The following is a 133,369-nucleotide window of genomic DNA, read 5'->3' on the forward strand; positions in this document are numbered from 1 at the left end:
CCAAGCTTTGAACCCGTCTCCGTCTCCGTCTGGCGTAATGGTTATCTGCTCACCCTCCTCGTTCCCCAACCCCAGTGGATGATGCTTAGTGCAGTGTGCATCTCCAACTTTCTTTGCAATGCAAATGGCGGCCGGAACACAGGTGGCATACTGGCATGCGATCTGGATGCTGTTTTTAATTTTTTGGTATTTAGCATGTATTTTTTTTTCTCAGATGAGCCTGTGCTTTGTACTAGTAGTTTTCAGCGCTGTTTCTATCATTATCTTGCAATTATATTGCTTAACGTACTGGAATTCACGAGCGAACGGTTCAGTTAATCATGGGAGGAGGAGGAGGAGGAGTCGCTCGTGTATTCTACAAGGCAAGTATTCCGTAGCGTGTGGTAGCATTGGCATTCATTCAGGATAGGTAGAATATACTATCTCCGTTCGTTTATATATGACGCCGGCTTGCACATATAAATGAACAGAGGAAGTATAGGGAATGCTTATTATACTATCTTAATAGGATTCTGTGATTGCACGGGCAGTCGTCGCGAGTATTATTGCCTCTAATTCCTCCATAACAATTACAAGGTACAACTACTAGTGCTTAGCATTTTGGTGAGATTATTATTTTCCTTTTGAACCGTTAGTAAAAGAATAGTCAATGAAATGCAGTGTGAAGCCGCGTAGGGTACATGAGCGTTTAGGTTTTGTAGCACGGTCCCCAAAAAAAAAAGTTGTGATGGACTGACTTTTACACAGCATGAGACTTCACCAAACCACTTACTTTTTATGGCATTTCTAGGTAAGTGCAGCTTTTACTTGAACACTGGAGCAAGCAACCATGAGAGATTGAGAGCGTTAAGAGGAGACAAGCTTGCATTGGGCGTAGCATGTCGATCGTTCACACAAGCCATCTTTGTACTGGCTTGCGCTAGAAATTCATTCGTAACGGAGGATATTTAGCAATCGTCGTAATTAACCGGAGGTAGAGCCGTAGAGACGGCATCGATACATCTCTGACACCTGAAAGCGTAAAACGGATGCAGAGATCGTCAATCCGCAAACTGCGTAAAACAATGTACACGTAAGAAACATATTTTGATACGAGGCCGTACGATGCCGATCGGACGGCGCAGGGGCCTCGCCCCCCATCACCCGACCCGTACCTGGGCCTTGTTTAGTTGGCCAAATTGGGAGGTGCCAAATTACTGTGCTGGCACTGTAGCACACTGTAGCGTTTCGTTTGTATTTGTGAATTATTGTCCAAACATTGACTAATTAGGCTTAAAAGATTCGTCTCGCAAAGTACAACAAAACTGTGCAATTAGTTTTTAATTTCATCTACATTTAGTACTCCATGCATGTACCGCAAGTTTGATGTGATGGGGAATCTTCTTTTTGCATAGTGTCAAAGTTAGGAGTTGGGAGTGAAGTAAACAAGGCCCTGATCAGCCTGTCAGATTTCCCACCCTCCCTCCCTCCCGAGTCTCCCGGCAAATTTACCGACCACCACCGGGAGACCGGGCGCCGCCCGCCCGCAACCTCTGTCCACGCTCGCCTCCCCCCACGCCCCGGCCACTATTCATTCACTCGCCTCGCCTCACTTGTTACCGCGCGCGGCGCGCCTACCACTACTCCACCAGGGGCGGACACGCGCACCCATAAAAGCCCTCCTCCCCTCGCCCTCCCACTCCCCCTCCCGTTTCCTCTCCTCTCCCTCCCTCCCTCCCAGCAGCAGCCGCCGCCGCCGCCGCCACCTGCCAGGCCAGCTCGAGCGGGAGCGCGCCCCGACGCCTCGACAGTCCCGCGCCGCCGAGATCTCGCCGAGGGAGGGAGGGCATCGGCCAGCGGCAGCAGCAGCGGCGGAAGAGATGTCGTCGGGGCGGTACATGGCCTACTCGCCCTCGCCGTCCACCACCCCGCACTCCCCGCGCATCGCCGGCCTCCGCGCGCCATCCGCCGCCGTTGCCGAGCAGGAGAAGTAAGCCTGCGCACTTCGCGCCCCCCTCCCGCTTCTCGTGCTTCCCTGCTAGGTGTCGGCTCCGATCGTTCCCGGGAGGAGAGGATCGGGCGCCGATTTTCATGTGTGCTGGGAAGCATCCGAGGTTTTTACGGTTTTTTGAATCTGGTGTAGTACGACGACGAGGTTTAGGACCTTTCGGCATCGGATCTGATTCGCCGCGCTGAGATCTCCGGTTTTTGGTCAAAGTTGCTTCTCGCTGTACTTTTTCCTCGATTTTTTTCGAACTAAGCGAGTCGCTAAGCTCAGTGTTTACTTGCTTGAGTTGTGATCCAGTTATGACCCCCTAACATGTGTATGTCGGCTGGATTTTGGGATTTTCTGGATTTTCATGCTATCCTTGTTTTATACTAAATTTTATCTTTGCAAGACTGGTATGCTGTGCCACGCTGGATGAATGATTACTGATGAGTATGCTCCGATCCTTCTGTAGGTACCTTGCCGAACTGCTCGCGGAGAGGCACAAGCTGGGCCCCTTCATCCCAGTGATCCCGCATAGCGTACGGCTGCTGAATCAAGGTTAGATCTCATGGCATTTGAACTGCGATGCGCTCTAAACTGGATGCATTGCTACTGCTGCCAGCCTGCCACGCATTCAGAATATTCTGTTATGATGTAGGAATCTTTGACTATTGCTGCTCATGTTGATTCTGCACCTCTCGATTTGCTTCTGTTAGCGACTTACCACAAAATCAGTTTATTCTTGCTTGGAAATTGTTCAGCCACCTAGCTAATCCCTACAGTGCTAGTATTTAGTGGTCATTGTATTTGTGTGAATCCAACGCCCCCATCCCCTCCTTGACCTCCTTTGGTACCTTACAACCTTTCACTTTTATCACCTCAGAATTGGTCTGAATGTTATAAATGATTGCCTTGTTGTAGATGGGACCCAAGGCAATGGCTTCAGTAACATGGGCCTGTGCATTCTGAATTATGCTTGCCTTTGATTGTTCGGAAAGAATTCAATTGTTTTATAAGAAGCCTTCTGAAGATGCTGCTTAATTTGTCAGAATTTGTTTCGTTTTCTACCAAGGCCTGTGCTATTAGTGGTAGTTTAGAGACCTGCATTTCTCTTTTGTTGCCATAATTTCCTCTGGCAAGTTCACTTAGGAGCTGTCGGATGGGTACCGGTCCTCTGGAGGTTGTGTGTCCATCTGGTTATTCTAGCCTACAGCAATGAAACCATATCATACTGCCTTTGACAGTGTCTATTACATTTCTGTAGATGACCTTGATTTTCTTTTTCTTTTTGCAGTAGATTATTTTATTTCCGTGCAGTAGTGAAAGTTTGAATGGTGGGCCTTGCAGTAGTAGTAGTAGTGAATGTTTGTGATCATGCTAGAATGTGATCAATGCGGGGCAACAATTATTTGATAGAATCGCGATTTGGTTTGTAACATGCGAGTGTATGTGAGTCTTTTTGGGCTAGGCGGCGTGAAGTTAAGAGATCAAAATGGTGCAATAAATGAGCAATTGTTATTGTGCTTACTATGGCAAACAACACACATGCTTCTAATTAGCATATTTAAGTTCAACATTGATTCGGAACATGGTGAGAGGGACACGATGGTTCGTGTGATTCGAGTAATAGATAGATAGAAGTATGCCTCATTAGTTCTGTTCACTTGGAAACAATATATGAGCAGGGATGTTCTGCAGAGAGCGAGCCAGAGAAACTGATTCTCCTATCTTGAGGAACATGAATGAGGCAAATTGTTATCCTGTACAGACTCTTGTTTTCGTTTAGGTGCTTTGCTTATCTGCTTGATTTGTTTTTGATGAGTTTTTTTCATACAGGTTTTCCTTCTGCTTTTTCCTTTTTGGGTGCTGACAGATTGCCATATTAGTTACTATAATTTGCATATATTCTCAACATAAATGTTTTAGATAAGAGAAGTTGACTCTGTTATGACTTCAAGTTGTCTACTGTAAAGAGAGAAAAAAGCTCCTTTCAGATTAGTGATTTAACACTAACAACGTCAGTTATATGCATTTACTAATCACTAATCTAACTGCATTTACTAATCACTAATTCTAACTGCTAACTTTTTTCTACATCTTGTGCTTGCAATTGCAATGTTGGAGCAGAAATTTTACGTGTTTCCACACTATTGGAGAACGCATCCCTTTTAAATCAAAGTGGCCTTGAACATGGTAGTCCACTAACAACGGGAGGATTATATTCAAATGGAGCAGCTACTGACATGAATGGGTGGACATCAGCGTTTCAATCAGAAGTATGGATACTGACCATTTAACATAACTTACTCTTCATGCCTAATTTACCATCTTGAAAGCTTAGATCAGGTTTTCTCTAACTGGTTTTGACTTAACTGAAATGCTTACATTCTTCATATTGCTTGGCCCTTCTGCTAACTCGCTAACTACACTAATCCCTTTCAGGCAGTGGGTTCCAAGATGCCATTAAATTCTGTATTATATATCTTGGAGTTTGGATCACGTGCTAACACTAATTTCACTGATTTTGCTTCATATGTTCAAAATCTGGCCATCTTGTAGTCAGTTGGCATGCTGACATCAGAATCTACTGATTGGTCTAACCAGATTGCTAGCCATTTTCTGTTTCTATGCTGGTAGCTGTGCTTGAAATCATATTTAAATTATTGGTATGCAATATGGGTATCAAGTGAATTGCAGCAAAGCTGTGCCTATTGGTTATAAAGTACTCCCTCCATTTCAAAATGCAGGTCGTTTAGTTTTTTTCTCTTTAAGTCAAACTTCTCTAGCTTTGACCGAGTTTATAGAAAAGTGCACCAACATCGGGAGCATCAAATTGGTTTAATTAAATCCATCTTAATATATCATGACAGTACATTTATTTGGATTATAGATGTTAATATATTTTTCAGTAAACTTGGTCAAAGTTACAGACTTTTGACTTAGGCTAAACTAAATGACCTAAACGTTTTGGTACGGAATAAGTATATTGTTGCTATCTTTTGAACCTTACATTAACAACAGGACAGCTAAAGTATAACCCATGTGCTCAAGAATAGATGTATCATCACTCTTTCACCATAATCCTATAAATGTATGAATTCTGTTGTTTTTCACTTACTGTATTAGCTACTATCTTTCCCATTTCCAACGATCTTTAGTTAGAAGGTTGTAAGCTTCTGATATAATCAACTTGTGACCATTGCAGAGTTCACCAGCTTATAGCTGGCTTGGAGGTTCCCAAGGCAGCTCCTCTGGACTGATTGTCAAGAAAACAATGAAGGTTGATATCCCTGTAGACAAATATCCAACAGTAAGTGTGCTATTTCCTGATTTGTATACTCTTGAGTTGCTATATCCTCATCGTGGTTTTATGTTTATTTTCACAGTACAATTTCGTTGGTCGCATCCTTGGTCCTAGAGGAAATTCCTTGAAGCGAGTGGAGGCAAATACAGACTGCCGCGTGCTAATAAGAGGCAGGGGCAGCATTAAAGATCCAGCTCGGGTAAAATCCAGATCAGTGCCTCTTAACCTTGTTTGATAGATGGACTTGGAAATTTGGAGTATATATATTAGTTATGAGCTTGATTATTAATGTATGGCTTATGTCATTCAAAGCCAGATTAACCCTGCTAACCCCTGCTAGGAAACAATGGCTATTTCATTGTTTGCTTTTGAAAAGTGTTTCCTTATATGTATCATCTAGTTTATGTATTGGCATGAAAAACATACCGGCAGTTCTTCAAAAATCCACTTTCTGGCTGGAACTTGAAGGCTGCAACGGACTACTAATCCTTAAATTCCCAAGCTACCTTTATGCGTGTCTACATCTAGTGATTTGTTTTGTATTATGGAACTGAGGTCACTTATGCTATTATTTTGCAGGAGGAAATGATGCGAGGGAAGCCAGGATATGAGCATCTGAATGAACCCCTCCATATATTGGTTGAGGCAGAGCTGCCTGTTGAAATTATTGACGCTCGCCTCATGCAAGCCCGTGAGATCCTTGAAGACCTGTTGAAGCCTGTGGTATGCCATCAACACCTTTATCCTTTTAAAACTCTTAAATCAGTTCACTTTTAGTCCATCTTGAAGAACCAATGTTAATAGTTTGTTTGCTCCTACGCAGGATGAATCGCATGACTTCTTCAAGAAGCAGCAGCTGCGGGAGCTTGCTATGCTCAATGGCACCCTCCGTGAGGAAGGAATGCAGAGGTCTGGTTCAGCATCTCCTTTCAACAACAGCCTTGGAATGAAGAGAGCCAAGACAAGGGGGTAATGATGCAAATATCCTGAAGGGAGAATCAAATCATCTGTTCTGAGACCAATCCTGAGTACGAATATGGGGTTGCCTTGCTGGCTATCGGCCCAATACGGTCTCGCGCCACCAGCATCGGGGCGGCCCGTACCTGATAAATACATATATCTGGAGTTTTGTTTCCTGCTACCGGGGAGCTTTGGTTATCGCGACATAGGGTGTTGCGCTATATATTGGGTTGTGCAGGGTTTTGTAGCAATGTGGTTTGTGTTCTGCTCATTTGGAGCTTGTGAACTGATGAATGGAGCTTTGGAATGCTCTGTGCTTGTATTTATTTGTCTTTTGGAGACTGACTGTAAGTCGTGTTTTGTGCGTAACTGTACGAGATAAGCATGGTGGCTTGCGATATTTCTTAATTTGGATCTGCTTTGCGGATCCGGAATAAAGGCTGCATTCTTCAGCAGCGTTGAACTGTTGATATCTCATATCTGTGTTAACTCCTTCCGTTCCAAATCCAAATTGTAGGTTGTTTTGGCTTTTATATACATTGTGGGTCGTTTTGACTTTTTTATGTATAGTTTTTGCTATGCACTTATAAAAGTCAAAACGACCTACCATTTGAAACAAATATCTATGAATTTAGAATAGCCAAAACGAAATATCTATGAATTTAGAATAGCCAAAACGACTTTGAAACGGAGGGAATACTTACTATTACGACTGCTTGTGTTCATCTATATCCAGCTGTTCAGCCGCTTCCGTTAGTATGTTGACATGCAGTGGTCATTGCCTCGATGACTTGCTCGATGCTCCGACCGGTAGCCTCCTGCGAGCGTCGTTGCGGCAGAATTAACCTGTGCTCGGTCCACCTATTCCACATGCTCACACAAGCCAAGGACAATAAGCCGTTCAAAGTACCAACATCAAATAGCGAAACAGAACTATCTGCTTAAAACAATGTCTCCACTTCCAAAATTTGGGGGGTATCAACCACCACGAAGCAGCCGCTACATGATTCAAACCGTCCCGGATACAACAGGGACCACGACTGACCACATCACAAACGAACTAGACAATTCGGATGCCGGAAATACTACAATAGTGCAATATTTGAATAGTGACACAAGCCTAGTTTACACCCGGGGAGGACGCCTCCACCCACCTTGCAAAGTGTCCTTGGCCACATTGCCACACCATCACCCTTCTGGGTTGTGGGTCCCCTTTTCCGTTTCAAAATTTCTCTATACAAAGATAGAATAGGCCTAATTCCCACAGTTGCACAGCCATCAATGGTAGTATCACTTGTAGCTGAGCAGAACCGAGTTAATTACATGCATGAGCATACGGATGCTGGTGCCATCTGATGAGCTCATAGTGGGGAGTGACCGCTGGTGGGCCAATTGGCTGTAGACTTGATCAAAGATGGGTCGCACATGCACGGCAATCATCGGGTCCGCTGGGTTGATTGCCATGGCAACATCTGTCATCCATTGAACCTTTCGTGATGTCTCATTGTTTATGTCAACTGCTAGCTGCTGCAATAGGGCCAAGAGGACCCCCTGGTTAAGAGGGACTGGGACCATTGCCAATAATGCACGCAAATCAACCTGCACACGATGGTATAACTTGATATCACAAAGCCAAAACAAGATTGTCCTGATAAGGAACAACTAGGGTGGATCTTAGCTGATCAACTCAGTGGGAGGAAGATACCTGAGAGCACAGCCACGATACTATGGAAACATCACTCCTTTGAAGGGCCATTGTAAATGCCTCGTCAAACTTGCGTTCAGATACCAGTCTGCCCAGCTCTTTCATCGGATCTAACGGAGCCTCAACCTGTCAGAGAATAAGGCAGGTAATGTATGCTTGTTATTTCATTCTTCATATCCTAATTCAGTAATTCTACACGGAATAAATAGAATATCATTATCACAACATATAGGCATGTTAACAAATTGTGATCAGCAGTGTTACTAAAGGTGGAAAATTGTCTGCATTCACCTTCACCTCCTGAGGGCCGCCCATAGGACCATTAATGGGTTGCAAAGCATTGGGAGTATGTGCCTTGGCATTCCCAGAAGCAACAAGTGCCAATAGCTTCCGTTGGCCATCAAGTAACTCTGATGAAAAACTCTGGGTGATTGATGATGCAGAATTGATGGTTTCCTGGGGGGTTGAAAAAAAATCAAAATACGCAATCATTTCTTAGTAGATGGCAGGAAAGAAATGAGTACCCATCAGCTTTTTGTTTCCTGGTATTTGATATACAAGTATAGATCTAAAGTGGCATCAGAACTCACCTTTAAAGTTAACGCTAATGGAGTATGTGCTGCCTCAAGTTGCTGTTGAATAGCAACTGTGTGCTCAGACATTCCTTTCTGAAATGTACCATCTACTTGCTCAAACATTGTCTTGCATGATTGTTCAAATGCTGGAACAAGCAATGATTCAAAGCTAGTGCGTAAAGCATCCTGCATGCAACGATTTAAAACCAATCAGTAGCTGTAGCGTAGCTAGAACAAAAGGCATTAAACAATAAATATCGTATTTTCTGAACCTGAAGCAATCTGTTAAGATACTAATGTCTAGCAAACAGATCAAATGTGCCATGCTATATGGGGAATAATCTGCTGCTTGACAATCATCTATAAAAAGGAACCAAGGATCCATACCTGAAGAGCCTGTTTTACAGATGTGTGGAACTGCATTTGGATTTGCCTGGCAAGTGTAGCTTCAAGTTTTCCACTAATAGACTTGTCCAGCTGATTGCACACCTTGTCACCCACCCCTTTCTAAAAACAAACGATCAACGAGGGGAAGCATGACCAAATTCAACATAATGAATACAACAAGAAACTAACCTGAACTGAATCAGAAACAGCAGAGGCTATGCACTTCTCAATGATAGGTGTAATTGCTCGAGCAACAACAGGCCCAAGTGAAGAGATTTCTTTCTTAAGTGACTTCTCCAGATTAGAAGGAACATCCTTATTTATTGAGCTCGTAATGAGAGTAACCAACTGCTGCATTCGCTCTCTGTCAGCCTTTTCACGCTTAGTGTTTTCTTCCTGGAGACGAACCCAAAAGGCATCAAAGTGAGCCTTGATAGATTTCTCCATGGTGCGCCCTAATGATGTCTCAAGTTTTTTGCTTTCCTTTGCCACAGATACAGGAATCATAGTATCCAACTTCTTTTCCATGTCCTTCTGCATACCTATGAGCTGGAAGACATACAAGCACAGTAAATTAACCCCCCCAAAAAAATTCTCATAACCATAGTCTATCACATTGTAACATTTAGATGAAAACAGAAAACCATATAGATAACCGGGAACTCTCTCCAGTCCTCCGGTAGAACTAAACAAGATAGCATGTCAAAATTAACCAAGTGACATCACAAGTAAAATTCTTTCTTCCTAAAAACAAAAGAATGTTTTGCTAATTTTGCAAGCAGACAAAAAACTGAAGTTGAACAAAATCAAGTAAAAGCATAGCTCAGGCTTCGAGATTGACATATGGACAGAGTGGCCCAAAACACACATAATACCATGGAAATGCATAGCGCATGTATGATTAAGGTCAAGGTCATCACCTGTTGCAGCATCCCTTGTGTGGCAGCAACTTCAGGGAAGGAGCTGATTGGAGGGTATGCCGAGCTCAAAGGCTCATGTGACTCAGTTGAGTTGAAAGCACTCACAGAAGGAGATGGTTGACCAGATGTTTGAGGGTGTAAAACTTTCTCCTCCTTCGTATACGACGACGATTGCTCCCTGGAAGCAGAGTAATCACTTTTCTCAGGCATTTCCAGAGAGTTTTTCCGGACATTTTCATCAGCAACGCCAGTATGGTCCAACGTCGGTTTATCAGATGGTGCTTGTGATTCTTCCACGCTGTACTTGTCAGTTGTCACTGAGCGCTCACTGATCATTTCAACAGTTTGCTCCAAGGAACGAGTTTTCTCCATATGCTCACAAACAATCTGAGCTTCCTTGACTGCTTCAAGTCCTGAATTTTGATCTGGTTTACTCTCATCAATATGTTTTGGTTCCAATTCTGCAATCCGAGAGCTTCTACTAGAAACATCTTGAATTTTTCCTCCATCAGATTTAGAGACATCATTGTTTTCAGCAGAAGAGAGAGTGCCCGATATAATTTCAGATGGAGTAACCAAGTGTGTAGCATTCCCTCCAACCTGAAACATCAAACGGGGATTTGGAAGCATTGCAACATCACTGTGACCATCTCTTAGCTCATCCTTTCCTAAGATATCCTTCCTGATGGGCATGGGCGTATCTTGCCTTTTCAAAGCATCACGCTCCATGTTTCTGTTTGCTGTATAGTCAAAAGCTGATTGATCTATATCACGAGTCCCAGGTGCTGGTCCTGATCCAGGAAGCTCCATCTTTGATGCAGGAGGTGCAGATGGAAGATGCACAGAGCCATCACCTTCTGAGTATGCAAGTGGTGGAGCTGATGGTTTCGGATCAAACTCTGCAGATAAATCACAATAAATAACTACTTCTGAATTAAATGACGAGACTATAGGAGAATATGTAGCTGCATTACCTGCAGACTGGTCAGCAGTCGGTGGTTTACTTGAAGCACTGACAGAGTAAGAGTCAGTGAAACTAGTTGTAGATGACTCTGTTCCTGCCACTTCCGGTGGTGCCTCATAAACACGGGAAATAGCTGGATCTCTTCCAAACCCAGTAGTATCAGCTGTAGGAGGCGAACAGAGTGATAACTCTAGTCCGTATTGCTGAATGGCCATTGTTTGGACACAATAGACTTGAACAACTTGTTCACCATCAGGTTGGCTTTCATGTGTCCCAGTAAGGCTTAAAATAGGCATTGCAACTGTGAAATCTGCTATATAGTCCAAGCGAGTAGAGGCAGGATCCGGGCCATAATCAACATGGACAGCATAAATAGCATTCTTTTTAGCATTTGCAAGCAAAATCAGGCTTGCTTGAGGCAGCACTGCGACCTGGTTGAAAAATGCCTCCTCGACTCTAGGCTCCAGAGAACTAACAAGTTCCAAGGTCTGAGTACAATTCCAACTCTCAGAATCACTTGGCAACAACCAACCATCTTCATTAGTAGAAGCCCAAATTTTAATTTCTCGGTTCAGAGGACCCTGCCACATCAACAAAAGATTAGCATGTAACGTGACAATATCTCCTGAAAACACACAAAAAAAATATTTTTATCATCGAATATTTCAAGAGCATAATTAGAACAATGGTTTGCCATTACTAAAAGAAACACCAAGGATAAACATTTTTTCCAATGCATCCAACATTTCATAGATTATCCAAAACACTGAGCAGTCTTAGGTTCATATAATTGTAGGCAGGTACTACCCATTCAGGGTTTATTTTTATCTGGATGAAGTACGAAACTACTACGAGGCAACCTTTTTAATTGAAGCAAGAATAAGGACTTGGTAGTACATTTGGTTCCTGGATGTCTGCATGGATTAGATGTAATAATGTTGCACAGCGGAATTCATTATCTGACAGTAAGAGATTGAAGCTGCTGAATAGTTTAGCTCACCATAACTTGATAGCAAAAAAGTTTACAAAATGTGATGCAAAAGATCACATGCTTAAAAGAATATGTGAATAGAATAAAGATTGGCATAGTTAAGATTAAACGTATAATACTAAAAAAATAGAACAGCCTACTAGGTGGATTTTTATATTAATAAGAAAACAGACATCGAAAATAGCCTCGACAAGGACTTGAACTTGGGTGGTCTAGGCGTACATCCACACCCACCAAACATATAAGGCCACATACCGCTGTAATTAGATTTATATGATTTGGACGCTCAGGTGCTGTAAGAAAAGCAACTGAGTAAACAGGTTGACCATCGTGTGGCTTCAGAATGGATAAAGGATTTGGTTTGCGATCATCCCAGATCTTTACCTGCAAAGAGAAACAATATACATCATAAAAGGGCCAGTACTAATGCATTGCACTTCTCTAGATAACGTTGTTCCTAGTGTGGAAAAGTTTGACCACCAAACTTAAAACTGCTGACAGTGAGTTGCTATCAGTAACCTGATAGTACCAGGCTGTTTTCTGTATGGGAGATTTTCTGTCGTACCGAGAGCTACACATTCTACAGTTAGGTTTCAAAAACAAAATGATAGTGTGTTTTCTATTTTATTCCCAATAATAGTTTTACAATGTAAAACATTGCAGAAATCCTCAAGATAAATGGACTGTGTTCTGCCGTTCCAAGTGGAAGTGAAGGTGTTCCATCTGAATAGAACCGAGGTACGAAAAGTACAAGTAAAAATGTACTGCAATCCTATCATACTAATCATGTCTTGGAGGATATGTTATGGTAGAATATACTGTTTAATTTAGTCAGTGTCTGGAAGAAATTTGCAAGTTGCACAAAAGAGGAATTTAGCCTCTAATGAGATTGAACTAGAGAGTTACATTTCACATCTGAGCTTGGAACAGATACAGCAGTTGAAAAGCATAAAGATACCATTCAGCATAGTGCAGTTTTGCAAAGTATTTTATGAAGAAAGTAGGATGTTTTAATACAAACCATGCCATCCTTTGATCCTGAGGCCAAGCGGGTACTCATCCATTGAGATATGGACAAATCTGTCACATCACCATCATGCTTACCAACTAAGCGAACACCATCAATAAGCTTCTCAAGATGACATTTAACAGGTTCTTCCACAGCAAAGTCTCTTCCTCTTCCCACTCTAGTCGTGTCTATTCTTAAGACACAGTTCCCAATTCCAACAAACAGAATCTCCTGCAGGATACAGGTGTAAGTCACTTTGTAGATTGATATGCAAGAGAACTGCAAGGGTTAAGCGTGATGTAAAAGGCTTTATTACTTGCTTATGTGAGTGCCAACATATCCTTGGATGGTAAGCTTCAACTTCGCCTACAATTTGGATGGCAATTTCAATCTTTCCAGTAATTTGTGGTTTATTTTCATCATCAGGTCCCTCATCAATCCTCCACACATATATCCGCCCATCTACACTCGCACTGCATAATATCGAATAGGACGAATGCATTCAAAATATATTCAAACAACCAGATAAATTCCCAGATGCAATTCTAGAAAACAATATAATAACCCTGCAGGGGTAGTACAAAGATCACTTGTTAGTGCGGTGATAACTGAATATCTCATCATTTTGTATTAGTACCTTGCCAAACGATGGACATCCTCAGCAAAGAAAGCCATGTCTGTCACCCTCTGCAGCAAAAACAGAAAGGTAACAGGATAGATCAAACAAATGCAATCGCATGCTGAGTAAATGAATTCATGAATCCACAAGAAAATAAGAGGAGCACCTAACCATATAGCAAAACTAGCATACACCAATATGCAATATCTTCAGCACTTAGAGTTACAAGACATCACATATCACATCAGCTATGTTTTTAAAAAAAGATTTCTGTGGCTAAGCTGAATGCATGTACCTGAGATGAGAATGACTACAGATACTAGGCCAAAATAATAAGTATGCATTTGAACAGACAAAGTATTCTCATAAAACAAAACCATTACAGCCTTATTGCAAAAACTGAAGCACAATTTGTCCTCTCTGTTAGTCAGCTGCTAATGGTTACTTTCCCAATCGCATAGTGCCATCAAGCACAAAAATAAGGAGTCCAAACAAAAACTGACAATCTCTTATGTGTAACCGTGTACAGCACATGCAGCTGAGCATGGCCCGAGGAAAGAAAAGGAACCATTGAAGATGTTAAATTATAAACTATTGTGTTCCTATCTCATGGCAAATCAATACAGTTCTCTTCGAGTTTTCACCACATAGCCAAGCCACTTCAACTCAGTTGGACCGTGCATATACATCAGAAGATCCCACTACCCAGTAATTCATCAAAACATTTCTATGGAAAAAAAACTGACCAATGAGCGTATCTCTTAATCCACAAGTGCATACCTGTGTGTGGCCACGGAGGAGGGAGCGGAGGGCGGTGTTGATGTTCAGCACACGGATGTTCCCGAGCTTGAGACCATACACGATGTAGGTTCGGTTCACCGCGATCTGCCTGCCCAGCACGAGCCCCGGATCCGACGTGTATTTCGTGATCGGTGTCACCTCCAGCTGTGGTGGCTGCGCCTCCCCGGGCAGCCTCGAGTCAATATCGTGTACCGCTCGTTCCCCACCGCCAAGCAGCCGCCCCCTGGGCACCTTGCTACTGGTGCTGCTCAGCATCCTCGCCGGCGGCGCGGATGGCATCGCCGGGAGCGGCTGCGCGAACTCCGAAGTCGGCGGGGGCATGGAGACTGCGGTCTCGAGTTGGGTCGGCCCGGAGTTCCCGAGCAGCTGCATGAGGCGCACGCCGGGGTTGGGGCCCGGGACGGCGGCGTTGGGGTTAGCGTTCGGGTTGGGGTTGAGGTTTGGGTTTGGCATGGGGAAGGAGACGACGGGGCGGGGCATGGCGTGGGGGTCCTGCGGGTAGTGCAGGTAGGGTCCGCGGTGGAAGGGCGGGGTCACCGGAGGGTAGGAGTAGGGACCGGACGGCGGCGGCGGGCCCGCGGGGCCTCCGGCAGCGCCGGGGAAGATGGTGGCGGCGGTGGCGGTGGCGGTGGGCATGGGGTTCGGTGGCCTGAAGAGCTTCCCGAGCTCGAATGGTGGATTGGGGTTAGGGTTAGGGTTGCCGGTGGGAGACGCCATGGGAGGCGGCTCGGGAGGGAGGGAGGAGGTGGCAGTGGAGTAGATCTGAACTGGGGAAGGGAGGGAGGACGAAGTGGAGGTGCGTGGAAGGGCAAGGATGGAGGTGGTGCTTTACTTTTCGAGCTTGCCCCCGCAGTTCTCCTTTAACGCAACAACGGGCTTACAATTTCTAGTGCTAATTGCATAATTTTTTACACTACGAAGCTACTCCTAAACCGATTATTTGGAAATGAATCGCCTGTGAACCAAGGATTCTCATGTTTCAAACAGATCCCAAGGCTTATTTTGAAGTAATGAAACGTGAGCCCACTAATTCAATTGGTATAATTTGGCAACAAGATGATAGAGAAAATGCAAATTCCAGGGTGATGAAATTGAACTGAAAGGAAAGGCTAACTTTTCACACAGGTGAGTTGAGGAAATGGTAAGCCACAAAAAATACTTTAGAGTAACTCCAAGAGGCTACTAATTTTACCCCTAATACCTTTTTTAGGAAAAAAAGAGAGAAAAAATGAACTCCAACAATCCACCTAAACCTTCCACAATTTTTTAGCGACGCTAAAAAACAGCCTGCCACCGCGTATATTTTAGCGTTGGCGTTCCTCCCCCAATCCTGATTCCCGCACACCCGCGTGTCCCTTCCGATAGGCCCAATACGATGACGTGACCTGTGTTTGAAATATTGGGGGCTATTTATTAACGATCTGTTGTGGACGGATAAGCTTTTGGGGGAAAAATTTTTTGGGAGAACCCCAATACATAGTTTTGGGGAAGAATTTTTTAGGATACTCTTGGAGTTGCTCTACATCTGCATTCATAATGTACACCTATTTCATAGGTGACACACTATCACAACGTAATGGCCGTGTGGTTTGAAAAATACGAAAGAATAAAAAGGAAGAGAAATTCACCTCCTAAGACATTGCTTTATTCGAGAGACATGAAAAGGACGTCAAACAGTTGCCTTTTCGAAAGTACACAGTAGTACAGTACCAATTTGTCGCATTGACCCAGCCTCCGGTTCGAGCCTTCTTCCAAATAGCAGGTCATTCGAGGGGCGAACTGCAATCCTCGTCACCTTTCCAAGTAGATACTGTTTCCCGATGATCCGATCTCCAGAAAAAGAAAAAGAAAACGCCTGCTGCGTAGATTTGCTCGGCCAGGTCGGTCTCAAGCGGGCGCCCGTCTAGCTATTCCGAGGCCGCATCGGACGGTGAGTCCCAGCGCGGAGGTGCCGCGGCCGCACGATCCGCTCGGGCAGGACGACGCGGATGGTGGGGGTGGTACGGGAACACGTGCGCGGCATGCAGCATGCCTCCCGAAGACGCCACACGATCCGGCTTCCGGCCTCGCCTTTCGAGCGCAGCAGCCAGGTTCAGGCCATCAGGTGCCTTGTGCCCCCGAGCACCAGGGCAACGGCGCCTTCCCTGATCTGGTTTGTTCCCATCTGATGATCCTCCGAAACAAAGCCTAGCGATGCGTCTCGCCTTTCGTCCGACGGTTCATGGGGTGATTCTGGTAGCAGAAGCTCCAAGATTCCAAATACAGGCACGCAATTTCTGGCGCAACGACACAAAGCATCGGCAGAAACAGGCTGAATCTTGACGCGACAATTTCAACAAGAATGCGGTTCCTTGATCCATGGGTTTTTCATTTTTTGCATCCTGAAAAGAGGTTTGGGTCTGTGGCCCACACGGCACGACAGAAGGAACTTGCCATGCTCCGTTGTTGGGTGGGTAGGCCTCTCATCCTGAAGTCAAAAGTCCCATCCAAATTCAGTATGGTGGCGATCATGATGATGGCCACATGATTGGCTTATCTTCCCGAATCCCGACGCTCCCCATTCGCCCGCTCAAGCGCCAGAGGCTGTTTGTGTTTGCATCATCGACGAACCCCTACCTGCAGTGACGACAAGAGTGATTACACAGAACGGCTGACGAATTGGGTTTTCCTCCATCAGCACTGATCGAAGCAGATTAATTAGTTTTCATCAGCTGAGAACTCCAGCCTCCTCAAAAGAACACCATGGTTAGGCGTGTAATTAAGATGCAGCGGCAGTTTTCTTAAGCGAGACTGGGACAGGTTGGACCTGTGAGAGGGGTGACGAACTGACGATGCGTCAAACGAAGATAGTAGAATAAATCTGCAGTGACGAAGTCTCTTGTCCAGTCTCCGCGGGTTAGCAGCACTAACGATCCATGAACTATTTTTAGTTCGGTTCATATTGGATGTTTGGATACCAATTAGAATGACTAAACGTAACTAATTGTATAAGCCGTGGCTAATTCGCGAGATGAATCTATTAAGCCTAATTAACTCATGATTAGCACATATTTACTGTAGCACCACATGTCAAATCGTGGACTAATTAGGCTTAATAGATTGATCTCGCGAATTAACTTTCATTTATGCAATTGATTTTGTAATTAGCCGATATTTAATACTATGTAAACATTCGATGTGACAGTCCCGGAACAAAACACCCTCTAAACTTGAAGGTGATCCAAGCTGATGTCACGTGTTCTCTCGCACATCCTCGATATGCCCATATGCAAGATCCTCGATGTGATTCGCGATGGCGGCTCACGAGAATATGGTCCCGTTTGGCGGGGCTCCGGGAGCAGCTCCTCGAGTGGCTTCTCCCGAAGCCCTGCCAAAGGGCGTGGGACGCGCGAAAGGGCTCCGGCTCCGGCAGCGGAGCCCTACGAATCCCGCTCTTAGGAGCTGTTTCGGGGAGGCGGAGCCAAAAAAATGGGCTCCCGCGGCTCCTCCTCCTCGTTTCCCACCCTTGTCCTTGGGGGAGGGCCCGCAGGCAGGCGGAGGTAGACGACAACGGGTGAGCAGCGGCCGACGGTGACGGTGGGGTGGAGACGGGCGGGAGGCGGCCGACGGCGACGGCGGGAGGTGGACAACGGCGACAACGGGAGGCGGATGACGGCGACGGCCGGGAGGCGGGGGCGGAGGCGGCCGGGGGATCGGGAGCTAGGCGGTGGAGGAGAATGGATAGGGAAGAGAGAAGAATGGGAGGTCGGTGGTGGGAGGCTGAAGGAAGAGAATAGAAATAGGAAAAGGAAATAGGAAGAGGAAAGAAGGAAAATAAATAGGAAGAAAAAAAAGAAAAGGGAAAAGGAAAGGGTATTATAGGTATTTCATCTAATCTAACCATTTTAAACTATACGGAAGAATTGTTTTGTAAGCGGTTTTCCAAAAGGGCTTCACCTCCACCAGAGAAGCCACTCCATTAGAGGAGGAGCCAGAGCCGAAGCCATTTTCAGAGGAGGCGAAGTCGTGCCAAACTGACCCAGGCATATAGCAGTTGTCGGGGCGTGGGGTAATGCGTACTGAGAAAGTTTTGAGAGCGCCATCACCTACAGGGCCAAGTCACCTGCAGAACACACGAGTGGAAAAGGAACAGAGATAGAAACAAACAGGGTGCTTGTTGCCTCCCGGATATACAGTAACGAGAGGTATTTCATTTTTCACATGCGAAAGAAACAGATACTCAATTACATGTAATATGTGGAGTAATCAAAGGATATATGTCAAACCATGGCAGCCGAAAGTTAACAGTGAACTACTTGCCCTGGTCCCTAGACTTGACAGCCAAACCACCTTGATCGTCGCCATTTTGAATGGATAGCAGTTTGTTTGAGAATATAAAGTGGTGTCGCGACCAGTAGACCCTGCTATAGCGCTATCACCATCGTCGTCATGGCCTTGTTTAGTTTCCAATTTAGGAGTAGTAAAATTGGCATTTTACCATAAATGTGCAACTGTAGTATTTCGTTTGTATTTGTGAATTATTGTCCAAACATTGACTAATTAGGCTCAAAAGATTCGTCTCGCAAAGTACAACAAAACTGTGCAATTAATTTTTGATTTCGTCTACATTTAGTACTCCATGCATGTGTCGCAAGTTTGATGTGATGGGGAATCTTCTTTTTGCATAGTGCCAAAGTTGGAATTTTGGAGGGAACTAAACAGGCCCCATGTTTCGCAGTATCTCAGTGACGGATGACGGTAGGTACCCACCAGAATATTTCGCAGTATCTCAGCGAGGGATGAGGGTAGTACCCACCAGATACTGGCCGGCCTGATAAGTGAGCCTCGCCCCGACTATGGCGTGCGGGGTAAGACATGAAGACGCGTGGTGTACAAGTTTGGAGGTCGAGCGAACAGATTCTACCCGGATATTTCGGGATACTTGTTGTAAACCGACTCAGATTGATTTCCTTGTAACAACCGACTAGGATTAGATCCATCCGATTGTAACTCTAGGTCGTCGGCTTATATAAGGCGGCCAGGGACGCCCCTCGAGGACACGTTAACTCTTCGCGCCCGCCATTAGCAGTACAATCCACTAGAACACAAGACGTAAGGTATTACTCTCCAGAGGTCCGAACCTATATAAACCTTGCATCTCTATGTTATCATTCGAGTTCTTGGTCTTACGATCTCCCCCACCTACAAATCTACCACTTGGGTAACCCCCTGGTGGACTGTCGGTCACTAAATCCAATAGTTGGCGCGCCAGGTAGGGTGATCGTGAGATCCTTCCCAGTGAGCTCGGTGGCATCTCGCCCCGGCATCATCTTCCCCGCGAGGATGAAGGACTTTCTCGCCAATCGGATCCAGCTTCACTTCGGAAGCATGCCGGTGGACTCTGACTCCACCGACTCGGCATCCACCTCCAGCTCAGCCTCTATCGAATCTGCATCGGCAACCACACATCCCGCCAGCGCAACCTAACAGCGGTGATAATGTCGACCAAGGCGATGTTTGAGGCCGGCACGAGCACCCTAACCCCATGTGGGCACGCAACCTCTAGAATGACTTCGAGCAAAATGGCCACGACGTCTTCGCCCTACCCTAGGGCAACCTGGGGGCTGTTTTCGCTAACCTGGAGAACCTCACGAACTCGGAGCAATTATAGCAAATCCGGATGCGCATCCGTGTCGCAAACGCTCAGATCGAGGAGAGGGTCAAGGCCCCAGCACGCTCAAGATGCCGCTCGTCAAACTCCAGATCTATATCTACCCGGTACTCCCAAAGCCGATCTACTCAGAGTAGTTCCGATTGCAGCCGAGCGGATCACGGCCATTGCAGGGGAGGTCAGCTGGAACCTATTCAAGAAGAGGAGGTGGAGCAGTCCCAAAGCAACGACCACCATCCCGACAACAAGGATCGCCGACCAGATAACCACCACTGCGACAATCGTCGCCGCGACAGAAGAGGAGACCGCGAACGGCGCGGTCGACCTGATCGGCAACCTGACCGCGACAATCTCCACGACCTTCGGGACCTCCGTGGCGAGCTCAACAACCGGCACCAGGAGCGGGACGAGGTGGACCTCCGCCGGCGCGCCCAGTACGACCGCGACTCGGCGCTCTAGGGGTCGGCAACCAGTCAAACCGTGACGCGGAGCACGAGGCCCACAACCGCTGGGAGGAGGAGCTACGCTGGCACGAAGAGCACCCCTAGCCACGCCTACAACCCACCCCAGCATGACAATGACGCACGCCCAGGACCCTGCCAGTACATTATCATCTCATGGAAGACGACGACATGGACATCGACAGGTTTGCTTTGTTTACCCCACGCCTCAGGGCTGTCCAGTGACCACCCACCTTCAAGACAGCCATCAACAAGAAGTATGACGGTCACTCTGACTCGAAGATCTGGTTGAAGACATACTACACTGCGGTCAAGGCCGCGCATGGCACCTACGACCAGATGGTCGCCTACTTCCCAGTGGTGATGGGAAGCGCAACTCTCCTACGGCCAGAAGGGCTCCCACGAGGCTGCATCGACACATGGGGTCAGCTCGCTCGAGCCTTCACCCAGAACTATCAGGCCACATACGCCAAACCTGGAAGCACGCAAGACCTCGCCCAAGTCCGCCAGCGGAAAAACTGAACTACCCGTGAGTACGACAACCGCTTCTTCGACAACCACAACAGGCTGGTCGACGTTGAAGACCGCGACCTCATCTGGTACTTCACCTCAAGAACAAATCAATGTTCTGGACCATGTTCCAGGTTGATCCAAAGATGGTCGGACACATGATGCACATCATCAACCTTCACGCCGACACAGATAAGGCCGAGCATGTCCAATAACAGGATGGCAAGCATCGCCACAACGATGACGACGAACTGCCAACCCATCAAGACCATCAGCGCCAACCCAGGCCGGAGCCTTCCCGACCTCAGAAGAGAGCCCCTAAGGTTCTCGCTGCTGAAGCCAACCCCACAAGACAAACAACATTCCTCCAAGAGGAGTTCGATGATACTCTGAACGCTTCGTGCACCTTCCACAAGGACGCATGCCACAATCTCCGAGATTGCTAGGTCCTAAAGAAAGAACTCGGCACTCTAGTAGAATACAAGCGGCCACATTGGGATGACCGTCCTGACAACCGTTGCGACAACAACCGCTGCAACGACCGCGACGACAATCGTCGTCGTGACAACAGCCGTTGCGATGACCGCAATGATCAACGCAGAAAAGAGCGCCGTGACCACCGTAACCCTGATGCCAATTAGGGCGCTGGAAACGACAACGGCGAGTTTCAGCAGGCTGAGCGGGAGGTCAACATCATCATCGACGGCCCCAAAGCCTTTTGCAGCAGGCGCAAGCATAAATTGCACAGAAAAGAAGTGCACTTTGTCTCCATCTCACCAGTCCAGTACTTGCGCTGGTTGGAGATGCCCATAACCATCTCCAAGGAAGATCACTGGGTGCACATCTCGGACCCTGGGGTCCTAACCACTCGTGGTGTGCCCTACCATAGACAGAGTTCTCCTTTCCAAGGTGGTGATCGACGACAGTAGCAGCCTCAACATCATCTTCACGGAGACCCTCAAGCACATGGACTTCTACTTTGAACGGCTCCTTCCCTGCGAGGACCCATTCTACGGCATCGTACCCGGCAAAGCATCCTATCCTATCAGGAGAGTCGTCCTGCCAGTCACGTTCGGCACCCCCGACAACTACCGCACCAAGCACCTCACCTTTGAAATAGCTAACTTCAAGACGTCCTATGATGCCATCTTCAGTAGGCCAATGCTGACGAGGTTCATGGCGATTCCCAACCATACCTACATCATCCTCAAGATGCCAGCACCAAATGATGTCCTCTCCATCTACGGCGACATCGAGACATCCTACAAGTGCGACAGGGAAGCCATGCAGCTTGCTGAGTCCCCAAAGTACTTGGCCAACGCCACCATGATGCTCGCCAAGTTCAAGAAGGTGGACCAGAACCAGCTGATGATCCCAAAGGCGGACTCGACGGCCCTGGCGCTGCTACCCAACACGCAAGTCAGGAAAATCAACCTCGGCCTGGAAGATCCCTCCAAGATGGCCCTCATCAAGGTTGGCCTCTCCCCCGAATAGGAAGACGCGTTCAACAACTTTTTCTGGGACAACTTGGACATATTCACGTGGGAACCATCCGATACGTCCGGCGTCCGACAGAAGCTGGCTGAGCAAGACAGCAACGTCAGTTAAGCAGAAACTTTGTCGTTTCACTCAACATCGCAAGGAGGCCATTATGGTAGAGTTAAATATGCTCTTAGCTGCCAATTTCATCGGTGAATGTAAGCACCCCAACTAGTTAGCAAATCTAGTCCTTCTAAAAATGAAAACCGGTGAATGGAGAACATGTATCGACTGCACTGATCTCAACAGGCTTTGCCCTAAGGTCCCCTTCCATCTTCCCCGCATCGACCAGGTCGTGCACTCCACGGTCGGCTGCACCCTACTTTGCTTCCTCGATTGCTACTCGGGCTATCACTAGATCGCCCTCAAAACCCCGACCAAGATAGGACTGCATTCATAACGCCCTATGGCATCTACTACTACAACATCATGACCTTTGGGTTAAAAAATGTCAGCCTACCAGAAGATAATCCAGGGTTGCCTCAAAAAATAACTTAGCAAAAACGTAGAGGCCTACATGGATGATTTGGTCATAGGGACAAAAGACGAAGAGAACTTCATCGCCAGCCTTGCCCAAACCTTTGACAGCTTCTGGACCTATCGATGGAAACTCAACCCGCGTAAATACGTATTCGGTGTTCCGTCTGGAAAGCTCCTGGGCTTCATGGTCAGCCAACATGGCATCAAAGCAAACCCCATCAAAGTGGACGCCATCAGGAATATGACGCAGCCCACCGGCAAGAAGGATGTCATGAAGATCACTGGCATGATAGTGGCCCTTAGCCGTTTCATCAGCAAGCTTGGCGAAAAGGGACTTCCCTTCTTCAAGATGCTCAAGAAGGCAAACAAGTTTGAGTGGGATGATGAGGCCCGCAAGACCCTCGAGGAACTAAAAACATTCCTCTCCACCCCTCCCGTATTGATGGCCCTAGTCGACCAAGAAACACTGCAGATGTACACCTCTGCGACAACACACGTCGCAAGTACGTTGCTAGTTGTAGAATGTGAAAACCCGACCACGCCAACATGGTGCAAAGGCCAGTATATTATGTCAATAAAGTCCTAAATGACTCTAAGGGCCGTTACGTGCAGGTGCAGAAATTGCTCTACGCAATTCGGATCACCTTCCATAAACTGTGCCACTACTTCCAACCGTACAAGATTTGAGTGGTTTCCTCCTAACCAATCGGCGAAATCCTACACAACAGGGATATCCACGACCGAGTTGTCAAATGGTTCATGCAACTTGTGGAATTTGACATTGACTTCTACCCACATCATGTGATCAAGTCCAAAATCCTGGCCGATTTCATCGCTGAATGGACTAAGATTCAAGTGTAACCCTCCCATGAGAGGCTGGAGCACTAGACGATGTACTTTGACGGCGACCTCAACCTTAAAGGAGCCGGCGCTGGGGTCCTCCTCATATCCTCGAAAGGCGAGCAGCTCAAGTACATCCTCCAAATCCACAACAAGGCTACCAACAACGACGCTGAGTACGAGGCCCTCATACATGGGCTCCGCACCACTGCATCTCTTGGCATCAAGCGCATCCCTGCATATGGTGACTCCAAGGTTGTCATCGAGCAGGTCAACAAATCCTAGGAATGCACCAAGGACACCATAGACGCCTACTGCACTCAGGTCCGCAAACTCGAGGCTCACTTCGACGGCCTCGAATTCCATCATGTTCCCAGGGAAGACAACGTTGCCGCCGACGTCCTGTCCAAGCTCGGCTCGAAATGCACCCAAGTTCTGGCTGGTGTGTTCGTCCAGGACCTTAGAAAACCCTCCATCAAGATCCTAGACCCAGACCGGGCTGACAGCAACGCCTAGGCTCAAGTCGACCCAGTGTCCAGTGACGTCCTGTTGTTGATCGAGGTGGAGGAAGACCGGCGAGCACCCTTCATTGCATTTATTACCGACAACATGTCCCCTGAGGACAAAGCCGAGCATGAAAAACTCACATGACGCAACACCAACTATGTTGTGATTGGCAAGGAATTGTACAGTAAGGCCGCATCTACCGGCATCCTGATGAAGTGCATCCTTTGCAATGAAGGCCTTGAACTCCTCCATGAAATCCACTCAGGCTTGTGCGGGAACCACGCCACCTCGGGTAGTCTGGTCGGGGAAGCATTCCACTTAGGCTTTTACTGGCCAATCGCTATCGTTGACGCAAAAGAGCTTGTCCAGAAGTGCAAAGGATGCTAGTTCGTCTCCAAGCAGTAGCACCTCCTACCCCAAACTCTACACACCATCTCATCATCCTGGCCCTTTTATGCTAGGGGCTGGATATGGTTGGCCCCTTCAAGACTGCTCCGGACGGTCACACCCACATCTTTGTGGCAGTCGGCAAATTCACCAAGTGGATCGAGGTCAAGGCTGTCACCAGCACAGAGTCGGTCAAAGCTGCTCAGTTTATTGAAGAACTCACCCATCGATTTGGGTCCCTAATGGGATCATCACCGACCTTAGCAAGCAATTCACAAGATCCGAGTTCTGGGATTTTTGCCAAGACAACCTAATCGACGTGTACTACTCCTCCATAGCTCACCTACGCTGCAATGGCCAAGTTGAACTTGCGAATGGGATGGTCCTACAAACCCTCAAGTCTCGCATCTTTGATGACGTATCGAAATACACCACCAGATGGCTCGACGAGTTGCCCATGTCATTTGGGGCCTCCGAACCCAAAAGAGTAGAGCGACCGGTTATACTCCCTTCTTCCTGGTATATGACTCTGAAGCCGTGTTGCCAACAGACGTGGGATTCGGCGCTCCACGGATCCAACACTACGAGGAGCATGAAGCAGAAAAGAGTCGGCAGGTCGACATCGACAGCCTGGAAGAGCACCGCGTGGCCCTCATCCAGCTTGCGCGACACGAGCAGCAAATCCGACGCTACCATGATAGGAACGTCCAGGAATGCTCATTCAACATCGGCGACCTTGTGCTCCATCGGATCCAATCCACCAAAGACATGCACAAGCTATCGGCCTCCTGAGAGGGTCCCTTCATCGTCAAAGAGGTCATCCATGGAACATCCAACACCTACGATGCTTCTACCTTTAGGACACTAAAGCTATGTACTCTTTATACCTTTTACATTGAATAAATAAAACATTTATTTGCGTACCTAATACCTTCTTACTTTCTTACCCGAGCTCTTACTCACGCTCAGGGGCTGTCCGACCTAATCAACACAGCACACCCTCATCGTTACGCTTGGGGGCTTCCCCTGTTACGCGCCAACCTTCGGGTCTCACCTTTTCTCCTGCCCCTCTCACGGCAAGTACGACTAACTCGTGTGGACGGCATCCTAGCTCGCGAAACCTCCTTTACAAGCTCGCGTTCACCCCCTCTACAAGCTCAAGATCCGCTCTCAGCAGAGTGCTGGCCAGGCAAGGTTGGGCGCTTAGTGGCTACAGGCCTAAGCTACACAATGTCCTGCCGTATACACCAAAGGAGGGATGGAGGCTTTCTATTCACATAAGTTAATTGACTAGTTTACTTGTCTCATAACACAGATTGATACACATTATAGTTTTTTACACGTCCAGCAGATTAACTACACCCTCCGCGGCTTGCTGATACTGCTCGTCAACTCCGGAAGGTTGTCAGGATCGAAGTCCTTGGCAACCCCTGCTCTGACGCGCTCCATGGCTACCTTGGGGAAATGCGTCTTCAGAAGCACAATGCAGTTCTTCGCCCACTCCATGGCGGTCTCCTTCATCAAGGCCTTCAGCTGACTGGGAGCACTCCTTAGACGGTCCAGCAACGGTGTTGGCTCAGCAGGATTTGCCTCGGGCTGGATCATATACATCACGTAGTTCACGGTCGACCTCAGGTCTTCCTGCTTCATCTCCAACCTTGCAATGACCACCTGATCACATTGCATATTGTGCATTGCCGCAATCAACCACTGGTCCATGTCCTTGCGCAAGCTGGCCTCATAGGCAAGTTTTTGTGACACAGCATACGGTGCACGACAATGCCACGGTCTTGCTGCGGTCGGGTATTGGCAGCTTCACACTCATTGAGGTCTTTCTTAAGGCTCGCCTCCTTATTCTTGGCATCTACAAGGCACACAACAAGAATGGAAGAATCAACATTACCCTCCCAAATCAGGGTTATCATGAACAAGCTACCTACGTACCCTTCAGCATGGCATCAAGTTCGCTCTGGACCTCCTTGGTAATCTTCTTCTGCTCCTTGAGCTCCCGATCTTTTTGCCGGAGCTGCTCTACGGCATCCTCCTCAGCCTTCTTGAGCTCGGCCTCCAAGCGCTCAGCCTTGAGGCGATACTCCTCGGCACGATGGATGGCGTCCACCCTCTTGTGCGCACGCTCGGCTAGGTTCTGTGTAAAAATTACCCCAACAATTCAAAAATAGAAGACAAGGATGAAAGTCAACACCAAGATAGGTCGGCCAACTTACTTATAAAACCTCTCCGACCTTGGCCGAAGTGTCCTTCAGGACAGCAAGATCCTTCTTGTCATCCGCCACATCCTGCGCCAGGGCCGTCGCGGAGAAGTCCAACGTGGTGCGATCATCCTCCACATGGGCATGAACGTCGGCGTCGTAGCCTGCCACCTTGGCGTCAACCGACGCCTCCCTGAGAGTCTCCTTCATCTGCACCTCAGCGCTGGCATTTCTGACCCCAAGGGTGGAGACAGCAACATCCCCAGCAGCATCTTGGCGTGGCGAAGACCTTTGTTCAGGCCTCTCAGGCTCCACCACCCAGTTGTTGTCGTGTTCAACCTGGGTAGAAGAAGCAGATGCAACCCCCTAGGCTGCACCAGGAACCCGACCTTTCGCCTAGGTCCCAACGCCGGCATCCTACAGGCTTGGCTCATCCTTCATCACCGCCTTCCTGCTCGGTCGGCGAGGCACAGATATAGAGTGAAGTAGTATACAAACAAACTTTCAACAATAAATAACACCACAACCATACTCACAATGTGCTTTTCTTCGCTCGGAACTTTGGGCAAAAATGCACTGGCGGCGGCAGGGTCGGCTCCTTCTGCCTCCCCCGCGGATCTCTGCCTTGAGCCGCTGTAACGACCCAGGTTTAAATCAGCCAAGCTAATCTTAAGACAAGTCCCTAATCCGGTTGACTCAGCTTTTCTTGAGCTTTATCACCTAAAGTCTGGTTCTCAGCCCGACCCTGAAACCCCGCCAAACCTCCGGTTCTCTCTAAGTCCTGAAAGCCAGTGTTCCTCCAAACTTTGGAGCTGTGGAAGGGCTAGAGACTGGAAGATGGACCCAAAACCAGATCCCACGGATCTCTCGGGTCAAACGCGTTAGAGCCAGCGTGCGCCCTGCTTGAGAGCCTCTCTGCCGCGTAGCTCAACCTTCCCGACGAGCGCCGCCTCGCCCAGTCGCCGGCCGCGACAAGATAGATCAGCGTGCCTCCTTCCCAATCCCGCACGATAGCCCCTGCAGTCCTTTCCGCCTCACCTCCCGCACCCATCACCTCGCCCGGATCACTGGCCGCGCGCCCCGATGCCTTCCGGCTTTTCCGTCGCCCCCTCAGTTGCGCTGCCCACGCGCGCGCCCCGCGATGATACCGCCCTCGCCAACCACGGCTCCGACAGAGGCAACTCTTTTCTCCGCCTCGCTAGTAGCGTGCCCCGGCAAAGCCGCTGGTCTGCGCCTGCTAGCGTCGCCGCTCGCTCTATCACCTCGCCTGCAGTGCCCTCGCCTGCAGTGCCCCTTTCACTCCTTCCTGCCGCACGCTAGTCGAACCGCCGCACCCAATCCACCGCTTGACGCGACCAGACCTGCGCTCGCCCTTGCCAATTCTTACCTCCGGCAATATCGCACCTGCACAAGCTCTGCCTCCAGTGCTCAATGACCAAAGATCTTATCCCCAAAGCTCCGCTTCGCCGGCCAATGGAGGCATCGCCCAATCGCCGCCACGGCAGAGCACTCCATCCTTTTCGACCTGATCTTCGCGCTCCTCGAACTATCTTTCTCTTCCGCGCAGCTATAAAAGGGAGTACCAGAGCCCTTACCGGAGTTTCCTTCGCCATCGTTGCCTCGCTGCACCTTCCTCTATTCGCACTCAAGCGCTGTCGCATAAGCTCTCGAGGACCTTCCCCTCTCCGCTTAAACCCGCTTTTCCCAACCCACCAGCCGCCTGTTTCCTCCGCACGGTGCTAGAGCTTGCTTGTTGTCCAGTTGTCCACAAGAAGCACTGCCGCCGCCGAAGCACCGTCGAACCCCACCATCGCCCAAGCCTTAGCGTCTCAAGTCCTTCCGCCTGAGTCTGGTCCTTTCCGACCCCAAGACTTCACCAGTAGGCCTAAAGGTAAGCTGCCGACCCCTTTCCGGTTCGCCCGACCCCTTTTTCCGTCTCGCCCAACCCTATCTGTTTCGCCGACCCTTGTCCGCCTCGCCCGAGGGCTCGGCTGTATCTTTTTCTCTGACCCGAGGGTATCTGTGTAAAATTTTGGGGACTTCTCTGTGTTAAGTCTGAGGACCCCGGTATAGTTATTCCTTAGGTCTGAGGGTCAGATCATAAGTTTCTCCCAATCCGACCCTTTTGTCTTGTTCTCTATCAACTGAAGTTTGGAATTTCACCCCTTTTTCCTGTAGTTTTGCTACAAGCTTCTGAGCGAAATGTTGCAAGTGTTGTTGAAATAATTGACTAAATGTTTAACCCCTGCATTTGCACTTCCGTGTAGAGCTAAATCTCGCCGATGGCACATACAAGCTGCATCCGGTGCCAGAAGACGGAGCAGTAGCTGAGCCGCCGACCGCAGGAACTGAAGCAGAACCCGCAGAAGACCAGTTTGCCTCCGCCTCGCTCGAAGGCAAGCCCCGGAGCATGACCCTAACTTTCTAAACTTGCACATACCTTCTTTCGTTTGTATGTGCATTTACGTTATAGGAGTTTTTTGAAATCATAGATGCATAACTTAGTCCCTTGATCTGAACACTAGTCTGATAAGTCTGAGTAGTTGCATTGCTTAATAGGACTCGGTAAAAGTCGAGTGATTTCCTATCACTCGCGAGTTATAGGAGTTGGGTGTTCTCCTTCTGGTTACAACTATAAGGATGGTGGACGGGGCAGGGCCTGGTGAACTCTTTGGTGGTCGGTGGATCGCTCCGTCTGTCTACTTGAATCTGTTTGGTCAGACAGTGGTGGTGTTCGTGATCAAGTGTTTGAAAGTACTAATCTCATACCCAGTATGGGATGGGGAAGCCTAGTACCTGATTGAACCTGGACGTGAGCGGTTTGATCCACTGTCTCTAGAACAGAGTTTCCGCTACGGCCGCATGTGGTGGCAAGTGTGGTCGCAGAACGGCAGAGGCCAGGTCTACGGAACATTGCACCAAGGGAAGTGGGCCCGACACGGGTCAGGGGAATGATGGGGACGGCCGACACAAGAAGCGACCCTCGGTGGTGCACGGATGTCGTGAGATTAGGTTCGCCATGCATGGTTAAGGAACCTGAATCGATTCGTCTGCCTCTCACAGTTTGAGACTGCTTGATCGCTATGCTACACTGAGTAAAGATGGAACATGATGATGATATGAACTTGACGTTTGAGCTATATATATACACATATTGTTTGGATTTGTGTTTGCTTAGCAAGTGCTAATGTAGACTCGTTAATGAACTTAGAATCGGAGCTAAAATATTGAAAGTAAGGACCTACATAGTTGCTTTTGGCAAAACCAACCCCTCAGCCAAAGAGCCTTGCATATCTAGAAGTTGGTGGAGTAGTTTTCCCACCGGTCGGTTAAGTCTTGTTGAGCTTAGTAGCTCAGCCTTGTTGTGACATCTCTTTTCAAGTAAAGTTGAAGCTTTTGAGTGTGCTACTGCCAGCACTTGGCCGTCCCAGCTTCCTCCTGGGTGGACGGTCGAGTGGAACCACTCACCTTCGTGTGAGTTATGCTAACTTGGTCCTGTCTAAGTGGTTTTATCGGATGAAATTCGACGGATCGTCGAGTTAACTTGATTAAAGCATGAGATTCGTGTGTTAGGCGAGTTAACCATGCTTTAGCTAAGTTAATCCGAGGAGCTCCGCCACAGCCGCTCCTTGAGCTTCTCTATGTCGGCAACAGTTGTCTCAAGGAGCTCGGCTTTCTTCTTCTTCGCGGGCGAGCTGGGTGACTCGGAGTCATCACTTAATACCCCGGATGAGGCTTCAGGGGAGAGGCGGTTGCCGCAGACGGCACCTTGGGCTTAGTGGCCCCTCTCTTCTTTCGCTTTCCCTTCTTCGCCTTCGGCGCCTTGGACTCTACAACTTTGCGCACGGCATGGCACGTCTGTCGCCCAATAGAAACATCGCTCCCAGCCTCTGTCCCGCTACCTTCAACCGGCACGTCCTCATTGGAGACATCTATGGACGACTCCGACTCCCAATCTAGGGTAGCAGGCGGTTACTCAACATCGGTTGTGGGGCGGATCTTGGGCCGTTGTTGGTCGGCCCCTCCGGGAAGCAGTGCCGGACATAAGAACTCAAACTCACAGCTCTGGCCAATAAACAGGATTAGTTAGAGAAGACGCAAAAGCAAAGTAGGAAAGCCAAAGGATGAAATCAAGATCTTACCAGGTTGGTCGGCTTCATGAGAGAATAGGCCTTGGGGCAGCGTTTGTTCTTGATGGCACCACCGAAGAACTCGGAGACATGGTCGACAACCTCTTCCCAAGTAACCTTCCGCTGTACCGCTTGGGTCGGATCCTGCTTACCGAAGTACTGGTATGCCGGATGGATCCTGTCCTTGATCGGCTGTGTTAACCTTCGGCAAAAATTGATGCTTATAGCTCCTGTTGTGAGCCCACGTCCCTTCAGGTCAGCGATCTCCTTCAGTAGCTGGTTAACCTGGACCATCTTCTTGGAGGTCGGCTGGTTCGACCATTTCGGCCTTGTCACATGCGCATACCCAAAGCGAGGCAGCAACTCAAGTTTCTAGTTGGCAACAAGGAACCATTCTTTGTACCACCCCTTATTCGAATCCTTGAGCCTTAGATTAAAATACACAGCAACCCTGTTTGACCGCAGCAAAAATCCACAACCACCGATCAGTCTCGGCTTCCCCTTGGTTGACACAATTTTCAGTTGGTAGAGATATCTCTACAGATTGAAATGGGGAGGAATGCTAAGGAAAGCTTCGCAAAGGTGGATAAACACGACGATGTCCATAACGGAGATAGGGTTTAGATGCACTAACTCAATTTTGTAGTACTTCAGCAGCCCACGGAAGAAATCCCCAGTCGAGACCCCGAATCGCCTTCCAACCAGCAGCACCTTGGGCCCGAGCAGGCCCCAGTCAACTAGGGCCTAGATCCGCAACTCGGTCATCACGAACTTCACCCAATAGGTGGATGGTTCCGGTGCTTGCTCCGCTGCCATCTCTTTGGTTTATATACCTCGCGGCGCAGATCGAATGTAGGTGGGTCTCTTGGTTCACATACGGCAAGGAATGGCAATGTGGTGGTGGTGGCTAAAGATTTTAGGCGAGAGGCGATGGATGCGGCTCGAGGGTGCGGCGGTGCGACCTAGGGCTCTCAGGCGCGGCGGCAATAGCATTGGCTGCGGCAGCGGCGTTTAGGGGCGAGAGGAGTGGAAATGAAAACGAAATCGCGCCTCTTCAGCATTTGAAGTAGTTGACGGCGTAAACCTAGCGACAGATTCTGTAGACCCCCAGTTACGGTACATGTGGTGGACGGAATCCGCGGATTTTCCGTTAAGTCTCACGGCGTGCCTCCTCGGCTCCGCCAGTCCTCTCTGTCGGGGGCTAGGTGCCTATACTAGGTTGGCGTGCCTTCTTGACTTCGCCAGTCCTCGCACTCGAGGGTTGGGCACCTACATCAGGTCGGTGTGCCTCTGTGGCTCTGCCACCCCTTGCGCTTAGGCGCTGGGCACCATATTTCAAAAACTTACAATATAACTACTGCATGAATTTTTTATCATGGGACTGATTACTTTAATCATTTTAATTCTAGAGTGCGTCTTGCGACGTCCTCCATGTGATTCCCTTCGATGTACAGGATGTCAGGCATCTCGGAGCTCGGCACTCACATAACCACACGCATTTTGGTCATACGCCTATGGCAGTTCAATTTTTTTTTCTTTTTTTAGCACCGCGCAGCCTCTCCGTTCTTGTGACAAAACCACAACTTCAGGCAAGTACATTACAAGTGTCGTTGTGCATCCGTCAGGCTCCTGTTCGACTCCACATTGCTCGGGTACTTGAGGGATGAGGGTACCCACGGGTCCCTACCTACCAGGATACTGGCCAACCTGACAAGTGGGCCTCGCCTGACTATGGTGTGCGGGGTAAGACATGAAGAAGCTTGGTGCACAAGCTTGGAGGCCGGGCGAACGGATTCTGTCCGGATATCTCGGGATACTTGTTGTAAACCGACTCAGATTGATTTCCAATTGTAACCCTAAGTCGTCGGTTTATATAAAGCGGCCAAGGGCGCCCCTCGAGGACACGTTAACTCTTCGCACCTGCAATTAACAATACAATCAACAGAACACAGGGCGTAAGGTATTACTCCCCGGAGGTCTGAATCTGTCTAAACCTTACGTCTTTGTATTACCATTCGAGTTCTTAATCTTATGATCTCTCTCACCTATAAATCTACCATTTAGGTAACCTTTGATGGACTACCGATCACTAAATCTAACACTCAATTACGTGCAGGATGCTCACGAGCTCACGGCATATATACAGTTGAAGCACTCGCGGTGCAGGGCGCAGCTAATCATCTCGTATAGAGGCGCATCGATGCCGTTCCGCTAGCAACGGCCGCCCCTGCATGAGGCAAAAATGCATGGAGGAGGCATTTGCGAGCCTTTGAATTTCCACGGGCCGCGATCGCGTAAAGGCCCAAACAGAGCCAGGCCGGTTCGGCTTCTGGTTCCGCGACTCGTGCCTTTTCTAGATGTTGGGTCCAGTTCCAGCCAGGTGTTGATGTAAATTTGTACCTGAAAATGATTCTATATATGATAAATTTCAAAATACATCAACATAAAATTAGTATTAATAGTATATATACTCGGTATTAATTTTTCTAAATTTTGGTTAAAATTTGACCAGTTTAATTTGGAACAAAATCAAAATGACATGTACGTGTTTTGGAACGGAGCAAGCACGTCCAGTGCTGACTGCTGAGCCGGCAGCGGTCCGTACAGTTGAAGCAGGACCGTCGGCCCAGCATCCACCTCGCCGTCTTCTATGCGTTGACAAGGAACGCGTCATGCATCAACAACAACTATCAAGTGATCAAGCAGAACCGCAGGGCAAGGCGGCAAGCTCGCGGGCATGGCTGTTATCCCCTGAACTCTGAACAGTGAGAGTTGTAATCGTGACGTTCCTCGTTCGACGGTGATGCTCATACGGGTTCACTGTCTACGCTACACTATGCGTGCCTGGAAAGGGACTGATCAGTGTTGCGTACCCAGTAACGCAGAGAAGTATAATACGGGAGTGTTTGGATACTAAGGGCTAAACTTTAGTAGGGTCACATCGAATATTCAGATGCTAATTAGAAGAACTAAATATAAGCTAATTACAAAATTAATTGCACAGATGGAGTCTAATTCGCGAAACGAATCTATTAAGACTAATTAATCTATCATTAGCAAATGGTTACTATAGCATCACATTGTCAGATCATGGACTAATTAGGTTTAATAGATTCGTCTCACGAATTAAACTGCATCTGTGTAATTAGTTTTATAATTAGACTATTATAATAATCCTAATTAATCAGATAGGACAACATGCGGCGCAGGCTTTTCTGCAGCAGCTCCTCGTACCGCGCGAGAACGGCAGGGTCATGCAGCACAGCAGTGAGTACACTTGTCAGGCCATTCGGGCAGCCCTCCGGTCATGGTCAAGAACGCATCGCTCTTTCGCTGTGCTGTCTGCTCTCTGCATTGCAAGCAGTCAGCAGTGCACGGTACATTTACGATGGAAAAAAAAAGTACAGCACAAGTTTCTTCTAGTGTACGGTCAAGTGAACAGAAACTGTCTATACATGCCTTAGAAAAACAACTGCAAAAAAAACAATCATCGTTCACGAGTTGCGGCTGCAGATTTGTCTTGCTCTTGCATATCCGGCTTCTAGGCTTCTAGATACTGTAGATCGTTGTCAGGCTGTCAGCACTAATCGCCACTTCCAAAACTGCAAGCCGCCGGGCACTGCACCGCTGCGTGCCTGTGTATGCGTCCCTGTGTGCTAGCTAGTGCGTGTCCTCGGCAACACGGCAACACGGGGGTGTGGCCTCGCGCGCGCCGGCGCCGCGGCTAGCTGCCATCCAATCCACGAGACCACGACCCCATCTCCACCCGGGCTCTCGGCCGACGGCTGCAAACGCTACGCCTGCGTGCGCCCCAGCCGCCCAGCGCATCCGGGCCCTTTGGCCTTTGGCGTACGTGGCCGCGCTGCCAAAAGCCCTACACACACACTGTTTCCGCCCCGGCCTGCACGTCAGTTATGTATGTGGCGTGACACGCCCGCGTCTGCAGTGTCCATCCTGGGGGCTTCCCGAGAGTGAGAGCTCGCGAAGTCAAGGATGTCGCCTCGCGCTGCGAAGCCGTCGTTGCTCACCGACGCGCTCCTCTTCGCCGCGGGCGCCGTGGTGGCCACCGTCCTGCTGCTCGCGCTCGCCAACCCGTTCGCCCAGCCGGACGCCTACCACGAGGGAGCGGCCACCCTGCACGCCGGCTCCGGCGGCGGTGCCGGCCGCAGCAGCCGCACGTTCTACGATGACCCGGCGCTGTCGTACACCGTGGACCGGTCCATCACGGGGTGGGACGAGAAGCGCGCCGGATGGGCGCGCGCGCACCCGGAGGTCTCCGCCGGCGGCGTCGAAGGCGTCCTGATGGTGTCCGGCTCGCAGCCGGCGCCGTGCGGCGCGCCCGGCGGAGACCACACGCTGCTGCGGCTGCTGAAGAACAAGGCCGACTACTGCCGACTCCACGGCGTGCAGCTGCTGTACAACACGGCGCTGCTCCGGCCGTCGATGGACCGGTACTGGGCCAAGATACCTGCGATCCGCGCCGCCATGGTGGCGCACCCGGAGGCGGAGTGGGTGTGGTGGGTGGACTCCGACGCCGTGCTCACGGATATGGACTTCCGCCTCCCCCTGCGCCGGTACCGCCGCCACAACCTCGTCGTCCACGGCTGGCCGAGCCTTGTGTTCGAGGCCAGGTCCTGGACCAGCCTCAACGCGGGGGTGTTCCTCATCCGGAACTGTCAGTGGTCGCTCGACTTCATGGACGCGTGGGCCGCCATGGGGCCCGACTCCCCGGACTACCGCCGCTGGGGCACCGTGCTCAAGTCCACGTTCAAGGACAAGGTGTTCGACGAGTCGGACGACCAGTCGGCGCTCGTGTACATGCTGCTGCAGAGCGGCAGCCCGTGGCGGGAGAAGGTGTTCCTGGAGAGCGACTACTACTTCGAGGGCTACTGGCTGGAGATCGTGGGGCGGCTCGGCAACGTCACGGAGCGGTACGAGGCCATGGAGCGGCGACCGGGGTCGGCCGCGCTGCGGAGGCGGCGTGCGGAAGCAGAGCACGTGGCGCACGCCGCGGCGAGGAACGCGGCGCTGGCGGGGGCTGGGCTGGCGGAGGCCGGGGTGCGCGGGTGGCGGCGGCCATTCGTGACGCACTTCACGGGGTGCCAGCCGTGCAGCGGGCACCGGAACGAGCACTACTCCGGGGCCAGCTGCGACGAGGGCATGCGCCGCGCGCTCAACTTCGCCGACGACCAGGTGCTCAGGGCGTACGGGTTCCGGCACGCCGGCCCGCTCAGCGACGACGTGCAGCCGTTGCCGTTCGATTACCCCGCGTCCGTTAGTTAGTGACCACTCGCAAAACGTCATGCTGTGACTTTCTGGGCTTGATAACTTCAGATGTGTACTTAGTTTTGTGCTATCAGTGTGTTGATAGTTTAACAAACCAGCCTAATTGAAACGACCTGAATTCCCATTTTTGAGAATTTAAGTCTACGCACCACCGTGATAGTTCCATAAAGGCTATCACGTACGAATTCCTATCTCAAATATTACAAATCCATACCATAGAAATAAAAAATAGCAACAAAATAATAATATCATGTACATCACTTCCGCACATGCTGGTACAAATCTATTAGGACTGAATCATGAAAGGTAAAATATCTACGTAGCGGAAACATGAGCTATGGCGAACATCACCTCCAGAGGCGACTTGAGTGCGGGACCATCCCTAGTCTTCCCATCCATCGTTGTCGAAGTTATCGTCAAGCTCCGACCATGAAAAACCACCATCTACCCGAGAAGCGGGTAGACCATGACAACTCCCAATAGCAGCTAAGCTAAGAAAATAGGGGAATATTATTATATGCATGGATAAACCTATATATGGTTGTGGAGGTTTATACATCAACAACAGCAATCAAGGCTGCATCAAAGCAATACCATCTTCGAGGTCAACACCTCACAAACAAGGAACTCGTCACAAATCACCAGATCATTTACATAAGAATCCAGCATCCAAACACTCTAGGCGATGTGAGAGCTCCCTTCCCTCACATCTCAACAGCAAATGCCAGCCTATCTCAAAAAGAGGGGAGGTAGAAGAATAGTATAAATCTAGTTAGAAGTAGCAGTAGTCAGTGGACACGGACTATAGCTATAGGTTTATACACTCTGCAGATGTTGTACATCTGTACCCGCATGGATGGAGCCTGAACGGGGCTCAGCCGTCCAATGCCACCTAATGGCCTGTTTCCTGAGTCTGGAACTATCCTCAACTGCAGGGCACACCGTCACCAGTTGAAGACCTCGAAGCTGTGAAACCTACCCACGCTGAGGTGCAGTCTGGTCAGAGCAGGTCGACGCCTCAAACTCTTTACACTGATCCTCCAATCTGCCTACAGGCTGAACACTATCCACCACTAGTCTCGAACCGAACCCTGCTCATAACAAGGCGAACGGTATGGACGTAAATAGATACTGTGACTGGTGGTAAACTGACTCGGTCCTTAGGGGCCGAGAGCGAGCACTCAACTACACAAAGTATGTGCCGAAGTACCTGCAACGTACAAGTATGCCACCTGCTCCTCAGTGTCAAACAAGGTACCTGCCACGGGCACAGGGGATGGAGAGAGTCCAGAATGCTCTCCCCTAGCAAGGCACTCCTCAGTTGGTACTGCGGCTCACTCCCGCCAAAACACGGCAAGCGATCACACTCACCCAAAACACATGCGAGAGTGTACAAGGAATCCCATCACCAAAACCATGGCATATGCCCATCCATAACTCAAAAACATGTGTATGGATATAAGTAAGATGGACTAGCTAGGGTTCTGTAGCTAGTCCACAAGTAGGTAACAAGGAAAACATGATAAACAATTATCAATGCATGGCTAGAAACATAGGCTATGCAATCAATCATCATCTAGGCATCATAAATGAAGCTCTAGCAACTAAGCATGTGTAGGATCTATATGATTAGAAGTGACATGAAACCTTATCCGTAGACGTTGGGATCCTCCCCGGTGTATTCGGGGTCTTGAGAGTCTTCCGAGTTGTAGCTCGGGTCTGAACAGAATGAGATACGACGCAATATAAATTAATCGGCATTACATCGAGTCAAACTCCAAGAAAGCCAAATTTATAAGATCCAAATAATATCAAACTAGCTACAAACAGTATGGGGCTCAATTTAACGAATTTAATGCAACTGTTTTCATATTTTTCTGAGTTTAAATGAATTAATTAAAAAAATTTAAAGATTAAAAGATTTATCCAATTATTTAATTAATTTCGGAAATTCATTGATTAAGATGACACGTGTCAGCTTCTGATCGCGCCACGCGGGAGCACGCGAAGGTGCCGCATGTCGAAAATTCAACGGTGACTTGATCAACGGTGACCGGTCAACGACCAACTGGGCCCCACCTGTCAGCTCGTGGGCCCCATTGTCTGTTTGTGGCCCCACGAGTAGGACCGGCCTTGGACACGTCAGCGCCATGTAGCTCCACGTGGCCGGATCCTTCGTGGTGCACATGTGGCGGTCCAGGGTTTAGCCGGAATCCGGTGTGACGGCCGGATCTTGTGCGGCCAGTGCGTGTGGCCGCTTGCTGATTGGCTGGCGCGGCTGCGGACGGCAGTGAGGCGCATGCGGCGTCGCGGGGAGGGGCACGCGGTGATCACGCCCACGACGTCGTGGCACGGTGAGGCAGTAGGGCACAGGGCTGCGGCGTGGTGTGGGACAGCGGCAGCGCGGCGGCAGCGAGGAGCGGGCTGCAGCATGCGGCGGACGGGCCAAAGCTCGGCCCCGGCCTTGCGCCCGTAGGCGCGCGGCGCGTCGGGGCAGGCTGTGCGCGCGCGGCGCAAGTGGGCTCCTGGCCCGCGGCACGGCCGCAGCGCGCGCGGGGCTACGGCGTCCAGGGCCCGCGGGGGCTGGCGGCGACGGCAAGCAGCGGCGGTTTTTGCAAGGCGGCTCGACGGCCGGACAGAGAGGTGGGCCGCTAGCGGCCGCGCGGAGCAAAGTCACGCCTTGCCCACGGGCAGGACTCGAGCGGCGGCAGGAGCACAGCAGGGCCGTGACCTGCAGGAGACGAGCGCGGCGCGAAGGCCGGCTCCAGAGGTCACCGTGGGGCTCGAGGATGACAGGGTGGTGGCGCCGTGGCGAGGTGAGGCCGTGGCGGCTTGGTGCGGCGCAGGCAGGCCAGTGCTCACGGATCAGAGGCCGGCGCGGTCGTCGTCGTACCCGTCTTGGCGTCCATCTCGGCGGCGGCGGCGGCACGGCGTCGTCTTCCAGCTCCCCTCCTCGCGGTCCCGCTCGGCGTAGATGCACAGCAGCTGCGGCTCGTCGTCGTTGTCGCTCCCGACGGCGGCCTCAGCTCGGCGGCTGCAGCGTCGTCCTTCCCCTCCTCCTCCTCCTCCTCCTCCTCCTCCTCCTCCTCGCTTCCTCTCTGCTCTTCTTTCTTGGCGGCGCTGCAGCGCGTGGTGGAGCAGGCAGATGGGGAAATCCCCGGGCGGCACAAGGGAGTGGAGGATGCGGCGCCTGGGGGTCTTGTTTTATAGGCAGCAGCTAGGGCATCAGGTGCAGGAGCTCGCGTGTGGACGGGCGGGACCTCTCGACGTCCGCGCAGGGGTACGTAGCGGCCATCAAACGGTGTGGAGCTAGGGCATCCGGCGTGGAGCAGGTGCGGCCTGGGGGCGGCTCGGGTGCGCGCGGCACGAGCTAGCGCGACGGCGCGCGAGCTCGCATGTGCTCGCCTCGCTCACCGGCGCGGCAGGGTTCTGACGAGGGGAAAAAGGAGAGAGGTGAGGCGGTTTCAGCGTGGGGCCGGGGCTGTCGGCGTGGGCGTGCGAGCCACGCGAGCTGCGGCGGCGGTTCAGCGAGACGGAACGGGGCCGCTGGTCAAAAAGGCGAGCGGCGGCCGCGTGAAGGCGACGCGAAGAAGCGTTGCTGTGCCCGTGCTGGCCAGCGGAGCAGGCCGAGCTGGGCTGGCGCATGCCTGCGGGTCAACAGGCCCGGTGAGTTGGTTGCCGTGCACGATGGGCTGACTTGCTCACGAAGGAAACTGGGCTGGATCGTATGGTTGATGGGCCTCGCGTGAAGGAACAGGGAGGAGCTTGAGCTGGCTGGTCTGTGTGGAATTTTTTTATTTTAGTATTTTGCAAAAATATATGGTTAAATAAAAAAATTAAAAATCTATACCTATATCGCTCTGAAGGAAGCTACCGCCAGTTCAACCGGCAGTAATTCAAACGGCCGTAAGTTCCCTTCTATAGGCACTACACTTTCAAAAAAATTTCGGATGGAGATAAATTTTATATGAAAATTGTAGATCTCGACGGGATCTACAACTTTTTAATTCAAACTTTTTTCATTTGCTGTCATATTGGTGTTCAAATAATCGACACAAGTTTCAGATTAAAAACTGACGGTATACGCATAGATTTGCAATTTTTTTATGCCATATATTTTTTGCAAAATACTAAAATTAAAAAAAAAAACTCCGGTCTGTGTGTGTCGCTTGGATCGACTGGGGGTTAGTGGATCGGGGCCGGTGATTGGCAGGCCAAGTTAGCTCGAGGTTTAGGATCCAAATAGAAGCAGAAGATGGATAGAGAGAGACAGATAGATAGATTAGCAGTTTATTAACCGGCCAAACCGAGCTAACTGGCTAGTGTTAGCTCGTGGTGCAAAGTTAGAGTTAGTCACTTTAGATTTTCATTATGCTATTTACATACTAGCTTTAGTTTGTATTTTGGATTAGATCCAAAAATACAAACTCACCTTTAAGATCCAAATTAAACCAATAAAATCCAAATCACTCGTGCAAACATGATTTTAAAATAAATGCACAAATTTAATTACCAACTTTTGAATTTATGGAAAAGAAATGAGGGTTGACCTCAAGTTTGACCATGCATTTAAATGATCCACACATTCAAACAAAAAAGTTTAATATTTTTGGAAAAACTGACACAATTAATATCACCCAATTTTGAGGGATATTACACTAATAACCACAGTAGCCTTCGCAGCTGCTTCTCAATAAGAATGCTGAACATTAAGGTGCGACACCAGCTTACCACTCGGATAGTCGGATCCACAGCCACGGATCCTTCAGCTTTCGGAATGCACTACTGAAACCTAGAACGCTAAACCAAACCTCGTAAAAAAGAGAATTGCGCATAAACTCGGATGCAAACAGATAGATCGAGAGGCACGAAGCAACATATGGCAACAAGCCAGCAGCTTCATTGTTCAAGCTAGTAGCAGCAAGTGCAGACAGTATCTTAGCAGTTCTGAGTAGACTAGTTCAACCACTCAACTGATTCTGATGCACTTCAGCAGTCAGACATCCTAGAGGAGTTCATGCAGCACATGCTACGGTTTCTACATACACAGAATAACCTGATTATGCAGAACACACAAAACATCGAAGGGGACGGTTTGCAGTTTCCGTGTTCCTTGATCAGCAACATGGCTGCTTCAGATTCAGGAGGCAATGGGAGCCAATAAGAAAGGTGTACAACCAGGATAGAGGTGTTTTTCGAATATCTGCAAGGGGATTACCTGCATAGCTCCATTGGAGATTCACTTGGCTGCTTTTATGTTAGCAAGAGCAGCAAGAATCTCAGTGATTGGACCTTCGTTAAGTGTCCGCTTGGCCTGGATACAAACAAATTTGGATTTTACAAAAGTTAGATGTTGGTAGGTTGAGATTTATAAAAGTACTAAAGTGCCAAGAAAGAGGCTGACCTTGAGAGATGGCACCAGTGCATAGACCTCCTCAATGGTCTCAGGCCCAATATTTGCTATCATGCAAATCTGTTACAAGCACACAAAGTGGTAGAGAGAGATGAGGGTGATACTACATACAGAAAAGTCAGAAAAGGAAGAGGAAATTAAGTAACTAACCTCGCCGTCATTAACACCGCATTTTTTAAGAGGTCTACAGCAACAAGTCAAGGAACTGAACTGCTAAAATGCATGCTTTATGTTGATACAGCTCTATGATAAGATGTAAGTTGTAATAGTTCTATAGACTTGTACAAAAAAAAAAGGATACTCCAGAGCTTGTTTCACAGAGCTTGCAGTGGTGAACTGATTTCCATCTTTTGCATATTGGAAAGCTTTGTCAAATGACCTGCACAAGCAACAATAAAAGAGTTACCAAACAGCTAAGAGACTTGGAACATAGCGCAGAGAATGAGAAGTCGGGCAGAACAAAACACAAACTGCAATATTCTTACTCAGGAATTTTGATCTTTGGATCCTCTGATAAGATAGCCATATGCTCGTGAATTTCTTGCAACAGTTCAGCTGCTTCACAATTCATTAGCATCCTAGAATTTGGAGGGATATCTGCAACCAATAACAACACAAAAATTATTCCCATTCTTGTGATTACATGGGAAGGTAGCAGGATAAGCTTCACAGTTTGTTACTTTGTTTAGAGATAAGGGTTCATGGAAATCAGATTACTGCACATTCAGAATGGTGTAAAACATACCAACCCCCTTTACACAAAACATTCCACATAACCATAGGAATGTCTCATATACCACTAAAATGACATTGGAGCTCAACTCACACCAGGACAACACAAAATAGCTAAAATTTTTAATGCATTTTCCCAAACACCTCGTGTGCAAACATCAAAAAGCAAAAGATTGCTTAATAACAACACCCACCAACTATCTCTAATTTCTACAAACAGATACTTGCAAGAACCGGAGCAGGCTGACAAACTTAAGAGAAGAACGACACGATTTACACATGGGAGGAGCAAAAAATGATTTTAAGTGGAAAATTAGGCGGAACAAAACACAAGGGCTAGACAAAGCAATTAATCCCCAGTTCATAACAAATACAAGTGTAGGCAACAAATAAAGACATGTTCCGAGCTCTCACAACCACTTTCTAATCCTCATATGATCAGTAACTTGATTGTGAAGATATGTTTGAGGAAAAAGGCACCGTCTAGTGTGTAGTCAAGTAGCCCTTGTACAAACCCTCCCTAATCCTAGTTTTCTCAAGGTGAAGAACAGACAATAAAGTGGGGAAGAACTCCCAAAGACGAGAAGCAGCAAGGGGTGAGAACTTGAGATAACAAAACAAACCTAGGGGATTACCACACCAGACACAAGTGGACCTTTGTTGCACAACATGAACTGCTAAAGTTTGACCTAGAATGTCCTTCAAATGAGGCCAAAAATATTAGCCCCCTATCACTAGTAGTCTATTTCAGCATTACAAGATTGAGTAATAAGCATAAAATAAGCTGCGCTTTGAGAATTTCAATGAAGGGAACTGACCAAGCTCCAGCTTTAGTTCTGCATCAGACTTAGTAGGAACTACATTTGATGAAGTGCCCTTTCCACCTTTGCCACCACTGTATGCCTTTCCTTGGCTTGCTTCTCCTAAAAAGGGAGAGAAATATTAACACTGAGAACATAACATGTGAAAGAATGGAACAAACGTAACAGCAGTACAGAGGTAAATATTCTGATCTAACAGCACAAACCTGTAAGTAGCTTTCAAAGGGGATGGTGTGTATTAACATTGTGCATGCGTACCTTTAGAGAAGGATGAACCCTTTCCACCAGTTTTTAGGCTCTCAGATGAAGCCTTCCCATTTGACTTGGAGTGAACAGGAGTCAGCTCTTCAACGAAACCTAAAAACAGGCAGTGCTATATGAGTGCTGCAGGTTTCAACTTCCAACCACGCATCACATTATTCATAGGCCGTAACATTCAACTATACTATATATTTCTGATTTTCTTTTTATGTAATATAGGGGTCCCAGTGTCCCATAGTTGCTCTTATCAAAATACTGAAGATCAAATGCAGCATATATGCAGCTCAATTATCACCACCTGACAGCTGTTTTGCGCACAGTGCACCCACAAATCATGATTCAAGAATAATTTGGAGTGCAATTGCAATCAACGTGACATGTGCATTCACATTTAATCGGTGTCAATGGCTAGACAATGAATGTATGAAATGCAAATAATAAGACACCAACATCTCCTACTTGTCTACTGCTAATTTTTCTTTAGTAGTATATGTATATCAACTGTATAAAGCCTGCCAAGAAAAAACTGATGGGTAGGGCCATATGATTTTGGAATCAAATGACTAAAACCAAACACAATTGATCATTACAATCATGCAAGGTACTTTTTTTCCTCCACTGAATGTCCTAGAGGCTTCCTTACATGTAAAAAACTGCTATTCTAGAGAACAACAAACATGCCTTACATGGCATGTCCAGAATGGCAAGAGTTCAATCATAAATTCATGTGCTAAAAGGATGTTGGAGTGTTTCACGAGTTATAAGACGTCAAAATTTGTATCATGAAAACCGAACGCGCTGTTACCTTCAGAGTCAGAGCCAGAGTCAGAATCCGAAAGCACCACAACTCCTGCCCGGTTGATCGAACCCTTGTGCTTTCCATTTGGTAGTCGATCCATTGGCAAAACTCGTCAAGACCTACATCATTCATATTCAAATTCGTCACATAATTGCAAAGCAAATAGTGTACCACAAGAGCCTTCAGTTGAAGAATCTTTCCCATCAGACATGGTGCTTCCCTAAATGACCATGAGCACACACCAGACATCTCACATCTGATACTTTAGAGTGCGCACAAATATACACTGTCTAGTTTACTTTTCAGGTTGAATAAAAAATCTTTACACAATTCATACTGCTAAATTAACAAGAGACTCGTATAGTTCTCATCAATTATAATTATAATCCTTTGGAAACTAAACTCCTGATTTTCTTTCATACACCACATGCATGATGAAACCCAATGACCTCCTGCATCCAAGCTCCAGATGAAGCAAAAGTCCATAGCTTTTTCTGACAATGTTTAATCAAATGGGTTGTTTTCCCTTACCCCACTAGGGGAGAAAAACATCATTTTCCCGCAACACGGGAAACCAACAGAGAATGTGTGCCCAACGAGCCACCCCAACTCCGACAAAAAAAGCATAGTAAACGAACAATCAAAATCGCAAGCCCTCGCATTATCAAATCATATCCTCCAGTCCCGAAAACCCCTCCTAATGATCGTCCTAAGCCCAGGAACGACAGGCACAAAACCCCACCCCCGCGTCGGATAAACCCTAATCCACGATCAGGGGCGGACCTAACGAGAGGGCTGTGAAGATTCTGAAAACCCCACAAAATGTTGGGGGGGTAGCCTCACCTACGAGCACTCCGCCGCGCAGGAAATCGCGATTGGTGAGATTCAGCAGAACAACTGAACGATCTGTCCAAACAAAGGTGGGGCTTCCTTACCCGCGGAAGAAGAGGTCAGCCCGGGAAATATGAGCCTCCCACCCCGCCCCGGTCCGTCCGGAGGACGCCGGAGGAGGGGACGAGGGAGAGGCGGGGATTTGGGCCGAGGGGCGGAGTTCCGCTGCACGGAGGGGAGATGGGAAGACTGGAGAGTGGGGAGAGACGCTGGAGAGTCTGTGCGGAAGGAAGCAGACCGGACGCACGGCGCTCCGTGGACTCGGTCGGCGGGTGACCGGTGAAAGAAAATGAGCTCGGTTGGGCTTGGTTTGGGTGCGTGGTGCGTCCAGCCTACAACGGTGGGTCCTGCCGCCCACTCCGGGCTAGCGAATAGCGATGAGCCCTCTCCGGTGAAAATGCAGCTGCCTGCAGCCGTGCTGCCCACCGCTTCTTGCCTTCTTGATCAGTGATCACCGTAAGCTCAATCCACTCTGCTAAACTTCTCGGGCTAGGGATGCGTAGGAGAAAGACACTGACCAGCGTGTAAAGGGCTGGATGGGTGGTGATGAGAACGACAGGGACATGTAAGGATACGGTCAACTTTGGGCGGGAGTGAGATCATGGACCGTGGGTCCATGCGTAAGAGAGCTAATTGATCTAGCATCAAGTACAGTTGGACTTTAATCATTTATATGTTTATGACTCATATGGTATGAATTCCTACGTTCCAAACGCCGTTGTCTACTCCATTTCCCTATTTTTTCATCTTTTGTATTGTCTCTTTGCTCCCGTTCATTTCTTATGTGTTCTGCCCACCGTATTATCACAAAGAGAACTAAAAGTTTAAAGAACAACGGATCATCATAATTAGCGAACACAACGTGCTAGGCTCTCGATGGATATTTGGGGTCGAGTGCGATTTCATCTCAATCATTTTCAAAGTTTGAAGTTTGAGCAGATTCATTTTCAAAGTATCATTATTTTATATACTATGTGGAACGGTGGGGGCAACTACCATCACCACTAATACATACAAATTCTATGAAAATATTAATGGACAGATCTTACCATCATCATATCTGTCGTCATACAAAAGCTGAGCTTGAACAAGTTAGTTAGCTCTGTCGAATTTACATGCCATCCAAAAAACAAAAAACAAAAACTCAGCTTAAGAAGGTTTTGGCGAGAACTTCAGAGATACTCCATCCCCAGTGCCTGAAAACATACTCCTAGATCTCAAAGGGACTCTCGGCTCTCCACAAAGACGGGTGCTGTCCACGTACCGTCCTACCGACCGCGCCGTGTTCGTTCGCGATAGCAAGCTTCAAAGCGGAGCATGTATTCCATTCCACGCCCAAACGGCCAGGCAGCTGGCCATATGCCGAGGGCACAAGGTTCCACGGGAGAATCGGCACCTCCACCTGCATATACGGATCGCATTACGGCCGAATCGATTACACACAGCGATGCCTTCCTTTCTCGCGAACGCTGACGGCGATCTCCCCCTTTTTCGTCCCCGGTAGGCCGGTCAGCCGGTGTATACCAACGGGACAACAGCGACGCAGAAACGTTAGCTGGCAGTGGCAGCGGCGGGTCACGTCGACGCCGGCCGCTAACGTCCACGCCCCTGCAGGCCTACTCCTACATTGCCACTGTGCCAGACTGCCAGTGCCGGATTCGTTGGGCTACCTGAGTACACGTCGCGAGACACGCACGCACGGCGCCGCGGCTGGCGATCCTATCGGGTATGCCTCCGGCCTCCCTGCCGTTTTCGGGCTCAGGACTCAGGAGTTGAAGTCTCCTGACTCACACGACACGACACGACACGACACGCATCCAAGCCGCGATGATGCGGTGTACTACGATCGCTTCTCCGGTCGTCGCCCCCGGGTGAGTACGACGGGTGAACGGGAGACGATAAACACGGCGGGCAGAGGAAAATACTGGGAGCCGGCGGTGGAGGCAAAACGGCTTGGGGAAATACCTGTCGCCGCACGTCCTTTTCGCGCTCGCTCGCCCCGTCTGAAATCCTGAACGAAACACGAGCAGCCAGTAGAGAAAAAAGCGGCGGCTGTCCAGACGCGTAGCCTTCGTCCCCGTTTCGCCGAACATGCCACGGGCGGAGTGTGACCGGACGCCATTCACGCGCGCCAGAGGATCAGGGCCATAGCCCACAGGGCGTCACCGCATCACCCTGCGTGGCGCGTCATGCTCCTTCGTCCTCGCCTGGCCACCTTATCATTACTATTATTCAGGAGTTTGGATCCACAGGCTAATTTTTAGTTCGAATCATATTGTATGTTTGGATACCAATTAGAAGTATTAAATGTGAACTAATTATAAAATTAATTTCATAAGCTGTGGCTAATTCGCGAGACGAATCTATTAAACCTAATTAATTCATGATTAGCACATATTTACTTATATTTAGTACCTAATTAGTATGTAAATATTCGTTGTGACAGTAACTAAAATTTTACTCCTGTATCCAAACGGGGAGTAGTGTTAGCCTGCCCGCGACGAGGCAGAAGGCCAGCAGCACAAAACGTCTGATGCTCTGATCCGCTCGACCTCGGTAGTGCCGCCGGCGGTGTGGTACCAGTGTACCACTACTGGTCTAGCAGCACTACTCTTGACTTGTAGAAATTAGGCCGGGTGCCGTCGGAACGACGATCCACTTTGGTTGGTCGCTGGTCGTGACACGAGGCTCCACCACTCCAAGTGGGCCAGGATAGAAAAAAAAGAGTCCCTGTTCCTGTTCCCCTCGTGTTGATTCCTCCTGGATATGGCAGCTCATGTGTGTGATCAGGTCGTCGCCTCACCGGGGCAGATTTGTAAGCAGGGATTGTAGTTGTACAGTGGGGACTGATGAGACTCGTTGAAAAGTCTCGAGCTATCCACAGAGCTTCTCGTTCTTAAGGCTCTTGTTTACTTCCCACAAAACTCCCAACTTTGACACTATGCAAAAAGAAGATTCCCCATCACATCAAACTTGCGGTACATGTATGAAGTACTAAATGTAGACGAAATTAAAAACTAATTGCACAGTTTTGTTGTACTTTGCGAGACGAATCTTTTGAGCCTAATTAGTCAATATTTGGACAATAATTCACAAATACAAACGAAACGCTACAGTATCGCATTTATGGCAAAATGCCAATTTGGCACCTCCCAACTTCGCAAGTAAACAAGGACTAGGATAGGAACAATCAGTCCTCCGACGGTGCCTGCCTGAATCGATGCCGCAGTGGCTATCTCCGTCTTAGCCTGTCGCCGAATTCGCGATGCTGCCAGTGCCACTTCAATATTCCTGTTCCAAAATTTGTCGTACGGTGGAAAAAATGAAATAAAAATTAGAGCAGCACTTCCTTTCGCATGCTGAATCCCATCTTCAACGCGTGGTCGCCGGCGCCGCCGTACCGGCGAGACCGCCGCCGCCGCGCGTCGGCGGCTTGGCGGGCCGCCGTGGCAGCGCCAAACCACCTGTCACCGGCGACAAGTCACAAATGGAAACCCAAGCGAGCGCGCGTAGGAGGTAGTAGGACAAGTCCACAGCCAGCGGCCGCGAGGGTCCACCGCCACTTGGCGAAAAGCGCCGCGCACGTGGCGCCCGCCGGGGAGGCCCCTTATCCTTGCCGCGCGGCCAAATGACGGTCCTGCCCCCGAAAAGCGCAAAAAGGGCAACCCTTTCCCCCCGCGGGCCCCGCGTCACTTAGGCATCCCGGGTGGGCCCATCCCGCGCGCTCCGCCCTCATCCCTTCCGCTTCTTCCCCTCGCGTTCTCCCCACCTCCACCTGTTGCGCTCCATTCCCCTCCTCCCCCATCTTCTCTCCTCGCTTATCCCCCCCGTCCCCTGCTCGCTGTGTTGGCAAAACCTCCTCCTAGTCCTCCACCAAGAAAAAAAGAGGAAAGGCCGTTTGCTGTCGCGCGGGAGGAAGGAAGCTTCTCGAGCTCTCCGCCGCTGCCCCGCCCCCGTCGGGCGGTTTCCGCGCCGCGCCGGTGGGATCCGAGCCCCGAGCTTGGCGCGCGGCGATCCTCGGTGAGTCGCTCTTGCTGCTGTTCGTTCTCGGGTACGATTGGATTCCGTACCTTACCTGCATGGGCTGGCTTGGATTTTGTTTCTTCGACTTTGGGGATTTGAGTGTTCGATTTCGCGTCCGCTTGCTTTAGCCCCCCGGTGTTCCATGGAGTTCGATGTGTGCCGGACTGACATGTCTGAACTGTAATTTTTTTTCTTTCCTCTTTGCGGACACTTCACGTTTTGTTCCGTGTCGCGTAGAGCGTACGCGAATGGTTTGTTTCGTTTGATTTCTGTACTTGAGCCTGCGGGCTCAGTTGCTAGTCTTGATTACACCCCGTCTAATCACCGAAGCACCGAGGCTTTGCTTGTATCCGCAGCCAATTCTGCCAGCAAAGAACTTTCTTTTTTTTTCCTTTTCCCTTTTTTGAAAAGTTACTTTAGCATACTGATGCATAGTGAATTAGTGATCATATATTTGCCGCTTTGCTTCTGCGCGGCTCTTTTTTCTCTTCTTAGCCGCAACTATTCATTGGTGTCAAAAGGAGAACCTTTTGCAGCGTGAATTTGTCTGTTTTGAAAGATAAGAGCGAAATTTGCCACGTTTATTTTAGTGGCGCAGAAAGTCCCCTGGCTTTATCCACGCATATGTGCGCTAGCGACCAGGAAAAAAAAGAAAATGTGACGGTTAGTGCTGCTTAACACCTGTGTTTGTTCTAATGGAAGTTTGGCATGTGGCAACTTAGTACGACGCGGCGCTTACTCGTCAAGTGCTTAGAAAGGTGTCTTCTGGATATGCAAAGATACGAGCTTGCCAACGAAACGATAACTAGGTAGCCATTTGCACTGGCGGTTGCTAAAGTTTCGGTTGCACTTCATCCTTTTTGTCTCTCACGCTTGTGTGCTGATATGCTTCGCTAAGCTGGCGCAACAGGAGGCTTTTTACTTCTTCAAAGCAATGTTGCCAATTGCAATTAGAGTTTGTGTAGCCTCAAGTTGACTATTCCCTGCATCTTTTGGTGGTATCAAATGCATTATGGTCACTCTAGCTGAAGTCTTTTGAATCTGTTCTGTTTTCTTCCCCCCTTATGCTTTACAGAGGCAACATGATTGCAACAGGGGTATAGTCTCAATTCTCAAATTCCAGTTTGTTCTGGGTGTAGGTTCCTAAATTAGTGTTCTGTACTTTTGTATTGAAACTTTGAGTTATCTATGCCCTAGCTGGCAGATCTAGGAAGATTCTGTTGAAACCTCAATTTTTCTCTAAGCGGAAGCATTCTATGTAGCCACATCAGAAAGTGTTCATATGTTATCCTAGATTGTCACTAGCTGATGACAGGATGGGAGTATAGATGCATACTTTTGCTGCTTGGTGTACATGTTTTAAATTACTTATTGGTGGAGCAGCACATGTTTGTGTTTTCATGATCTCAGGGGAAAGTTGCTAGGTTTTCAGGCACTCAATCCTTTATCTATATGCCATACTGTCAGATATAACTGTAAGTTTGCTGTATTGTTACTGACTTTTTACATATATATGCAGTATCACATAGGATTCCACTGAATTCAACTGCTGAAGAAAGCCAAGTAAGGTGGCTTTGGTAGTGGGACTGACCAGCTTGTGGAATTTCCCAAATACTGTCCAGGACAATGGCTGCTCTTTGTGATTTCTGTGGGAAACAAAGGTCAATGATCTACTGCAGATCAGATGCAGCATCCTTGTGTTTATCATGTGATCGTAGTGTTCATTCAGCTAATGCGCTGTCCCGGCGTCACACAAGGACCCTTCTTTGTGATCGTTGTGGTTCACAGCCTGCAGCTGCCCACTGTATTGAAGAGAACACATCACTTTGCCAAAATTGTGATTGGAATGGGCATGATGCTACATCAGGGGCTACTGGGCATAAAAGGCAGGCCATAAACTGTTACTCCGGGTGCCCATCATCGTCAGAACTTTCGAGAATCTGGTCATTTGTTATGGATATCCCAACTGTAGCTGCTGAGCCCAACTGTGAGGATGGAATAAGCATGATGACAATTGATGACAGTGATGTTACAAATCATTGTGATGCTTCAGATGATAAAAGATTGTTGGAAATAGCTAACACAACACTCATGAGTGATCCACCCACTGGTGACAAGCTTAAACCTCTCATAGGATCTCCTTCAGGTGATGGGTTCAATATTCTGCCACTAGCCACCGATCAGCCTGCCGGATCAGATTCAATGACACCAAAGGTGCTATGTGGTTTCATATTTTCCTCAAAAAATGCACTTGAATTTTCTTCCAAGTTTCTGCGTGTCATGAGGCTTTTTGCTTATTGCATGCAAAGTTACTTAACACCTATAATAAAGAGTACTCTCATATGAATATAGCATAGCAATAGTCACGTCGCATTACAGTTTCAGTTGCGCAGCAGCTCAATTCCTGTACTGCTTATCTTTGGAAGATACTGTACACGCATTATTCCGTAGTGATGATCCTTTTGTCCCTATTATCGCTGTGTGGCTATCCAAAGTTCTCTCTTATTTTCTTTTCCTGCAGGGCTATCACTGCTCTAATAATTTCACCTTACAATTAAAAGTTCATTCCTGCAACAAGTTATTAGATGCATTTGTATCGATGACTTCCTAATGAGGATGGTTGAACAATTGCAAGCTGAATCAGTTCGGATCTGCTTGTTTATCATCAGCATCTTTTTTTAAAAAAGGAAATAATCTGTCATTGTTGTATGCTTATGAAACACTGGTCACATCTCGCAGGTACCCTATGCTACAGACGATGATAAGTTCAATGATGGCAGCATGTATGAAGACTTATGTGTGGATGATACTGACCTGACATTTGAGAATTACGAAGAACTCTTTGGTACCTCTCACATTCAAACAGAGCAACTCTTTGATGATGCTGGAATTGACAGTTACTTTGAAATGAAGGAAATGCCGCCTTTTGACTCTAATGAGGTTTGTACTTTTCTTGTATACTCCCAATGGTTCAAAGTATATGATGTTAGGACATCGACACAGTCTACAAGGTGATAATTTGCAATGAATTTCTATGAAAATATGACATTTGAAACAAAGATAACTAAATATTATGAAAGTACTCTTCATGCATGATAAATCTAGAAACATTTATCTTACAATGTCATTTCACACAATTATCAGATACTGATGGTTAGAGTATATATTTTTATTTGTAACCTTTCTTGTGGGAAAGGAACTACTCTGCTGAAGGCTTCCCATATTTCCTCATAAGCTGCTAGTTAGCTATGATGAGTTTATTTTCCTACCTTAGTTGTTGTCTACAACTTGTTTCTTATTTCACTCTGTTTCAGTTCAGGGACATTTGGTGTTTAAATTGGTTAAATTTGTTATCCATCCATGAAATACAATGCTTGTTTGTTAAATTAATAAGAACTTCACGTTCTTTCACTACATATTTTTTGCAAGTTTCAACTTTCAACCCATGTATGATGGATATCCTGCGTCTTGCTCTTGCATTAAAAGGGTTTTATAGTGGACAATTACTCTATTTTATCGAATTCATTGATATACATAGGGAAGTCAAATTGATGCTGCTTTGCTAAATTTTTGGGGCCATCTTTATTTTTTCAGGAGCCCAAATATATGCAGCTGGAATGTAGCAATGTGGTATCAGCAGATTCCGCGATGTCAAACCAAGGTGCAAGGGCTGATTCCAGCCTTTGTATTCCTGTTAGGCAAGTCAGATCCAGTATATCTCAATCCTTCTCTGGTTTGACTGGTGAGAGCAGTGCTGGAGATCACCAAGATTGTGGGGTATCACCAATGCTCCTCATGGGTGAGCCACCGTGGCATCCTCCTGGTCCTGAAGGTTCAGTTGCTGGAGGCAGCAGAGATAGTGCTCTCACACGATACAAGGAGAAGAAGAAGAGACGAAAGTAAGCACATCTAATTGTCAGCTACTCAGGAAAATTGCGATAAAAATAGTTTTTTTTCTGTGCTTAGAACTTATAGATCATGCTTAATGGTTTAGGAAAATGCCTCTCGCTTTTGGTGTCTCCTTTTAATTTCACTATTGTATTTCCTTTCAAAAGTTGTGAATTGACCTTTATTTTCACGAATTTGGTCAATAGGTTTGACAAGAAGATCAGATATGCTTCTCGCAAGGCTAGGGCAGACGTGAGGAAAAGGGTCAAGGGACGTTTTATAAAGGCTGGCGAAGCGTATGACTACGATCCGCTAAGCCAAACAAGGAGCTACTGATCCCTGGATGCGACTGGCTATCTTCCAGTGTCAAGCTTGCAACCTTCAACTGCTCATCTGTTGTAGGTTGCGCGACAAGATCACTGGAGAGCGCAAGCAATTGCATGCAGCAGAGCCTGCAATTGAAATACGGGGAAAGGGTTAAAAAGAGATACCAAATGTTGGGATGAAAATGACACAAAAAAGAAAGAAAGATGCATACATGCCGGAAGTCAGTGGATGCTGCTACTGCTCCATTTTCTTTGGCGGAACATGCATCTTCAGTTGCTTGTGGATGAGTGGTCTGAATCGCGCTCTGCCCTCTGTGCATTGATCGGATGCAGCCATGGGCGATCGTCCTCCAGCCCCACCGCTCCATGCATGGCGACCATACCTGCTTCTGCTATGGTGTTCTGCGGTGAGCTGCCAGGTTGTATACATTCTGAGTAACAGCCTAACAGGATACACTGTACCTCTCAAGTTTCCTCCTGTAATATTATTTTGCGAAGCACAATCTTCTGCTGTGAGGAGATTGTTCTTCGGTCGTGTATGTTTGTAGATTGACCTAACACTGTAAAGAAAAATGCCCTGGTGATTGTAAAGTTCTGGACACTGAACCCCTGTTAAAGGTTTTCCTTTTTGTGCCACGATAACCTTCTTGTGCATATTGTCGTCTGAAAATACTATGTTATGATAAGTTGTTTCTCTATAATGTACGTACTGTAGATTAGTAATCGCCACTCGGTGGCTGGTTCGCTGATCCCACCTGGTAGAGCCGGCCCTCAGCCTAGTTGAACCGGACCATGTGGGAGTGCACATTCTCTGAATTACTGCGCACCGTGACATGATCACTTTATCACTTAAGTGTAAGGCGTGCAATAAAGGGCTCACCCCCAACCTCGCCGCACCGAAAGTGCGGGTGCGGCAAACGAAACGAGCAACAAATTTTTGGTAAGAAATAAAACTGCAAAGCACTAAGAAGACGTCTAACTGAGCACGGCACATCAAAAAGTACGGATCGCAAATTAAAACAACAACCTAAATTGTGTGTAGCACGCTGAATTATGGTGTGGTAACCTTTGGACGCCATCTAAAGATGTCCTTAAATGTTAGAGTCGGTGCAGCGAGTTAGAGGATCTCAATTCACCGGGTGGCGTGCCCTATTCCTTTCCCTTCCCCTCGCTCCCCACCACACACCTTCCCCAGCCAAATCCGATCTCCAGTGAGCAGTATGGCGGGTGGCGGCAGCGCTGATGGGAGAGCTCGTGGAGGCAATCCTCCTCCGCATGCCCCTGATCCTGCGAGCCTCGTCCGCGCTGCCTTAGTCTGCAAGCGGTGGTGCCGCATCATCTCTGACCCCGGCTTCCACCACCGATACCGTGAGCTCCATCGCACGCCCGCGATGCTTGGCTTCCTCAGGAACCACGGGACGGTATCATCCTTCGTACCCACTTCCTCCTTCAGTCCGCCTCGGGCCGCTAGCCGCAACTTTCACGTGATTGACGCTCGCCACACCACAGCCGCGTCCTCCTCCACGGTGTGCCATGGGAGCTAGGGGAAAACCCCTTGGACAATCCCTTCGTGGTCTGGGACCCATCACGGGTGAGCGGAGGGGGCTGCCCTTACTGCCATGATCCTTCAACCCTTATAGCTGGAACGCTGCCGTGCTCTGCGCCTTCGCCAATACCTGCGATCACCTCAACTACCGTCGTGGACCTTTCCTAGTAGTCCTTGTGGGCACAGACCAAGAGCGGATGTTTGTCATGTCTACTCATCAGAGTCTACTGTATGGAGCGAACGGGCCTCCACAGAGTACCCAAGTGATGAAATAGTTCTGATGCCGAGCGTCTTGTGGGGAATGCACTCTACTTCAAAACAATAGCGGAAGTATCATGTAGTATGGTTTAGGCACAAGGGAAATGGCTGTGATTCAAGTGCCACCAGAATGTTCCTTTTGATGAGTTGTTCTCATGACTACAGAAGACGGTGGGCTGGGACTCGCCTACATGGAGGACTTTAGACTGCATCTGTGGTTGAGGGTGGATGGTCCTGATGGGAATGTAGGATGGGCACAAAGCATTACTTCCTAATGATGCCCTCTCAGATTCACTTGATGTAGCTGGCTTTGCGGACGGCGTTGCTGTCATCTTTGTGCGTACAGATGAGGGGCTTTTCACTATTGATCAAGTCTAGCCATGTCACAAGAGTTTGCAGAGAAGGTTGGTACTAAGGCAATTACCCCTATGTGAGCTTCTACACTCCAGGTAAAATAAAAAACGCATACGTCTTGTTTATTTTTCTTTAACGTGTAATAATGATGGTTAATAACAAATGTTCACTGAGGGGAAATCAGTGAGCTGATGTTTATTTCAAAACTTTGCATTTCTGCAGCATTGGAAGCAGCCTCTACAATTGTGGGACCAAGAATAGGCACCTCAAACACCTGATGAACATGAGGTTCTAAATTGAAATTGCAGGTTTCTCGGTCAAGGTCAAACTGGATCATGGTAGTTGTTAATAGTACAAGCTTTGTGGTGAAACAACTCTTTAGCATGAATGAAGTTACTTATGGTCTTAGTTTGTTGGCCTTTAGAGGTTCTGCGTTTCGTGCTAAAGATCTCGTCTCTTATGTTTGTTACCTTATCATCGCTGTAAACTTTGCTTGGGCTTCTCCATCAAGCTGACAAGCAACCCTGTATTATTCTACTCTACATGTACTCCTGAACATGAGCTTGCCATGAAACACCTGAATGGTTGAATGCATATATATGGTTCCCCTCGTGTAAAAACTAAAACATCTATGAGCATTTGAAACGTATACCGTTCCTGTTCTGTATGAATGTCAGGTAGAGAAACATTGTTGCAGTCTTTACTCTCTAGCAGCAGTGCCAGAACAAGCAAGGGAGGACACTCAAAATATATTAATGAATTGAGATTTTCAGATATATTGTTCAAATTTGGATCAGGGCAGGAGGAGGGCTTGGGAATTTGGTTGTTGGACGATGCATGGTACCCGACGGAGTGAGCACTCATCGGTGACTATATTGGGCGATACCGCAGCGGATTGGTTCCCTGGTCCTGTCGTGGATGATGCTGAATTGCTGATGCCGTCGGGTGAGTCGGCGTTCATGGCCACAGTCGAGCACGAGCATGAGCATGGGTCGCGCTCATGCCGTCTCTGTTCTCCCGTCCCCTTCGCCGCCGCCGCCGACGTCTGGGACATCCGGTGCTCCCCGCCGCGGTGGCCACGCTGAGGAGTGAGGACCCGGTGCAAGAACTCCAGGATGAAGAACGCGATGAAGGCGAGCCCCAAGAAGTGTGGGTCGGCGGCGGCGGCATAGCCGCGCGCGGGTTCGTGTACCACATCGCAAGCGGTTCCTGCAGCAGCGGCTCGACGACGGCAGGCGCGAGGTCGACCTCATCTTCGCCAGCGTGTCGTGCCACGCCGCGCAGATGATGGTGCCATGGTGGACCTATTCGGCAACTACCTCATGCAGAAGTTGCTCGCCGCCTGCGACGCCGGGCAGAGGATAGCTCGTGCTCACCCTCACTGCCCACCCCTTCGTGCTCGTCAGGATATCGCATCGCTGAACGTCCATGGGCAATCCAGCATCATCGATTCCACGACTCAGTCGGCGTTCATGGCCACGGCTGAGCATGGGCGGCGCGCGGTGAAGCTCGCGGGACCGGCGGCCGTGACGCGGCGGCACCAGCGCTCGGCGGGCGAGAAGCGCAGAAGGTGGGGCGATCCGCTTTGACCTGGTATTGAGCTCCTGGCCGCGGGAATGGGATCCAACGGTCTAGGTGACCTTGAGCCCGGACGGTGAATGAAATACCGTCGGGACTTGGGCCGTGCTATCCGTGGGCCGCATGACATTTTGGCACGGCCCAAAACACGCTACGGTACGATAAATTTTGGGCCGTGCCGGCACGGCACGAACATGAGGGTCGTGCCGTGCTTAGGATCTCAACACGACACGTCATGTATTTTGGGCTGTGCTTGAGCCAGCACGGCACGAAATGGCCCATTAGCACATTTATAGACTGTATCGTCCAAATACCATTGGTTCTATGTGTCATGTAGCCTAACATAGCTACTACCATGAAGAAAACCGCAAAATCTATCTTTCAAGCGTGGAATCATGATAACGATCATTCATAACATAATAATATTGCATTTCTCGTATGGCCACACTATCTATATAATAATGTTTGTTTTCCTCTATTAATTTTAAAATTGAGAGCAAAACTATGTGCAGGTAAAATGAGCACCAATAAAATACAAGCACATGTATCGCGAGAGCCGTGTTTGAGCTGGCATGGCACGAAATTGTACCGGCGTGTCACGGGTCGTGTTTGTACCTAGTAAAAGACCTGTCATACCATGCCGATACGGCACGACGTGCCTAAAAAGTCTAGGCACGACGTGCCTAAAAGTCTAAGCACGACGTGGCACGAGGCACAAGAGGGCCGGGTCGAGCCGGCATGGCACGACCCAAGTCCCAACTCTAGTCCGGGGTGGACGGTACCGTCCACCCTGGGTGTGCAGCTTGCTCGCCGCCGCCGTCGGAGATCACAGCTTCGTCTTCTCCGCGGCCGACGCTTTGGGTGTCCCACGGACGCCGAACCTATGGCCAAGTGCCTCCTTAATTTCCCGCGCGGCACATTCGCACCTACTCGCCGCGGAATGCCCGTGGCGCTCGTGTCGCCGCCGACTCGTCGCCGTGGCCCTCCATCCCGTTCTCCTCCGAGGTTTTGGCGCCTCGCGGTGACCGCGGCCTCCGCCATGCCCTTGTCTATCACAGCGCGTGAGCTCAGCCTGAGCAACTGCTCTAACTTGACTGGCACGCTCGCCGCGCGGTGCGCCTGTCTGTTCGTCTGCAAATGGCATCTCCGCACAATACGGCAAAGGGTTATCGATCAGAGTATGATCAGCAACACGCATGGATGTCGGTAAGAGCTCACTGCCTGCTGTCAAAACCCTTATCTTTCAGGTATTACTGTCAAAAGGCCAAGTTTTGACTACTTGCTAATCAGGAAGAATTGCCACTATTCATGGCAAGTTCTCTGTAATTGGCAGACAGCGGCATCTCCGTATATATATTGGAGTCTTATAACTCCTCACACGAATGTACTGCAAGTGCTTCTCATCATGTGAACACTGAAGTAGTATTTGATCAAGATCTGTACTGCATCTGAGGTTCAAGAGTAAAGACTAGAAACAGGGTAGAATATTGGAACCGACGTATGCTCCTCTGTTTCCAAAGTGTAGGTAGTTTTGACTTTTTTAGATTTATAAATATCATTATACATCTAGACATATAATTTGGGACGGATGGAGTATGTTGAAGGGCAGCCTAATTGCACGAATCATAAGTGGCAATCACAACATTCGGTCGAATGCTAAAGCAGCCACAAAGTTCAGATTTTTGACTCTCTCTCAGTTTATCCTTGAGCTCAGTTGTTCTTATATGTCCTACCTCTCCTTGTAGTTTTGATAAGAAACATAGGACACATATAGTTTCAGAAAGAGTAGATTTCATGGTCGGTCCCTATTCCTATACTATGAAATTGCATTTTGAGGCCTTGTTTAGTTACCCCAAAATCGTAACTTTGGCACTATGCAAAAAGAAGATTCCCCATCACATCAAACTTACGGTACATGCACGGATTACTGAATGTAGACGAAATCAAAAACTAATTGCACAATTTGGTTGTACTTTGCGAGACGAATCTTTTGAGCCTAATTAGTCAATATTTGAAAAATAATTCACAAATACAAACGAAACGCTACAGTATGCTACAGTGCTGGTACAGTAATTTTGGTTGTCCAAAATCGGGCAACTAAACAAGGCCTGAGTTTCTAAACTATTCCAATTGGGTCGTCTGGTTCCAAATTAGCCACACCAAATCCGAAGTGCTGACATGACATACTGACAAGTAGCAAATGTGGACGCCAGTATATGGGACCCACATGTCATTATCTCTCCTTCTTCCTCCTCTTCTGTCGGTCCTCATCTCGCCCGTCTGGGTGGCAGCGGCGGCGCTCGCCCACCCAGCCTCTCTCACCACCGATGCTGCTGCCCCGCGCCGGATCAGGGCTTGAGCCGCCGCCAATCTTCCCTGCCCCACGCCCCATGAGCACGGAGCACGGCCGCTCCTCTCCCGTCGGTTGAGGGATTTGAGCCACGGTCGGAGGGACCGAGGGCAATTTGGGCAAGCAGGCGAGGTTGCGATGGGAGCTGGTAGCGGCGTGCTGGATAGGCGAGTGGCAACGGCGAGCTAAGCGGGCACAGGCAGGCGAGGTCGCGTGGATGGGGTAGCACCGGTGAGCTAAGCGTGTGTCATGTGCACTGCGCGTATGTGGAAAAGGAGCAGAGCCTCGGCCGCTAGCCATGCGATTTGTGCGTGTGTGGGGCCGCAGAAGCTGGAGAGGAGGGTCGTGCGCATGCGATGGAGGAGTGCGCGCGGCTGGAGGTCGCGTGGCGATGGCGGTGAGCTACCAGGATTTGCCACGGGGATATGCTACTCGAGTGCGAGGTGCTGGGATAGGCGAGCTAGTGGCAGCGCCGCGCAGGTAGGAGAGATGAGGAGCAGTGGAGGAAGAAGAGAGGGGAAGGAAGAATGACACGTGGCCCCGATATCATCATCGACGTTTGCTCCCTAGTCAGCGTGCCACGTCAGCACTTAGGATGCGGCGTGGCTAATTTGGACCCAGGTGACCCACTTAATAGTTTAGGGAACTAAAAATACAATTTTATAGCACGGGGATTCAGATGAAATTTACTGTTCGTTATTCCGCCCATCCTCTGTATCACTTCCCTAAGGTGAGAGAGAGCCTCAAATGGAGATTTGCCTTTCTAGAGTAAAGCTACCTTGTCATTCGTAGTGAGACTTGTATCAGCTTCTTGCTAGATTTGGCGTCCAGAAATGTTTAGATAAAGATATTTGAACTGGGGTGACCTGAAATCCTGAATGATTTCATTTTTCTATGACTGTAGCTGCACTTATTGATCTTGCATTATTTCAAGTGCATGCACTGTGCTAGTGCTGCCCTTTGATACAATATGATGCTTGCTCTGTTTCCTAGCCTCTGTTTACTTTGATTGTGTGGTTCATAAGAATTTATAGAATCCTTTCATCTGGGAGTCCGTTTAATCGTTTTCATAGGCGGAAGATGCTAAAGTTCACACAAATTCAAATTCACATGATGTTAACATTCGGTACTACTTTCTCCATTCTAAATCGTAGGTCGTTCTGATTTTTTAGATAAATATTATTATGCACCTAGATATATACTATATCTAATACTATATCTAATAAAAAATCTAAAACGACATACAATTTGGAACATAGGGAAGTAAGTACCAGTGTAAATCTCCAAGTTTAATATGTAAGCACCGGCCTCTCCGACAGCTTCATGGCAAGCGCACTCTAATACTCTATGAAATTATCTGTTCTTTTTAAGCTTTTGTTCGGCTCTGTCCATACGACTGATTCGAATAACAATGAACTCTCGCAAAGTAATACCTACACTGTTATTGTTAAGTACTAGTATAAATAGCTAAGAAAATCCAATGGCGCAACAGCTGCCGTCTTCTTCCCCGGCCTCGGTTGGACTAGGGGGAGGGCCGCTTCTGGACGGGGCGGACGGCGGCGACTGCGACCGTCGACGGGGGGCCGGAGGAGGGCCGGAGGACGAGCCGCCGAGGGGAACAGAGCGAGTGGGCGCGCCGATGTAGGGACCACTTTGTAAATTCTTATCCTAACTAGGGGTCTAAGCGCAAACATTCGGATCGTGATTAATAGTCGCGATCCAAACCAGGGGGTATTTTGCAAGTATTCGGAACCAGGGGGCATTTTGCAAATCCCCGGGCCGGGGACATGGGCATCCGGCGGCGCGCGCTGCCGCCGGTGGCCTCCGCTAGCCCCGCCGCTAAGCCTCCCGCGCTCCGAATGCTTAGCTTCCAAGCGCATCATTCCCAGCCGCAGTCCGGGAGCGGGAGGTCGGCCAAGGCACGGATCGAGCTGCGCCGCCGTGGCCGTCGGCCGTCGCATCGTTTCCTCTTCACCCGGAAGGCCGGCTCCGCTCGCCGCCGCCCCGCAAGAACAGGTCGTGCATTCCACCTTCAGGTATCCCGTCCATACGCTGAACTCCAATCCTCTCCGGTTTGCCATTACTCTGAACTCTGAAGACTCCGAACCCCAATTTGAAGCACAACTATGCCTTTTTGTGTCAATAAGTATACTCCCATCTTTAATTCGTTTCAGCTCATTTAAATTCCCCGATTTGGGATATGGTAGCTGAACAGAATCACAATGCATTTCAGACACCAAAAATATGCTGCTGACTACTTCATTCGCTGTTCACTGTCAGAGAACTTCTCTTGCTCAGGATAAAGCCTCAGTTACAAACTTCCTACCAGTATTTCTGCATTTGGAACTTCGGATACATGGGAAATTGGATGTAATAGTTGGGAATCTCAGTTACCTATGTAGTTTGTACCTATACCATATCAGTGTAGCTACTTGTTTTGATGTCGGACACAATGTCCAACAGTTAGAAAAGCTAGCAAATATATTATCTGGTTGAAGAGCATATGGGAGTTGAGACAGTAGAAAAGGCAAAGGCTCAAGTAAGTCCGAAGGTCAAACTCTCAAACAACATATGCATGGACTATTAGACTGGACTGACTTCTGCATCTAGAGCAGGAGGGTGTTGTTCTAAATACATTATTTGCTCTCCTTGCACTCCTCACTCGGGAGACATCTCAGGCCATTCCACATCCCACTTGGTCATTCTCTCCACCCGCTGTGTGATCATCCAAATGGAAGTACTCCTTTCTGCAGTATTTGGTGAAGTGTTCACTAGATACATAAATTTCTTCATCAACAAAAGTTCCAAGCTGCAGGTGTTGGGCATGGAGGACTGTCTCTGGAGGGTCCTGCTCCGAGCACAGGTCATTGTTGACGAGGCAATGGGATGGCACATCACAAATCAAGCTATGCTCCAGGAGCTGAACGTGCTGAGAGACGCCATACACCGAGGCTGTTATGTATCAGACAACTTCTGATACATATCTTATGATGAGGAGGACGCCAAAGATCAGGTTGTGATTGTGAGCCATTCTTTGACTCTCTCCAAACTAAATTCTTTGAAAGGTTTCTGTTCCTCCAATAGAAAGACACTGCTTTTAGAACAACTGCAATAGGCCCTTGATAATTTGAGCTCTATGCTCCTTGATATGGAAGAGCTGGTTGTGTTCTTGACGAGCTATCCTCGCCTATACCCCCAACCTTATAACATGCATATATATAACATGCATATACTGCAGGACAACAGCATGTTTGGCCGCCAAATGAAAACATAGCTTGTCCTCAACTTTCTATTGCACACAACTTCATTGTCCTAAGGAATTGGAGGTTCTGCCAATTGTAGGTCCCGGTAAAGTTGGCAAGAGCACCCTTGTAGCTCATGTTTGCAAGGATGAAAGAGTCTGTGGTCATTTCTCAGAAATATTATTATTGCGTGACCATGATTTAATAGATGATGAGGCAGCTCCTTTCAAAGAAGGATGTGCAATTATACATCAAAGTCGTGTTTTCAACTCGAACAAAAATGGAAGATTGCTAGTTGTCACAACTCACAACATTTGTGGAGCTACCTTGTCCTGGGTAGTGAAGCTGTAATCTACCTTGTCATTCGTAGTGAAAATTGTATCGGCTTCTTCTTGCTAGATTTGGCGTCCAGAAATGTTTAGATTGAGATATTTGAGTTGAATTTGTACTGATTGAGCTTGCATTCGTTCCAAGTACATGTGCTGTGTTAGTGCTGGAGTTTGATACAATATGATGCATGCTCTGTTTCCTGGCCTGTGTGTACTTGTGTGGATTCATTCGAGTTCGTGGACACCTTTCCTCTGAGTGGAGCCATTTGTTCAATTTTGTAGACTCATTTTTTCACGATGTAAAATTATTTGTGCGTTATGTTTTGTCTTTTTCCGCAGAAAACCATCATTTGTTCATGTTGATCCAGTATTGTTCGGAGTGTTAAAAAATGTTCGTGACTACTTAAAAAAGTTCGTAAATAAATATTATTGAAATATAGTCAAGTGTGATTTTGTTTTAAAGATCTTATCATAAAGAGAATATTATGGTGCAATCCAAATTTAGATGACCGGCCGTATGGTCATCCTCGGCCGTACTCGAATGATTTGGGCCAAGCCAGTCTATCAGCAACCAGCCCACTGTTTTCGGCCTTGCTGAGAGCGATGCAGCAGAAAAACTACGTACGGCCGCAGGTGGGCCGTCTGCTACGGATTGAGTTCCGGTGAGTATCACGATGAGACAAAGAGACCTAGCTCAGCGCAGGCAGCCGGCAGGGAGGCGGGCACCAAGAGACCTAGCTCAGCAGCTACTACTTGTCGTAGAAACTACTCGACGTCACGGTCTACGAAACCTAGCCGCGATCTCGAGGCATCTCGCCGTCGAATTCATACTGCCACGTCGTGTCAGCCCTCCCATGATCCTACTGCTACGACCACACTAAATGCCAGTTACGGTAGAGCTGTAGGCGAAAAAAGTCATCGTGCACGATCTTGGTCCAAAAAGCCCCCGGATCCGTTTCCCTTTTGTACGGCCAGGGTACGCCGGAAGCCCGGAATGAATGCAGCGTTTGTACTACGTGCAATACCAAAGGGACTATTGGAGTACCTACCCGAAGTTATAGCTACGTGCATGCTTTGGTGAACAGTGCACTTACCCTAGAAGAAACGGCAGCTAATCATCAACTTCCTTTTCTCATTAACAACTTCCTTTTTTATTTACAGCTTCTTTCTTTGTTTTGTTCCTGGCAAGTGGCAAATCCTCACTCTGAATAATTTCTGAAACGAACCCATCAGGATTCAGGACCGGCGCTCCTGAAAGAAATCCTGTGAGCGGAAAGCAGGAGCGAGCAACCACCCACCCGAAACTCTGAAAACCTCTCATGTGCCCACGAGTCCACGACAGCACGGCCACTAACCCGGCTCCGTCCCCTCCCGAGCGCCACCTCGTCCGCCACTCCACTCAACTCACCGGCCGTCGTCGCCACCGCTGGCCCGCACCACGGCGGCACAACTGGAGCGAGCGGCTCAAACGAGGCGGGGCGCGCGCTTAAAATAGCCCGGCACGGCACGTACCGCCCCCGCGCGCCCGCGCAGGCACCACCCGCTCCTGGCCTCTCTCTCCCGGCTTGTGTTGTAGCTGGTGGTGCTTCTGCTGTCTCCGTTCTTGGCGTCTGGTTGCAAGATCCCCGGCCCCTTTTTCTCTCTACCGCGACCGGGAGGCGGTGGAGGGGAAAGGCCGGCCGGCGGGCGGGCGGGATGATGAAGCTGCGGTGGTGGCGCGCCGACGCGTCGGAGGTGATGGCGGTTACGGCCATGGGCGTGTGGGAGGCAGTGCTCGCCGGCGGCGGGAGGAGGTTCATCAAGCGCAAGGACAGCGACGCCGGCGAGACAGGTTCGTTCGCATCTCCATCGGCCCTCTTCTTCCTCCTCTTGTTTTTAAATTCTTCAATTTTTTTAGTGGGTTTGTTGGGTTGATATGGTAGGGAAAGAAAAATTCTTCCTTCATTCGGTTCGTCGCGGTTGGTGTTCCTGCCAATTCGGTTTCCCGGTCCTTTTTCTCCGCGTTTGAAGAAATCTTTTAGGTCAGTTGGCTGAAAATGCGGTGTAAAACTACTCCCGCTTTTTTGCACTTGCAGTTACCACCTTACTCGCTTCATTTGCTCCCAGCTGTTGCGGCCTTTTTGGTGCGGGAAATGGCATGAAAGATCCTCTCCTTTTCCTATCGTTTCCTGCGAACGGCAAAGTTGTTGCTTGACATGTTCTGTTTGGATTCTTCAGTTCGAACGCCGGGTTCGTCGGCATCATACTTGCTGCCTTTTTTCGTGTGATACATGGACGAGTGATGTTTTCTTGTTTTTGATAATCAGATTCCTCCCATGTTTGGGATTTGAAGAACTCCATTTGCTATGTTTCACGTAGTGACGTAGGTGGACAAAACTAGGAATTGGGTGTCAGCTGAAGCTGAATATTCTCTTCTTGTTGTGTGTTTCCCACATCGACTCCAGGTCTCAACACACTTCTTAGATAACTCATCATCTTCGATGGATGTTATCAATAGGACAAGGAACTAGCACATGCCATACTGATCCGTATCTCATAGTTTGTCAGTGTTGCTTCCAACTTCTGCAGCCACATGTTCAGGAATCTGCTGTACTTCTGCATGCTGTCACTCCCCTGAAGTCTGAGACATGATGAATGGTTTTCCTGCAAGGAAAGGACAAACAGCAGTAGTGTTTGACATGTGAACTTGTGAATGTGACACGCCAGAACGGAAATATGAACTCATCGCTTGCCTTGTAATGGTTTAGGATAATATGGATACTTTTCCTCTAAAACACTGACATCAAGTGGTGATCATAAACAAGACTAGAACTTGCATCCCAGAAAATTAAGGATCATAAACTGGCTCTGTGCTTTGGTGTCTGCTGCTCACTGTTCCAAAAATATAATTCACAACCCTTTAGGTGATTAAAAGAAAATATTATTTCGTTTGAAGACATTTTGACCATTTCTTATATTAATATGTTTATGACTACTTATTTCGTGTGAGTGACTGAATTGTCAGCCATTCCCTTGAACTTACCAGGCCGGGCACTAGAGGAGTTGCGGAGCTCCTTGTACAATGAAATGCATAGTTCAGAAATCGCGAAGCGCCAGCAGCAGCGATTCTGTGGACCAAGTGTTGCGTTGACATTCAATTTCGCTGTTGCCGTTGGGATCATCATGGCAAACAAAATGGTAAGGCTTTTTCTCAAGATAAGCGATTGTACAATAGCTGTGCCTTGGTTAGCTTTCAAGTAGTTTTACTGGTTATCTATTGCCTTGCAGGTGATGGGGAGTGTTGGATTTAAGTTCCCAATTGCGCTTTCATTAATTCATTATGCGGTTGCATTTCTTCTAATGGCCACTCTTAAGACATTCTCCTTGTTACCGGTTGCCCCGCCTTTGAAATCCACTCCTTTCTCATCTATATTTGCTTTGGGTGCTGTAATGTCCCTCTCCACCGGGCTAGCTAACGTGAGCTTGAAACATAATAGGTAAACCAGATTCTATTTGAAAGTTACAGCGAGGTCTACTTGTGAAGTATTGTAATATTTCTTCCATATATTCTCAGTATTTTTGCTATTCAGTGTAGGTTTCTATCAAATGGCTAAGATTGCTGTAACCCCAACAATTGTTGTAGCAGAATTCATGCTTTTCCAGAAGAAGGTTTCCACTCAGAAGGTAGGTTTGCTGCAACAAAATGCGTTTCGCATGTTTTTGTTTTTGTGCTTGACCCAACTATCTAACATGGTCCCAGAATACCCAGTGTCTCCAATAGGCAAGCATAAATTTGAGAAAATATGATAAATTGCAGTGTGCATGCTTTTTTCTCCCTCTACCGGATGACCACTCACACAATCTGTGTGGGTGTATTTTCTTATGGGATTCGTAACTGTGCTTTTTAACACTATTACAGGCTATGACACTGGCAGTTGTATCATTTGGAGTGGCTATAGCAACGGTTACCGATTTAGAGTTCAACTTTTTTGGTGCCTGTGTAGCATTAGCATGGATTGTCCCTAGTGCTGTGAATAAAATCCTTTGGTCTAGTTTGCAACAAAGTGGAAATTGGACCGCACTTGCGTAAGTTCTGCCTTTTATTCCCTTCACTCAGATTATTCGCTACATTAAAGGGGCATGCTCTACAGTTTTCCTGTAACTCAGATAGTACATTGTTGATCCAGGCTGATGTGGAAGACTACTCCAATTACGATATTTTTCTTACTGACATTGATGCCTTTGCTGGATCCCCCGGGCTTGTTGTTGTTCAGTTGGAACTTCAGAAACAGTTGTGCTATAATCATCTCTGCTTTGTTTGGTTTCCTTCTTCAGTGGTCTGGCGCTTTGGCACTCGGGTGAGTTAAGGCATTGCTTTGTTTTGCTTATTTCACTTGCCATTTTTCTATCCAAGATTTCACAAGTCATTACTGGATGAAATGAAAATTGCTGAGGCACAAGCCATCAGAAATTCACAATCTAAGGATCAATTAACCTGCAACCTTTCCATCAGGAGATAAGGAAATCTATGCGACAAAATCATTTCTGCCTTGCATGTAACAAAATCTAAGTTACTAATTCATACTGTATTGCTTCAGCGCGACGTCAGCTTTGTCTCACGTTGTGCTGGGCCAGTTCAAGACCATCGTCATCGTGCTCTCCGGTTACCTGATCTTCGGCTCCGACCCTGGGATCACCAGCATTTGCGGAGCCGTGGTTGCGCTCGGCGGCATGTCGTTCTACACCTACCTGGGTCTGAAGAAAGACTCAGCGACCAGCGGCAAGAAAGCGCCGTCGAGACAGAACTCCTTCATGTCGAAGCCCAAAACCGCTGCAGACAATGACAATGCGGATTCAGATAAAGAAGGTACCGTGTAGGGTGGGAAACTGTCATCTAGGTGATTTCGTCAGTGTCCCTGATCTGTGCTCGGTTAAAGTTCGGCTTGTTGTAATTGTCGGTGACTGTATCCATTGTACATAGAAGCCAAACATGTAGGATCATTCTTGAAGGTTTACGGATTGTCTACTACATTAGTGACAATTAGGTTGGGTTACTGCTTCTGGTCCCCCAGTGTATTTACGCAAGAACTTGCAGTGATCTGTCAGAATTTCAAATGCGTCAGTTCATAACCAAGCAGCTCCGACGATCGTGTGCCGATTTTGCCGGAGAGAGAACTTGCAGCGCGGCAAGAAAACAGCCCAACGCCCTCAAAGAAACAAAGAAAACAGCCCAACGGGCTCACGTGCTGGAGCGGGAAGGCCCATCTAATGTCTACAGGTCCTTACCGGTCCAGCCCAGCCGAAGCGCCACTTCTGGGTTGCTCTCGCCCAGGCCCAGGGTTATAACGTCCGGGTCTCCTCCCCTCCCTCTCCCCTCTCCCTCGCGGCTAGGGTTTTAGGGTTTTCTTCTCCGCTCCCCGCCTCCCCCATTCGCCCGCCCCCTGTCCCCACGCAGCAATCGACGGTATCCATGGCGAAGAAGGGGCCGAAGAGCAAGCAGCCGCCGCCGCCGGTTACCGCGGCGAAGAAGGGGAGCAAGGCGGCGCCCCCACCGAAGGCGGCGAAGAGGGTGCCGAAGAAGCAGGAGCTTCTCGAGTCCTCCGACGACTCAGATACGGAGCCGCAGCAGCTCCAGGAGGAGGACTCCGACCTCGACGTCCCCTCCGATTCCGACGCCGAGGAGCTATCCGGGTCGGACGCTGAGGCCGATGAGCTCTCTGGCTCGGACGCCGATGCCGACGGAGGCTCCAGCAGCGGCGACGAGGTGGAAGAGAATGAGGAGGAGGAGGGAGATGATGAAAGCGATGATGACCCCCTTGCGGACGACTTCCTCGCTGATAGTGACGAAGGAAGCGGTAATTTGCTCAGATCACTAGGCTACTAGATATGCATATGCACTGAATTGAGTTAGCTTCAGCAGTTTCAGTTTTCCCCATCAATCCAGTATTTCGTAGAATTTGTTTATGTGAGCTGAGCTTGTCCATGCGCTTTTATACAAGTGTAATGCTTGAATTCGCACCTTGCTTTCCTCTACTGATTGCAATGTGCTGGGTTCACAGAGGGTGGTGACTCTGGAGTGGAGTCTGACGATTCTGATGACCTCGAGGCCAAGTCAAGAGCAATTGATGAACGGAAGCGGAAGGTGGAAGAAGAGGCAGATGACGAACTTACAACCAACATAAGATCAGAATCTGATGAGTTCAGATTACCAACAGCCGAGGTTGCTTGTCTGCCTTAGGTTCCCATTCTCTCTGTGTGTTAATTGCCTTGAGCACTTACACCATTGCTTAATACGCTGCAGGAACTGGAGGAAGAGGCACATTTACCTCCTAACCTACCAAATCTCAAAAGGAGGATATCAGAAAGTATGTGCATCTAACCTTTTGTATTTACCAGGTTCCATGGCTTTCTACTATTTACTTACCACCCTTGCACTATCAGATTTGTAAAATCCATGATGTATCGTACTATTATCCTATGCACATTGAGCTGATATTTTGCATTCTTCATGGACAGCAGTCTGTTTACCTTTCTGACTGTTTTCATATATACTGATTTTCTTCTCTAGTTGTTCGAGTCCTCTCAAACTTCACCAAGCTGAGGCAGAAAGATGTCCCACGGAAAGATTATGTCAATCAACTCAAAACTGACATCATATCATACTATGGGTATAACGATTTTCTCGTTGAAGCATTGATTGAGGTCAGCTTAGTTGTTGCAAATTTGATGTTTGACATGCTTGTTCAGAAAGATCACCATTTAATACTGTTCTAGTTGCTAACATATTTCCTGCTAAAACCGTGCAGATGTTCCCTGCTGTTGAGCTTGTTGAGCTATTGGAAGCTTTTGAGAAAAGACCACCTGAGTGCTTGCGGACAAATACATTAAAGGTATGCTGCCTGTGGTCAATCTGAAAGTGTATGAATGGTACCAGCACCACAGTTATTGGCTTACTGTTGTTGTCAGTTTATTTCATATCTGCCTAGACTGCTCTACTTGATAAAATTTACTGTATACCTTATTTGTTTACGTTATTTGTGGCCTACCCACTTTCTTGGGACCCAAAGGCTTTTGTTATTGTATTTAAATTGGAAATATTTGCACTTCGCAGACCAGGAGGAGAGATCTTGCTGCTGCTCTTATACCAAGAGGATTTAATCTAGACCCAATAGGCAAATGGTCAAAGGTATACTTCAATTAATGTTTCCCGTACATCATGATAATGGCTAACCACCAAAAACTTGGAACTTCCCCGCTGTTGAAAATGGCAGGTAGGATTAGTTGTCTATGACTCCACCATTTCAGCTGGTGCTACTACTGAATATATGGCTGGACATTACATGGTAGCCTCTCTACTTTTTCATTATGTTGAGATATTTTGTTTGTTATTTCTATCCTTTATCACTTCGGACTAATAATATGGTCTCACAGAAACAAGGTGCAAGTTCTTTCTTACCGGTGATGGCACTTGCTCCCCAGGAGAAGGAGCGAATTGTTGATATGGCGTAAGATGTTTAATATTTTCTTTTGCGAGAGTTCATTTCTTTTATGACATCAAAATTAACATATGTAAGCCTTGCCATGCTACAATTCTAAGATATCGTACTTGTTTCAGATTTAATGTTAATCTTTGATGAAATTGTTCACTAGGAATTACTGTTATAGGTTATGCCGTCATATCCAATATTAAGAATTGATTGTTTTCATCTTTACAGAGCTGCTCCAGGTGGCAAGACTACTTACATCGGTGCTCTTATGAAGAATACTGGTTAGTTCATTGAACCTGACTTGAGTACTGTATGATCATTCGCGTAGAGTAATTTTGCCTATTTGATTTTGATTTGCATCATCAATAAATTAAACAAAGGTACTGGTTTCTTCATATGTCATATACAGGAATCATCTATGCAAATGAGTTCAATGAGAAAAGGTTGCATGGACTGTTGGGCAACATCCATCGCATGGGTGTGACAAATACCATAGTTTGTAACTATGATGGTAAAGAGGTAATAAGATAACATACCATTCCTGAGTGCTTAAATCCTTCGGATTGGTACTTTAACCAAAATACCGCAATCCAATATTTTAGCACGGCCCGGGAGGCCTGGGGTGATCACTGTAGTCTGTCTAGATCTGAATCAGGTTAGATAGTCTTGTGGTGTAGTCAGTTTCTAGATACTTTGCTGTGTACCCAAACTTCTGGAATTTCTGTTGGTTAATGGAAATGGGGTGATCCTCATCTCGAAAAATAACTTAGTGTCATAATTTGCTGGACTTGTCAAGTGTGCTGTTAGCTTGATGAGTCATTATTTCTGGGAAACTAAATACTGAATGTGAAAATATGTTGCAACTGTTTTTTCAGCTTGAATCATTTGAAACTAAATACTAAGCCACTGTTGTTTATATAGAGGAAAACATGACTAATAGTTTGTCATTTTCAATCAAACAAAGTATTTTTTGAGTCCTGGTAGTTTTGTAGCTTTTCAGGTGGGCATATCATGTCCCCAGAAAAAAAATGTCATTCCATAATATGTCCATGTTATTTCAGTTACCCAAAGTTCTCGGGATGAATTCGGTTGACAGAGTATTGCTGGATGCTCCCTGCACAGGAACTGGGGTTAGTATGATCAAATTCATATAAGCTGCTTGGCTATCATATATAAGCTGCTTGAATATTATGTTCTCTTGGTTATATCGCTTGAACATGTGGCTCCTTTTTTTTTCCTGCAGACCATTTGGAAGGATCCACAAATAAAAACATCAAAGGACATCGATGACATTAGGAACTGTGCCTTTGTTCAAAAGGTTAATTTCTTTCACTCTATGAAATCTTGTTTGAATTGAGCATGCCTGTTAGCATGTAGCCCTGTAATTTGACAAACTCTTGCCTATTTATCTAATTGAACCTTGACCCAGTAACAACTAATTTAAAAAAGAAAGATAATCCTCCCCTACTTTGTGCTAAATTCATATCCCTGCTTGCATATAATATAGTTTGGGCCTTAAACCTTTGTGATTCTCACATTAGAGAGGTTATAGAAACTGGTTTTGTTAATGCCCTTGCATATTTCTGTACTAAGTAACAGATCAATCTGTTTTACAGCAATTGTTGCTAGCTGCTATTGATTTGGTTGATGCCAACTCCAAAACTGGTGGTTACATTGTTTACTCAACTTGTTCAATAATGATCCCGGAGGTATGTAAATTTCTCCTGTTTGGTCAATGCTGTATCCATGTGAGTTCCTGAGCCTCTCCACTCTTGCAGAACGAGGCGGTAATTGACTATGCACTTAAAAAGAGAAACGTAAAGCTTGTGCCTTGCGGGTTGGATTTTGGACGCCCAGGGTATGTCAATTTTATATTTCACCAATCAAGAGTGTTTTAGTTACTTTCTTATGCTTTTTCTGTTAATCTCTCAGATTCATCCGGTTCCGGGAACATCGGTTCCATACTTCGTTAGACAAAACAAGAAGGTTTTATCCTCATGTCAACAACATGGATGGATTTTTCGTGGCTAAGGTACTTTCCATTTTACTTCTGTCCAGGACAAAAATCATAGTAATTTCTGATGCCTAACATTCTGTTGACCTCTTGAAGTTTGTTCCTGTCACTATATTGCAAATCTAGTGAGTTAGAATTGGAACATTCTGGTTGAAATATCATTTTCTTTTGGTGTATTATCTTGGCAAATAATTCACATGGACTCCAATTGGTACTGCTGATCCAAAATAATTTCCATCCTAGAAATAATGCATGTATAGAACTTGGACTGGCATTGTATAGAAAATATTGATAAAATCATCGCAAAGTATATCTATAACATTGTGATTTATATATGTTATTAATATATATTTTTGAAAAGTAATGCCAAAGTTGTGCATAGGGAGAACTCCATATCCTGAACAAATAGTAAATATTACTGAAGACAAGAATTTACAAGTCTTAATATGCAATGCTTGATCTGGACGTTTTGTGATGGGGTTATGCCATTTCATACAGCTGAAAAAGTTGAGCAATACAATTCCTGTTACATCTGAGTCGTCCAAAGCATCTGAAGTAGCAGCTGAGAAAGCTGATCCTAGCGGGGATGATGAAGATAAGGAAGCTGTTCCTGAAGAACAAGAACAAGAGAAAGGTGTTCCTGATAAAGATGAGAAAGCTGTTCGGATGAAAAATCACAAAGAGACTAAGAAGTCTAATAAAGAAAGAAGCGTCCCCAAAGAGACTACACATGTACCTGATAGGCCAGCAAAGCATCTTAAGAAACAAAAGAAGGATGCAATGGAAACTGATGGCCCTGAAAGCACGGAAAAAAATGGAGATGGGAAAGAAGTGCACCAGGAGCAGACCAAGCAGGCAGGCCACAAAAAGAAGTTTGCTTCTGATAGAACCAAGAAATTTGGCCCTAAGAGCACCTCAGGTATCAAAGAGAAGAAACCGGTGAGTGACAAGAAGCGAAAAAGGAAGTGGCAATTCAAGCTGAGGCGAGACTGGTAAGAAAAACTTGACATTGTTTACTTCCTATGTGTGTTTTATCTCGATTATTTTTTTTATATATGATGTGGCATTTTACTTGCAGGGAAAATATGAAAGAGAAATCTGACAAGAGGAGGAAAGTATGAAAGAGATTCAGAAAACCAGATGTCCACAAATCCCAGTGAGATTTGATGCGCCATACAAGGCAACAGAAACTCCATACGCTAAAATTTTGAGCGAGCACAAGTTTGCCGCCAGGGCAAGTTTTGATGTACGAGTAGCTATTGTAATTTGTTGCTCTTAATCTTGATTCAGTTTACTCCTAGGCATCCTTTTATCTGTAATGAGTAACGAATGAACGTCTGGCATGGAAACTAAAGCGAATATCGTGATGAATGCTATGCCATTAGCTGAAAGCATTTGTTTTTGAGTGCAAATCTTGTTTTCCTAGCAGAGAGCTGCGAACTGGCATTGTAGAACCGAGAGCTGAAAAATTACTTAGCATAGAGCGGCGAACTGTCATTGTAAAGAACTTAGTTCCGACCTCTGAACGGTTGTTCTTGTACCCTTCCCTGCCTCCTGGAGCCCCGAGGTTCATGAAACCAGGCTGAAAACCAGGTAGAGGCAGGCAGGCAACAGTAGCTCGTCTGACGCTACCTGTAAAAGTAGCGATTGTAATTTGTTATTTTCTAATCTTGATTCAATGTACGCATAGGCATCATTTTATCTGGAACCAGTGACATCTGGCATGGAAACTGAAGCAAAACCGAAGCGACTTTTTTTAAATGAACTAGGCTGGAGTGAAACCGAAGCGAATTACCGAGATGAATGCTGCGTAAGCCGAGTGAGCAAATTACCGTTATGAACGCTGTGTAAGCTGAGTGAATCCTGCTGCTTGAGTGGGTCATTGGCGCTAAAAAGTTCGCTCAATGTTTTCTTGTGTTTTATGTTCAAAAGTTTTCTTGGCAAAGAGCTGCGAACTGGCATTGTATAAGTAGTCTTTAGCTCTGAACGATTTTACCCTTGGCCTGCCTCTAGAACTCTAGGTCTATGAAACCAATCAGCAGTAGCAAGTCTGACACTACCAATAATCTCTACAAGAGCAAATGCCATTCTTGAAGCAATGGAACCGGTTCCTGTCCCGTACGACGATCTCCCTCCGGGTAATCTCCGAGATCAGCTTCATCGCGGCGTGGCAATCGCTGCAAACTCGCAGGTTCTTCATCACCCGGAGCGTGGTCCCCGGCGGCGTGGCCATCAGCCCAAACGCCACGGCCAGCTTCTCGCTGTGCCTGGCCAGGACGCGCTCCTTCTCGCCGTCGTCCATGTCCAGCAGCACGACCGACGTGTCCGGCGCGTACCCTCGCCGCCGCGCCTCCTCCAGCAACCCATCCAAGGTCTCGCATATCGCCGCCGCCTGCGGGTGCGCGCAGTCGCCGGCGGCGAACTCGTGGACCGTGCCGCCCACCGAGATCGCGCTCCAGCCCGTCGTCTTCTTCACCCCGCGCAGCTTCATGGCGCGCCGAACGCGCGCCACGTCCTCCCAGCGGCCGGCGGCCGCGTAGATGTTGGACAGCACGACGTAGTAGCCGTCGTTCCCCGGGTCCAGCACGGCGAGCCGCCGGGTCGCCTCCTCGCCCACCTCGACGTTCCTGTGCAGCCGCGCGCCTCCCAGGAGCGCTCCCCATACCACGCTGTTGGGCTCCACGGGCATGCCGTTGATGAACTCGAGCGCTTCCTGGAGGTGGCCGGCGCGGCTGAGGAGGTCGACCATGCAGCCGCAGTGCTCGATCTCCGGAGCGATGCCGTGGTCCTTCTCCATGCTTTCGAAGAAGGCGCGGCCTTCGTCCACAAGACCCATGTGGCTGCAAGCGTGAAGAAGCCCGACGAAAGTGACGCCGTTCGGCAGCATGCCACGCCGCCTCATCGCCGCAAAGAGCTCCAACGCTTTATCTCCCTCGCCGTGCATGGCGTGCCCGCAGATCATGGCCGACCAGGAGACCACTGTCCGGCCGTCCATTGCGTCGAACACCCCCCTCGCCGCGTCGACGCACCCGCACTTGACGTACATGTCGATGGCCGCGTTGCAGACCAGCACGTTGCGAGAGTAGCCCTGCCGTTTGGCGTAGCCGTGCACCTTGCGGCCTAGGTCCAGGTCACCGACGTCGGCGCATGCGGCGAGCACGGCCACGACGGTCACCTCGTTAGGCGCCACCCCGGCGCCCTCCATGTCTCTGAACACGCGCAAGGCGTCAGCTGGCCTGCCGGACTGCGCGAACCCGGCGACGAGCGCCGTCCAGGAGCGGACACTGGGCTCGGGCATTTCGTCGAACAACTCGAGCGCTTCGGCGACGCGGCCACGGGCGGCGAGCGCGGTGAGGAGGATGTTGTAGGACGCGGCGTCCCTTGCCGGCATGGTGTCGAAGAGCAGGCGGGCGAGCCGGAGGTGGTGCTCCCCTGGAGACGCGGCGTACAGGTGGAGGAGGGCATTGGGGAGCAGAGTGGAGCCAGAGAGGAGCGCGAGCTTGGTGGAGGCTCCGTGGACGGCGCGGCCGGCGCGGATGTGCCGCAGGCGCGCGCACGCTCGGGCCGCGGCCGCGGCGGAGGCCGGCGTCGCGGAGCTGGTGGAGAGCCCCGACTTGGCGAGCGCGGCGTGCAGCTGCGCGAGCGCGTAGGTGGAGTGGGTGCGCGGGCATGGCGGCGGCGGCCCGGCGCGCGGCGAAAGCATTTCGCTGCGCGCTCAGCTCTGCGGCATACTGTCGGTTGCGGAGGTGGATGGCCTCGACCTCGTGCTACTCCCAGTGGACGGGAAGGTGCGCGGCCGTCGGCGTTGGCGGAGCAGCTCAAGAAACCCAATGGTGGGGTAATCTCCCAGAAATAGTGAAGGAAGAAGAGGGCTTATCACGATCCAAATTAGAGGTGTTTTTTTTTTAAATATCGGATCGCGAGATCCTAATTATATGAAAATTATCGGATCGATAATCGCGATCCAAATTAGGGGCTAGGTAATATGTAAAATATTACGCCGGCGCCATGGCGGCCAACGAGGTCGCGCGCTTCCGGCGGCGATCCCCTAGGGGCACGTCGCCGTACATCCCCGCAAAATTTCGTCAACTCTACTCGGCAGTCCTGAACTATCGTCCCCACGAGCGCCGGCGCGACCGCTGTCCAATCCGCCGCGTCCAACTGGAGCCATCCCCGCCGCGACACCGCCATGGACAAGATCGTGGAGAGGAAGAAGGCAACGAGAATCCATTGGAGGAAGGAAGCAGCGCGCCTTCCTTTCAGTATGGTGTCCCCATCACCATGGTCGATTGGCCTGACCGCCCTAGCTCCTCTTCTCTGCTCCACCTCCGCCATTGCCGGCCCTGACCACCCCGGAGGCGCAGTTTCCCCCCTTCTGAAACGTCGACAGTCCCCTTATCCATCATCCTTCAGACATAACAAGCCGATGAACTACGTTTTAGCTATCTCTTTCTTCTTCATTAACCTCTGAGATAGGAGGAAAAAAATCTCTAATCCAATCGGATGCCAAGCAGGAAAAATCAACAGAAATCACACAACCTACTCAAAATTTCAGCGAGCACAAAACTTCCCCCTGCAAATCCGTGCAAGTTCCCATGCCAATTATAGCTACAGACAAGTATCATGCTGCTGCTGACGCGCACAGTCCGGCAGTTTACACAAGCCAAGCTTCCGGGGGTGTTGGGTTAGATTTAGTCGAATGTTTAGATACTAATTAGGAGTATTAAATATAGGTTAATTACAAAACTAATTGCATAAATGAAGACTAATTCGCAAGACGAATCTATTAAGTCTAATTAGTTCATAATTAGGCTTAATAGATTCATCTCGTGAATTAACCACGGTTTATGCAATTAGTTTTATAATTAGTTCATATTTAATTCTTTTAATTGGTATCCAACGTCCAATGTGACCTGAACTGAAAGATGGACTAGTTCAGACAGACACGAGCAACAAAACTGCCAACCATCCGCGTATTAGCGTCTAGGTACACTCGTCATGGCCAATGATTGCCGCGATAATTGTCCTCCCGGGCAGGCATTCCATCCAGCGACGACCCACTGGAGCTCGACATGATTAGCAATACTCTACTCGATTACCGCCGCATGAGAGATGGTTACAGCTTGTTGTAGCCGCGGTCATTGCGGATGGGTAAGACGACGACCATTTCAGCTCGAACGCCTCGACAGCAACGGCGGCGAGAGTGAACGAGAGAGAGTGACGCCTCGACAGCAACGGCGGCGAGAGTGAACGAGAGAGAGTGACGCCTCGACAGCCCACGGCCATGTCTGCTGATCCTCCATTCCTCCTGGCACGCGATGGCGCCGCTGCGAGCGAGAGCTTCGTTGGAGGCTTGGAGCACGTGCCTCACGCCAGACCACGTAACCCTGGACCTGGAACCTCGTCGAGATCTTCGCCGTGACGGGGGAGCAGTGCGGCGGGTCTTTGTTGCCCCGCGCGATGGATGCTTCCTGTTCGGCTGTTCCTGACTCCTGAGCGGCGCGCCATGTGCCACGCACATGCTTCCTCTCGGCGAGCACAGCTTATTCAATGGCGGAGAAATCGCGTTGCATCGCTGAGATCTTGGAAGGTTCTGAAGATGCCATCGGCAGAACAGACTCGCAGAGTGAGTGTGTTAAGAGAGGCTAGACATCTACTAGTAAGCTAGCGCGATTGCCGTCTAGTATGCTAATCGCGAGTCGTTTGCCTTGGATTCCCGAATCCCGAGGTGATCAGATCAGCATCCATGGCGCGCCGCGCCGATAATGATCTCAGGCCCTAATGCGTTCCGATTTTCCTAATGCCAGTGTCCGTTCGTGGACACACGCCTTGACTTCGTGGCACGCACACACACCTTCTTCCGTTCTTCGTTCGTAGTCGGAGTCTCCACTGCATCGTTCTCTTTTCTTGTTGTCTTCTTTGTTCCTTCTTTTTTTAAAAAAAAATAAAGAAGACGTGCAGGTAGCACATGTTTGCACTGTAGGCGATTTGGGACGAGATGACAGTAACGCACACACAAAGCGATTTGGCGACCTGCGAGGCTGCTGCGATTGATGCCGATGCACTTCACCTCTCTTGCTCGGAGAGGAGAGGACGCTGGGGACAGCGAGGCAGACGGGCACCCTTCATGGCGTCCCATAACTGATGGACTGGCCCTCCGCCGCAGCTGTGCAGGATGGCGATGGCTCTGCATGACAGACGCCGACGCCGAACCGGCCGCGGCCAGCCATGCGTTCGTCCCGCAGGTCCACGCGCCGTCCCCCCCAACGGATGACGGACCACCACCTCCTAGAAGCCGCGCCCCGTTTTCACGTACGCATGTAGGAGCAGCTAGCATCACTATCACACCCACTTTGGGACGAGATCGATAAAATCCACTGAAATTCAGTAGCAACTCTGAACGGGAATTGTCTGAAACTGAACCGATGGCTGTACCATCATTTACGAGTGTTGTAACATGTAGTTGCAGCAGTTTCAAATTTCTGCATCGGAGCTCTTCTTCAGCCGTTAGCTGTACTGCTACGTTCAGAACGGTTGGGATGGGGGCATAAAGGCTTTGATCGTATTTGAGCTGCCTCACCGTCCTACACGATCCGAAAAGCACCGTACGCGTAGGAGTAGGATCAATGAAGATTGAAGAGACTACCTTTCTCATAAGAAAAGTGTTAGTGACAGTATATGCCATGAATTTTGAGCCAGTACTTTTATGTACAAAGTCAATGTTGTTGGTGTCTACTAGCTCATTAACCGTTTGTGGCGTATTCATCATTTCATGCTGTGGCAGCCGGCCAATCAGCCTCCTAAATCCTATCTGTAGAGTCTAACGAAGACTATTGCGTATTAGGCCTTAATCTAATCACAATGTAGCCGTGGAAAAACCAATGCCGCCAGCCTCTTACAGACAAAGTTTAACGAAGATTCAGAAGAAAAAATGGCCAATTTATCCAGACTCCGAAACAGATTATGCGGTGCTGACTGGCCCAGGGCAGGTAGCAGCAGTAGATTTTTTTTTCTTTTTCTGGCACCGATTCCTTCTCGGAAAGCAAGGGAAAGTTGACCGGGGGCTCGCTCTCTACTGAAGTGACTCGAGAGAGGACTGATTTGTCACGTCCAATTGATTGCCGATTTGATTTCTTTACTGTGGTGGGGTAACTGAAAACGGACTGCTACTGCAAGTTATGGTAAAGTTGCAACGTTTGCTACAGGACAGCTTGTACAGGGTTAAAACGATCTTGTACTACCACGTACAGGTACAGCAGCCTAGATTCACATCATTGCGAGAAGGTGCAGCTATTCGGTTGGGAGCCAATTGATTTCTGCAATCTGTTCACGATCCAACGTTCGTTTAACTTATTCTGAATTTTGACAGAAAATGGTTATGTTCTTATGGAAGGAGTATTTCAGTTAATCCCGCCTTATAATTGAGAGGGATCAACGGAAAATTGAGGCGGCCATGTCATTTTAGGAGGCATCACTTCCAGGGACCCTGAACAACGAGACAGGATCATTGCGCCTGCGAAAAGAATTACCAAAAACGATAGAAAAAGAAGGCGAATTGACGGGCCGGGGAGCAGAAAGGCAGGCCATTAATACTTGACGCCTCCCGTTTCCTGCCCTCTTCTCCTCCTCCCTCCCCGCCTCCGCCATTGCTCCACAAGTACACGTCGCGCAGCCCCCACGCGCCAGAGCTCGGGGGAACTGGACAGAAGCGCTGGCTTCGGCATCCCGGTCTCCTCGCCGTCTTCTTGCTTGTTTGGTTCCTGGGAGCAGAAAGATTCAGCTTTTCAGGGCTTCCAGGCTCTGCGCAATCTGGTGAGATTTCTGTCGCAGCACATTTCCCCGCTGTTTTGATTTCCCTGGCTCCTGATTTGGTTGCCTTTCGTGAGGTTGTGCTCTCGACAGATCTGTCTTGCCTGGATTGCAGAATTATTTTCCCCATCTTCTGCTTTTCTGCATTTCGCAGAAAGATGAGAAAGTTCTTGCTTTTGGCGGTTATTGATTCCTTCTCCCCTCAGCTTTCTGCAGCCAGCACAAAAAGAAGAAATAGCAATTTTTTTTGGCATTTTGGTATCGTTGAAATGATGAACTGCTGGAAATGTGCTCCGATTTCAACTGGCGAGCTTTGCGCACGCGGCACACCTTTGATCGGTAGACATGTTTTTTTTTTGCGAGAAAGGAAATGCCTTCATTTTTGAGGGAGACTTTCTCTTTTTCGAGCAGCAATGATGGCGCCTTTCGCTAGCTCTCTCTGCTGATCAAACACTTGTTTATTGCCAAAGAGGATGCTAGATCTGTAGCGTTGCATGATTAGGCTTAGTGGGGGGTTGGACTTGGACACAGTTGATGGTCATCGGAAGGAGACCCCCTCACCTTTAGCTTCCTAGCTGGACAGATGAATAGATGATATCCCCAAGTGCGCCGCACATTGAGCGCCCAATGATGAGCATCCATGGTGGGAGGTTGATGGAGCTGAACGTGGAGGCCGTTTTCTTGATTTATTATTTACTTTACTATGTCACAATCAGGTTATTAGTTCTTTGTTGTTTGGGCATTTCAGTTCTTCTGTTTTCTTTTTGGTGGGTAAATATTTGTTGTAAGTCGTAAGTTCAGTCACTTAGTGAGGCCTCGTTCATGACTGCAACTGATAGAAGTTTTTTCTCTTTTGCAGACCGTGAATGAAACCTACAATTCAGTAGTCCATCACGATGCCAAGTTTGCTTCCTGACTGACTAGATTCAGATTGTTGCGGTCTCTGGTCTTGTCTGATAAACAGACAGTTGTAGCAGCAATGACTTCCAAGGCAATGCCTCAAACTCCCCCAGAAATCTCAAGCGCCCCAGACCTGAAGCACTGTTCTAAGAGCGCTTCTCCTTTGGAGATCCCCCAGACAAACAATGCATGCGTTTCAGCACCAACGGTGTTACCAGAAACAGCTAACCTGAGCAAATTGAGTCATAAACTGAACTCAAATGAGCAGAAACCAGACCACCACATCAAGGAATCTGTTGGGGAGCTCGGGAATGTGAATGGAAGTTCCACTTCATTTCAGACATGTGAAGGAAGTAGTCAAGCAAAGGTCAGTGCAAGTGCTAGGTTGACCGATCCATCAGAGATTGGTGACAGAGGCAATAGCAGCAGATGCAGGCCTAGCACAAGCAGTGATGTCAGCGATGAAAGCTCATGTAGCAGTATGAGTAGCAGCACGAAGCCTCATAAAGCGAACGATTCACGATGGGAGGCGATTCAGATGGTCAGGACAAGAGATGGGATGCTTGGGTTGAGTCATTTCAGGCTGTTGAAGAGGCTAGGCTGCGGTGATATTGGCAGTGTGTATCTCTCTGAATTGAATGGGACAAAGAGCTATTTCGCAATGAAGGTTATGGATAAGGCATCACTAGCAAGCCGTAAAAAATTGCTTCGAGCTCAAACGGAGAAAGAGATTCTGCAATGCCTGGATCACCCCTTCCTTCCTACACTCTACACTCACTTTGAGACCGACAAGTTCTCCTGCCTAGTTATGGAGTTCTGCCCAGGAGGAGACCTGCACACTCTTCGACAGAGGCAGCCTGGCAAACATTTTCCAGAGCAAGCTGTCAAGTATGTCTCATCTGCATTTTACTTGCCGTATATATCACATTTCACTACCTAATAGAGTTGAGGAATTTCTTCAACTACCTTAGTTCATTAGTTTGAAGTCATCATGACTGAATAAAGTTTATAGGTTGCTGCCTTGTTCCACTATCTAAATAGGTGCTTCACAAATAAAATGTTCTCACATTGCAGATTCTACGTAGCAGAAGTCCTCCTGGCACTAGAATACCTGCACATGCTCGGGATCATATACCGTGATCTCAAGCCTGAAAATGTCCTTGTTCGGGAGGACGGGCACATCATGCTCTCGGACTTCGACCTCTCCCTTCGCTGTGCAGTCAGTCCCACACTGATCAAATCTTCAAACCCTGATGCAGACGCACTCAGGAAGAACAGCCAAGGCTACTGTGTCCAGCCAGCTTGTGTCGAGCCGTCCTGCATAATTCAACCATCATGTGCAGCCCCAACCACCTGCTTTGGTCCACGCTTCTTCTCCTCCAAGTCCAAGAAGGATCGTAAACCGAAACCTGAAGTTGCCACTCAGATCAACCCTTGGCCTGAGCTCATAGCAGAGCCCAGCGATGCGCGATCAATGTCATTTGTCGGAACACATGAGTACCTAGCCCCTGAGATTATCAAAGGTGAGGGCCATGGCAGCGCTGTTGACTGGTGGACCTTTGGGATATTCTTGTACGAGTTGCTGTTTGGGAAGACACCTTTCAAGGGATCTGGTAACAGGGCTACACTGTTCAATGTCATCGGCCAGCCATTGCGCTTTCCCGAATACCCAGTTGTGAGCTTCTCGGCAAGAGATCTGATCAGGGGTCTACTTGTAAAGGAGCCCCAGCAACGGTTAGCTTACAAGCGTGGTGCCACGGAGATCAAGCAGCATCCTTTCTTCGAGGGCGTGAATTGGGCACTGATCCGGTGTGCAAGCCCACCGGAGGTACCAAAGCCCGTCGAGATCGAGAGGCCATCGAAGCTGCCTCCATCACCCTCGGGAGCTGCTGATGGTTCCAGTGGTGCACCACAGAAAGGTTCTGACGGCTACTTGGAGTTTGATTTCTTCTAGCAAACATGTGGGTGTACTATATTGTTTCTGCCATTGGATGTAGGGTTTTCAGATGTTATGTTTTCAGCAGATGGTTGGTGCTGTAGATTTGTCTCCTCAACCCGCTTCTCTTCTCTGCTACCTTTTCTTAAAGTTTACATTTGTAATTCAACAAGTTCTGATTGTGCTGATCTTCTGCATTGTCTTTTTTTTTTGCACCAAACATCATCATTTTTCGTAGTTACTATGACCTATTGATTCTTCAACTCAAAGTATGTTGTTCTTTCTAATGATGCCATGTCATTGGTAGCCTGGATAGTCATCCCAAGGGTCATTGGTTTGGTGATCACATTGCAACTGAATCATAGCTGTGCTATACTATAGGCGACTGACTAGTAATCAAAAGCTGCTGATTATTGTCAACAGCGAAAGGCTAGGCTACTTATAAGCATGTCAATCTTGAATCTGAATCAGCACTTGGTGCCTCCGTGGCTTCAAGCCAACTTGCCTAGTCCAATGAAGTCTCTGGGTGCATCAAAGATTCCAAAAAGTCATGGGCCTGTTCGCTTCAGCTTATAAGCCGGCTGAAAAGCTGAAACGGCTGATTTGTTGTGAGAGGAAAATACTGTTTGGTGGCTGATAAGCCGGCATTGAGCATGTGCAGCTTGTCTGACAAGTGTATCATGCCTCCTCGCTCCGAAACGTTACCAGGTTTTTGATACGAGGTTTAGAAGTGTCACATCAGAAGAATTAAACATAAGATAATTATGAAACTAATTGCAGAACCCCTATACTGATTCACGAGACGAATCTATTGAGCCTAATTAATCCATGATTAGCACATATTTACTGTAGCAGCACATTATCAAATCATGGACTAATTAGGCTTAATAGATTCGTCTCGCGAATTAGACTCCATCTGTGCAATGACTTTTGTAAATAATCTATATTTAATACTTCTAATTAGTATCTAAACATCCGGGTACTTAAAAACACCCCCTTAGCTTCTCTTGACCTGCGTGATTGTTCACTCTTAAGAATCCAAGCCATGCGCATCAAAATCACCACGATTAAGCATAATAAAGAGAATACTTTGAGCCGGAAAAGCTCACACCAGAGAGGCAACAGAGCAGCAACAACACCGGGTTCACCATAGAAAATTAGAAACATCAAACATGCACACAAAGGTCGCAGATAAAGAAGTTCCTGACGCCTACAGGTTAAGAAAGTCGTTAACTTCAGATTAAGACGAACATATCTGCCAATCAACCTGACAAATAGTTTTAGCAACCCATATGCTCCAGAACATCCAAAATCCAAACAAAATATAACATCAGAGTAAATGTTTGATACCCAGGCCTTGCCTTGCTTAAGATAAACGGCAGCTAAGGCAATAAAAACTTTGGTCGCAATGGAGTTTCACATTGGAGTTTTCACGAGAACAGTAGGTGCAACACCTTTTCATCACCATCCCCTGATATGCTACTTTAAGGTTCTAATCCTCGCATTACTATGCACAAGTATATTATTCTCATCGCAGACTGTTTTACCGCAGTAGACTTGTTTCAGGTACTTCTTCAAGGATCTCAAGTTCAGTTGAGGTTCTTGTAGATTCTGAAAGCGACAAACACCGAGGCAGCAGCTGCAACAACAGCAAGAGCGGCATAAGTGTCAGCCCTCTCCCAGGTCTCGAACCAGGTGGGCATCGGGCATGTCTTTGTGTGCCCCTTCTTGCTGCCGGCGCCGCTCTCCTTGTCATTCTCCTTCTCAGAGCCCTTCTGGTTCTGCTCAGCTGCAACGCTCTTGTCCTGCTTTTCCTTTGGCAGGTCAGTTTGGCAGCAAGTAAAGCCACCATTGCCCTGGCAGCATCCACCACCTGTTGCAGGTGGGATGCAAGAAGCACCATCTGTTCCAGTTTCTTCAAGGGATTCTTTGGCACCATTTGTCATGTTCCTAAGCTCGAGAGCTTGCTTCTGCTGCTCCTCAGATAAACCCATCTGCCCCCTGCAAGGAACCATAGCACACATAAGAACCCCAGGTCAAGGAGGGCCATTCAGCTATCATTCAACCATACATTGTAGGATCACTTGAACATAGCAACTGAGGCAGAAAGCATCAGTTTGGTGACCCCTATGCCTTGTGGCACAAGTACAAAGAGTCAAAAGGTATATAACTAAAATGTTTAGGTTGTGTGTATTTGCAAGGAAATTAGTTCAAATCTGAACCAAGAGAAGAATATGTTAGGACAAATGTTTCAAGAATACTCGCTTAGCATGCGTGCCAAATTTAGTTCCAGTCAATGAAATCAGGGTTATCACACACTACAGGATTATATAGATTCATTGAAGTTGATATATCAGGGATTTGGAATTTGCATAAATGAAATCAGAAGACACCACCATTCTATTGCAACAACAGATGTGAACAGATGCCACGTAAGGGTCATTCTTAAATTCTTAAGTTGTTGCAACTAGATGTACAAGGATATTTACATATGCAATAAATTCAACGTGAAACTAAACTTGCTACAATATACCACACAATTGGGAAATTCCAGTTAAGCACTAGCGAAATATCATTCTTGACCACTATCCTCATGAGCAGATTAACTCATACAAAGTGCGTTCTTAGACATAGTGCAGACAAATTAAATATTGAAATTCTTGACAAACTCACACTAAGAAGGAAGGATAATTTAGTAAGGCCTTGAAATACAAACGAGATGATATAGAAAATCATATTCCTGTCCATGAGCATGCCTGAACAAAAAATCCACTATAGAAGAACACAACTTCTTCATGCAATGATAGTTGTGCTGAACAACTTTAGTTTAATGCACAAGAAAAATGAATCAAATGAAGACTCAATAGTAAGGCTTACTATGATATCTATTAGACTATTAACAATACAACTTTAAGATTGCAATTAAACTAGAACACTAATCTGTAACACATGTTTGCATAAAGCATGTATTTCCCAGGATAAAAAAAAGAGCTACATAATAGGCTGGGAACTGACATGTTTCTAGTCATTCAAGGCTCTATACATCATAAGATATAAATGATGGGTAAAACATAACAGCCATTCAAGTTCTCAACCCATGGTGTACGGAAAGGAGTACAAGTGTACAACAAGAGTTCAAGGAGCATACCTCCATAGATGGTCCACAATTTCTCCTTCTGCAATATGTTTATGCAGCAAGACAGGCACATCATCAGGAACAACATAACCATACCTAGAAAGTTATAAGTTTGGAAGTTAGAATCAGGATAGCATTGTAGTAAGTATAAATTGGTTTATAAGAAAGCGAGAATGTGCATCTACAAAAGTAAAACCAAATAGTTGCACAACGCAGAGGGTACAAGGATTTAATGTTACTTTAGTAGCAGTTCTTACCAATGACCAGTTACTTCTCCCTTGTCATCAGATCTGAAAATGATGACGTTTCCTGCGTACTTGTGACCTCCCACGTGTGAGCATGCACTGACAGCCACCTTACCATCAAGTCCCAGACCATTTATCTCTTCCTTGAACCTTTTAATCAAAGCAGGTCCACAAACACCACATCTTTTGTCCCTGCTTCCATGGCTGCAAACAAAGACGTAGGAACCGCTGATAGCCTCAGGACATCCAGGAAGCCACTCAGTATCTTTCACAAGTACTTCTTCAACAAAGTTGTCGACGTCAAAATGGGTCAGACCTCTGCAAAAATTATTGAAAAATAAGAAGCAGTTGGCTTTAAAGCCTAGACAAGCTTATTAGTTAGCAGGCTTGCAGCTTACTTGTATCTGATCATATCTGGAAAGATCAACACATCTCCATTAGATGACTCAGTGCCATCTTCTCCTTCACAGATGGTCAATTTGGTCTGTGGTATGGTAAAATATACCAGTCATTAGCAATAAAAAGGATCAATTAGTAAAAACCTACCCAACTTACATAAGCAAGCCACACACAGTAAGCAAAGCAATATTCTTAATATTGAATAATATCTCCCAAAAGTTGCAACTATTCAAGAATAACATGCTTTCAAAGGGCGATACTAGCTCAGAACAATAAGTTAAGTAATACCCACTCAAGGAGCCTATATAGGAAAAGGAATATTTGCTTATTTGGGATACAACAATAGTCAAAATCATTTTGGTTCACTTATCAATAACATGTCAATCACATGAAACGTGCCTATATCATTATATGGAGTGATACAAACTTCAATGAATTTCTTGCATAGTTAAAACAGTTCAGATGCTACCATTCACATTGGATAACAGAGCAGAAACCTAAACACCTTCACAGTAACAATGGATTCGGCAACATCTTATAGAGACATGAAACTTGTTTGTTACCTTTTTTTCCCAAACATCAGCTACGTACATCATGTCATATGATCAATGGTAACACTTTGTAAAACAATAACAGGAATGTTTATAGTTTGGACTAAACTGATAGACACACAAGGAGTAACATCCTAAGAAATATGAAAAAGACCCTGATGCATAGACATCGTGAAGTTTCATATGAACGTTACAAATTCTACCAAGTACAAAAAGGCAGAGGGCATAACAAATCAAATGGGAACGTGAAAACAGCATTCAATCAGGGAAAAAATAAAACCTAGCTTTCAACCAATATATGTTAACCCATTCAAACCATGGATAGAAACATATTAACAGTTTAGGACAGAAAATTTGGAATATCAACAATGCCCACAAAAGAAAATGAGCGTGGCTTTTAAACCAACTAAAGTAAGTCATCACATAGATAGATGGCATATCAGCATGTGCACATGTATCATCAGACATAGAATAGAATATTGCATATGAATAATTATCACATGTAAATGTGTGCATGATGTGTTGTGTTGAGTGCATGTATCTGTGTGCGAACCTTAAAAAAAGGAGAAAAAAACATATAACATCCGTATAACTACCCCCTAAACTTAAGCACGGAAATGGATCAGGGTTGCGGAACTTGCAAGCAAAATGTAAGTTACATGGAAGAGAGGACCCATACAAAAAACTAAATTACAGTACCAAATTCATGGGCACTTGGGCTCAGTCCAGTCAAACATAATCAGAACATATACAGTTAAAGAATAAACACTAAACCAGAACAAAATCTAGACTCACAAAGGCCAATAGTGCACAGTGAATTCCTGGGCCATGTCCATAAATCCCCAAAACATAATTCAGGTGTCCTACAGAAACTACTAAAACACGATTCATGAAAAGGATCCAGAAGGAACCATAACATCAGCAAATAACCATACACAACCCTAACAACAAGCAGAGGAGTCATATAAATTTCATGTGCAAATGCACATTTAACTTTAGCATCTGAATTGAAACATGGATACACGAATGTAAGCACAATCCAAATTGCATAGCATATGGGATCCAGACAAATAATGTATTAAATCAATTAATTCATGGGCACTTGTGTCCAGTAAACCAAAACTAGAACATATACATCTAAAACAAAAACGCCAAACTGCAACTAAAGCTAGACTCGCAGAGCCCAATAGCACAACGTGAATCCTGTGCCAAGTCTAAACCCCAAGCCACGATTCAGATATCAAACAGAATATACTGAAACATCAATAAGAGCCAATCTTCACTAGTTAACTAGCTATATATGAGGCCTTCTAGATGCAGACAAGTAGCACTTATAACTGGCATAAAGAGCCAAAACATCAGCATCCCTAAACTACCTGGAGATAGATCCATCTAGATTCTACGAAAATCATAATAACAAGCAAACAACACATCAGCCAAAGCACTCATCAAATCGACGCATTAGTGAGCAAGGATTGTAAAACCCCACATGAAACTAGCCTCGCCGTATGCAGATGAGGTGACAAACAAACCACACTGAATCACCTGATAGCCCGAGCTAGTTGAATACTTAAGAAAAAAACACTAAGCTCGAAAATCGAAATCACCAGCTTCCAGTTCACACTTCACACAAATCGACTACCAAAAATCCAACCAAAAGCGTACCAAACACCAACATCACAGTACCTAACCAGCTAATTTCAGAGCCGAACGAAAAACACGCGAGGAAATAGACGGATGCTTACGGTCTTCTTCAGGTTGGGCTTGCGGGCCTTGATTGCGGCGGCGAGGAGGCGGGGGAGGCGGTCGGACTCGGCGGCCTCGAGGTGGGACGGCCACACCTCCGGGCCCTTGTAGCAGAGGAACACCTGGCGCTCGTGGAACCCCACCGTCCCGGCCAGCTTCTCCTTCCCGAGCTCCGGGCGCTGGAACCCGAACTCCGCGTCCGGATCCGGCATCGCGGCCGCGGCGGCGGGGGCCGCATCCGTCGCGTCGGCCGCCGGTGCGTGCGCCGCGAGGGAGGCGTCGCCAGCCGTCGGGGAGGCCATGAGGAGGCGGGGTGGTAGCAGACGGCGGCGGGTTGGTGCGCGCTGCGAGGAGGAGCGGAGTGGTGGTGGAAATGGAAATTGCTTGGGGAGTTTGGGGAAAATGCCCAGCATCTCGGGGGTTTTATGGCAGCAGGAGGTGGGAGTTGTTCTTGCTCAAGGGGAAAAGTCACGGCCACGGGACCACGTCGTAGCTGTGACTTGTGAGCCCACTTGTCAGGGAGATTTTGATTTTGATTTTGTAGGGGGTGTTTGGAAAAATTCATGTCAGGGAGATTTTGATTTTGATTTTGTAGGGGGGTTTGGAAAAATTCATGTCACGTCGAATATTCAGAAACTAATTACGAGGACTAAACATGAGCTAATTATAAAACTAATTACATATATGGAGGCTAATTCACGGGGTAAATCTATTAAGCCTAATTAATCCATCATTAGCACATGTTTACTGTAGCATCACATTGTCAAATCATGGACTGATTAGGCTTAATAGATTCGTCTCGCAAATTAGTCTTCATCTGTGCAATTGATTTTGTAATTAGTATATGAACATTTGATCTGAAGAAATAAACACCCCTTAGTATTAATTGTTGATGGGGACCCAACCGAGAGGGTGACGTCAACTAGAGAGGGTGAATTGTGGAAGCCAGAGACATAGAGAATGATGCATTGGTTCGTGGTTATTAGTGGGCGCACCTGTCAGTGATTCAGTTTGATTTAGTGTAGCTTTGAAAGTCAGTGACTCGGTTTGATTTGGTATGTTTTTGAAAGGCAGGGTTTTTTTTTTTGAGAAATTGAAAGACAGCTGTCAGTGACTCACTATTGTCATTAGAGTCTCCCTCTTCTCAAAGGAACAAGAGAATCTTGGCCCAGGCCCATATCGCCAACACCACCACCACCCAGTGCAGCCCGCTAAGCAAAAGTCTTCGAAGCCCAACATGAAAGATCCGCGAACGAAAAAAATGCAAGCCCGCCACGACCCATGGAGACTGGAGATTGGGGCCACACGACGCAAGCGGATAAGCCGAGCCGTCGCCCGGCGCACGCACACGGCGCACTGACCACGCCAGTTTCGCGGCTCCGCCATGGCCACCTCCACCACCGCGCTCCACCCGCAATTCCGGCCGCCGCTGCGCGCTCCCGGCCGTCTCCGCCCGCTTCCACACTCCTCGTATTCCTCGTTCGCCCGCGCTCGCCCTCGCACTCCCGTCCGGGCCTCAGCGGCGTCCGCGTCCGCGCCGGTGCAGCAGGAGGCCGTCGCGGGGGTCCCGTGGGGCTGCGAGATCGAGTCCCTGGAGAGCGCGGCGTCGCTGGAGCGATGGCTCATAGACTCGGGCCTCCCAGAGCAACGCCTGGCCATCCAGCGCGTGGACGTCGGCGAGCGCGGCCTTGTCGCGCTCAAGAACATCCGCAAGGGGGAGAAGCTGCTCTTCGTGCCGCCTTCCCTCGTCATCACCGCCGATTCGGTAACAAAACCATTATCCTCTCACTACCCACGGAGGGCGTTTATCTTCGTTCAAGAAATCCTGTTACAATTGGTACTCTATTGTGTTCGTGACTTCGTGTTTACTAGGAATGGAGCCGCCCAGAGGTGGGGGATGTGATGAAGAAGAACGCAGTGCCGGACTGGCCGCTTATCGCCACTTACCTCATAAGTGAAGCCAGTTTAGAGGGCTCCTCGAAGTGGAGCAACTACATAGCAGCGTTGCCAAGGCAGCCTTACTCCCTTTTGTACTGGTATGGCCCATGATTGTAGTAGGTGTATTGCTGTATTGAGTGGAAGGGAGAGAGAGGCTATGACCTAGCATTCTCAATCTTGTACAGCCTTTATGTGTTATTGCAGGACTCGTGCAGAGCTAGATGCATACCTGGTGGCTTCGCCAATCAGGGAACGTGCAATTCAGAGGATAACCGATGTGATTGGGACGTAAGATTGTCTACCTATACTTCTACTAGTGTTAATTTAGCAAAATCATGTTACTCTATTGTTGGAGCTCACACTGGTACTTTGCTTTTTTTGTTTTTGGCAGATACAACGACCTTCGAGACCGTATATTTTCTAAACATTCAGATTTATTCCCTGAAGAGGTATGTTGTGCAAACATTTATATATTATTTGTTTACTCTTACAACTTTAAGAGTACAAGATTGCTTAGCCAATTTCAATCCTATGCACAGATAGATACAATTCTTCAAACCTTGAGGTTATAGTATACCAGAAAGGAGGATTAAGAGTATGTTTGGCTTAGTGTTATACAATTCTTCAAACCTTAGTGTTTGGCTTTTGAGTATTGAAACAAAGTCGTGGTACTGGGTCACATATTAACAACTATATACAGTGATGGAGCCAGGATCGGAAGATTAGGGGGGCCAGAAAAGTTAATTCATGTGATTGACCTTATAGCAGGGACCACATCCTATAGTACGGTAATATGAACTAGAATTCCTCTGATTCTAGGCTCCAATGGAAAATTTTGGAACATGAGGGCCCCCTAGCTCTGTCACTGACTACATATATTTATATGATTACACCTTGAATGTCGATTTGAGTCTTTTTATTAGTTCTTCATTTATACTTGAACCTGATCGGTGCATCTCAATCTTTGTTTTAGGTGTATAACATAGAGACATTTCTATGGTCCTTCGGCATTCTCTTCTCGCGCCTGGTAAGGCTGGATCTAGTTAATATGATTCAAACCTTGTTAAGCTTGTAGATCTCTAGTAGCCCTTTTCATGATGAGTACGAATTCCTTTGCTTGATATTGCTGTCATTTTCGCCTACAATAATGTGCATGGTCTATTTTGCAGGTCCGTTTGCCATCAATGGATGGAAGGGTTGCATTAGTTCCTTGGGCAGATATGCTTAACCATAGTCCTGAGGTACAGCATTATATTTTTACAAAGAACCATCCTTGATACTGCTCAAAATTAAGGACCCTTATTCCCAGATTATTTTATTTTTTACACTCTTGTATGTCTTCCTAACATTACATTGCTCATGACATCTACTTGTTACTTATTAAATTTTCCAGGTGGAAACATTCTTGGACTTCGATAAGTCATCACAAGGAATAGTTTTCACCACTGACCGCTCATATCAACCAGGTGAGCAGGTAACATTTTTCATTTATGCTTTTTAGCTCTATTCTCAGTTATCTTATCAGTCAAGTTAATCATCAAAATTCTACTGGTAGTGATGATAATTGCACTGGCACAGTGGCACTAGTATGCTATTGCTGTTTTCAAAAGTAAAGTCTGCATGGTTATTCGTGGTTTGCTGAAATCCAGTTACTGTTTTATCATATTGGGCACATTCCTGTCTAGCAATATACTGGCATTTTAAGGGTTGGGTTATCTATAGTCTTGAATCTCGATAATAAGTTCAGGCTGTGTCAGCACTCCCATCGATTTATCTATTTTCTTTAGTACATAAATCACATAGTTGGCTCCTGCAAACTTACATGAATGGCCATCCTTCTTTATTTGAAAACTCTAGTCTGGGGGCAACTCTATTAAACTGCCTGTTTCAATTCGGAAAATCTTCAGGTTTTTATATCTTATGGGAAGAAATCCAGTGGTGAGCTGTTGCTTTCATATGGTTTTGTTCCAAAAGAGGGAACAAACCCAAATGATTCAGTTGAGTTGCTGGTGTCTCTTGACAAATCTGATAAGTGCTACAAAGAGAAACTACAAGCCCTAAAGCGAAATGGTTTGTCAGCGTAAGTGCTCATTATACTTCTGGGCAAAAGTGTACCTTACCTATTACGTCTGTGTGGAACTTCACATGCAATTATCATTCTGTCAAGACAAGAAATGTTTTTTTTTGAATTGTTGCATCCCTTGTTGTAATCTTGCTAAATGACTACTGATTGGGTTAGAACATTCCTTGGCATCATTGGTTTATTATTGTTACTTCGATATAGTACTACCGAGAACAAATTGCGGAAACAAATCATGATAGCATATTGTGTGTAAAATGCATTTTATTGAGACTGAAACGAGATCCTTTACCAGAATAAAATAAGTTCATAGTTAAGCACAGCTTGCCATAGACCTGTGCATGATTCGCCATTCATGCCATTTTGTTTTCTTTGGGGGAACTGAACCTACCATCAGTTCAGTTCGATGTATATCGCTCTTTTCTGTTTATTTAACTCCCACATGATCATCATTCTGTGTACATTTCTGATACTATCAGATCTATATACTTGGTATTGACAAAAGTGGATTCTGGTCACCATTTACAGATCTGAAAGTTTCCCATTGCGGGTTACAGGATGGCCAGTTGAGCTGATGGCTTATGCCTTCCTTGTGGTCAGTCCTCCTGACATGAGTCAACGCTTTGAGGAGGTTTGTTGCTGTTATTTTTCACCCAATGTTAAAAAAAAATTGTCAATAGAGCTAGGAGGATAGTCAAGACAAATTGAGGTTATGTTAGGTATTAGTAATGATCCAAATGTTTCTTGCAGATGGCTATTGCTGCGTCGAATAAAAATTCATCCAAACCTGGATTCAATTATCCTGAATTGGAAGAACAGGCTCTTCAGTTTATCCTGGACTGCTGCGAATCTAATATAGCAAAGTATACGAAGTACCTAGAGGTGACACACCCTTTTCATGGCATTTCTTGCAGAACACACTATTTAATCTCATGAGATTATAACACCGTGCCATCCTATTAATTTTATTGCCCTGTGATTAGTTCTTTTATACACAAATCTCTATTATGTGGTTTGCCAAAATAATATTGTCCATCCTGAGTATTTGTTGACAATGTCAGTTAGTGGATCCATAATATTTCAGGGTGGCAATGGCTCTCCACAAGTTTCAATAAATGCTAAGCAAGCAAACAGGACATTACTGTTAAAACAGCTAGCGAACAAGCTATGCATCAGTGAACGGAGAATCTTGTATCGTACACAATATGTAAGTTAGCAAAGCTTGTGCTGCTGTTGCTTTTGCATGTCCACCATGTTTCAACTCTTAACGTCTTACATGTCCTCGATTTGTCTTGCGCAGATATTGCGTAGAAGATTGAGGGACATGAGAGGTGGCGAACTTAGAGCTCTGTCATTGTTCAATGGGCTAAGAAAGCTCTTCAAATAAATGGATGGGCTACATTTCTAGGTGGAATGGATCCTATCGGATAGTTTTGATTTCTCTGATAACATGGTAATTTACAATATCTTTTGCACCACTTTTGAATTGCTGAAATGGTGTTTTTTACTGAGCATTCAGTTTCAGGTGCTTTGACCTTGCATCAGGAGCTTCATGTGTTTCTTACCAAATCACATTGCAGTCTCAGCCGAAAATTTCTCATCTGGAGACTGGAGCAGCGTCTGTATGCTAGAAGGGAGCAGGTTCAACAAAGAGTTGTGAATTGTAATTGAACAGCCCAGAGCTTGTCATATACTAGTATGTAAGGTAGCGTTTACGAGAGGAGCTAGCCAGTCATATTCTGCCCCTGGCCGGCTGGCCCCAGCTATTTTAGTCCATATATGATGTTTATGCGTTATGCGTGTACAAACTGTAAATCCATGGTGATATGCAACTGCTGAAAATAGTTGTGCCTGCCTACAAATGATGGTTTGCTGTCCGGCACGTCAGATGGCAGAGCATGCACACGAAGTGGAGACGACGACTCCTGATCACACTAGATGTCAAAATTTTTAGCCGCCGCCGGCCGCTGGCCGCCGCAGAGGCGGCTGAACTCCAGCTCTGTTGACCACTGCTACGGTGCTAGCCAACCACTCCGGAACTGAACTCCAGCTCCGTTGACCATCTACCTGCTGCCCAGACGTTACATACTTCCATTCCCGGCGCTGCGCAGGCAATCGAGGGAGCAAGCGGTGGCCATGGCCGGGAGCAGCGTATCCAGCGGCGGCCGGCCGCCGCTGTTCGCGACGGAGAAACCAGCTCGGGTGGCGGCGTACGCGTACCGGCTGTTCGCGGGCACGGTCCTCGCGGGGCTCCTCCTGGTATGGCTGTACAGGGCCACGCACCTGCCGCCGAGGAGCAGCGGCGCGCGGTGGTGGGCGTGGATCGGGCTCTCCGCCGCCGAGCTCTGGTTCGGTTTCTACTGGGTGCTGACGCTGTCCGTGCGGTGGAGCCCCGTCTACCGCCGCGCCTTCCCCGACCGGCTCACCCGAAGGTACTCAACCTGGAGCGGCTGTTTGCCATGCGGCTAAAAAGTAAAAACTGAATTAGTGCAATTTCAGTCGCTCCGTAGTAGCCTACATGTTCTTCGTTTGATGTGTTGGTACTTTGGAGCTGTGGAGACGAAGTAACCGCTTAGTACTCCCTCCGTCCCAAATTATTATTCGTTTTAGGTTTTCTAGATACGTAGCTTTTGCTATGCACCTATATATATATTATGTCTAGATACGTAGAAAAACTATGTATCTAGAAAAGTCAAACTATGTATCTAGAAAAGTTAAAAACGATTAGTAATTTGGGACGGAGGGAGTAGGATATGATGCTTACCTGCTAGAATTTTGATTGCCATATCCATACAGGCAATCAAGCTAACTATGCATCCTCCCTCACTTATGTAGAAATGCCAATGGTAATGTTTTCCATGACGTTGAAATGGCATCTATGCCAATGGTGAAATTTTCGCTAAAGCATTGACTTCAAGCAGGTATAAGGAAGAGGAGCTTCCCGGGGTGGACATATTTGTGTGCACAGCAGACCCAACTCTTGAGCCACCAATGCTCGTCATCTCCACTGTCCTATCTGTTATGGCTTATGACTACCCGCCCGAGAAGCTGAACATCTATTTATCTGATGATGCCGGTTCCGTTACAACATTATATGCACTGTATGAAGCATCTGAGTTTGCAAAGCACTGGATTCCTTTTTGCAAGAAGTACAAGGTTGAGCCCAGGTCACCAGCTGCCTACTTTGCCAGAGCAGATAGCCCTCCTGATACGTGCGACCCGAAAGAGTGGTTCGCCTTGAAGGTAGAGTGAAAAAATTCTATGTAGCTCATCTCAACCTATTTTTTATTTTCCTAGTACCTGGCGCATTGACTTTCTGCTGTGATGGGCTTTCATATATCTTCTTTGAGACTGTCAAACCAGCAAACTCGTGCTTACTATCTTTCTTATTTTTCCCCATCTATATGTTTTGCAGGAGATGCATAAAGATTTAACTGATCGGGTGAATTCAGTTGTAGATTCAGGCAAGATCCCGGAGGCTCCAGAATGCAAAGTTAGGGGCTTCACCCAGTGGAATGAGGATACAACTTATAGAGATCACCCTTCAATAGTGCAGGTAATGTTTTGGCATAAGTGGTCTGATCAGAGTCATACTTCTAGGAGGATGTGGTGTTTGAATACAACAATTAATTGATGTGATATATTTGGGAAGTTGGAAATACTCATGTCAAAACTATATTTAACCTATTGATTAATTTTCCAACAAGGTCTGTAGATCACCCTTCGGAAAATGTTTTATTCCATTATCTAAAATATTTGGGTCTAGTAAGACAAGCCTGGCATGGCTGATAATGAAACACCCATTAAGAAAGTAGTATGAAATTTGTCTTTCCTGTCTTCATCTTTTTTATGGTTTGTTCTGACCAAAGGGTTCTTGATCACTAGATTTTAATTGATGGAAACCAACGAAAGACAGCTGATATCGATGGAAATGCATTACCAACACTTGTGTATATGGCACGTGAGAAGAGACTTCATGAACATCATCACTTCAAAGCTGGATCACTGAATGCTTTGGTGGGTATTTTGGCTTCTCTTTAGTATGGTCCAGGATTTTCACCTATGTCCTAGAACCAATTTCCCTTTGTTTACATAATTCCTTAACTAAGGTTGATTGCACAGATTAGGGTATCATCAGTGATAAGCAACAGCCCAATCATAATGAATGTGGACTGCGATATGTACTCCAACAATTCAGGGTCTATCAGAGATGCATTGTGCTTCTTCCTAGATGAAGAGCAAGGCCAAGATATTGCTTTTGTTCAGTATCCTCAGAACTTTGAAAATGTGGTGCACGATGACATCTACGGCAATCCCATCAACACCGTGAATGAGGTAATTAAAAATTTGCCAATGCATTTCTTGGAATTTCAATGGAGGACGTACCTATGTGATGAGCTGAAACATGAACCACTAAGCCTAACCCTGTTTTCCTTTCGACTGAATTGGTCTCCAGCTGGATCATCCTTGCTTGGACGGATGGGGTGGAATGTGTTACATGAACCACTAAGCCTAACCCTGTTTTCCTTTCGACTGAATTGGTCTCCAGCTGGATCATCCTTGCTTGGACGGATGGGGTGGAATGTGTTACTATGGCACAGGATGCTTCCATAGTAGAGAGGCTCTATGTGGGCGAATATATAGTCAAGACTACAACAAAGATTGGAGGATGGTGAGGAAAACAGAAGAAGTCGATGAGTTGGAAAGATTGGCCAAGTCACTTGCGACTTGCACACATGAGCATAACACCCTTTGGGGAATCGAGGTCTCCATCCTTGAACAAATACCTGAAAATTGTCCGTGTTACACTGACTTTATATGATTACAAAATTTTCTTCATTTTATGCGTGTATTTTACTGAATTCGAGTTGCTGAATTGCAGAAGGGGGTGAGATATGGTTGCCCACTGGAGGATGTCATTACAGGGTTGCAAATCCAATGTCGCGGATGGAAATCTGTGTACTACAATCCAGCAAGAAAGGGCTTCTTAGGGATGGCCCCCACCTCACTAGGACAGATTCTGGTTCAGCACAAGAGATGGACAGAAGGGTTCCTCCAGATCTCCCTCTCAAAATACAGCCCCTTTCTATTAGGTCACAGGAAGATCAAGCTAGGCCTTCAAATGGGTTATTCTGTCTGCGGGTTTTGGGCTCTGAACAGCTTCCCCACCTTATACTACGTCACCATCCCTTCACTTTGTTTCCTCAATGGCATGTCCCTTTTCCCTGAGGTACGTTAAAGTATATTCCGTTGCTTATTTATATAATTATATGCACTTTAACTTGCGCTAACTTTGAAACAAATTTGCATCTGCAATCAACTCAACTCAGATGACTAGCCCTTGGTTTCTACCATTTGCATACATCGTTGTGGCTGCATACTCCTGCAGCTTAGTGGAGTCATTGCAGTGTGGTGACACTGCTGTAGAGTGGTGGAATGCACAAAGGATGTGGCTTTTCAGAAGAATCTCCTCATACCTCCTGGCAGCCATCGACACAATCCGCAGAATGATGGGCATCTCCGAGTCAGGATTTGCCCTGACAGCGAAGGTGACTGATTCGGAGGCCTCAGAGAGGTACAAGAAGGGGGTGATGGAGTTTGGATCCTTCTCCGTGATGTTTGTGATCATTGCAACAGTCGCATTGCTCAACCTGGCATGCATGGTGTTCGGAGTGGCAAGAGTTTTGTTATATGAAGGCACAACAGGCTTGGGAGCTTTGTTCCTGCAGGTTGTTCTCTGTGTGCTAGTAGTAGTCATCAATTTCCCTGTCTATGAAGCGCTCTTCCTTCGCAAGGACAGTGGCAGATTGCCAGCTTCTGTCGGTCTAGTTTCATTCTGCGTTGTATTACCACTCTGTATACTGCCAACCAATATGAGATGAAGTTGATCAAATGTAACAAATACACTAATACGCAGATATGAAGTTGGTCAATTGTCAAATGTAACAATATGCTCCTCTGCATCTCTGAAAATGCCGGTGTATTTTGTTTGTCAGGGTGGTCTGAGAATTCGTTGGCCTGGTCCGGTGTCAAATCCGGACCGGATTGGTCATGACATTTTTTATGAGTAATTCAACTGATAACATCGAGGAAGGGGTTACAGCATAGAAAAGGGTCGAGAAAAGAAAATTACAAGCAGACATCAACTTGAACTGATGTTACACAGATCTAAGAACGTCATAAGCAGATACCCACCATCAGAGTAATTTTCTTATATGAAACGGCTACACATAGCGCCCGTGTCGCTGGCTGGCAGCAACAGAGCTACACATAACCATCACAGAACAACACCAGGCTGCAGCGTTTGCCTTCCTCTCCTGCATTGCGCAGCGCTTGGCTTGCTCAGGATTGTGTGGGACTGGGCGAGACGCAGCAGAACCATTTCTTCTGCAGATTGGAGAGATCACACCGCCATGATTGTTGGTGACTAGCTAAGGAAGGAATGCCCAGATTTTTAGGAGATGGGTATGCGTACCGATGCGTTGTTCCTGGAGTTGTAGGAGGTCACCTTGTTGTCGACCCTGCTGGAGTCCTTGCTGTCTGCCGACCTGTTGCTGATGTGGCCTTTGGTCGGGGCTTTCTTCTCATCCCTGGCTTTGCTGAAGATAACCGTGAACCCGTCGGCGGACGCCGGGTTGTTGACGTCCCATTCGCCGAACTTGGGTAGAGTGCGGCCGGTGTCGTCCTTCACAAACACCATGGCAGCTGATCAGTACCGCTGTTGATGCTAATGTGAATGTCTAATGCTACTCTCTCCTGATTACAAATTCACCATTGTAAATGAGAAACAAATTGTGCGGCTAAAATTTGCAGAAATCCAGATGCTTGATGATCACATGTTCACCCCCAATGCGAACATCTGTTTCTGAGTTTGTCATCCGCATGCATCGTTTGTCATGGATTGCTCATGTAAAAACTCGAGGGATCAGGCAGTATTGTTTGTTTTATCATGACATGTTTAACAATTTGGTTTCGTTGATGGATCGATGGCCTATGAACAAGCGTTGTTATAATCATTAATTATCCATTTGGCAAATATGATGAGTACATATCATTGCAAGTGGCAACTAGATGATTACTGTCAAATTGCTACAAGAAAAGTTAGACGGATGCCGCATAAAAAATTTAAAGCAGCAAGGATCCATTATGCAAAGGAGACTTGCACTCACCGACATGATATCGCAGTTTCCTTCAGCCGGAGTCGCAGAAAATTTTGCCCTTGCTTGAGATCCGAGGCGCTAGAGTTTCTGGGGCAAAATTTCCCCCGGGATGAGAGGTGAAGGGTTGGCCACAAACAACAGGAGGCGACGAAGCGGAGCGCAACGGCTGCCTCCTACGCGAATCTTATATACCTATTCATGGCATGTTTAGCATGCAACGGCTGCCTAAAATTAATCAACTTTTAAACGATTTTTCGCGCTCTCTTTTTTTGGTTCGTTTTGTTTCGGCAAACCACCAGCGCTCCCGAGCTGTTCATCCTGCCCTCCTGGGTTGGGCCCGCATGCCAGAGGGCCGGATGGTGGGCCTCTTCATTGGGCTGGGCTTGGGCGCCGCCTCCCTCCGCGGGAAATGGCCGTGAGCCCGTTTTGTTTTTCTGATTTTATGGCGGCGGACGTGTTGCATTTTCACCACCTGCTGCTACTGCGTGTTCAAATTTCAAAGTTGCAAAATGGCGCCCGGCCTCGTCGTGGACCCTGAAGATTTCTTTTTGAAAAAACGACCCTAACGATTTCCTTGAGGCAATTGTTGCAATAGGTTGGATGGTAGGATGTACTGCGGATTGTACATATGTGTCGCGGCATGCGCCACCCGTCGCACGCGCCGCGTGCACGGAGGAGGTGTTCCCGGCCGTGGAAAAGAACGGCGACGACACGCTCCCCACCGTGCCGTCCCTCTCGACGGCGGCGGCACAGCCCTCGGGCCTCGGCACGCTCGAGTTCGTCAGGTCCGGACAGGATTAGATGCGGCCGAGCACTTCCGGAGCTGGGGAGAGTCGATCGGCTCGGCCACCCAGCGCGTGCTCCGAGTCTCCGACAAGTGACCAAGTGGCACTGGCAACGAGCCAACGACTGCGACCGAGCAATGACTAGGAGTCTAGGACCGGGAGGCGACCGCGAAAGCTGTCGACTCCTGCGCGCTGCTCCCGGCGGGGCGTCAACGAAACACATCACTACGGTTCCATTTTTCTTTTTTTCCCTATAGTTTACGAAAGGAAATTTGTGTTAGTTCATTGATCTCAACAGGTATGGAATAACTAAAACGTGCACAACCTTGGTATCAGCTTCTGCAGCGATTTCTTTTGCCGGAACGGCATTCTTGTGCGTGTAGAAGCTCCTGAAAAATGGGAAACCAAAAGCAAGACGAACAATGGCACACAGGCGTTCGCTTAGCAGCCAGAGAAGATACTCGTTGATCAATCACGAACCGCCGCGGAGACAAAGGAAAACGCAGCGTGCAAGGAATCTGCTTCCTGACGACGCACGCGGCACGTCGCTGTTGCAGATACGGACGCGCATCGCGCCACTGTCCAGAAATCCCCCGGTGCAGAACAAAGCCGCCGCGCCGAACGCCAACAACCAGACAGCTGAGCTAAGCTAAGGCGAAAGCTCAGTGCATGCGCGCACAATTTCCACTGATACAGCAGCCCATTTCCCACGACACAGCCATCACACAGCAAGAGGAACACTGTGGCAGCCTGCCAGGAAGGCACGAATTATGAACTGCATGGTATGCTTCGGTTTCATCCCGTGTATGTTTCGTTACGATGCTCTAGGAAGTTGGAATTCAGTTGTTCGCTTCTGGAATTTTTCTCTTCTTGGGCAGAAGATATTTCATCCCCCATTGCTGAAAAACTGGAAAAACACAGGCTTGATCTCCTTGAAAATTTGCTGTTTATGGTCACTAAGCTGCCCAGTTTTCAGAACCTTTGCTGGTCTAGAGTTCAGAAAGTAACCATCAATTGGTTATTTAAACTCCTTGGAACAAGGAGTGCAAAAAATTTGTTTTTTTGTTAATTTTGTTACTGAACTAATCAAGACAAAAAAAAACGAGAGAAAATACCAGATGTGATGCCAAAAAAAAGAGGGTCAAAAGCAAGAGCAATCAAAGTTTCTGACTAAGAACTTAGTAACTAGATATGCAGTTATGAGCCAGGATATTTGTTATAGCCATGTTTAGTTGTTTACTTTAAACTGAAGATGTCGTCTGAAATTTATATAATTATTTCTCCAGTGTAATTGCAGCTATGTATCAGTGTAAAACTGTAAATCCAAGTCAATTCAAGCTCTTTGTATGCTTGTCATTTTTTTCTGAAAATGATAAACATTGAATTGAGTACAAGTACATTGTCTTTTTCTAGAAAATTTCATGACTTGTCTTCGTCTGGTGTTGGATCTAGAAAGGAAAAATATTGGATGGAAAAAAAATTCAATTGTAAGGTTATGATAACCCTCTCTCTCCATCAAACTCCCGTCAGAAAAAGATGACATTGAAACAATGAGAATTAGCACAAAACAACTGTACTGCTTGTTTATAACGACAAATTCTAGAGATAGGAGGTAGCATCTGATTAAAGGTTTATGTATGAAAAATGCAAATGCATCGACCTTATACACTCTCAAAAGTTAATTTGCAATCCAACTATCCAAAAATTTGTTCCTATAGACGTGGCTTCATAAAAGCACAGAAACATGCATTTTCTCTTAATGCAAGATGCATCATAGTCTTAATTTGCAAGCGCTGGATGTATTGATTTCTAACATGTCTGAAAAACGCAGGCTTAAGCATCTAAAGTGTAAACTGGATGGAATAAATAAAGTATTATTGCCAGTAAAAAAAATCAAAACCACCACCAAGAGTGGTCAGTTAGGAGCACATACAAAAGCAGTAATAATGGAATACTGCTGTGGCACCTGGTACACAGGAAAATTCCACCATTGGAAAACCCATCTTATTCTGCCATCCATCCATCTACTCATCAGGGGAGCTCGACACCTCAGCCGGGGTGACCGGAACTCCATCATCGTACTCGCCTTTTTCGTCATCACTAATCTTCCCCAACGGCGACGAGAAGTCAAGCCGCATCCCCTGCATAACATCCTCGTAGGACTCCTCCAGATCCTGGGAGGTCAACTGGTGATACTCCACCAGCTGCATCAGGCTCTGGTTCTCCCTCGTCAGGTTGGCGTTCTCCTGCGCCAGCCGCGACTTCTCTGCCAGTAGAGCCTCCAATTGTAGTCTCACCTGTACAAGGTTTATGCAAGTGAGTTACTAGACAAGCAAGAAAAGCCACCGATACCATCCAAAAAGACTAACAAGTCCATCATAAGACGAAATGTGGCACAAGATGTTGCAATTAGCCTGCCTATTTATTTGATGCTCAAATGAAGAAATTGGTGGATAAGCTCGTGAACGAGAGAGAGATCAAGAACTGAGTCAGCATCACTCCATCATTACCAGGTCATCTTCTTCAGGGCTGACTCCGCTGTCATTTCCCTCTCTGAGTCTCTTATTCTCCTCCTCAAGCAAACCACACCTCTCCTGCATGAAGTGCAACTCCGACTTGATGTTCTTGAGCTCCCTTGCGAGCGCAGCTGCTCTGCTTGCCATTGAAACCGCCAGCTGCAGATTGAACCACAAAATCGAGCAACAATCAGCCATAGAAAGTAGAAACCACATGAGAAAAAGGAAAAATTTTATTGCAGGCAACCTACATTTCTGGCCCGCTTCAGGTTAGTGCTCTGCGCGACCTCCGCGGAGGCCTGCCCACCCCCCGTCCCCTGCCGCAGTTTGACGCCCGCGGTTTCCTCTACATCAGAACCAGCAGCCGCAGCCGCAGACGCTTCCTTTCCGGCGACTGGAGAATCGCCATCCAGGCCCGCGGCCTCCAACGAGTCGCCACACAGCCGCTTTGCCTTTGGCTCCTCTTCTTCCTCATCTAATTCGGCGCGGCGCTCGCATTCCCTCGCCTGAGAAGAGCACGTGGCCAGAGCACTCACTCCCTGGCAAGGATCACAGGGCACCATCAGATATCTAAAAATACATTCTCAATTTCTCAGGTCAGGAAGCTGGATGGGATCCGGACCTTCTGCGCGGCGGTGAGGGTGTCGGAGAGCTGCGCCAGCGACGCGGCGACGGAGTCCAGACCACGGACGAGCATCAGCGAGTCCTCCCGGAGGCGCTTCCCCCGCTCGGATTCCACCCCGCGCTGCGCCGATCCCCAGTCACGATACAGAGAAACTCAAGATCCGATTCGATAACAGACAAAGCGACAGAGGAGTCATCAGAGATAAGCAATCACCGTAGTGGCGGCAGCGGCGGGTTGTGGGAGCACGCCGCGGTCCTCGAGGATGGTGTCGACGCGGTTGCGGAGGCGGTCCCAGAACCGCCGGTCGTCGGAGGCGGGGCTGGCGAGAGCCACGGTGGCGGAGTCCATGGGACGCGAGGTGCACGGCGCGGGGGGAGCGGGCAACGGCTACTTTTGATTCCGGGTCCGAGAGGAAGGGGGTTGAATCGGGGGTAGAGCTTTAAATCGGGGGTAGGCGGGTAGCTTCGCAACGGTCGGATCGGAGAGGAAGGGGTGAAATCGGGGGAGAAAATAGCTGCTGCGGCGCGCCGGCTGGGGAGCGGGTCCGCGGTTTAGCCGTTTATTAGGTCCGTCATAGTAGTTCGTTATCGTTATATTTTGAATGTGTCTAAGACTACTAATGATTAAAGTAGTGTCTCAGTGATTGTTTCGCTGTCTGAAATAATAATTATTTAAAAACTAGAGGAAACATACAGTGTATACTTAAAAAATGGATGCACATCTCGATTGCAGATTTGCAGGTTCATCATTCTAGTTTTGTATTGTACTAAGTTAAACTGCTATAATTTTAATCACTGTATGAAGTGATAAAAATATAGTCAAAGCTAGATAAATTTGACTTAGTACAAAAAATAAAAGACTTATAATTTGGAACGGATGGAGTATCACAACACTCACCCACTCGTATCTATTGATGTCTAAAAAATTGGATCGCCAAATTTTAAGATTGACAAAGTCACCACTCACCACATATGTAAAAAATCTGGTGATAGATTCTTAAATGGAGGAGGTACGAGCAATGCTTGTTTCTTACTTTTAATCTAAGGTTGACTAGAAACGAACGTATCTATATATCATTTGCAAAAAATGATTGGATCTTGATCTTAACGTGTGGAGGTTTGCTCAGGAGTTCTCAATAGACTTGTTCTTTCGAAGGAGGACAAGACGGAGACTGATCCATAACAGCAAGTAATTTGTACAGATTCTCATTCTATGATGGCGAGCAATGTGACGTGTTGCAGAAGCCGAACCAGCAATACTTTCTACGAAATCCGACCTCAAGCGAACGAGTCACAAGTGAACAACGCCATGACACAACGAGACAACCGAACCAGCAATACTTTCTACAAAATCCGACCTCATGTGAACAAGTCACAAGTGAACAAGTCACAAGTGAACAAGGCCCTGCCAAATATTTAATAAGAACGTAACATCTGGCATATTACAAAATGAAATTCCTTAGTTGGTAATATACAAATAATTTTGTTTGTCAAGTTGCAACCTACATTCTTTTTGTTAAGTTGTTTTTTTCATTGTGGTGAGCATTTCTAGAGACCCTAGCACGTTGAGCTAAGAGATAGAGCATTCAATAAAAAGCTTACCAAGCTACAGCCGCAAAAATCAAAGGCATAAAAAGAGCGGTTGAGGGACAAGGTATCCACAACTCCCCACTGATCATGATACTGGTTGACCCTAACAGGTGGGTCTGCCTAACCATGCTGTGCGGGCCAAGGTATGAAGACGTGTAGAGCGCAAATCAGGAGGTCGGGCGAATCAATTCAGTTTGTATATCACAAGATTCATGTTGTAAATTGATTTCCTTATAACAACCACTAGGATTAGATCTTATTCGACTTGTAACCCTAAGTCGTCAGCCTATATAAGCCGGCTAGGGACACCCCCGAGGGTAGCGAATCCAACACACGTTAACTCTTCGCACATGCGATCAGCAATACAATCCATCAAAACATAGGAAGTAGGGTATTACTCTCCGGAGGTTCGAACCTGTCTAAACATTACGTCCCCTGTGTTACCACTCGAACCTGTCTAAACCTTGCACCCCTGTGTTACCATTCGAGTTCTTGGTCTTACGATCTTCCCCACCTACAAATCTACCACCTGGGTAACCCCTAGTGGATTACTGGTCACTAAATCTGAATGGTCATTTTCCTTTGTAGTTCTATCTGTTTTTTCCTGAAACAAATTCAATTATTATGTTATAACAATGGAACAATTTGAATATACACCCATCATGATTTTCTAGTCCTAAACTTATCCGCCAAAATTAAATTCCCGCAGTCCAAAGAGGCTTGTTTTGCTGAGGAAAGATGACGTTAGTTCCTAACATTCGATCCCGAGGACGCCCAATCTTATCACGAAGAATTCAAAACCGTCACTTTTGTGCGCTGATCAAGGCGGCAACATCGGTTAGGAGAAGACCACACGCATTGGGTCCGATTGGGTCGTCCGCCAAGTACGCACGCCACCGTTTCCTAGCCCACCACGAGTCTCCGTCGTGAAGAATGGTTGCGTTCGTGCCCGGGCACTGTCCTCTATATAAGCAGGTTAGCATCCTGAAGCTGCAACTCACTGCATATCTCAGCTGCTACATCAGTGCCTGTGAGTGGGAAGCAAGGAGCAGAGCCATGGCCTCTGTTCCAAAGCTTCTCCTCCTCCTCTTCTTTTGCAGCTGTCACTCTCTCATTGCTCACGCAGGAGATGATCGCAGCTACACGGTTCTGTCCCTTGACTCTCTGAAGTCTGACGCTGTATGCTCCGAGCGCAAAGGTACAGTACGGTACACTGTCCGGGCACGTATCTGCGGTTTCCACTTGGCGATCGATTCTGCGCACAGTTGTAAATTGCAACCGTTTCCCTTGCTTCGATGATTGTTTCAGCAGTTCCGTTGCCCGGCGCCGCCACGGTGCCGTTGCACCACCGCCATGGCCCGTGCTCGCCGTTGAACATCACTAAGATGCCAACCCTGAAGGAGATGCTCCGGCGTGACCAGCTCCGGGCTGCTTACATCCAACGGAAGCTCTCCGCCGGCGCCAAGGGCGGCGCTGGTGACGTCCAGCAATCGGACGCCACCGTGCCGACGAAGCTGGGCACCTACCTCGACACGTTGGAGTACTTGATCACCGTCGTCATCGGCTCGCCGGGCGTGACCCAGACCATGCTCATCGACACCGGCAGCGACGTGTCATGGGTGCAGTGCAAGCCGTGCTCGCAGTGCCACTCGCAGGCGGACCCGCTCTTCGACCCCAGCTCGTCGAGCACGTATTCACCGTTCTCTTGCAGCTCTGCCACCTGCGCGCAGCTCGGTCAGGAAGGGAACGGCTGCTCGAACTCCCAGTGCCAGTACATTGTCAGGTACGGCGACGGCTCCAGCACGACGGGGACCTACAGCTCCGACACGCTCGCGCTGGGCTCCAACACCGTCACGAACTTCCAGTTCGGGTGCAGCCAGGTGGGGTCGGGCTTCGACGACCAAACCGCCGGGCTCATGGGGCTCGGCGGCGGCACGCAGTCGCTGGTGTCGCAGACGGCGGGGACGTTCGGCACGGCCTTCTCCTACTGCCTCCCAGCGACCTCGAGCTCCTCCGGGTTCCTCACTCTCGGTGCTGGAACTGGAAGCTCGGGCTTCGTCAGGACGCCCATGCTCAGGAGCAGCCAGGTCCTCACGTTCTACGGCGTACGCCTTCAGGCCATCAGGGTGGGTGGGAGGCAGCTCAACATACCCTCCTCTGCCTTCTCCGCCGGGGAGATCATGGACTCCGGCACGGTCATCACGAGGCTGCAGCGGACGGCCTACTCGGCGCTGTCGTCGGCGTTCAAGGCCGGGATGAAGCAGTACCCGCGGGCCCCGTCCAGCGGCATCCTCGACACGTGCTTCGACTTCAGCGGCCAGAGAAGCATCACGATACCGACCGTCGCCCTGGTGTTCTCCGGCGGCGCGGTCGTCAACCTCGACGCGAACGGGATCATTCTGGGCAGCTGCCTCGCCTTCGCTGGGAACAGTGACGACAGCTCCTTCGGCATCATCGGCAACGTGCAGCAGCGCACGTTCGAGGTGCTGTACGACGTCGGCGGGGGCTCTGTGGGCTTCAGGGCTGGGGCGTGCTGATCGCCGCGCGCAAGGACTGAAGGACACTGTCACTACTTGTTGGTGGCTCATGGCTGCGAGGTAACAGACGTGAAGTGGGCAACCATCAACTGCAGCACTTCGATCTCAACTATCTATATCTTCGCGATTGCAATAACGCGCGATGCAAGTGCGCAAACTACGAACCGAATGATAATTGTAATTTTCTCCGGATATACAGTTATTAATAAAGATTGATAATTACTATTGCTCTTCGCTTTGTTGATACTAAACTACTTGGTAGTAGTCTATATACGGATGATACTAAACTACATTCACTAACTAATCAAGCTCTTAGTTTCAAAAAAAAAACTAATCAAGCTCTTAACCAATGATTTTGAAAATCGATAAGAATTTCAAAACTTTCGTTCCGGTGAAGGTCAAACTTGGTGCGCGTCATATCATCACAGCTCACGAGTCCAATTTTCCGGAGGAAGGACAGAGCAAAGTCGCCCTACGAACACTGCACTACTTGGCTGCCTAGGCTGCCTATATTAGCAGCCCACCGTCACCGAAAGAGACATCGATCGCGAAAGGACGCCGTAATTGGAAGGCGTGTCAAAGCATACGTGAAGGATCGTCGTCACGGAGTACGCTGTTAACGATCCTTCACTGTCAAAAATCGTACGTGCTTGATGGTTTGGACTTTGGAGTTTGGACACCGACCACGAAAAAGCACGCCGGCCGAATCAATTGGAGTAGTAGACTGGAAGAGCACGAGATATGCAATAAGAGAGGGAGGTTCCTTTTCTTTTGAGAAAAAAAAATAAGTTCAGGAGGAGGGAAAAAAAATCCTTTTCTTTCTGTACTGGGCCTTCAACCAGCCCAAAGACTCACTTGATGGTCCAGCCCACAAGAGAGATCAGTTGTAGGCTTGTTGACCGTCAGTGTTATTTTCGAGAGCGTCAACGTTTGTAGCAGGATGTCAGCACAGGATGCCGTTCGGCGGCGCGGACGGACCCGTACGACGCCATGCCGGCAGCCGGCATGCCGCTGTGGAAAGCGGACTGCAGCGCCGCGTACACGGTCGAAGGCAGGCGGACGATCACCGTGCCGGTGTCCACTTGTCCACCACCTCCCTCCCCGGTCGCGAACGCTGACGCGCCGGCGCGCTCAGGTGCTACCCGCTGACGACGCTGGTGCCCATCAGGATCACGACGCAGTACGTCGGCGCTCAGCGACCACACAGCAACTGCGTCGTGGACCGGGAAGCCCGGCGTCATCGGGAGGTAGGACAAGAACACCCGCCGTAGGAGCCCGGCCGCCGTCTGCAACGGATCCGGCCTGGCGTTCTGAACCTCCCGTCCTTCGGCGTCAGCGCCAGCATATGTCGTCGGATCTCGGAGCTGTTCGCGACCGTGGTGCTGGACACGTCGCCATAGATGGTTAGATGCCCAGCCACGCTCCACAGCACAACGGCGTAGAACGACGACTCATCACATCAGTATGTTCATCACATTCAGGGGGCCGACGGGGTCAAGGAGGGGATCAGGGCACGTCCGACGCCTGCGATTGCGGTGCGGCGCAAGTGAACAAATTCGAATACAGCCGATGGACGATACGCTTGTAGCTCGTGCGTGCCCCGATGGTTGCGGGCAAAAATGGAATTGACCCGTTAAACCCGTAAATCTTTCTGACGGAAAAACGTAGATCTCATGCAAATCGACGTCGCGAGGCTGCAGAGTCAAATAAAGTTGATGACATTGGTGGATTAACCACCATGTTATTGACGCAAATGATGAATTACATCGAGTCTAATTTCCTCACCTAAGCAACTGGCCGACGATGGCCCTACAAATTTCCTGACACTCATGCTAGATATCGAAAAGCTAACATTACTCCCTAAACCGATGTGACCCACTATCAAGTATCGATGGAGAAAACCAGACACCTAAGCTCAAACCTCCACGAGCAAGGTGACGACACCCACGACCACGAGCCCTACTACAACAGACGAAACAACGCTGAGCGCACGCCTAGTCGCGCCGCTGGCCGCCGGCATCGGGCTCGGGCTTGGGGTGGGCGTGGGGGTGGAAGCGGATCCGGAGCCGACGACGACCGACGGCGCGGCGGGCGACGAGGCGGCGGGGGTGGGCGTGCCGCTGCCCATGGCGGTGGGCGGCATCCCCGGAGCCGCCGCGGGGGCGCCGGTCAGGGAGGAGGGCGCCCTGACGCGCGCGATCATCCGCTGCCCCGCCTCGCAGTGGCCCGGGACGCCGCTGACGAAGTAGAAAGGCCCGGTGCCGTCGAGCCTGAACTTGGTGTCGCCGCTCGTGAACCGGCTCAGCGGCGTCTCCGTGCTGCACTGCTTGTAGTCGTCGTGGCTCACCAGCAGCACCGAGTCGTTGGCGTACTTGAAACCTGCATGCATCAGAGCGATCTATCGATCAAACACGCGCATTCCATAGGACAAGTAGTGTGCGTACTTGAAACTAAAGAACAACCAAGCAGTGTGCGTACTCAGGATGTCGCCGACTTGGAAGTGGTTCCTCTTGGCCCAGTGGTTGTACGTCTCGGTGCCGTTGCCCGACGGCACCGCCCACCCCCGCTCGTCGCCGACGTTGAACACCGCCGGAGGCAGCGCCGCCACCGACGCCGCGAGGAGGGCGCAGGAGATGGCGAACACGGCGAAGCGGAGGCTGGCCATTGACGCGCAGCGGATGGAACAAGGCTACAAGATCGCCGGGGTCGCCTCACTCGATCGGAATGGAGCGCTAGAGAGGAAGTTGATCGAGCCTTTGGATTGGTGTTTCGGCGTGTGAGCCGTGACCAGTGCGGCAGGGTGTTTATATAGACGGTCTCGGAAGGGAGCGGCGGCGCTGGCGAAAGTTGAGGGCGGAGTGGAGGCTTGCGAAATGCGCATGCCGTTGCCCAGGCGCATGCACCGGCGCTCCGCACGTCCAGGCTTCAGGTGCTCCGGATCTCCGATCTCCAGGCCTATCGGCAAGTAACCGCCGGGCTAAGTTTAAGACCAGTCAAACAGTCAATCAACAATGGCGTTTGAACTTGAACTCTGAAGCAAACGGCACGCCGGTAGCACACAGATGGGCTCGAGCATCTTTTGGGCCTCTTTCACAAGGTAGTTTGGGTTGGGCTGGAAACAAAGGCTTGGGCTTTTAGATTGTTTGCCTAGCGGATTAAGACGGGGCCTACATGATTCGTAATCTCCACCAGGACACGGGTTAACGAAGAAACCGCCAAAGGCTATTTCGGTCAAGTCGCTTGTTTCAGTTGTGAAAGTGTGAAACCAAAACCCTCTCCGAACCCAGCGGCTGCTCCGGCGGCGGCGGCGCGTTGAGATGGCCGACGACGCGGTGGGCGAGCAAGCCGCGGTGGCGGCGGGGGACGGGGCGCAGCCTCCTGCGCTGTCGAAGAGCGCGAGGAAGAAGCTGCAGAAGCAGGAGCGCCAGGCTGAGCGGAAGGCGGCCCGGAAGGCGGCGGAGAAGGAGCGGCGGCGCGCCGACGTGGAGCGGCGGAGGCGCGAGTGGGAGGAGGCGCTCGCCGCGGCGCCGTCGGACGAGGCGCGCGCCGAGATGGTGGCGGCGCGGCGGGAGACGCGGCGCGAGCGGGTGGGCCGGCGGGCGGAGGAGCGCGGGGCTCGCGCGGAGCGGCTCCGGCGCGCGGCCGAGGGCGCGGGACAGAAGGTGGTGCTGGACCTCGAGTTCGCGGACCTTATGCGGCCCAACGAGATCCATAGCCTCACGCAGCAGGTGAAATTGACCTTCTTTTGCTAGTAGATTCTGAACTGAAACGAATTTACTGTTGTGGTTGGGATGACACTAGTTAGTCATTAGTCTGTGTGATTCCTGAAGGAGCGAATATATGAGTAGTTTCTCTGATGATCAGGAATGATCCATTTCGATATATGGACATTATTGAAAGAGCATCTAATTTTGGTAAAAATGTGTAGTTAACAATAATTGAACTGTGGCCGTTTTGCTAAAATCAGATTTGTGGTGTCTGTGTGAAGGCTGTAAACCCACTACAGAATTAGATTTGTTAGAGAAACTACTGCTTCTTTGTCTTACAAAATTAACCTTATAGCAGTTGTAGTATATACTGAATTTGTGGCCGCAACCTGTGATAGTGTTCTTAGAAGAGCTCTTGTTTTGTGTGCAGGGTTCCTGTGTTCCCATTAGCAAATTCTACATTTTGTATTGTAAAAAAATCATGCTTTTAATGTACATTTAAAGTTAAGTAAAGATGCAAAATTCAATTTCAAATTCATCCTAGATGTCAGGAAACAAAAAGTACAAGTAGTCGATCCAGGATGTTCATAATGTGCTAAAGTATCAATGTAATTTTTTAATCTCAACATAAGAGATGAATTTGGCATAGAATTTCTGCATGCTTATCTATATTAGTATTACAAAGTTTCCAACATGTTGGAATAACTCTGTTCTTACTAAAAAGAGACAGCTAGTGCCCATGTTTATTTCTGAAACTTTTTACAGCATGCTTGTGATAATGGATCAGAGGGCACTAGTACCTATGCCTGCATTGCATAGTATTGTAAAATATCTCTGTCAAGCTCCAATGCTCCATATGTTCTGCAAGCATACAATTTAAAAACAATCTGAGAAACAATTTTACCCATTAACTAATGTGTGTTGCAGATTATGTACTGCTATGCAGTGAATGGGAGATCTGCAAACCCAGCTCACCTGTGGTTGACAGGTTGCAGTGGAGAAATGGCGACCCATCTTCAGAGAATTCCTGGGTATGATAAGTGGATCATTGAAAAAGCAGCCAAGCCTTATCTTGAAGCATTTGAAGATCGTAAAGAAAACCTTGTGTATCTTACAGCAGATGCTGAGACTGTGCTTGATGATCTAGACATGTCAAAAATATACATCATTGGTGGCCTGGTGGATCGAAACAGATGGAAAGGCATAACATTGAAAAAGGCTGCTGAGCAGGGCATTCAATCTGCGAAGCTTCCTATTGGAAACTATTTAAAGTTGTCAAGTTCCCAGGTGAGCATGATGTTTCTGCCTTTTCATAAGAGAAATTGAAGTGTTGGCTTGCCTCACCATATCCTTTGTTGTGTGTACCATGTTATTATATTCTTAACCGTTTTAAGGGAAAATTACCCTAGTTAAGTTTTTCTTTCTGATTTTCCGAATATTAAGACTTGAATGCAGCACTGAACGAGTGATGAGTTGTTAAGCTACTGCACAAGTTGCTAGGGTAGTTTCATTGAACTATCCACACTTATAGCTATCTTAATTTTTTCTTTATTAGTAATGAAACGGTAGTTTGCATTGGAATATCTTATCTGAATCTGCAACTCTGGATAAGTTTGTACTGAGATCATCCATCTCCTTGTGTGTCAACCACGCAGGTTCTTACAGTTAACCAAGTGTTTGAGATAATGCTAAAGTTTGTGGAAACAAGGGACTGGAAGACGGCATTCTTCCATGTGATTCCACAGAGGAAGCGGGGAGAAGCTGAAGCTGGAGATGATGAGACCAAAGTAAGCTTGGACGATAATGATGATGATGCTGAAGAAGCTGCAAATGGAAATCTTTCTGAGGAGGACCTGAAAAAGGTTATCGATGAAGACGTGGCCGACGATGGGGATGAAGAGCTGGAAGACGACGAAACCGATGTTTCCAACAAGAGGCAGTGTGTTAGACGTGAAGACGTGGAGGCTGGGGATCAGGATCACTCCGGTGCTGTAGCAGAGGCGACACCAGCTGGGCTAGACGCTACTACACCGCAGGCTGAGCAGGCCAAGGAATCAAACAACGGTGGCAAGGACGACTGAAGAACAGTGAACCCCACGTTTGTCACTGTTTTGCAGACAGCTTTGTTTTGGTGGTTTTGGGCGTTCTGAAATCCATGTATTTCAAATCAATTATTTCTCTTTGTGTATTTGGACCTGACCATTTTGTAGTAATCGTCGTATATTAGTACAACGGGCTCGCAACCTGGCGACCGGCATAGGTAGCCTAATGCTCCGGTCTTTTCAACGTGAAAGCTGGAATGAAATGATGAAGTGGAATACCTGATGTCTTGCAGTTGTTGAAGTACTGGATGAAAGTACTAGGTGAAAGCGAAACACCTTTTGTTCTCTCAAAAAGATGGAATGAAATGAACTCTGGGATTTGACGCTCAAACGTACGCACGCGCGCACGCTGGTGCGTGCCAAGCGCCCTTTGTACTGCCCACAGTAACAATTACGGGTGAAGTGTTCCGGCATGGCGCTGCGGCGTCTCCGCCTGCATGCATGGCTACAGGGAACGCAGGATATTTCGTCACGCGCGCAGACGCAGGCTGTACGTGCAGCCGTGCAGCAACAAAAATAGACCTGACCTCACGCGGTCGTGCGTACAGTAGAGAGAGAGAGAGCATAGGGAAGGAGCTAGTAGGCTAGTAGCTTGCAGAGAGAGAAAGAGAGAGTGAGAGGGAGAGGAGGAGAGAGCTCACAAAACTAGGCGAGCTGCGGCCTGCAGTTCCCGAAGCGGCAGCGCGCAGGGCATGCACTGGAGCAGGGGAAACGAAACGAAGACCTGCCGATACCATGCATGCAGGAGCAGCAGCTAGCAGCCAGAACACATACATACGCTAACCCGGCAGAATTGCGCGGAAGCTGCGCACTTACCGGCACTTGTCGCGCGCGCCTCGCACTCGCAGCAGCCAGCCACGCCACTAGAGTGCCTGCAGCCGCGCAAGCCAAGTAGTCAACCGGCCGGCCGGCGGAGCGCCGGAGCCCCCCGCCCCGCCACCAACGATATCTGTAGTGTTGCCCGCCGCTACTAGCTACGGGTGGGGGCGTGGTCGATCTGCCCACGAATACGTGCGTACGCCCGCGTTCTCGCTGATCAATCGACGCGTTCCGCGCCATGCACCGCCATGGCTTCTTCCCGCGACGTGTACACTAGCATGGAGTAAATTCGTTCCCAGCACGTCGTACAGTCTCGGTTTTCCGTCTTCCAGGATTGGACCCAGCTACATTGATTATATTGTATATTCGTCCTTGATTACTTGACCTTTCACAACAAAAATGCCTTTTTGCATACGTCTATGAACCACGCAGAACGCGGCTAGCTAGGCAACATCCATAGCACTATAGCACAAACAACGCATGTCCTCAAACGACACCATTGTTCGAACTGTTACATTAAACGGCAACTGCGTGAACAGAAGTAGACGACGAAGATACACGAACAGTTAATAAGCTGAAAAAGCGTGCAGGAAATAATCTCATCGACCGTCACCGAACACGATACTACTAGCTGGAGCAAGCATTGGGTCGGACTAACAAGAAAAACTAGTAGGAAAGTTGAGAAATTAAGCATGGAAGTACGTAGCAGCGGCACACGTATTAGGAACCGCATGCATGCGTACGTGCAGATAGATAAAGGGCTCGCTGATGATGAGCGAACTGCTAATATGATTGCTACTTGTACGACGCGAACGGGTGCTGGTGCTCGAAGCCGCCGCCCTGCGACGCGCTCCCGCCGCTGCTGCCGCTGCCGTCGCCGCCGCTCCCGCCGTTGCCGGGCGCGTACGCGGCGCCGGATCCCCCGTAGTACGCGGCCATGGCGTGCTCGCCGCCGTACGCGGGGTCGTACGGGTACGGCAGGTACTGGTGGTGGCCGCCCTGGTGGTGCGGCATGGCGAACCCGTGGCCGTGGCCGTGGTGCGGGGGCACGGCGCCCCCGTACATGGAGGCGTGGTGCAGCTGCATGTCGTGGTGGTGCGGCGGCATGGCAGCGCCGGGCGCGCGGGGCTTGAGCATCGGCGGCGGCGCCATGGAGTGGTGGTGGTGGTCGCCGCCGCGCGTTGCACCCGGTGGGAGGCCGCCGACGCCGCGCGCCTCGCCCTCGAATTCGCGGTAGCGGTGGAGGTAGACGCTGAGCGGGTCGACGTAGTCGTCGAAGCCGAGGCGGCTCATGGCCCAGAGCACGTCCTCGGCGGTGATGGTCTTGCGCTGCTCCCGCTGGCACCGCTCGTTGGCCTCCCCCGTGATGAAGCTGATGTACTCGGACACGCACTCCTGGATCGTCTCCTTGGCGTCGTCCGAGATCTTGGCGTGCGGCGGCAGCACGCGCCGCATGATGCGGATCACGTTCGCGATCGGCATCAGCCGGTCCTGCTCGCGGATCGGCGGCGGCGCAGCCTGCTGCTGGGCCTGCGCGCCGCCGCCGTTGTTGCTGCCGCCGTTCGCCGCGCCGGCAGGGAGGAAGCCGCTGCTGGAGTCCATTGGCTCTCTCTCGCTACCTGAAAGCTAGCTAGGGTTGGCTTGCTCGTCAGCTCGTGATCGAATGGCGTAGTGGCCGGGATCGAGTGGGGACTGCTAGCTGCTTGGCTTGCCTTTGTGGTAGCTACCACTACCAGGGAGTGTGTCGTTCTTGTGATGTGTGAGGATACGTTAAATAGGAGGCTACGAGGTGTTGACCAGGTGGTAGCGAGCACACAGGCTACTCCTCTAGGCATGGAGCTAGAGAGGCACGGCAAGAGGCGATGGCGATGGCATGCATGCACCGTACAGGGAGGCGCCTGTTCATGACAAGTGGCGGAGGATTCTGCGACGAAGCACTGCTCCGCCGTCTGTCTGCGTGCGTGGGCGTGGCCGAGTTGTCACGCGCGAAAGATGGAACGTGAAAATGGATGAATCGGGTAGTACTGTTGTTGCATCGTCGTACGCCATGGTCACGGTCGCAAAAGATACGCATGCATGATTTATTGGTTCAACGTACGTGGTAGTGGTGCCTATGGATTAGATTTCTTAGTGGTATTTTAAGTGTCATTTTGCATTTTCAAATGTTTTCAAACTTTTGAAAACGAGACGTGTATCATGTGGATGGGTGGTTAACGCACGCACGCATGCATGCATGGAATGGGTCGTTGCTGTCTTGCTGAAGATTGAAAAGACCAGCGGCCAACCGAGCGTTTTTGCTGCTTCCCAACACACACATCCAATATTTTTCAATGCTTCTTTTGACTTCCTGCTGCACTGTTTCTACCTCAGTAAAAAACACTACTATGAGCCATCTGGTACATGAGCCTAGTACGACTACATGAGCCAGGGTGATGATGTGGCAAATTTGCTTGCGTGTGCACTGAGCTCCCGATCAGGCAGGCCGAGCCTCATCTGCTTCGATAAGGATAAGCAACAATACATCAAAGATCAGTACTCAACACCACGGCACCCTTAGCGAAAAAAGAAAATTACAAGCACGTCCTGCAGTGTCGCTGTCCTCGCAACCGACAATGCCTCGTAGTGGATCGGAGCTCGCCATCATCATCTCCCAGGCAACAGCAAACAGAAGAGGACGGTCTCCATGACCATCCATCCCCGAGCTCGTATCAGCACAAATCACCAATTCACCATTGCAGGCTACACAAAACAGAAGCCGCAGTAGGTCCCAAGAGATGGGGAAAATTAGGGTAAAGCACCAATGAAAGAACCTCGACCGGGGCATCAGCAACACACCAAAACAGTCTTGAATTCTTGATACCGATCCGTTGACAGTTGACACCGCGCCAGAGAGAAACAGAGAGGAGCACCACTGCTCCCAAATCCCACTGGCCCGAAAACCGCGGTCTGCCGCATCTCCGAAAGCCATGAAGGCCACCGGATCGGAGCCGGGACGGCCCGGCGTCTCGCCGATGAGAGCGACTGCAATCGTCGAGGCCGCCTCCTGATTCGCCCAATTCACTGTAGCGAAGGGGAAAGAGGTTTCGAGAGGACGTCCTGATTCATTGGCCTACTAGCTCCAGCGGCGTGCGATCGACACAGATGACTACAACAATCAGCGGGCCGATTAAGCTGCCCTGCATGATTTTTGGTTGCATTCCCAGGTGGAGGTGGTCAAAGCTAATCACCATTACTAGCTCAGGCAGCACCTTTGCCGGAGCCAGGATCTCAAATTCGGTGGCCTGGCGTAGGATACACCTTCCTGGACCAGCATGCATAGCGCAGAATTACTAGCATGACCTGATGAGGCTTCCCTGGTCGCCGAGACCGAATCGGCAATTGCCAAGGTGCCGCGAACCCCAACGGCGATCAAGGTGTGGCACCCAAAATAAATGCGCAGGACAGCACATCAGCACCGTACCATATCTTTTGGGTAATTTTGCTCCCGGACACCGTTCAATGTTGCTATTTGCTGACGGACACTACTCAAATTCATCCCTAGAACACTCTTCAGTTATGGTTATTTGCTATTAGACATTATGTCTAATATAATAATAATTTTTTGTAGTAGTGGAGAGAGAGAGAGAGTAAAAATGACCAAACTGACCTTGCTAATATCCCTAGCGGACTGCGGACCGCTGCTGCAACATAGCGTGGCCGCGTGCCGCGGCAGTGCCGCGTCGTGCACTCGCCATGCTGCTGCAGCAGTGTGCTCGGCTTCTGGTGCTGACTAAAGTAAAAAGCTAGTCGGCTCCTGGCTGCTCTGGTGTTAACTATAGGCCTGAAGTAGTAGTAGTACTAGTTCCTCCTCATCAAGGATAGTTCATGCATGCTTGCTTATAGGAATGAATGGATTTTGTATATTTATGTAAGGATCGTTTATGTACCTAAATGGATGGATTCGATGATTTCTTCAGTTCTTGCATCTCTTTGCATCTCTCTTCTCGTTACAACAAGTTACAACCAATCCCAAATGGCCAAACCCATCGACTGAAGTTCCATTCAACGAAAGCTTCCAAGGGCCATTCCAAGCTGCCACCCTGTAGAATAAGGGGGTGTTTGGATAGCAAGGCTAAAGTTTAGTCCTGTTACATCGAATGTTCGGATGTTAATTAGGAGAACTAAATATGAGCTAATTATAAAACTAATAGCAGAACCTCTAGTCTAAATTACGAGACGAATCTATTAAGCCTAATTAATTCATCATTAGCGAATGGTTACTGTAGCACCACATTGTCAAATCATGGACTAATTAGGCTTAATAGATTCGTCTCGCGATTTAGCCTAGGGGTTGTGTAATTAGTTTTGTAATTAATCTATATTTAATACTCCTAATTAGTGTCAAACATCCGATGTGACAGGGGCTAAAGTTTAGCCCATGCCTCCCAAACACCCCCTAAATCGAGGACGAGATTGAGGGCTAGGGCCGATGCCACGGAGGACGTGACGGCTGCCATGAAGGATTCGCTCCTCCCGTCGGGCGTCGGCACCTGCAGCCCCAGCCGCGGCAAACTCGGAGGCGCAAACTTGGAGGCGTGCGGGATGCGCACCAGGCAGGTGGAAGACTGACGTGTGGACCCCACGTTACAAGGGTAAAATTAACTTTTCATATGTTTTCTCTCTCCTCCAGAGTAGCAAATTATTATTTTAATAGTTATGGTGTCCGAGAGCAAATATCCACTGTAGAGTGTCTATTAGCAAAGACAAATTTGAGTAGTGTCCATCAGTAAAAATCAACATTGAATAGTGTCTCCTAGCAAAATTTTCCCGTATCTTTTCATCTTTCACAGAGCAAATATGCAGCATACAATTATTGCTTAACCCTCCTAACTTTTGTTATTGAAATGATACATTGACTAATTAGTGACAGCAGGTTCTTCCTTTCTCCTTGAGCTGTCTCTTTACAAAGAGAGGCAGGGTAAAAAGTTGTTTCCTTTCCGATGGTTGGGCTGACCGCGTGAGTCGTCGTCAGTTGCTTGGCGTAGAGGGTGTTGATGAAGTCCCGTAATCTTGTTCTTGGTTGTTGTTTTCAAGTAAAGGAACAAGAAGAGCTTCTCCTTGAACCAACGGTGAACTTGAGCTTGGGGACCAGGAAGAGGAGGTCGACGTGTTATGGTGATCTTCTATGGTGTGGTGATGATCTTGGGTATTATTCTTGCATCTCCTTGTGTTCTGTAGTTCTTGGCTTTTTGGGCAAGAGTCAAGAAAGATTGAAAGAGTGGAAGTGGGGTAGTAGAGTACCCTCGTGTTGAAGGTGTGGGCTGATGAGTAGGTACTGTGTGGTGACACGCGGCGAGCCGGCAACATATATGGTTCTATGCATGTGCACTCACGGTTGATTGTTGTGTCCAACATGGACTAGGGCTCCCACCACGAACCATGGTCAATGTTGGCTCAAGACTGACATGGTTGGATGAGTTGACCCAGTTGGGGCTGTGGCAGTCTATTGAGTACCAGGCCAACCGACGTGAGCTAAGGCACGGTTTGACTAATCTTCAATAAAAAATAGAGTTTAGCCTTGTAATTACAAGCATAATCTAACTAAGAATGAGTACATGCTTAATGATATATTCATGATGACATGGTTTTGCACATGATTAGGTTTTGCTTTGTGACATACTCTACCTGACCCATCCTCGTTCCTCCACATATCTTGCTTCATCAAGCACATTGGACCCATCAACCCACTTGCATTCCCCACATCATACTAGCAAGTAGTAACTCTTTTGATGCTGGAGTCAATCATGTTTCCCTGCAGCATTGTCACCACTACATTTTCTATCACTAGCCTCTAGCTCCACCTGCACTTCTCCTCCCTAACCTTCTGCTTTTGCCACAGCCGCCTCTTCCACTACATGGCTATTATTATTTTGCATACTTGCACCATAAAGCGATGACCCTCCTTTTCTCCTTCACAATGGCAGTCATCTCAAGTAGCACCATCCCAAGGGTTGTCTCCTTCTCAATACTCTCCATGGTATGTTGTATGTATTTTATAAAGATGGCATGCTAGCCTTCCACTGGTGCCCTCGTCCACGGCAACAAAGGTGAACATGCCCATTGCCTCGATGATGCACTAGTTGTTGATCATGCCGCACACACAGTTTGTGAGGTCCATGTCCTTGCACTCATGCTTAATAATATGTGTATTATCATGTCAGGCGCGCCCCCGTGTGTCCACTATGCATGACTCGCTCCTGCTGATCGGTGGCGCCAGTATTGGTGTTGGTGTGGCTACTACTATGTTGCCCCCCTCAGTAAAGCACCAATATATTGTGTCTCACACAAACTTGATGAGATCCATATCATTGGTATTTGGAACTCAAGCACACCGAGCGGTACTACCTTGGCTAGCGGGGTTCAAGCCTACTCCACCCACCCTCCTCCTAGTCGATCAGCATAATGTCAATGTTCATGACTACAAACACTAGGAAACCAACATGAGTGTGCAACACATATGTGTTCTATCTTGAGTCTTAGCGAGAGGCATATCTTACCATTAGGTTCACTAGCCATTGAGCCTTGATGCCCCTACAAGTCACCTTCGAATTGATGTTGAGGTGTCTTCTAATATGAGCAGCCTAATCACCTTTGTTGTTGTGGGCAATGGACTTGTCTCTATATCCTTTCTGTTGGCTAGATATTTGGCATCTTGAACACAAATGTAAGCCTTTGGTTGGCAGCCTCAGGAGTTGACCAAGCCCTGCTCTTCCTTGTACACCCCTTCATGCTCTGTAGCATTGGCCTTGCCATTTGACCGAAAAACCTAGTGCGCAGAGCAACCTACAACTATTCACAATTTGCTTGGCTTACCATGGCTACTGCTAATATGTCCATTTATTTCTTCTGATCGTGTGCATCTATCTTAACCCCCAGCGGCCCTACTATTTGTTGCCTTCCCACTTGAGTGAGTCCCGAATAATACTCTTCCCATGGAGGCATTGAGGATTGCTCCCCAGACGCAATGCCCTGCCCTAAATCACATCCAAGACGGGCGCTCCCAGCCTCACCGCCATGCCTCGCTCCACTGGACACTGGTAGGTGCACTCTCCACTCATGGTTGCGAAGCTGCATAGTTCTAGGTTTTGATTTGTTCGCCCATGCGCTACCCATTGCTAGAACACTCTAGTTGCTAGGGTTTTCTAGCTCTATGTTGCAGTGCGAGATCGGGGATAGCAAGATGCGGATAAACTTTTTGTGTGTTTTCTTTGATGCATGAAGGTATGGGAGAGGGGTCCAAACCTAGAACTTCCTGTCCCCTGTAACTAATCTGGACTCATCTCAATCAAAACCCAACTCTTAATCAAGGTGTTGCCACAATGAAAGGCAACGATTCAGAGTAGGGAGAAGTTGGATGTTTTAAGGTAGAGCAGTCGACCCCAAGGAACATTTAGAACTTCTTGTCATAGGTTGGTGTAAGATGTGCATATCCAGTTCGTACTTGCAATAATGGTAACTAGGTTAAGTGTATAGATATAGGCATCTATGACATGTGTCCAATAGGCACCATCTTTTGCAAAAATAACATGAGGGGAGAAAAGTGGTTCTTCTTCTTGTGCCTAAGAAATATAGAAGTGAATGCGCTTGTAACAAGTGGCAAATCCTCAAAAAAAAACCATAAGTGGAACCTGGTACATAAATTCATATGAAAACTCTGGCCTAGAGTAGGTCCTGGCATGTGCTAGCTAGTACGGTTGGCTTAGGCACATTTCAACTACTAGAGGTTTCGAATGATAACTGCATATTTGTTTAACTATAAAATTTGGCATTTTTCATTTTTTTTGCATGCTCAGTTTGGTGCTGATCTCTCGCTATGCATGGCTCATTCCATTTTAGGCTTCCTTTAGCAGGCCATGGATCAACATGGATTAAGGTCCGATCCATGCCACATGTGGAAAAAATATACACGTGGGCTAAATTCACATATCAGGAAAAAAGTGTACTTAGCACCGCGTGGGTTGTGGCCACTCCTCCATCTTAACCTAGCCTTTATGTGTACGGTGCACCTCGGGCTTTGATCGGTGTGGGATCTAGGCGTCGTGGGGCTGTGTTAGTATTTTCTTAACGTTCACGAATAATCCGCAAGCGCACGAATATACCATTGTAGCACTTCACCCGGAGAGTATTCAAGGTATCGTATTTTCTCAGGGAACGGGAGCATAAATGTCTTCTAGCTAGTTCAACCCAAAGACGATAAGAGAAAGAATGGTCCCGATAGCGAGGTTGTCTAAGGATAGAGATCATGGAAGGATAAACTTGGCTACGGAACACTCGCTTTGGAGCACCGGTTTACACCTGGTCTGCCAAGTGCCTCTGGCCTTTAGCCCTACGCTGAACCCGAACGGGGAGGGTTACAAAGGATGGACAGGGTTGTCACCACATGCCATCTACCTCAACTAACCGTGGGGAAAGGTAGCAAACAAAGGTAACCTCTAGCCTAAACACCACGTCTACGCTATCGATTACTACTCTAGCGTCGATCAGGATTATCTGTCTTTATCAGGAGTCCTTTACTAGAGTATCCGCCACAAGGACGAACAATGAACCCGCAAGTGAATAATAACAAGAGCTTAGCCTTACCAAGAACTCATCACCATAGACGAACTTGGATACTTACTCAAGTGGATCATATCCAACGAGGTACAAGCCGAGAAAGGTCACCGACAAACCCAGAACTCCTCCTCCGGACTACATCCTCACTCTCTCCCTATCCTATGCTACCAAAGTAGCTCTAGTGTGGAGTCTCCCTCTTCTCTTGTGTTGTGTCTTGATGTGGTGTGGTGTGGTGTCACATGGTGTGGAGTGTGTGGTGATGTCTTGAGAGGGGGCTCTCCTCCTCCTTATATAGCTGCTAGAGGACGGTTTTCGGGCGGCATATTCAGGGAATCTTCGCCAAATGCCTTGGGGGATGAACGAGGGAGTGCTACGTGGAAGCTGGGCTCGAGGGGAGACCGTCCAGGTTTGACCGAACCCCTGGTTGCTGCCTTCTGCAACCGCCTTCTTCTGGTGGGCCTCTAGGTGGATCCTGATGTTGGGCCTTGTGGTCCTCCTCCGAATTGGGTTGATCTGGTCTATCTAGTAGATCCTTGATTCTTGTAATCTCTTAGGATATTCTTGAAGTGGTGTTTCTTATTTGTTTGAGCACACTTTATCCCCTTATGCAGACATGGTCTCGTACAAAATGTGATTTACCATAGCTTGTGGAAATGGTTAGAATAAACACCTGTATCTAGTTTGGTGCTTGTTATTTCACTATCTTTTACAAGAGTTGACGGTCATATTTGGTTTTAAGGACCGTCAATGTAATATTCCCAAAATTTGAAATATTAAATTGAGAGAAATTTCCAAAAATTTAAAATTTTTGTTTGAATTGTGTGCTCATTTCATAATTGAAATCAAATTCCACTCTCTTATCTAAATTCCCTATTCATGCAATCCCAAACTATTTTCAAAACTTATGTGGTTTGATTTCGTTCTGTTTGCATTTTATTTGGATCTCAAATATGAGTGTGTTTGAATTTTGAATCCAATTCAACATTCAAACTAAAAATAAAAACAAACCTAAACTAACAAATCTAACCAATCCTACCCACCAGGCTGACCCATGACCCAACCAGCCTAGCCCGCCTAACCTACAGGAAATAGCCCAGCAAACCGGCCCACGAAACCAACCTACCGGCCTGCCAGCCACCGCACCCCCCTCGCCCTTTCTTTCTCTCCCACTAATAGGTGGGGCCCACCTGTCAGCTTTACCCCTCACCTTTCGCCGCCTCCCTCTCTCTCCCGCCTGCTCTGCTCCGTGCCGCGCGCAAAAAAAAAGAAAAAAAATAGATAGCCACAACCATTTCATCAGACATGCGTATTTTTTATTATCTGATGGATTTACACAGTTTCATTAATGCAAATTGTTTGATGTAGTTAGTACTCAGGTTGTTTGACGCTCAAGAATTCTTATTTAGGTAGTTCTCGTTGACCCCTTGCCAATTGATAGTGACTTGTTTTATCGAGAACAGAGGAGAATTGTGCAAAGGCTTGTAACTTCGCGAATTGAGCCAATTCCAATTTTGATCATTTTGGTCAGATATGTAGAAATCTTTTTCATTATCATAGTGGATCTTCAAAAAAACAGACTTTGTATCGACTAGTATTTTTCTTAATTCGTTTGTGAGAAAGCGTGAAAAGAATCAAGAGACTTGAATTTAAGATTTCAATAGTGAATGAATTCCCGGAGAGGGAACTCCGGGAAGATATAATGAATTAAGATTAAGTGGTAGGAATCAACGAGCATGTTGCAATAAATAAAAAAACTATTTCTTTTTTCCTATTTTTCTTTCTCATAACAAACACAAGAATCAAAACTGGATTACTTTCTTTATATATGAATCTGACCCAAGTTCGGGTCCACAAGAAGTGACAATCGCCCTACGAAGACTCGCTTTTGCTAAGGCTCTGGTGGGTTCCATTCCCTTAACCAAACCACTACCTATGAGTCATTGGCTCATTCTTCAACAGGCACGCGGTCAACTAAAATACAAAATCTAAAATCAGACATGTTAGCAATCTAAGGGCAAAGTATAGTTTAAATTAAAGTAAAAAATAATTTATGTATTTCCGACGTGAATATATTTTTTATGAATTTTGAAATAAAAGTTCTTGTCTTGTGGGGAACGATGCCCAAATTTTTGGAATCCGGTACCAACAGGTATAATCCCCCCTTGTTGGACTGTTGCTAAGCAGTTTTGGCATACCAAACGGACCTCTCTAGATGGTAATCTTAAAGTGGCCAATTTACCCTCTTTTGCAATCAGATTCGCTATAGCACTTGCTGCTATAGCTAATTGACGTAAGTAAATACGTAACTAGGAATATGGAAAATTGCATTTTTGGAATTTGCAATAATGCGATGGGCGAACGACGGGAATTGAACCCGCGCATGGTGGATTCACAACATCTATAAGAGTGCAGAAAGAAAGCTCGGAGGAAGAATGGCCTCAAATTAAATTCTTTATTAATCTTTTTTTTCCAAAATTTCCCCGAAAGGGGTTAAATTCCATATATTTTTTTACTACCCTTTCATATTTGTATGTTTTCTCGAATGGATGATACTAGAAGAGCCCTCTTTACCAAAGGAATCTAAATCTGCCGAATCGCTCATGTTATGATCTTCTACATGCCTTGCACCTGTGACCTTTCGGAGCCTTCCGCAAGACGGAAATCCCCACCGTGCCCCTATAGCTCCTGCCGGCCGCGCCCCAAACCCTAGCGTCTGGGCCGTTGGATGGCCACCACACCACCCTCGGGCGCAACGCTGAGGATGGACGGTTGTGCGTGCTCGCGCCCGCGCCGTAACCCTAGCCTCGGCCGAGAGCTATAAATATCCATGGCCGGGAGGCCTAACCCATCCACCCGGGGTCTCCCCGTGCTGCAACCGCTAGTTGAGAGAAGAGGAGGAAGGAAGAGGGAAGGAGAAGAGAAGGGGAAAGAAGAGAGAAAGAGAAGGAGGTCGCACCGGACGAGCCGACGTGCCGCATCGGGAAGGAGCCAGAGCTGCCTCGTCACTGCCCGAGGAGAAGTTGCCATCACCGTCGCCAAGGAAGCCGCCGCCGTTCCGCGAGCCTTCACCACGCCGACGTTCGTCTTCTCCCCCGCCTCACCATGAGCACCGCCGCCCTTTTTCTCTTCCTCTCTCCCCTTGGCACCTCTGGCCGACCACCGCAGTGCCACACCCTACCGTGACGTCGTGGACGCGGTCATCGCCACCCTTCGTTGCGACGTCGCGCTGCCGCAGCCAATTGAGCGCGTGCCACACGCGCGGCCAAATGCATGTGGCACACGGGATCCGGCGGGCACTCCGGATCCTGAGTAACCATGTGCAGCCACGTGTGCGCCACGTGGCAGCGCCATGTGGCAGCGCCACGTAGGATAGGATGGCCACGTGGCGCTAGCGTGTCAAAGGGCCAGGCCCACTCGTGGGGCCCACTAATGGACAAAGGGGCCCACTGACTAGTAGGGCCACCGGCTGACCGGTCAACGTTGACCAAGTCAACATTGGCCATTAACCGGTCAACGCTGATGTCAGCCGACACGTGGCACCCTCAAGTGCTACCACGTGGCGCAACCAGAAGCTGATACGTGTCACCCTAATGAATGTTTTTTCGAAATTAATTAAATAAATCTTTCAATCTTTAAAAATTCATAACTAATTCATTTGAACTCTGAAAAATATAAAACCAGTTGCATTAAATTCATAAAATCGAGCCCGTGCTGTTTGTAGCTAGTTTGATATTATTTGGATCTTATAAATTTGGCTTTCTTGGAGTTTTTGCCTAGATGTAATGTCGATTAATTTATATTGCGTTGTATCTCGTTCTATTCAGACCGAGCTATGACTCGGAAGACTCTCAAGACCCCGACTATACCGAGGAGGATCCCAACGACTACATACAAGGTGTCATGTCACTTCCAATTCTATACATCCTATGCATGCTTAGTTGCTAGCGCTTTATTTATGATGCTTGGATGATGATTGATTGCATAGCCTATGTTTCTAGCCATGCCTTGATAAATTTTGTGGTGTTTTCCTTGTTACCTACTTGTGGACTAACTACAGACCCCTAGCTAGTCCACCTTAGTTATATAAATATACATGCTTTTTGAGTTAAGGATGGGCATATGCCATGGCTTTGGTGATGGGATTCCTTATACACTCTCGTGTGTGTTTTGGGTGAGTGTGATTTCTTGACGTGTTTTGGCGGGAGCAAGCCACGGTTGGTACTGAAGAGTGCCTTGCCAGAGGAGAGCATTCTGGACTCTCTCCACCCCCTGTGCCTATGGCAGGTACCTTGTTTGATACTGAGAAGTAGGTGGCGTACTTGTACGTTGCAGGTGCTTCAGCACATATTTTTGGAGTTGAGTGCTCGCTTTCGGCCCTTAAGGATCGAGTCAGTTTACCACCGGTCACAGTATCTATTTTCGCACATACCGTTCGCCTTGTTATGGGTGGGGTTCGATTCGAGACTAGTGGTGGATAGTGCTCAGCCTATAGGCGGATTGGAGGATCAGTGTAAGAAGTTCGAGGCATTGACCTACTCTGACCAGACTGCACCCTGGTGTGGGTAGGTTTCACAGCTTTGAGGTACTCAACTGGTGACAGCGTGCCCTGCAGTTGAGCACGGCTCAAAACTCGAGGAAACATGATAGTACTATCCACTTACTAGGGCTTCGGCTATTAGGTGGGGTTTGGACGGATCGCTACCGTTCAGGCTCCATCCGTGCGGGTACAGTTGTACAATCTCTGCAGAGTGTATAAACCTATAGCTATAGTCCGTGTCCACTGGTTATGGACAGTGCTATTGACTACTGCTACTTTTGACTAGATTTATATTTTTACTTCTACCTTCCCTTTTTGAGATAGGCCGGTGTTTGCCGTTGAGATGTGAGGGAAGGGAGCTCTCACATCGCCTAGTGTGTTTGGGTACTGGATTCTTGGTTGAAGGATCTGGTGATTTATGACGACTTCTTTGATGTGAGGTGTTGACCTCAGAGTTGGTATTGCTTTGATGCATCCTTGATTCCTGCTGCTATCGCATATACCTCTACAGCCATATATAGGTTGTTCCATGCATATAGTATTATTCCCCTGTTTCATGCATATAGTATTATTCCCCTGCTTTTGAAAGTTGACATGGCCTACCCGCTTCTCGGGTAAATGGTGGCTTTTCAGGGTCGGAGCCCGACTACAACTTTGACAACGATGGATGGGAAGACTAGGGATGGTCCCTCGCTTAAGTCATCTCTGGAGATGTTGTTGCCACGCTACGTGTTTCCGCTGCGTAGATATTTTACCTTTCATGATTCAGTCATGATGGACTTTTACCGGCATAAGCTGAAGTATTGTACTCGATATTTATGATATTGTTACTCTGTTGCTATTCTATATTTCTATGTTGGTATGGATTTGTATTATCTGAGATAAGAATTTGCACGTGATAGTCTTCCTGGGACTATCATGGAGGTGCGTAGACTTGAATTCTCTGGAATGAGAATTCGAGTCGTTTCAGTCAACAGGCTGCACTAGATTGGAAGAACACACTTGCACATTACGTACATATATACGCATGGGGAGGCAATTTCTCAGGGAGGAACCACGCACCGTGGACAGCAGTGGTGCATGCGTGTATGAGGGAAGGATGGGGGTTCATAGAGATCGGCCGATGGGTCAATGCGCTAGCTGCTGAATGTATGCATGTATAAGTGCAATAATGAATTGCAGTAGCTTGTCCTACGTCAGTATATAGTCTGGGAAGAAAGTGAGGTCCAAAATCTTCGGTGCCGGCTATGCCTAGGATCTTGCTAGTTGGAATGTACGCCAGGAGCATGGACTGTGTATAATTTCCGACTAGAAGCAACAAAAATCCCCCCATGCTAGCTATGATTTTTCCGAAATTTCTTTCTTAACTTTTCTCCACCACGACCTTCTATTTTTGGAAACAATTTCAAAACCATTTTTGGATAACATTTCACTAAACGTTTTAAGACATTTTTCCCTACAATTTTTTCAGGAGCTTTTGAGGATATCTTCTCTAAGAATCTTTTCTGAGAGAACATTGAGGTTAAAAAGCTTCTTCACATATGATTTTTGGAATTTCTTGTAATAAACAGGATACTAGGGGGAAAAAGGGAAAGGTCTATCACATCTATATGCAAAATGAAGAGTGTAATTGTGTATAGCACCTCCTAGAATTTTTTAATGCAGTAATTATAGATGATCGAATCAGTACTACAATGGTATATGTAGTATCCATGTTGTGAGGACAAAACAATCAACAAATTTATAATAATATTTAATAAGTCTACTTGATAGCTGACTTATGTTTCTATTTTAAAATAAAAAAGCGTGCACATGGAACAAGAGAAAAACAGATCTTTGCAGATAAATATAAACAGAAGAACTTACTTTGAGTATCCATGCATATCGAACTCCCTTATATTTATGCAAGATTTATATGTAAGACATTTAAGAGACATATCTAGATGATAATACTTGTACATGGTTTCAAACTCTTGATCAATCATAGAACTAAATGCCATTGGAGAAGAAGTTTCAACCGTTATTTCATTGCTAGTTTTTTATGTGGCATTTTGGGATTAATGTAGACTGCATGATTGATCGTTACCATAGAGAAAAATAATCATGCTCGACATGCATTATTTGAGAGAATTCCTGAATCAAATATATACTAGATAGTTAAGTTATACTAAACTTTCCATTCATGTCTACAAACAAATGTTTTATGGCAGAAGGTGGGGTTTTTGTTGTTCAAGTACTACTATATGTCAGCATACCTCTGAGAGTAGGATCCAGTACTGTATATATGTTGAGATGAAGGTGGACGATTCATAAGATTTTAAATCTCTTGCAAGATATATAATTGGATTTCCAATTCCTCAACCTTAACCAGGAAAGGGAAACCATTATTACCTGGAAAGATAATTAAAACAGCATGCTTTATAACTTCTCTTTTTCTCCAGAAAAAGAGACTCCATAATTTATATCTTCTGTGACCATGAAAGATCACAACATATATGATGCATGGCAACATAAGGATACACATAGATAAACCGCTCTGGTCTTTTGTTAGTGATTTGCAGTATATAGGCGAAAAAAACAGAGGAACCATTGCTACATTTTTTTTAGAACTAGGTACATAACATAAGTAGTGCATATTGGTACGGTATGGCAATGAGCGGCTCTAGTCATATATCTACTACCCTCATAGCCCACGGGACAGCCCATGCATAACGCAACGGATTCTAACTGTCACATGTCTCCGGTGTAACCGTAGCCGTGCCCGGCCGGCGTCGGCGAGTACGCCGAGGAGCTTCCCTCGTCATCTTGTTCTCCATGCAGGGAAGGCACCGTCGACCTCAGGTACTGCATCTCCTCATCGGAGAAGCATGGCACGCCAGGGGCCGTGACGGCCGCCTCCTCCGCCACCGCCACATCAGGGGGTGGAGGAGGAGGGCGTGGCACGAACGACCCCCTGTAGCCGCGGGCGGCGTTATTATGGTGCTCGTGGTAGCGGCGGGTGTAGGTGCTCATGGGCTGGACGTAGTCGTCGAACCCGAGCGCCTGGAACGCGCAGATGAAGTCCTCGGGCGCGATGGTGCGGCGGTGCTGCGCCTTGGCCTGCTCGGCCGCCTCGCCGGCGACGAAGCCGACGAACTCGACGGCGCAGTCGTGGGTGAGGTGCTTGGCTCGCGTCGAGACCTTGACGCCCTTGGGGATCACCTGCCGGATGAGGCGCACGAGGTTGGCCATCGGCAGCCCGGCGGCCGCGGCGCCTCCCTCCCCGTCCGACGACGACGCGCAGTCGTCGTCAGCCGGCGGCGCGGCCTTCTCGCCGTCACGGCCGCCCTTCTTCTCACGAATCGCACCTGCTGCACCAAAACAATTTTTTGGCACGAAAAAGTTTTTAGTTTCAGCGCTGGTTTTATTTGCAGCAAACCATCAAGAACACGTAACTACTGGTAGAGCACTTCCATACCACGCTTTCCCTTGCGACCCATCCTCTCTCTATTTGTGAACTTTGTGGTGAACTGGTGATCGATGAGCCCCTTGGCCATGGGATCCTGCCAATTTATAGTAGCCGTGCCGCGTTCAGTTTCTGCTACGAAACAGGGGCCTGCTGGCGCTTGGACGCACGCAGGCCCGGACACGAAAACGAAGCCACTCGTCGGACGGTGCCGCGGTGTCGCGAGCCTATTGTGCCAGGTCGCAGTCGCAGGCTTTGCAGCGTTGATCGGCGAGTCTCCCTGATGCGTGGATGCACGCGTTTTGATCGGAAGAACCTGAACTTCTCCGAGGCCATGTTTAGGCCCTGTTTAGTTACTCCCAACTCCCAACTTTGACACTATGCAAAAAGAAGATTCCCCATCACATCAAACTTGCGGTACATGCATGGAGTACTAAATGTAGATGAAATTAAAAACTAATTGCACAGTTTTGTTGTACTTTGCGAGACGAATCTTTTGAGCCTAATTAGTCAATATTTGGACAATAATTCACAAATACAAACGAAACGCTACAGTGTGCTACAGTGCTGTAACAGTAATTTGGCACCTCCCAAATTCCCCAACTAAACAAGGCTACTCCCAACTCCCAACTTTGACACTATGCAAAAAGAAGATTCTCCATCACATCAAACTTGCGGTACATGCATGGAGTACTAAATGTAGATGAAATTAAAAACTAATTGCACAGTTTTGTTGTACTTTGCGAGACGAATCTTTTGAGCCTAATTAGTCAATATTTGGACAATAATTCACAAATACAAACGAAACGCTACAGTGTGCTACAGTGCTGTAACAGTAATTTGGCACCTCCCAAATTCCCCAACTAAACAAGGCCCGAGACCTCTTGGCCGCGCGGCCTGCGCCGCCGTTACTCGCTTCCCAACTATCCGGCAGACGTACGGGTACGGCACTACGGTAGCCGCAGGAGCACCCACCGCTCACGAATTAATGCCGACGCATCTCGCCTGCCGCCTACCGCCGACCGCTGTACGGCTGCTGCAGCCCGCGCGACGAGAGCGGCGTCCGAAGCGTAGGCGCGACGAGGAGCTTGCTCGCGCGCGTCCGTTCGGCGCAGCCCGCGGAGAGCTATCCTACCGTACGCGTACTAGTGTACCATATGTAGTAGCCGAAACATCTGTTCGCGTTCAGATACTTGCGGGTTCTTGTTATTCTAGCCCTGGTTCGACGAACTCACCCCACATCCAAAGGTACCCGGTTTCTGGAGGAATGTGTGTGTGTGTGGGGGGGGGGGGGGACGACACATTGGTGTAAAAATATTGTGCTAGAATTTGGATGAAAACAAGCACGTTGGAGACGATTTTCAGCTATTTACATCTCGAAATCATGGACGGAGATGGGAGATGATCAGGGCGGAGGTATATAGTAATTAGGGATGCTAATGCACCCTAAAAATAAAAAAATAGTGAATATGTTCAATTTTTCACCATATATGCACCCCCACCCCGAATGATCAAATTCTATGCATCCACAAAGTAAGTACACCTTTCTCCAATTTCTCTAGCTTGTACATGATCCGTCACGGATTAACCGTGTGTTTGGTTACTGGGTCGGAACGGGTCGGAACGGGTCGGACCTCCTTCGTCCCACGTTTGGTTCAAAAGAGAACTGGGTTGGGTCGAACCCACATGGGAATATTCCCATTAGATCCGGGTCCAAGGA

General features: G+C 47.8%; 20 protein-coding genes across 27 annotated transcripts; 11 read left to right on the forward strand and 9 right to left on the reverse strand.

Moving 5' to 3' along the window:
* Positions 1–1,672: 1,672 nt before the first annotated feature.
* On the forward strand, positions 1,673–6,710 carry LOC101767764 (KH domain-containing protein At5g56140). Its single transcript, XM_004953682.3, has 7 exons — positions 1,673–1,969; positions 2,442–2,527; positions 4,097–4,245; positions 5,175–5,279; positions 5,356–5,472; positions 5,853–5,996; positions 6,097–6,710. Exons 1-7 carry the CDS (start codon positions 1,860–1,862, stop codon positions 6,244–6,246), a joined length of 861 nt encoding a protein of 286 aa, XP_004953739.1. The 5' UTR covers positions 1,673–1,859; the 3' UTR covers positions 6,247–6,710.
* Positions 6,711–7,140: 430 nt separating this feature from the next.
* On the reverse strand, positions 7,141–15,001 carry LOC101768172 (enhancer of mRNA-decapping protein 4). Its single transcript, XM_004953683.4, has 13 exons — positions 14,184–15,001; positions 13,422–13,471; positions 13,101–13,257; positions 12,797–13,015; positions 12,031–12,159; positions 10,795–11,365; positions 9,821–10,719; positions 9,090–9,449; positions 8,901–9,020; positions 8,529–8,699; positions 8,230–8,394; positions 7,939–8,064; positions 7,141–7,832 (listed from the first exon to the last, which is right to left on the reverse strand). Exons 1-13 carry the CDS (start codon positions 14,919–14,921, stop codon positions 7,524–7,526), a joined length of 4,014 nt encoding a protein of 1,337 aa, XP_004953740.1. The 5' UTR covers positions 14,922–15,001; the 3' UTR covers positions 7,141–7,523.
* Positions 15,002–34,833: 19,832 nt separating this feature from the next.
* Positions 34,834–36,338, forward strand: LOC101768580 (probable glycosyltransferase 7). The gene has a single exon (XM_004953684.3). The coding sequence runs from the start codon at positions 34,912–34,914 to the stop codon at positions 36,199–36,201; it is 1,290 nt and encodes a 429-aa protein (XP_004953741.1). The 5' UTR covers positions 34,834–34,911; the 3' UTR covers positions 36,202–36,338.
* Positions 36,339–41,019: 4,681 nt separating this feature from the next.
* LOC101768987 (DNA-directed RNA polymerases IV and V subunit 4) lies at positions 41,020–45,399 on the reverse strand. 3 transcript variants are annotated; one of them, XM_004953687.4, is made up of 10 exons: positions 45,166–45,399; positions 44,237–44,349; positions 43,429–43,527; positions 43,168–43,272; positions 42,103–42,214; positions 41,919–41,996; positions 41,768–41,801; positions 41,609–41,677; positions 41,423–41,518; positions 41,020–41,336 (listed from the first exon to the last, which is right to left on the reverse strand). In XM_004953687.4, the coding sequence occupies exons 2-9, from the start codon at positions 44,328–44,330 to the stop codon at positions 41,444–41,446; spliced, it is 666 nt and encodes a 221-aa protein (XP_004953744.1). In that variant the 5' UTR covers positions 44,331–44,349; positions 45,166–45,399; the 3' UTR covers positions 41,020–41,336; positions 41,423–41,443. The 3 variants fall into 3 exon arrangements, with proteins under 3 accessions (XP_004953744.1, XP_004953743.1, XP_004953742.1); XM_004953686.4 differs by having other exon boundaries at positions 41,020–41,333; positions 45,074–45,399; XM_004953685.4 differs by having other exon boundaries at positions 41,020–41,333; positions 45,166–45,398.
* A 3,496-nt stretch (positions 45,400–48,895) lies between these two features.
* Positions 48,896–54,012, forward strand: LOC101769928 (zinc finger protein CONSTANS-LIKE 9). The gene is made up of 5 exons (XM_004953688.4): positions 48,896–49,141; positions 50,664–51,358; positions 51,884–52,084; positions 52,739–53,043; positions 53,239–54,012. The coding sequence occupies exons 2-5, from the start codon at positions 50,771–50,773 to the stop codon at positions 53,366–53,368; spliced, it is 1,224 nt and encodes a 407-aa protein (XP_004953745.1). The 5' UTR covers positions 48,896–49,141; positions 50,664–50,770; the 3' UTR covers positions 53,369–54,012.
* A 7,188-nt stretch (positions 54,013–61,200) lies between these two features.
* Positions 61,201–63,221, forward strand: LOC101770336. 2 transcript variants are annotated; one of them, XR_002677057.1, is made up of 2 exons: positions 61,201–61,480; positions 61,725–63,221. XR_002677057.1 is itself a non-coding variant. In XM_004953690.3 (2 exons), exons 1-2 carry the CDS (start codon positions 61,232–61,234, stop codon positions 62,419–62,421), a joined length of 411 nt encoding a protein of 136 aa, XP_004953747.1. In that variant the 5' UTR covers positions 61,201–61,231; the 3' UTR covers positions 62,422–63,221. The 2 variants fall into 2 exon arrangements, 1 of the variants encoding a protein (XP_004953747.1); XM_004953690.3 differs by having other exon boundaries at positions 62,260–63,221.
* A 1,102-nt stretch (positions 63,222–64,323) lies between these two features.
* Positions 64,324–68,048, forward strand: LOC101770999 (nucleotide-sugar uncharacterized transporter 2). The gene is made up of 7 exons (XM_004953691.2): positions 64,324–64,846; positions 66,041–66,192; positions 66,283–66,491; positions 66,585–66,678; positions 66,914–67,080; positions 67,182–67,352; positions 67,593–68,048. Exons 1-7 carry the CDS (start codon positions 64,711–64,713, stop codon positions 67,870–67,872), a joined length of 1,209 nt encoding a protein of 402 aa, XP_004953748.1. The 5' UTR covers positions 64,324–64,710; the 3' UTR covers positions 67,873–68,048.
* Positions 68,049–68,382: 334 nt separating this feature from the next.
* On the forward strand, positions 68,383–73,920 carry LOC101771390 (25S rRNA (cytosine-C(5))-methyltransferase nop2). The gene is made up of 17 exons (XM_004953692.2): positions 68,383–68,849; positions 69,054–69,214; positions 69,296–69,359; positions 69,563–69,696; positions 69,801–69,884; positions 70,106–70,180; positions 70,266–70,337; positions 70,426–70,499; positions 70,710–70,762; positions 70,891–71,000; positions 71,543–71,611; positions 71,725–71,799; positions 72,098–72,190; positions 72,260–72,339; positions 72,414–72,513; positions 72,994–73,487; positions 73,574–73,920. The coding sequence occupies exons 1-17, from the start codon at positions 68,465–68,467 to the stop codon at positions 73,614–73,616; spliced, it is 2,166 nt and encodes a 721-aa protein (XP_004953749.1). The 5' UTR covers positions 68,383–68,464; the 3' UTR covers positions 73,617–73,920.
* Positions 73,921–74,377: 457 nt separating this feature from the next.
* On the reverse strand, positions 74,378–76,919 carry LOC101785170 (pentatricopeptide repeat-containing protein At4g02750). The gene has a single exon (XM_004955125.2). The coding sequence runs from the start codon at positions 76,196–76,198 to the stop codon at positions 74,552–74,554; it is 1,647 nt and encodes a 548-aa protein (XP_004955182.1). The 5' UTR covers positions 76,199–76,919; the 3' UTR covers positions 74,378–74,551.
* Positions 76,920–80,088: 3,169 nt separating this feature from the next.
* Positions 80,089–83,365, forward strand: LOC101771786 (protein kinase G11A). The gene is made up of 3 exons (XM_004953693.3): positions 80,089–80,307; positions 81,164–82,092; positions 82,279–83,365. The coding sequence occupies exons 2-3, from the start codon at positions 81,284–81,286 to the stop codon at positions 83,156–83,158; spliced, it is 1,689 nt and encodes a 562-aa protein (XP_004953750.1). The 5' UTR covers positions 80,089–80,307; positions 81,164–81,283; the 3' UTR covers positions 83,159–83,365.
* A 992-nt stretch (positions 83,366–84,357) lies between these two features.
* Positions 84,358–89,647, reverse strand: LOC101772193. Its single transcript, XM_004953694.3, has 5 exons — positions 89,217–89,647; positions 86,920–87,005; positions 86,534–86,839; positions 86,289–86,372; positions 84,358–85,141 (listed from the first exon to the last, which is right to left on the reverse strand). Exons 1-5 carry the CDS (start codon positions 89,628–89,630, stop codon positions 84,730–84,732), a joined length of 1,302 nt encoding a protein of 433 aa, XP_004953751.1. The 5' UTR covers positions 89,631–89,647; the 3' UTR covers positions 84,358–84,729.
* A 906-nt stretch (positions 89,648–90,553) lies between these two features.
* On the forward strand, positions 90,554–95,097 carry LOC101772597 (ribulose-1,5 bisphosphate carboxylase/oxygenase large subunit N-methyltransferase, chloroplastic). Of its 4 annotated transcripts, none has more exons than XR_002677746.1 (13): positions 90,554–90,982; positions 91,090–91,253; positions 91,360–91,443; positions 91,547–91,604; positions 92,129–92,182; positions 92,325–92,396; positions 92,549–92,629; positions 93,063–93,235; positions 93,764–93,866; positions 93,986–94,117; positions 94,320–94,442; positions 94,536–94,688; positions 94,755–95,097. XR_002677746.1 is itself a non-coding variant. In XM_014805810.2 (13 exons), exons 1-12 carry the CDS (start codon positions 90,602–90,604, stop codon positions 94,620–94,622), a joined length of 1,512 nt encoding a protein of 503 aa, XP_014661296.1. In that variant the 5' UTR covers positions 90,554–90,601; the 3' UTR covers positions 94,623–94,643; positions 94,755–95,091. The 4 variants fall into 4 exon arrangements, 1 of the variants encoding a protein (XP_014661296.1); XR_002677745.1 differs by having other exon boundaries at positions 94,761–95,091; XR_002677747.1 differs by having other exon boundaries at positions 94,816–95,091.
* A 150-nt stretch (positions 95,098–95,247) lies between these two features.
* Positions 95,248–99,192, forward strand: LOC101773556 (cellulose synthase-like protein E2). Its single transcript, XM_014805809.2, has 8 exons — positions 95,248–95,667; positions 96,157–96,478; positions 96,651–96,791; positions 97,121–97,252; positions 97,358–97,570; positions 97,785–98,000; positions 98,118–98,465; positions 98,566–99,192. The coding sequence occupies exons 1-8, from the start codon at positions 95,372–95,374 to the stop codon at positions 99,115–99,117; spliced, it is 2,220 nt and encodes a 739-aa protein (XP_014661295.1). The 5' UTR covers positions 95,248–95,371; the 3' UTR covers positions 99,118–99,192.
* An 89-nt stretch (positions 99,193–99,281) lies between these two features.
* Positions 99,282–100,079, reverse strand: LOC101773969 (RPM1-interacting protein 4). The gene is made up of 2 exons (XM_022826748.1): positions 99,711–100,079; positions 99,282–99,622 (listed from the first exon to the last, which is right to left on the reverse strand). The coding sequence occupies exons 1-2, from the start codon at positions 99,933–99,935 to the stop codon at positions 99,578–99,580; spliced, it is 270 nt and encodes an 89-aa protein (XP_022682483.1). The 5' UTR covers positions 99,936–100,079; the 3' UTR covers positions 99,282–99,577.
* Positions 100,080–103,027: 2,948 nt separating this feature from the next.
* Positions 103,028–104,752, reverse strand: LOC101774364. Its single transcript, XM_004953700.3, has 5 exons — positions 104,535–104,752; positions 104,319–104,441; positions 103,948–104,235; positions 103,691–103,855; positions 103,028–103,477 (listed from the first exon to the last, which is right to left on the reverse strand). The coding sequence occupies exons 1-5, from the start codon at positions 104,667–104,669 to the stop codon at positions 103,205–103,207; spliced, it is 984 nt and encodes a 327-aa protein (XP_004953757.1). The 5' UTR covers positions 104,670–104,752; the 3' UTR covers positions 103,028–103,204.
* Positions 104,753–106,884: 2,132 nt separating this feature from the next.
* Positions 106,885–108,677, forward strand: LOC101775034 (aspartyl protease family protein At5g10770). 2 transcript variants are annotated; one of them, XM_004953703.3, is made up of 2 exons: positions 106,885–107,108; positions 107,219–108,677. In XM_004953703.3, the coding sequence occupies exons 1-2, from the start codon at positions 106,967–106,969 to the stop codon at positions 108,445–108,447; spliced, it is 1,371 nt and encodes a 456-aa protein (XP_004953760.1). In that variant the 5' UTR covers positions 106,885–106,966; the 3' UTR covers positions 108,448–108,677. The 2 variants fall into 2 exon arrangements, with proteins under 2 accessions (XP_004953760.1, XP_004953759.1); XM_004953702.3 differs by having other exon boundaries at positions 106,886–107,108; positions 107,222–108,677.
* A 1,522-nt stretch (positions 108,678–110,199) lies between these two features.
* On the reverse strand, positions 110,200–111,208 carry LOC101775727 (early nodulin-like protein 1). Its single transcript, XM_004953704.2, has 2 exons — positions 110,926–111,208; positions 110,200–110,826 (listed from the first exon to the last, which is right to left on the reverse strand). The coding sequence occupies exons 1-2, from the start codon at positions 111,110–111,112 to the stop codon at positions 110,363–110,365; spliced, it is 651 nt and encodes a 216-aa protein (XP_004953761.1). The 5' UTR covers positions 111,113–111,208; the 3' UTR covers positions 110,200–110,362.
* Positions 111,209–111,682: 474 nt separating this feature from the next.
* Positions 111,683–114,541, forward strand: LOC101776127 (tRNA (guanine(9)-N1)-methyltransferase). The gene is made up of 3 exons (XM_004953705.3): positions 111,683–112,175; positions 113,082–113,441; positions 113,810–114,541. The coding sequence occupies exons 1-3, from the start codon at positions 111,765–111,767 to the stop codon at positions 114,233–114,235; spliced, it is 1,197 nt and encodes a 398-aa protein (XP_004953762.1). The 5' UTR covers positions 111,683–111,764; the 3' UTR covers positions 114,236–114,541.
* A 1,329-nt stretch (positions 114,542–115,870) lies between these two features.
* LOC101776527 (nuclear transcription factor Y subunit B-2) lies at positions 115,871–116,677 on the reverse strand. Its single transcript, XM_004953706.1, has one exon. The coding sequence runs from the start codon at positions 116,675–116,677 to the stop codon at positions 115,871–115,873; it is 807 nt and encodes a 268-aa protein (XP_004953763.1).
* Positions 116,678–130,822: 14,145 nt separating this feature from the next.
* LOC101785579 (nuclear transcription factor Y subunit B-1) lies at positions 130,823–131,740 on the reverse strand. Its single transcript, XM_022828804.1, has 2 exons — positions 131,662–131,740; positions 130,823–131,551 (listed from the first exon to the last, which is right to left on the reverse strand). The coding sequence occupies exons 1-2, from the start codon at positions 131,738–131,740 to the stop codon at positions 130,935–130,937; spliced, it is 696 nt and encodes a 231-aa protein (XP_022684539.1). The 3' UTR covers positions 130,823–130,934.
* Between the last annotated feature and the right edge of the window lie 1,629 nt (positions 131,741–133,369).

The sequence above is a fragment of the Setaria italica genome, chromosome I (assembly GCF_000263155.2).
Source record: "Setaria italica strain Yugu1 chromosome I, Setaria_italica_v2.0, whole genome shotgun sequence".
Lineage (NCBI taxonomy): Eukaryota > Viridiplantae > Streptophyta > Magnoliopsida > Poales > Poaceae > Setaria > Setaria italica.

What these genes read in the sequence shown, in the direction of transcription:
- LOC101767764 (XM_004953682.3), top strand. Translation starts at nt 1,860, where the DNA reads ATGTCGTCGGGGCGGTACATGGCCTACTCGCCCTCGCCGTCCACCACC. An exon ending in CGTACGGCTGCTGAATCAAG is followed by an intron (nt 2,528 to 4,096) that starts GTTAGATCTCAT and finishes ATGTTGGAGCAG; the next exon opens with AAATTTTACGTGTTTCCACA. An exon ending in CATCAGCGTTTCAATCAGAA is followed by an intron (nt 4,246 to 5,174) that starts GTATGGATACTG and finishes TGACCATTGCAG; the next exon opens with AGTTCACCAGCTTATAGCTG.
- LOC101768172 (XM_004953683.4), bottom strand. Translation starts at nt 14,921, where the DNA reads ATGGCGTCTCCCACCGGCAACCCTAACCCTAACCCCAATCCACCATTC. An exon ending in CTGTTTCTGATTCAGTTCAG is followed by an intron (nt 9,021 to 9,089) that starts GTTAGTTTCTTG and finishes GTTTGTTTTTAG; the next exon opens with AAAGGGGTGGGTGACAAGGT. An exon ending in CTGTAAAACAGGCTCTTCAG is followed by an intron (nt 8,700 to 8,900) that starts GTATGGATCCTT and finishes CGTTGCATGCAG; the next exon opens with GATGCTTTACGCACTAGCTT.
- LOC101768580 (XM_004953684.3), top strand. Translation starts at nt 34,912, where the DNA reads ATGTCGCCTCGCGCTGCGAAGCCGTCGTTGCTCACCGACGCGCTCCTC.
- LOC101768987 (XM_004953687.4), bottom strand. Translation starts at nt 44,330, where the DNA reads ATGGATCGACTACCAAATGGAAAGCACAAGGGTTCGATCAACCGGGCA. An exon ending in AGAACTAAAGCTGGAGCTTG is followed by an intron (nt 42,215 to 43,167) that starts GTCAGTTCCCTT and finishes TATTGGTTGCAG; the next exon opens with ATATCCCTCCAAATTCTAGG. An exon ending in CCAAAGATCAAAATTCCTGA is followed by an intron (nt 41,997 to 42,102) that starts GTAAGAATATTG and finishes TTGCTTGTGCAG; the next exon opens with GTCATTTGACAAAGCTTTCC.
- LOC101769928 (XM_004953688.4), top strand. Translation starts at nt 50,771, where the DNA reads ATGGCTGCTCTTTGTGATTTCTGTGGGAAACAAAGGTCAATGATCTAC. An exon ending in CAGATTCAATGACACCAAAG is followed by an intron (nt 51,359 to 51,883) that starts GTGCTATGTGGT and finishes CACATCTCGCAG; the next exon opens with GTACCCTATGCTACAGACGA. An exon ending in CGCCTTTTGACTCTAATGAG is followed by an intron (nt 52,085 to 52,738) that starts GTTTGTACTTTT and finishes TTATTTTTTCAG; the next exon opens with GAGCCCAAATATATGCAGCT.
- LOC101770336 (XM_004953690.3), top strand. Translation starts at nt 61,232, where the DNA reads ATGGGCATCCGGCGGCGCGCGCTGCCGCCGGTGGCCTCCGCTAGCCCC. An exon ending in GTCGTGCATTCCACCTTCAG is followed by an intron (nt 61,481 to 62,259) that starts GTATCCCGTCCA and finishes TCCAAGCTGCAG; the next exon opens with GTGTTGGGCATGGAGGACTG.
- LOC101770999 (XM_004953691.2), top strand. Translation starts at nt 64,711, where the DNA reads ATGATGAAGCTGCGGTGGTGGCGCGCCGACGCGTCGGAGGTGATGGCG. An exon ending in GGAAATTGGACCGCACTTGC is followed by an intron (nt 67,081 to 67,181) that starts GTAAGTTCTGCC and finishes TTGTTGATCCAG; the next exon opens with GCTGATGTGGAAGACTACTC. An exon ending in TCTGGCGCTTTGGCACTCGG is followed by an intron (nt 67,353 to 67,592) that starts GTGAGTTAAGGC and finishes GTATTGCTTCAG; the next exon opens with CGCGACGTCAGCTTTGTCTC.
- LOC101771390 (XM_004953692.2), top strand. Translation starts at nt 68,465, where the DNA reads ATGGCGAAGAAGGGGCCGAAGAGCAAGCAGCCGCCGCCGCCGGTTACC. An exon ending in TCGTTGAAGCATTGATTGAG is followed by an intron (nt 69,697 to 69,800) that starts GTCAGCTTAGTT and finishes AAAACCGTGCAG; the next exon opens with ATGTTCCCTGCTGTTGAGCT. An exon ending in CAATAGGCAAATGGTCAAAG is followed by an intron (nt 70,181 to 70,265) that starts GTATACTTCAAT and finishes TGAAAATGGCAG; the next exon opens with GTAGGATTAGTTGTCTATGA.
- LOC101785170 (XM_004955125.2), bottom strand. Translation starts at nt 76,198, where the DNA reads ATGCTTTCGCCGCGCGCCGGGCCGCCGCCGCCATGCCCGCGCACCCAC.
- LOC101771786 (XM_004953693.3), top strand. Translation starts at nt 81,284, where the DNA reads ATGACTTCCAAGGCAATGCCTCAAACTCCCCCAGAAATCTCAAGCGCC. An exon ending in TTTCCAGAGCAAGCTGTCAA is followed by an intron (nt 82,093 to 82,278) that starts GTATGTCTCATC and finishes CTCACATTGCAG; the next exon opens with ATTCTACGTAGCAGAAGTCC.
- LOC101772193 (XM_004953694.3), bottom strand. Translation starts at nt 89,630, where the DNA reads ATGCTGGGCATTTTCCCCAAACTCCCCAAGCAATTTCCATTTCCACCA. An exon ending in AGCCCAACCTGAAGAAGACC is followed by an intron (nt 87,006 to 89,216) that starts GTAAGCATCCGT and finishes ACCATACCACAG; the next exon opens with ACCAAATTGACCATCTGTGA. An exon ending in ATTGTGGACCATCTATGGAG is followed by an intron (nt 85,142 to 86,288) that starts GTATGCTCCTTG and finishes GGTTCCTTGCAG; the next exon opens with GGGGCAGATGGGTTTATCTG.
- LOC101772597 (XM_014805810.2), top strand. Translation starts at nt 90,602, where the DNA reads ATGGCCACCTCCACCACCGCGCTCCACCCGCAATTCCGGCCGCCGCTG. An exon ending in TGAGTCAACGCTTTGAGGAG is followed by an intron (nt 93,867 to 93,985) that starts GTTTGTTGCTGT and finishes TGTTTCTTGCAG; the next exon opens with ATGGCTATTGCTGCGTCGAA. An exon ending in TCTTGTATCGTACACAATAT is followed by an intron (nt 94,443 to 94,535) that starts GTAAGTTAGCAA and finishes TGTCTTGCGCAG; the next exon opens with ATATTGCGTAGAAGATTGAG.
- LOC101773556 (XM_014805809.2), top strand. Translation starts at nt 95,372, where the DNA reads ATGGCCGGGAGCAGCGTATCCAGCGGCGGCCGGCCGCCGCTGTTCGCG. An exon ending in ACACCCTTTGGGGAATCGAG is followed by an intron (nt 98,001 to 98,117) that starts GTCTCCATCCTT and finishes GCTGAATTGCAG; the next exon opens with AAGGGGGTGAGATATGGTTG. An exon ending in GCATGTCCCTTTTCCCTGAG is followed by an intron (nt 98,466 to 98,565) that starts GTACGTTAAAGT and finishes AACTCAACTCAG; the next exon opens with ATGACTAGCCCTTGGTTTCT.
- LOC101773969 (XM_022826748.1), bottom strand. Translation starts at nt 99,935, where the DNA reads ATGGTGTTTGTGAAGGACGACACCGGCCGCACTCTACCCAAGTTCGGC. An exon ending in ACTCCAGGAACAACGCATCG is followed by an intron (nt 99,623 to 99,710) that starts GTACGCATACCC and finishes TCCAATCTGCAG; the next exon opens with AAGAAATGGTTCTGCTGCGT.
- LOC101774364 (XM_004953700.3), bottom strand. Translation starts at nt 104,669, where the DNA reads ATGGACTCCGCCACCGTGGCTCTCGCCAGCCCCGCCTCCGACGACCGG. An exon ending in CCGCCGCTGCCGCCACTACG is followed by an intron (nt 104,442 to 104,534) that starts GTGATTGCTTAT and finishes GGATCGGCGCAG; the next exon opens with CGCGGGGTGGAATCCGAGCG. An exon ending in ACCTGAAGCGGGCCAGAAAT is followed by an intron (nt 103,856 to 103,947) that starts GTAGGTTGCCTG and finishes TTCAATCTGCAG; the next exon opens with CTGGCGGTTTCAATGGCAAG.
- LOC101775034 (XM_004953703.3), top strand. Translation starts at nt 106,967, where the DNA reads ATGGCCTCTGTTCCAAAGCTTCTCCTCCTCCTCTTCTTTTGCAGCTGT. An exon ending in TGTATGCTCCGAGCGCAAAG is followed by an intron (nt 107,109 to 107,218) that starts GTACAGTACGGT and finishes TGATTGTTTCAG; the next exon opens with CAGTTCCGTTGCCCGGCGCC.
- LOC101775727 (XM_004953704.2), bottom strand. Translation starts at nt 111,112, where the DNA reads ATGGCCAGCCTCCGCTTCGCCGTGTTCGCCATCTCCTGCGCCCTCCTC. An exon ending in CCAAGTCGGCGACATCCTGA is followed by an intron (nt 110,827 to 110,925) that starts GTACGCACACTG and finishes TGATGCATGCAG; the next exon opens with GTTTCAAGTACGCCAACGAC.
- LOC101776127 (XM_004953705.3), top strand. Translation starts at nt 111,765, where the DNA reads ATGGCCGACGACGCGGTGGGCGAGCAAGCCGCGGTGGCGGCGGGGGAC. An exon ending in TCCATAGCCTCACGCAGCAG is followed by an intron (nt 112,176 to 113,081) that starts GTGAAATTGACC and finishes TGTGTGTTGCAG; the next exon opens with ATTATGTACTGCTATGCAGT. An exon ending in TAAAGTTGTCAAGTTCCCAG is followed by an intron (nt 113,442 to 113,809) that starts GTGAGCATGATG and finishes TCAACCACGCAG; the next exon opens with GTTCTTACAGTTAACCAAGT.
- LOC101776527 (XM_004953706.1), bottom strand. Translation starts at nt 116,677, where the DNA reads ATGGACTCCAGCAGCGGCTTCCTCCCTGCCGGCGCGGCGAACGGCGGC.
- LOC101785579 (XM_022828804.1), bottom strand. Translation starts at nt 131,740, where the DNA reads ATGGCCAAGGGGCTCATCGATCACCAGTTCACCACAAAGTTCACAAAT. An exon ending in GGGTCGCAAGGGAAAGCGTG is followed by an intron (nt 131,552 to 131,661) that starts GTATGGAAGTGC and finishes TTGGTGCAGCAG; the next exon opens with GTGCGATTCGTGAGAAGAAG.